At 33.7% G+C, this 144179-nt stretch overlaps 6 protein-coding genes, 2 long non-coding RNA genes and 5 other non-coding genes across 14 annotated transcripts in view; 10 read left to right on the top strand and 3 right to left on the bottom strand.

Moving 5' to 3' along the window:
* Window positions 1-22903: 22903 nt before the first annotated feature.
* LOC144849260 (uncharacterized) lies at window positions 22904-24456 on the top strand. Its single transcript, XM_078706337.1, is given in 2 exon segments — window positions 22904-23340; window positions 24266-24456. Coding segments are annotated over 2 exon segments (549 nt in total). The 5' UTR covers window positions 22904-22982.
* Window positions 24457-29170: 4714 nt separating this feature from the next.
* LOC144848946 (uncharacterized) lies at window positions 29171-29593 on the top strand. The gene has a single exon (XM_078705897.1). It carries the CDS (start codon window positions 29171-29173, stop codon window positions 29591-29593), a length of 423 nt encoding a protein of 140 aa, XP_078562023.1.
* A 12129-nt stretch (window positions 29594-41722) lies between these two features.
* Window positions 41723-103198, bottom strand: LOC144849177 (inositol polyphosphate 5-phosphatase OCRL-like). 2 transcript variants are annotated; one of them, XM_078706207.1, is made up of 25 exons: window positions 103040-103198; window positions 98667-98736; window positions 97868-97959; window positions 82389-82492; window positions 81724-81849; window positions 81082-81486; window positions 80479-80565; window positions 79398-79551; window positions 78932-79063; window positions 62887-63103; window positions 62404-62520; window positions 60273-60380; window positions 59896-59969; window positions 59588-59699; window positions 59186-59295; window positions 58443-58587; window positions 56612-56722; window positions 56037-56202; window positions 55626-55755; window positions 53563-53668; window positions 52198-52296; window positions 49134-49218; window positions 45513-45640; window positions 43471-43582; window positions 41723-43161 (listed from the first exon to the last, which is right to left on the bottom strand). In XM_078706207.1, the coding sequence occupies exons 2-25, from the start codon at window positions 98727-98729 to the stop codon at window positions 43028-43030; spliced, it is 3117 nt and encodes a 1038-aa protein (XP_078562333.1). In that variant the 5' UTR covers window positions 98730-98736; window positions 103040-103198; the 3' UTR covers window positions 41723-43027. The 2 variants fall into 2 exon arrangements, with proteins under 2 accessions (XP_078562333.1, XP_078562334.1); XM_078706208.1 differs by lacking the exons at window positions 82389-82492; window positions 97868-97959; window positions 98667-98736; window positions 103040-103198 and adding an exon at window positions 81935-82116.
* Window positions 101387-101461, top strand: Trnat-agu (transfer RNA threonine (anticodon AGU)). Its single transcript has one exon. It is a non-coding gene; the product is annotated as a tRNA-Thr (tRNA).
* On the top strand, window positions 101641-101715 carry Trnat-agu (transfer RNA threonine (anticodon AGU)). The gene has a single exon. It is a non-coding gene; the product is annotated as a tRNA-Thr (tRNA).
* On the top strand, window positions 101895-101969 carry Trnat-agu (transfer RNA threonine (anticodon AGU)). Its single transcript has one exon. It is a non-coding gene; the product is annotated as a tRNA-Thr (tRNA).
* Window positions 102150-102224, top strand: Trnat-agu (transfer RNA threonine (anticodon AGU)). The gene has a single exon. It is a non-coding gene; the product is annotated as a tRNA-Thr (tRNA).
* On the top strand, window positions 102415-102489 carry Trnat-agu (transfer RNA threonine (anticodon AGU)). The gene has a single exon. It is a non-coding gene; the product is annotated as a tRNA-Thr (tRNA).
* Window positions 103199-113907: 10709 nt separating the features above from the next.
* LOC144848437 (uncharacterized) lies at window positions 113908-122612 on the top strand. The gene is made up of 4 exons (XM_078705170.1): window positions 113908-114252; window positions 120981-121089; window positions 121568-121674; window positions 122258-122612. The coding sequence occupies exons 1-4, from the start codon at window positions 114250-114252 to the stop codon at window positions 122570-122572; spliced, it is 534 nt and encodes a 177-aa protein (XP_078561296.1). The 5' UTR covers window positions 113908-114249; the 3' UTR covers window positions 122573-122612.
* On the top strand, window positions 116707-117925 carry LOC144848251 (uncharacterized). The gene has a single exon (XM_078704965.1). It carries the CDS (start codon window positions 116861-116863, stop codon window positions 117923-117925), a length of 1065 nt encoding a protein of 354 aa, XP_078561091.1. The 5' UTR covers window positions 116707-116860.
* LOC144848323 (uncharacterized) lies at window positions 119238-120226 on the top strand. The gene is made up of 3 exons (XR_013613845.1): window positions 119238-119365; window positions 119752-119845; window positions 120119-120226. It is a non-coding gene; the product is annotated as an uncharacterized LOC144848323 (long non-coding RNA).
* A 13012-nt stretch (window positions 122613-135624) lies between the features above and the next one.
* LOC144848106 (uncharacterized) lies at window positions 135625-136847 on the bottom strand. The gene is made up of 2 exons (XR_013613825.1): window positions 136766-136847; window positions 135625-135882 (listed from the first exon to the last, which is right to left on the bottom strand). It is a non-coding gene; the product is annotated as an uncharacterized LOC144848106 (long non-coding RNA).
* A 5444-nt stretch (window positions 136848-142291) lies between these two features.
* The window catches only part of LOC144848945 (uncharacterized), a 3198-nt gene continuing 1310 nt past the window's right edge, over window positions 142292-144179 (bottom strand). The window contains exons 3-5 of the mRNA XM_078705896.1: window positions 143896-144088; window positions 143174-143729; window positions 142292-142890 (exon numbers count right to left, since the gene is read on the bottom strand). Coding sequence (XP_078562022.1) covers window positions 142684-142890; window positions 143174-143729; window positions 143896-144088 — 956 coding nt within the window. The 3' untranslated portion in view covers window positions 142292-142683. The remainder of the gene's footprint in view (window positions 142891-143173; window positions 143730-143895; window positions 144089-144179) is intronic.

Genomic DNA, 144179 nt, shown 5'->3' with positions numbered 1-144179 from the left:
GCACATCTTCAGTTAAATGTCTAAATGTTTACCAAGTTACAACATGTAATGTTAACACGTTGCAGAGAAAAGTTGAACACAAAAAGTGGCGGAAATCGAGAAGAATAACTAGATCTAAACTCGTCACTTGAGGACGAGTTTGGTTATCCGCCCGCAACAAAACGTATTTTGCGTATTAAAGTACTTCTCAGTTATGACTTTTCCAAAAAAGTAGCCTATTCAAAATTAAAACTTCCCTTTCAGTGTAATAACCTAATAAATACTTTTAATTAATTGCTTTCCCGTGATGGGATTCGATCCCGGTACCTCTAATACCAAAGTCGGTTGCACTACACATCGAGCCATATGAGCACCTGCTGAAGAAAATCCGAAGAAAGAGTCCTCGTTCATTCGGTATGTCGTGAACCCCCTCGATGCAAGTTGATTATTACATATCGAACTTAAATCATAATTTTTACTATGATGAAATCTTCACAAATTTTAAACACTGACATATTATGAAAGTGCATACTTTCAAGTTTTATGTATTAACATGTAAAGAAAAAAGATAAACGTTATGTTTATTGTTTTACTCTTTGAATATGTTTATGTTTGTTTGTTGATAATTATTTCAAAAATTACATTTAATATGCAAACAATGTAGCTATCAAACACTTTTTAACATTCAAGACTATAATAAATTAGACCTATGATTAATACACTGCAAGAAAATAAAATAAAAAATGGGGGTAACCTTGCATTCTGATGAACTGTTTCATTTTTAAAAGTAGACATATTTTGCAACATTTTCACAATTTGTTGACGTTTTCGTGCGCAACCTGTCATGTTTAACGTGCTCGTAGAACGCCATTTCAAGTTGAAAAGTGAATAAAATAACGTAAAATTGTTATTGTTTTACTCTTTGAATATGTTTATGTTTGTTTGTTGATAATTATTTCAAAAATTACATTTAATATGCAAACAATGTAGCTATCAAACACTTTTTAACATTCAAGACTATAATAAATTAGACCTATGATTAATACACTGCAAGAAAATAAAATAAAAAATGGGGGTAACCTTGCATTCTGATGAACTGTTTCATTTTTAAAAGTAGACATATTTTGCAACATTTTCACAATTTGTTGACGTTTTCGTGCGCAACCTGTCATGTTTAACGTGCTCGTAGAACGCCATTTCAAGTTGAAAAGTGAATAAAATAACGTAAAATTGTTAACCGAAGATTTAAAAACACAAATCGTGTAAAAGAAATGTTCATATGTGTTCCCTGCGCCGTGCGCGCGTAAAAATGTGCGCACCAGTGGCAATTTTTTAAACGCTTAAAATGACCTGAATCGTGCTCTAATTTAATCAGAAATTGATTTGAAGCATTTTAAAATTTCAAACGCCATTTACGCGCGCACTTTCTAATGTTACAAATTGCGGTAGCGTTAAAAAAGTTAACTATTGATGTGAAGCAAACGTGACTGAAAATGAAGTTAAAAAATATTCATTTGTTTCGAAGTTATAACCAATTTAAGATTTTCAGAAAATCACGCGTAACTTACGCTACGCGGCTCTGACATCGTCAAAAAGCTTGGCTGGACAACTTCAGTAAAATGTCTAAATGCTGAACAAGTTACACCATATTATGTTTACACGTTGAAGAGAAACAGCGTGCACAAAATAAGAAGAGTAAAATATTTCAAACGCAATTTACGCGAAAACTTTCTAATCTCCAAAAATTTGTTAAACATTCCAAAAGTTAGCCATTGATGTGAAGAAAACGTGGCAGAAAATTTCGTTAAAAAATATTTATCGGTTTCGAAGTTATGACCGATTTAAGATTTTCAGAAAATCGCGCGTGACTTACGCTACGCGGATCTGACAGCGTCCAAAAGCTTGGCAGAACATCTTCAGTTAAATGTCTAAATGTTGACCAAGTTACAACATGTTATGTTAACACGTTGAAGAGAAAACGCGTGCACAAAATCTGAGAAAGAAAGAAGAATAACTAGATCTGAACTCGTCACTTGAGGACGAGTTCGGTTATCCGCCCGCAACAAAACGTATCTTGCGCATTCAAGTACTTTTCAGTTATGGCTTTTTCAAAAAGTAGCCTATTCGAAATTAAAACTGCCTTTTCAGTGTAACAACCAAATAAATCCTTTTATTAAATTGTTTTCCCGTGACGGGACTCGATCCCGGTACCTCTGATACCAAAGTCGGTGGCACTACACATCGAGCCATATGAGCACCTGCTGATAAAATCCGAAGAAAGTTTACTCGTTCATTCGGTATGTCGTGAACCACTCGATGCAAATAGATTATTACTTATCAAACTAAATCATAATTTTTACTATGATGAAATCTTCACAAATTGTAAACAGTGACATATTATGAAAGAGCATACTTTTAAGTTTTATATATTAACATGTGAAGAAAAAAGATAAACATTATGTTTATTGTTTTGCTCTTTGAAAATGTTTATGTTTGTTTGATGATAACAATTTCAAAAATTATATTTAATATGCAAATAATGTAGCCTTCAAACACGTTTTAACATTCAACACTATAATAAATCACACCTACGATTCATACACTGCAAGAAAATAAAATAAAAAATAGGGGTAACCTTACATTCTGATGAACTGTATCATTTTTAAAAGTAGACATATTTTGCAACATTTTCACAATTTTTTAACGTTTTATGTGCGCAACCAGTCATGTTTAACGTGCTCGTAGAACGCCATTTCAAGTTGAATAGTGAATAAAATATCGTAAAATTGTTAACCGAAGATTGAAAAACACAAATCGTGCAAAAGAAATGCTCATACGTGTTTCCTGCGGCGTGCGCGCGTAAAAATGTGCGCACCTGGTGGCAATTTTTCAAACGCTTAAAATGACCTGAATCGTGCTCTAATTTAATCAGAAATTGATTTGGAGCATTTTAAAATTTCAAACGCCGTTTACGCGCGCACTTTCCAATGTTACAAATTTCGGTAGCGATAAAAAAGTTAGCAATTGATGTGAAGTAAACGTGGCTGAACATTACGTTAAAAAATATTCATCTGTTTCGAAGTTATGATCAACTTAGGATTTTCAGAAAATCGCGCGTGACTTACGCTACGCGGCTCTGACATCGTCAAAAAGCTTGGCTGCACATCTTCAGTTAAATGTCTAAATGTTTACCAAGTTACAACATGTAAAGTTAACACGTTGCAGAGAAAAGTTGAACACAAAAAGTGGCGGAAATCGAGAAGAATAATAAAAAAAAAGTAACACTACAATTCCAAGGGCTTATCCGCTTGAGGCGGATAACCAATAAAAAAAAAAAAGTAACACTACAATAACAAAGGTTATCCGCTTGAGGCGGATAACCAATAACTAGATCTGAAACTCGTCACTTGAGGACGAGTTTGGTTATCCGCCCGCAACAAACGTATCTTGCGCATTCAAGTACTTTTCAATCATGACTTTTCCAAAAAAGTAGCCTATTCAAAATTAAAACTGCCCTTTCAGTGTATTAACCTAATAAATCCTGTTAATTGATTGTTTTCCCGTGATGGGATTCGAACCCGGTACCTCTGATACCAAAGCCGGTTGCACTACACATCGAGCCATATGAGCACCTGGTGAAAAAATCCGAAGAAAGAATCCTCGTTCATTCGGTATGTCGTGAACCCCCTCGATGCAAGTTGATTATTACATATCGAACTTAAATCATAATTTCTACTATGATGAAATCTTCACAAATTTTAAACAGTCACATATTATGAAAGTGCATACTTTCAAGTTTTATATATTAACATGTAAAGAAAAAAGATAAACGTTATGTTTATTGTTTTACTCTTTGAATATGTTTATGTTTGTTTGATGATAATTATTTCAAAAATTACATTTAATATGCAAATAATGTAGCCATCAAACACTTTTTAACATTCAAGACTATTATAAATTAGACCTATGATTCATACACTGCAAGAAAATAAAATAAAAAATGGGGGTAACCTTGCATTCTGGTGAACTGTTTCATTTTTAAAAGTAGACATATTTTGGAACATTTTCACAATTTGTTGACGTTTTCGTGCGCAACCTGTCATGTTTAACGTGCTCGTAGAACGCCATTTCAAGTTGAAAAGTGAATAAAATAACGTAAAATTGTTAACTGAAGATTTAAAAACACAAATCGTGTAAAAGAAATGCTCATACGTGTTCCCTGCGCCGTGCGCGCGTAAAAATGTGCGCACCAGTGGCAATTTTTTAAACGCTTAAAATGACCTGAATCGTGCTCTAATTTAATCAGAAATTGATTTGAAGCATTTTAAAATTTCAAACGCCATTTACGCGCGCACTTTCTAATGTTACAAATTGCGGTAGCGTTAAAAAAGTTAACTATTGATGTGAATCAAACGTGGCTGAAAATGACGTTAAAAAATATTCGTTTGTTTCGAAGTTATAACCAATTTAAGATTTTCAGAAAATCACGCGTAACTTACGCTACGCGGCTCTAACTTCGTCAAAAAGCTTGGCTGGACAACTTCAGTAAAATGTCTAAATGCTGAACAAGTTACAACATATTATGTTTACACGTTGAAGAGAAACAGCGTGCACAAAATAAGAAGAGTAAAATATTTCAAACGTAATTTACGCGAAAACTTTCTAGTCTCCAAAAATTTGTTAAACATTCCAAAAGTTAGCCATTGATGTGAAGAAAACGTGGCTGAAAATTTCGTTAAAAAATATTTATTGGTTTCGAAGTTATGACCGATTTAAGATTTTCAGAAAATCGCGCGTGACTTACGCTACGCGGATCTGACAGCGTCCAAAAGCTTGGCTGAACATCTTCAGTTATATGTCTAAATGTTGACCAAGTTACAACATGTTATGTTAACACGTTGAAGAGAAAACGCGTGCACAAAATCTGAGAAAGAAAGAAGAATAACTAGATCTTAACTCGTCACTTGAGGACGAGTTTGGTTATCCGCCCGCAACAAACGTATCTTGCGCATTCAAGTACTTTTCAATCATGACTTTTCCAAAAAGTAGCCTATTCGATAATAAAACTCCCTTTCAGTGTAATAAGCAAACAAATCTTTTTATTTAATTATTTTCCCGTGACGGGATTCGATCCCGGTACCTCTGATACCAAAGTCGGTTGCACTACACATCGAGCCATATGAGCACCTGCTGAAGAAAATCCGAAGAACAATTACTCGTTCATTCGGTATGTCGTGAACCCCTCGATGCAAGTTGATTATTACCTATCAAACTAAATCATAATTTTTACTAGGATGAAATCTTCACACATTTGAAACAGTAACATATTATGAAAGTTCATACTTTCAAGTTTTATATATTAAAATGTGAAGAAAAAAGATAAACGTTATGTTTATTGTTTTGCTCTTTGAAAATGTTAGTGTTTGTTTGATGATCAAAATTTCAAAAATTATATTTAATATGCATATAATGTAGCCATCAAACACGTTTTAGCATTCAAGACTTTAATAAATCAGACCTATGATTCATACACTGCAAGAAAATAAAATAAAAAATGGGGGTAACCTTGCATTCTGATGAACTGTATCGTTTTTAAAAGTAGACATATTTTGCAACATTTTCACAATTATTAGCCATTTTACGTGCGCAACCAGTCATGTTTAACGTGCTCGTGGAACGCCATTTCCAGTTGAATAGTGAATAAAATAACGCAAAATTGTTAACTGAAGTTTGAAAAACACAATCTATGCAAAATAAAGGCTCATACGCGTTCCCTGCGCCGTGCGCGCGTGAAAATGTGCGCATCTGGTGGGAATTTTTTAAACGCTTAAAATGACCTGAAACGTGCGCTAATTTAATCAGAAAATGATTTGAAGCATTTTAAAATTTCAAACTCCGTTTACGCGCGCACTTTCTAATGTTACAAAATTCGGTAGCGATAAAACAGTTTACAATTGATGTGAAGCAACCGTGGCTGAAAATTTCGTTCAAAAATATTTATTTGTTTCAAAGTTATGATCAATTTAAGAATTTCATAAATTCGCGCGTAACTTACGCTACGTGGCTCTGACAGCGTCCAAAAGCTTCGCAGTACAACTTCAGTTAAATTTCTAAATGTTTAGAAAGTCACAACATGTTATGTTAACACGTTGCAGAGAAACAGCGTGCACAAAATCTGAGAAAGAAAGAAGAATAACTAGATCTTAACTCGTCACTTGAGGACGAGTTTGGTTATCCGCCCGCAACAAACGTATCTTGCGCATTCAAGTACTTTTCAATCATGACTTTTCCAAAAAGTAGCCTATTCGATAATAAAACTCCCTTTCAGTGTAATAAGCAAACAAATCCTTTTATTTAATTATTTTCCCGTGACGGGATTCGATCCCGGTACCTCTGATACCAAAGTCGGTTGCACTACACATCGAGCCATATGAGCACCTGCTGAAGAAAATCCGAAGAACAATTACTCGTTCATTCGGTATGTCGTGAACCCCTCGATGCAAGTTGATTATTACCTATCAAACTAAATCATAATTTTTACTAGGATGAAATCTTCACACATTTGAAACAGTAACATATTATGAAAGTTCATACTTTCAAGTTTTATATATTAAAATGTGAAGAAAAAAGATAAACGTTATGTTTATTGTTTTCCTCTTTGAAAATGTTAGTGTTTGTTTGATGATCAAAATTTCAAAAATTATATTTAATATGCATATAATGTAGCCATCAAACACGTTTTAGCATTCAAGACTATAATAAATCAGACCTATGATTCATACACTGCAAAAAAATAAAATAAAAAATGGGGGTAACCTTGCATTCTGATGAACTGTATCGTTTTTAAAAGTAGACATATTTTGCAACATTTTCACAATTATTAGACATTTTACGTGCGCAACCAGTCATGTTTAACGTGCTCGTGGAACGCCATTTCCAGTTGAATAGTGAATAAAATAACGCAAAATTGTTAACTGAAGTTTGAAAAACACAATCTATGCAAAATAAAGGCTCATACGCGTTCCCTGCGCCGTGCGCGCGTGAAAATGTGCGCATCTGGTGGGCATTTTTTAAACGCTTAAAATGACCTGAAACGTGCGCTAATTTAATCAGAAAATGATTTGAAGCATTTTAAAATTTCAAACGCCGTTTACGCGCGCACTTTCTAATGTTACAAAATTCGGTAGCGATAAAACAGTTTACAATTGATGTGAAGCAACCGTGGCTGAAAATTTCGTTAAAAAATATTTATTTGTTTCAAAGTTATGATCAATTTAAGAATTTCATAAATTCGCGCGTAACTTACGCTACGTGGCTCTGACAGCGTCCAAAAGCTTCGCAGTACAACTTCAGTTAAATGTCTAAATGTTTAGAAAGTTACAACATGTTATGTTAACACGTTGCAGAGAAACAGCGTGCACAAAATCTGAGAAAGAAAGAAGAATAACTAGATCTTAAACTCGTCACTTGAGGACGAGTTTGGTTATCCGCCCGCAACAAAACGTATCTTGCGCATTCAAGTACTTTTTAATCATGACTTTTCCAAAAATTAGCTCATTCAAAATTCAAACTGCTCTTTCAGTTTAATTACCAAATAAATCTTTTTATTTAAATGTTTTCCCGTGACGGGATTCGATCCCGGTACCTCTGATACCAAAGTCGGTTGCACTACACATCGAGCCATATGAGCACCTGTCGAATAAAATCCGAAGAACAATTACTCGTTCATTCGGTATGTCGTGAACCCCTCGATGCAAGTTGATTATTACCTATCAAACTAAATCATAATTTTTACTATAATGAAATCTTCACACATTTTAAACAGTAACATATTATGAAACTTCATACTTTCAAGTTTTATATATTAAAATGTGAAGTAAAAAGATAAACGTTATGTTTATTGTTTTGCTCTTTGAAAATGTTAGTGTTTGTTTGATGATCAAAATTTCAAAAATTATATTTAATATGCACATAATGTAGCCATCAAACACGTTTTAGCATTCAAGACTATAATAAATCAGACCTATGATTCATACACTGCAAGAAAATAAAATAAAAAATGGGGGTAACCTTGCATTCTGATGAACTGTATCGTTTTTAAAAGTAGACATATTTTGCAACATTTTCACAATTATTAGACATTTTACGTGCGCAACCAGTCATGTTTAACGTGCTCGTGTAACGCCATTTCCAGTTGAATAGTGAATAAAATAAGCGCAAAATTGTTAACTGAAGTTTGAAAAACACAGTCTATGCAAAATAAAGGCTCATACGCGTTCCCTGCGCCGTGCGCGCGTGAAAATGTGCGCATCTGGTGGGAATTTTTTAAACGCTTAAAATGACCTGAAACGTGTGCTAATTTAATCAGAAAATGATTTGAAGCATTTTAAAATTTCAAACGCCGTTTACGCGCGCACTTTCCAATGTTACAAAATTCGGTAGCGATAAAACAGTTTACAATTGATGTGAAGCAACCGTGGCTGAAAATTTCGTTAAAAAATATTTATTTGTTTCCAAGTTATGATCAATTTAAGAATTTCATAAATTCGCGCGTAACTTACGCTACGTGGCTCTGACAGCGTCCAAAAGCTTCGCAGTACAACTTCAGTTAAATGTCTAAATGTTTAGAACGTTACAACATGTTATGTTAACACGTTGCAGAGAAACAGCGTGCACAAAATCTGAGAAAGAAAGAAGAATAATAAAACTAGATTTAATTCGTCACTATGACGAATTATAGGTTATATGCATTGATTAAAATAAAGATAATTGATTTGTAAAAGATATATTGATTGATTGATTTTCTCAGAATCTTTAATTATTTATAATATATGCTAGGATCTTACTAACGCAAATACAATAGCCGGTATCGCAATCCGATCAAAGATCCCTCTCTGCGTATAATGTCATAAACCACATTTGTTACATAATAATAAAGACATAAGTTTTTTAATCTGTTATAATACTGCACGTTTTAAATTGTTTGCAATATTGTTGTTTTAATCTACCAAGCAAAGTGAATTTCCATTTTTATGGACAAATAAAATTTCTTGAATCTTGAATCTTGACATAAGTTTCTTTTTATCTAGATTTCATTATAAATCATGTGTATAATCTATACACTAAGAAATAAAATTGAACAAACAATACAAATAATAAAAAAAAATCTTATTTCGTTTCGTTACCCAAAGTGAGGCTCGATCTCGGTACCTTGAATGCTATAGAAACGAGCACAGACCACCGAGCCATACGCAACTTACTAAAACATGTAGAATGATTCCTCCGTGTATTTACTATTCAGTAGCCACTTTGGTGCAGATAGATTATTACATACCGCAATGAATTATAATTTATTACTATGATGACATCTTTAAAAATTAAAAAAAATGATGCACTGTCAAACTATATACTTTTAACTTTAATATATGAAATTCTTAAGAAAGAAAGTTAATGTTAAGTTTGTTATTTCGGCCTAAGAAAATGTCAAAATTTGTTTGATTGTCGAAATTAATTTTTTTTAATTCAATATGCGATTAATGATGACTTAATCAACTTTTGTTCTCTTAATTTGATAATAAATCATACATATGATACATACACTTCAAGAAAATGAAATAAAAAATAGGTGTTCCCCAGCATTCTGACGATATATATTAATTTTAAAATTTAGCATATTTTCACTATTTTGTTAACTTATACGTGCGTAGCCTGTCACTTTTGACGTGCTTGTATAACGCAATTTCGAGTTGAAAAGTGAATCAAATATGATAATATTATTAAAGAAAGATTGTAAAACAGAAATCGGGCAAAAAGAGTGCGCATTAACGTTTAACGCGCAGTGCGCGTGCAAAATTCTGCGCACTCGTGGCAATTTTTTAAACGCTTAAAATTGCCTGAAACGTACTCTAATTTCATCGAAAATAAATTTTGACAATTTTAAAACTTTTAAGCGCGCGTACGCATGCGTTATATGCGCTACGCACGTAATTATATTGCCATATTATGAAATATGACCTGAAATTTATGAGTACCAAATTTTGTTTAAAAGTGATTCATGCTTGTGAAGATATGATTACAAACGTGATTTCATTAAATCGCGCGTAGACCGCGTAATTTATGATTGCGCACCGTGAAAACATGACCACATCGATTCCTGGCCATAAGGAATATACTCTGAAAAATTGACTTAGCTAGATGAAACTGATGCCAAGATAATTCACGGACAAAATAGTGCTAAGGAAAGAATAAATAAATAAATAAATAAAGATCCTGACAGAATCAAGAGGTTATATGCATATCATGCATATAACCTAAAAAAAGTAACACTACAATTCCAAGGGCTTATCCGCTTGAGGCGGATAACCAACTAGATCTAAACTCGTCACTTGAGGACGAGTTTGGTTATCCGCCCGCAACAAAACGTATCTTGCGTATTAAAGTACTTCTCAGTTATGACTTTTCCAAAAAAGTAGCCTATTCAAAATTAAAACTTCCCTTTCAGTGTAATAACCTAATAAATACTTTTAATTAATTGCTTTCCCGTGATGGGATTCGATCCCGGTACCTCTAATACCAAAGTCGGTTGCACTACACATCGAGCCATATGAGCACCTGCTGAAGAAAATCCGAAGAAAGAGTCCTCGTTCATTCGGTATGTCGTGAACCCCCTCGATGCAAGTTGATTATTACATATCGAACTTAAATCATAATTTTTACTATGATGAAATCTTCACAAATTTTAAACACTGACATATTATGAAAGTGCATACTTTCAAGTTTTATGTATTAACATGTAAAGAAAAAAGATAAACGTTATGTTTATTGTTTTACTCTTTGAATATGTTTATGTTTGTTTGTTGATAATTATTTCAAAAATTACATTTAATATGCAAACAATGTAGCTATCAAACACTTTTTAACATTCAAGACTATAATAAATTAGACCTATGATTAATACACTGCAAGAAAATAAAATAAAAAATGGGGGTAACCTTGCATTCTGATGAACTGTTTCATTTTTAAAAGTAGACATATTTTGCAACATTTTCACAATTTGTTGACGTTTTCGTGCGCAACCTGTCATGTTTAACGTGCTCGTAGAACGCCATTTCAAGTTGAAAAGTGAATAAAATAACGTAAAATTGTTAACCGAAGATTTAAAAACACAAATCGTGTAAAAGAAATGTTCATATGTGTTCCCTGCGCCGTGCGCGCGTAAAAATGTGCGCACCAGTGGCAATTTTTTAAACGCTTAAAATGACCTGAATCGTGCTCTAATTTAATCAGAAATTGATTTGAAGCATTTTAAAATTTCAAACGCCATTTACGCGCGCACTTTCTAATGTTACAAATTGCGGTAGCGTTAAAAAAGTTAACAATTGATGTGAAGCAAACGTGGCTGAAAATGACGTTAAAAAATATTCATTTGTTTCGAAGTGATAACCAATTTAAGATTTTCAGAAAATCACGCGTAACTTACGCTACGCGGCTCTGGCATCTTCAAAAAGCTTGGCTGGACAACTTCAGTAAAATGTCTAAATGCTGAACGAGTTACAACATATTATGTTTACACGTTGAAGAGAAACAGCGTGCACAAAATAAGAAGAGTAAAATATTTCAAACGCAATTTACGCGAAAACTTTCTAGTCTCCAAAAATTTGTTAAACATTCCAAAAGTTAGCCATTGATGTTAAGAAAACGTGGTTGAAAATTTCGTTAAAAAATATTTATCGGTTTCGAAGTTATGACCAATTTAAGATTTTCAGAAAATCGCGCGTGACTTACGCTACGCGGATCTGACAGCGTCCAAAAGCTTGGCTGAACATCTTCAGTTAAATGTCTAAATGTTGACCAAGTTACAACATGTTACGTTAACACGTTGAAGAGAAAACGCGTGCACAAAATCTGAGAAAGAAAGAAGAATAATAAAAAAAAAAAAAAAAAGTAACACTACAATTCCAAGGGCTTATCCGCTTGAGGCGGATAACCAATAAAAAAAAAGTAACACTACAATTCCAAGGGCTTATCCGCTTGAGGCGGATAACCAATAAAAAAAAAAAAAAAAAAAAGTAACACTACAATTCCAAGGGCTTATCCGCTTGAGGCGGATAACCAAAAAAGAAACACTACAATTCCAAGGGCTTATCCGCTTGAGGCGGATAACCAATAAAAAAAAAGTAACACTACAATTCCAAGGGCTTATCCGCTTGAGGCGGATAACCAACTAGACATGTAACTCGTCACTTTGACGAGTTTGGTTTTCCGCCGCGCAAGTGGTGCAACATGAACGTGTAACGACGTACCTTTTAACATTAAGGGATAGGTTGAGGACAAAAGGAAGTGTTCACGTTGGCATTATGACCTGAACTGAAGAATATGATATGTTTTTATTGCTGAATTCTATTATTTTGATTCATATATAGTATACACAGTATAATCTGTATCCATATCACATACAGTGTAGAATAAATTACGGGACCCGCTATTTATTGCAATTTTTAACATGTTGACGGTTTTAAAATGAAGCGCGAAGGTAGCAATTTCGGAAGGAAATTATCTCAGCAACAACATATTAACGTGTAGAAGAAATTTGAATACGTGAAATATTGATGCGCGCTCTTTTAAATGTAATGAATTATGACGCAAAAGATGAAAATACGACTTTTTTCATTTAACTGGCCATATGATGACGTCACAACATCCGATTGGCAAAATTTTCACATGATTTCGTATCTACAATCCAATAGCTTCCATAAAACGTTTTAATCGTGATTATCACATTTTATTCTTATGAGCTATAACAGATTAAAATTTACTGTAAAGATGAAATTAATGCCACACGTATTTTAAATTTTTAGGCATGATGACGTCAAAAAAATTAAAATATTTCTAACTCATGCGAAAGACAGTTGATTGATCTAGACAATATCAAAATCGGGGTGAAAATGGAAAATGGATAAGTGGAGATGCGCTCTATTAAATGTGATGAGCTATGACGAAAGATACAAAAATCCTAAATTTTATATTAGCGTGGCCATACGATGACGTCACAATGTCCGGTTAGTCATATTATTACATGATTCGATATCTACAACTCATCAACTTCCAGAAAATGTCATCCACAAAAAGTTGACCGTGCAGTTTAGAAATTACGACTGTTTAAAAAAAGGCATAATTTTGACGAATTTTTGAACTTTTTCATCAAAAACGCACGCAAATTGGCCAATTCGACGTGCTCGTATGACGTTACCTTAAGTCGAAATTGTTTAAAAGTTGGTAAAATGACTAGAAAAGGCTAGAAAAACATAAATCATGCGAAAAAAATATGTTTTTATTGCTACATGCGCACCGCACACGTGAAAATTTGCGCACGCGTGGGAATTTTTTAAATGCTTAAAACGACATGAAGAGCTGTAAGATATTCAAATGTATGTTGTAGCTGGAATTACACGAAATTTCATTTTATCGTAATTGTCTAATTGAATTTTTTTTTTTTTTTGGATAATTATTTTTTTATATAATAGTTTTAAATTTAAATGTATATAGTAGATTCGTATTAGTTAAGTATAGTTTTATATATTTTGTCATTTTTAAGAGGGCCCCTGAATATCAGCTGGCCTGCGGGTTCAGCTGGAAGGGTTACCCTCTATAAATAAAGTTGAAATAAAAAACCTAGGTTATTCAAGTTTTTGCGTGATGACATAATCAATTTGAAAATGTTGACAACTCATGAGAAAGATAATTAATTGAGCAAGCACATACTAAAATGTGTGCGAAAATCTGGTTCAAATAACGGAGATGCGCTCTATTGAATGTGATAACCCACACAAAAAGATAAAAATTACTAATTTTTTAATTCAAGTGGCCATTTGATGACGTCATACCATTTTGTACGTCTAATTTGTATATACATTTATATCTACAACTTATTGGCTTCCATATTCAGTTTAAAAAATTGGGGGTCATCTTCCATTCTGAAGAGTTATATTCATTTTAAAAAGGCCCTACTTTTTACCATTTTTAGCACTTTTGTACAATTAATGTGCGCATTTTGTCATTTTTAACGTGCTCGTATAGCGTTATTTTAAGTCGGAATGGACTCAAATTTGGTGAATGTACTAAGGAAGATGAGTAGAATGCAATTTGTTCAAAAAAATGGTATTTTTTTACGCTTTCTATGTACGCACGCGCAAAAACGTGTTTTGCGCAGTAATTTTTTAAAACACGCAAATGGCCTAATTCATGCTCTAAATTGATCAAAACTTAATTTGGAGCATTTTAATTTTTTAACGCGTAATTTCACGCGCATGACCTTGAAACGCGCAAGTTTTTATTTGCTAATGTTTTTACCCTTGACCTGAAGTTTACATGTAGTGAATTTCATTGATATGTAATAAAGAGTTATGGAGATATGATTGATAGAGTGATTTCACAAAATCGCGTATTAATGACGTCACGGTTGAGTGATCACACTGAAAAGCTTATTATGGCTAAGTTAAAGTATTTAAAAGACATTGTCAAAAATTTGTGATCATTGACATTTAACTTTTTGAGATAATTGTTACACAAATTTGTACAGAGAGAAATAAATAATAAGAAAGAGAAGAATAAAGATTTCATACAATAACAATAGGTGATCATTTTATTCTAAATGATCACCTAAAAAGATGATGTTGATTTCGTACAATCACAAGAGGTTATCCTGCAACTTCGTTGCGGATAACCAAAAACAACAATAAAGATTTTGTACAATAACAATAGGTGATCATTTTATTCTAAATGATCACCTAATTAGGGCCTAGTTGGCCTAGCTAGCTTTTTGCTAGGCTGTCTACAGTAGCTGCTAATGCTATTATTAGTATTAATAGTATACAAACACATGCTAGCCTAGGACGGCTATTTGTTTAAACTCACTCGCTTTCTTTATTTCAGATTGTAGGCCTAGCTAAGGCCTATGCCTAGCTAGAGTACAAAATAATGAAGTACATGTATAATCTTTTCTATGTGAATCAAACGAGAAAAATCTAATGGATGATCAATATTTTTATATACAAAAGGTTGGTATTTATAGTTCTTAACTTTAATATTGAATAAATATTAATACAGTGTTCCAATATTATTTACATAAATTGAATTGATTGCATATTTTACGTGTAAGTGTGAAATGATGTTCTGAATTGAATTTTTGTTTATGTACAGTATGATTTTTGAACAATGTGTTAAAGATATAATTGAACTGAACAATTTTTGTTTTAATGTTTTGTTGAATATGCCGTCACTATAATAGAGTTGTTCACTTTGACCAAAAATTAGATTTTAAAAAATGCATTTGTACCTGAAAAATTTAAACAAACAATTGGTTTATGGTTAAATATACTGTTTATTTTGTATTTTTGTTAAGTGAAATCTTTATTGTTTTTGTTTATTTTCTACGGCAAGTGAATATCTTTGTTAAAATTGAAAAATGGCAAGGTATTCAAAGTATGATTGTATTAATCTTCATTGTTCATGTTTTTTGGGGACAATAAATCTTTCAATTAATTTTTTACTGTATTATTTTTGTTTAAAACTACAGTAACTTGATTGAATTTGTTTCAGGTTTGGAAAAATGATATTATACACTTTTGGAAAGCATAGGACAATGTCAACACAGGAATCGAGGCAACTGTTTATTGACTAATCGGAACAATGCAATTACAGTATTGTATTATTGCCATTTCATTTGGACTTCTGCAACATTAGCACAAGGCACCTGTGACGTGTGTTGTATTTATTGTGTTTTACTGTAATCAGCCAATATTTATAGTTATTCAATCATGTTAGTTGGAAAACATATTACAAACTGGTTATTAGTACATGAGAACTGTCAGTGAGGATGTACATTATTTGATTGTTGCTTGGATTTTGCCTGATGATTTGATAACACCTGATTAAATGTTATTTTATGTTTTTATAGAAATTAAAGATTAGTAAGATATACAGTCTTTATAAAATGTCTCTATTGATGGATTTTGGGACGTAACAGTATACTTTACTACCAACTACTTTAAAACCGTTGATTCAAATTGGATATAGTAATTCAACAAATCAATTACCATTGAAAATATGCCAGATTTCAGCTGTTACTATAAGCTGTTCTTCTATTAACTAAACCATTGCTATGTTAAATTATTGTTGATAATTTCTATGTTGAATCAATGGTAAAAATGTGTTTACACTGAATCAACGTTGATCTGTATACGTTGATTAAACGTTATTTTTTCTACCTTGAATTTGGTTGATTACTCTACAATGGATCAACGTTGATATTTTTTTTAATTTAAACTTTAATTCAACAGTTTTTCAGCGTTATTTCAACGTTTGCGGATAATGTTGAATTAACTTTAATATTTCAACATTGAATCAACGTTGATAATTTCAACGTTAAATCTATGTTGAAATTTACGTTGATGCAAATTTTCATTTCAACTTAATTATTACGTTGTTTCAACGTTAATAATTTCAACATTGAATCAACATTGATAATTTCAACGTAGACATTTTGACGTTGTTTCAACGTTGATAATTTCTATGTTGATTCAACGTTGACATTTACGTTGAGGCAAACTTTCATTTTCAACCATTTTTTCAACGTTATTTCAACGTTACATATTTTAACGTTGTTTCAACGTTGATAATTTCTATGTTGATTCAACGTTGACATTTACGTTGAGGCAAACTTTCATTTTCAACCATTTTTTCAACGTTATTTCAACGTTACCTATTTTAACGTTGTTTCAACGTTGATAATTTCTATGTTGATTCAACGTTGACATTTAAGTTGAGGCAAACTTTCATTTTCAACCATTTTTTCAACGTTATTTCAACGTTACTTATTTTAACATTGTTTCAACGTTGATAATTTCTATGTTGATTCAACGTTGACATTTACGTTGAGGCAAATTTTCATTTTCAACCAGTTTTTCAACGTTATTTCAATGTTACCTATTTTAACGTTGTTTCAACGTTGATAATTTCTATGTTGATTCAACGTTGACATTTACGTTGAGGCAAACTTTCATTTTCAACCACTTTTTCAACGTTATTTCAACGTTTGCAGATAACGTTGAATTAACGTTAATTCAACCAATTTTTGCCCACTGGGCTAGGTCCAGGCCTTCTAGACTAAGCTTAAACTAGAAAACCCTCTGATTTGCCGACATTCCGACATTGATACTGCCTAGGTAGGCCTAATCTTAAGTGTAGTAGATACAACGTGTAATCATGATCTATATACTCACCGTTGACTACTTCTTGTGTGAATAATAATATAGTAATAGACAAGGTACTTCGTTTGTTCGTGATTAAGTTTGCCTCGCGTGTACTTTTCAAAACGACCGCTAGGTAACGTATCGCAACTATACATAACCAGCCAATCCCGGATCAGGGATCGCTGTTTTCATTCGCGTAAGCCCTGTGATTGGATGTGATGTGGATGTGGATCACCAGGAACTACAGTTTAAATATAATCACATCGATAATTAAGGAGATTTATGAAAAAAACACTGCTTACTTAGCCATATATTAAAAACACGATTGTTGTATGTGTGGACACAGGACACGCTAACAACATACATGGTCAAATGCATACATTAATATTCTATAGATGAATGCAATTTTTAATGACAGAAGATGGCAGGCTCATATGCTAATATCAAATATAAAAATTGCATATTTTATCAATATTACCAACTACTTAAAATTAACAGTCGTAAGAAAGTGAACTTTTCGTAGTCCGATTGTGATGAAACTAAAACAGAAATGTTCAGCAATATATTGTTGTTGTCAATTAATCATCGACGCAGACATGTCAATAGAACATTCAGACTGCGCATACGATTTCTACACGGCTACGTTTTGTTCTTAAAAAATGTAGCAATTGATTCGCAGCGTTCTACAGAGGGCCGCGGTTAGAGACACGGAGTTCAATGAGCGTGTTTGTTTGATTGGCAGCAGTGCTTTAGTATAGGCAAGCGCGGTTGGAAAATCGTTTGATGTCACCATCGATGCATATCCTTCTATTCTTTAATCCATGGTATGACCAACGTTATAGAATCAGCAGTATCAAGATGCCCTGTTTGTGTAAAGTTCATGCGTAGAAATCAACGGGAGCCGATGATTCCACATAAAGTTCCTATGAGGCCATGGGCTAAGCTGGACGCGGATATATTTACATTCGCTGGCAGAGATAATCTTATTGTAGTTGACTATTTTTCCAAATACCCTGAAGTAGTTACACTCACTAGAAAAACGGCAGGAGCGATCATCAAAATTGAAATCCATATTCTCAAGACATGGCATTCCTGAAACATTAATGACTGAACATGCCGTTCGCTAGCTACGAGTTCAAACAGTTTGCTAACCAGTGGGGGTTCGATTTAGTGACGTCCAGTCCGACATATGCCAGAAGTAATGGGCAAGTTGAACGTTTCGTTCAAACCATTAAGCAACTCATGAGGAAGTCCGTTGAAGAGGGAAGTGATTTTCATCTTGCTCTACTAGACTATCGTGATTCACCAATTGCAGGGTTGAATTGTTCTCCTGCTCAGTTGTTGATGAGCAGAAAGTTAAGGTCAACACTTCCAGTCACACATACATTGCTGCAACCACAAGTTATTGTCGGAGCTAGAGATTGCCTTCAGTCACGTCAACAAGCTATGACAAAATATTATGATCGTGGTACTCGTGTATTGATGAAACTAAGAAAAGGGGACAACGTGAGAATATTGAAAGGACGGCAATGGGAACCTGCTGTTTTGGCTAAGGAACATGAGTTCATATGTAGTGATGACCGAAGATGGAACGTCGTACTGACGGAATCGACAACATTTATTAAACACTCAACAACCGGATACTTTGCAGAAGGGTGTACCAACTTTACAGAAGGTACGAGAAGCACCACCCTTACGTAGAAGTGATCGTGTTAGTCGTCCACCGGATCGATTGGATTATAAATAAATGTATCAATAATAAACTTCATTTTATGTTTATTTTGCAGATATCATGTTGACAAGTTTTATTTTTCAAACCATCCAATAATAATGTATGAACATATTATCTAATAATAATGTATGAACATATGAATGTGATCTAAGAAACAATTTGAAACATATGAATGTGATCTAAGAAACAATTTATATTTAAAGAAAAGTATTATTATTTATTATGAGAAATGTGATATATTGTGTCTAATTTACTCTTGATAGTGATTTAAAAAAAAGAAAACTTTAGAAATTTATTTTGTTAGAAAAGGGAAGATGTCACATATGTTCTGTTAATATGCTAATTATATTTGTTTGTTATTTGCTAATTATGCAAACTACGTTACGCTCGGTGAATTAATAAAACGGTTAAATAATTAAAAGAACCGTGTTGACGAGTCACACTTGTAATAGTTCTCGGCTTTGGTTTTCGTATGGATCAAAACATCACCTTGATTGCATAAGCAGCATTCAATCCCTGTTAACATTTTATACATTTGTTTTTTGAACAGCTTTGTTACCATTTTAATACTATATGGAAGTTTGTTTAACGTATATAGACATTTGTGTGTGTTTATAGTTACAAACTCTTTACCCTCTTCATCAATATTCAACTGTGTGTACGCATGTGATAAGTCAAGGTTTGAAAATACACATTTCCCTGAAAGTTCAGAGTACAAATCATCAGCACTAGGTAAGCTGTATTCTTCATCTGTTAAATGTTGGTTTATGGTAACACTCTTATTGTCCCTAACACAGTTCTGTCGGTTTTAGGAAGATGCCCAATTTGAGTAGAGGGTAGGTAGCTGTATACAGTCAGTACAAAGGGAAAATATCAGTCAGTTGTGCAAATTACTGAAAAAACAAATTACTAGGAAGTATGAAACAATAGGTATTGTGTTTCGGATATATTTGAATAAGTTAGGCCCTACATGAATCCATGTAGCGTCGGTATTTTTAAAAGGGGTAAAATAAGTATGCACCACGTGCAGTATGGGGTTAATTAAAATTAAATATTAAAGTTGTAAAAGGTGTCTTGATATAACTATACCGACATATAATTAAGAGATAGTCCGGACATTATAACAATGACAACAATAAAATAAAAGGATTATGAATGATAGTAAGAATAGATATAGGAAATCTAATTGTATGATCTCGGTGTTTGACATATTAAACTATACTGCTATGTTGTATAACTTTTCTACACAATTTAAAACTTTTAATTTAAAACCTATTAAGTAAAACAAAAGAAGAGAAACAGAAATAAAGAAAATGGACGCTTTCTATGTATGTGAGTGTATTGTGATGTATTATGGTTATAACGGTTTGAATGTAAAGAGAGATGCTATTGACATGCATAAATTATTTTGGGTGTATAAATATGTAAGGTTAATTTATAGTTAAATGCAGAGTGGAAACGTCCGACAAAACAAAATAAACGCAAATCGTACGCTACTGACGTTACGCATACAATATTCTGTGTATAGGTTTTTAGTCAAAACAGACATTTCAGTAGATCTCTACCAGAATGAATGACTATAAACCAACAGTTGATTTTTACGGTGGCTGATTTCCGCCAAAGAAAATACGGCATTATAACGCCCTAATTACGCGTTATAACGCCCTAATTACGGCGTTATAACTCCCTAATTACGGCGTTATAACGCCATAATACGGCGTTATAACACCCTAATTATACAATCCGTTCACACGTACATGCGCATGCATCAACAAACCTCTCGGCGCGCGCCGCCCCCTTTTCACCCGCCGGCTCTCTCCCCGATCATCTCTCTGATCCCAACACCAAAGAACTTATAAGTTCTTTGCCCACACACACAGCGTTACGTGTAGAGAGAAGAAACACAGAAATTAAAAGTAAGTAGGGGTCAAATTGTATTATAAAAGACATGTTTACCTTGGACAATATAATTATTTGATTGAAAATATGCCTTGTAAAATGTTACACTATGTGAAGTAGTGCAAGTGACGACAGATAGTGAATCAAAATGGGCTGGTAGGCTAGGCCTAATAATATTAATAATATTACTAATACTTTACTAGCTAGGCCTGTGGGGCCTATTCTATAATAGTGGGCCGAAGGGGTTGCGTGCGTGCGTGATATGCGCTGCATGTTAATTTTTATGTTATCAACATTTATGCTTCCTGTTAGCGCTGGACTTAGCTGAAAGATGCCTATAAATATAATTATTAATCACAATCAGCGCCATCACACTCGCACGCCCTCGTGTGTTGTTGTTGCAGTGCGCCACCTTGCGCCCTATCGAGTGACATTGTTGTCGCCATGTGTTAGTTGGTTCTAGTAGTAGGCCTAGTGTCGATTGATTACTTTGGTTTATTTATTAAAAAGTGTTCATATCTTCGTGAAGTTGATTAGTCTTTATTGCCGAGGTGGCAGCGCATTACCCACTACCGCGAAATCGCTTCAATAAACAGAAGACAGAGACTTTTCATAGCTTTACAAATCACTGAACATTTTTCTAGGTTACCGGACTCGATCCCGAAGTCTAGCTCGCATAGATAATCCGATAAATCGATCGCCTTCTGTCTCAACCGACACGTGATGAGTAAAGCCTAGCCTTGTTACGTTACCGTCAACTGCTCACGACATGGCTACTGTGAGAGCCCCAGAACAATGGCAACCAAAAATGAAACAGTTAACTCCAGCTTTGAAAACTGGCGACAGAATTTATTATGTATTTTTTCTCTTGACGCCAATCTTTCACCATTCCTTGCTGACGCATTCACTTGGAAAAAGAAAACCGCAGGAAACCCCACAAGGGGAATACTTGACGATGAGGACACTGTCTCAGCCACATCGAGAAAAACCTCGCACCAAAAAAATGCTCAACTTGAATATATGTTAAGCCAAATCGCCAACTTTTGCCCAGTTATATCCAGGAATTTTATTATAAAGCAATCGACATCTCTTTCTGATATTTGGGAAAAAATACGGCAGCATTTTGGTTTCCAGTCTTTGGGAGCGCACAACTTGGATCTCCCAAACATCAAAACGCTACCAGCCAAAAAACATCAGGCTGACTCCAAAGCATGTCGCACAGCTATTCTCAACAAGGAACACTGGCCACAGTATAACAATTTCTCCAAACAAATGGCTCCTAACCAAGCTTTTAGTAAATCTTGCATTTTGTGCCAATCTTCTCAACGACCACACACTTCACCCTCAGTAAGTCAGTGCAGATTTCTTCCAGCAGCTGATAGAAATAGTCTCGGCAATTCACATTTCGTACACGCAGAAAATGACTGTACAACACTCCCGGACGAAGAACTCTGTATCGAAGACCTCACTCAAGGTCCACAACATGATCTGCCCACCGACCTAATCGACAAACCAGCTTCAGCCAGCCGAGTCAATGTTATTCAAGCACCATCTCTGAACACATCCTATCATCATTTCCCAGTGAAGGCAACACTAGACATTGGTGCCACAACCAATCTCATTCAAGCATCACTTAGTTTTATTGATATGCCTATGACACTGGCAACTCACATTGCCCAATACTGTATACCATTGTACTTTTATTTCTGTATTCCTGCCACTTGTGCACATTATTTTATTTTGCTTTTATTGTGTTTTTTATTTTTTCAATTTTTGAAAGAAAGGTGGAAGGAAGAGGCGGTTGCGCCATCACACTCGCACGCCCTTGTCTGTTTTTGTTGCAGTGCGCCACCGTGCGCCCTATCGAGTGACATTGTTGTCGCCATGTGTTAGTTGGTTCTAGTAGTAGGCCTAGTGTCGATTGATTACTTTGGTTTATTTATTAAAAGTGTTCATATCTTCGTGAAGTTGATTAGTCTTTATTGCCGCAGGAATTTACGGTGGCTGATTTCCGCCAAAGAAAACAATTATTTTATTATAATACGGCGTTATAACGCCCTAATTACGGCGTTATAACGCCATATTAGGACGTTATAACGCCGTATTAGGGCGTTATAACGCTGATGTGGATGAAGAGGTTTGATATCCTCGACAATTACAAGGTAAAAAGAAATGCTACGAGTGACAATATTAGAGCAATTCTACAGGATGCTGCCCACCGTACCTTGATACAGGGAACATCATACATATTATGTAGATGCTGGCACAGCGTGTTTGTAGAACACTTGAAACCAGCTCTACATATGATGAACATTAAAGATGTCTGTCAAACAGCTATACCAACAACCTAGCGCGTCATAGCAGCGTTAAATGTGCCACAATATGCATCAGAAGAATAAAGAAATACGACTAAACTTCTTCTCGAATTTATAAAGAGTCTGTCTGTGGACAAGTTAATGACATTTATGAGATACACTACAGGTAGTTCATTTGAAAATAAGGTTTTTAACTTATGTTAAGGCTAGCCTCTACCCTTACACATAAATAATTTTAGTCGCGTGCAACGCGACTCTACAGCTTACTATGCCGGTCGGTTGGTCGGTAAATACTAACTTAAGCACGCAACTGCAGCCATGGCCTTGCTTTCCAAATTTGTAAAAACAGATTTTGGTATATTTTAAAGGGTATTACTAGACTGTGCAACAACAAAAAACAATTAATATTGATAATATGACGACTAGAACTATAAAAGGAGACAATATAGTTCTAGTTGTGATCTAATTAATATTATTATTAATTAGTTTGAAGGGGTTTCTCAAAGGGTTTTTTTTAGATTATCTCCTTTTATAGTTCTATATGATCTAATTAATAATCGGTTTGAAGGAGATTTGTTTTTTAGGAGTTTGCACTCTGAAGTCAGTATTTTTCCCAGAAAAATCGATGTTTTTCAACGCAAAAACTTGCATTAATTTCAATAATTTTGTTTTATAAATTGTCTTCTTTTTAAATATAATTATGTTATTGTTATAATCAATATAAGTGGTTTGCAGGAGGTATGAGTTTTTTTTAGATTTGCGCTGTGAAATTTGTAGGCCTAATTTTCCACAAAAAAATGATTTTTTTACTCAAAAACTGGCAAACATTACACCATTCAATATTTTTCCCCATAAATTATCACCTTTTATAGTTCTAGTTGTGATCGAATCAATATTAATTGCTTTGAATGGGGTTTGACCTCAAATATGGAAAAAAAATGTTTCACTATGATTGATGAAGATGAACCCTATCCCATAATGTTTTCAGTTTTTTTACTCAGTACTAGTAGTAGAGGCTAGCCTTAAATTATTAATAATATGTTATTAAATATCATTATATTTATTTATTTATTTATATTTCTTTATTTAAGGAGCTAATCAAATGTTGGGAAAGAAAACAACAGTGCGTTATGTTCAACAGTCTGACTTTGAGAGACGTCCAGTTGCGCATACATGTGGGTGCATCCTTGAATTGGCTTCTAGCTTCAAGGACTACATTGAATTTCGATCACAGTTCAGTGCTGTGTTAGAAAATAACATTTGGGTAATGGACATTGTGTAGAAATAAGTAGCCAAAAAAATGATGATAATTATGTGATTTTAGCATGATATAGACAATCACGATTATGTTTATTTTTTTATTTGATATTATGTTCACAATATTCAGCAGCAAATGTCAATATTGTGATCACTGCAGTGAGAGTGTTGTGGTAAATGATTTATTTAAAAGGTAATCACGTGTTCCTAGAATATAGTTCCATAGTTTTTGTATTGTACGAAAAATCTTATCAAGTTAGTGAAATAATTAAAAAGTACAGTATTAGCCCTAACGGTGTTATTGATAAGAATTCCTAAATCCGTTGCCAGACACATTTGACGATTGATGTGTACTGCATGACGATTGGTGTGTACTGCATGATGTTTAGTGTGTACTGCATGACGATTGGGGTGTACTGCATGATGTTTGATGTGTACTGCATGACGATTGGTGTGTACTGCATGACCATTGGTGTGTACTGCATGACGATTGGTGTGTACTGCATGACGATTGGTGTGTACTGCATGATAAATGTGTACTGAAGGCAGAGGAGGCGTTCCATAGAAACAACGCTCGCTTACTTTGTTTCTCCGGATTCACGTATGTTTTTTCAAATTTACCAGACCCACCCGATTGTTTCCTTAAAGATATTCAAAGTTTAATATTTAAATTTATATGGAACGGAAAACCCGATAAAGTCAAAAGAAAAGTCATGTTTAACACTTTCGACGAAGGAGGGTTAACAATTCCCCATATTAAGAGTTATTGTACATCTCTCAAATCATGTTGGGTGAAAAGATATCTTGATGGAAATCAATCCAAGTGAAAAGTATTTTTAAAAAGTAAGATGAAAGAGGTTGGAGGAAATATTGTTTTCGAAACCAACTTTTCTATAAGGTTCCATAAAGATATACTCTCTGCGTGGAGTGAATACAATTTTGTAGAACCGTATACGATAGAGGACATCTTAAATCAATCTTTATGGAAGAACTCATGTTTTGATAAAAGAGAATTTAAAGTTGAAAAAAATTGGTTGGTTAAAAATGTAAACTATGTAAAAGATACCGTGAACAAAGAAGGGAAAATATTAGAACTAGATGCATTTAAACAAAAATATAACTTTTAAACCAGACTTCTTATTGTATCACCAGATTGTTAATTCAATTCCAAAGCTCTGGAAACAGAAATTAATTGAACAAGGTGTAAACACAACTAATGAAGTTGAATCTAAATTACATACATTTATTTCTGTGAAAACGAGAAATTGTAATTATCTATAAACACATTATATTAAAAAATGTTGAAGAGCCAATTGGAATTGAATCCAAATGGGAAAGGGAGTTTGACAACGAACTTGATTGGAAAAACTTTTTCTCAAATTTACACGCTTGTACAAATGACACCAAGCTCCAAAATTTTCAATTTAAATTTATTCATCGTATAATTTATACAAATACAATGCTCTTTAAGATGTCAAAGGTCGATTCACCAATGTGTAGTTTTTGCAAGGAAAGGCAGGAAACGCTGCTACATATGTTCTTTAAATGTGATCTAGTAAAGAAAATATGGGAAAATGTAAAACAATATATGTATCGAAATATCAACAATAACTTAATTATCACCAAAGAAAGTATATGTTTTGGTTTTGGAAAAACACACAGTGATGCAAACACTCTAATTACAAAGTGGTATATTTAGTTGCAAAATCAAAGAACAATTACTTAATTATAATCACTTAATTCACATTTACCAAAAATACAAGGCAACCATATTATTATTTACAAAATGATTATTATATGGTGTAATTTTGCGATACATTATTTTTCTTTTATATCAAAAACTCTCTTAGTTTTGAGAGAGTATTATATCGTGTTTCTTTTTATTGTTTAATGGTTACGTTACCTTTATCTATTCATTTTGTATTATGTATGTGTTGAAATGAAATAAATAAAAAAAAAAAGATCTCAGATATATCTGAGTTTTCTAGATCTAGAAAACTCGACAGATATCAAGATCTGAGTTTTCTAGTTCCAGAACTAGAAAACCCAGATCATCAAATGGATCTTTCCATTATTAATCAGAGGGTAGCTTATACTACAGTATTATACGTTTTCTTACTAATAATAATAATTATTGTACTGTGACGACTTGTAGCAGCCTACGACTTTAAATCATAAAGAAATACAGTATACACATTTTAAAATGTAGGCTTAGCTTAGCTAAGCAAACTCAATTCAAGGCTCAACGTGTGGGGCGCTATCGCGATGTATCGCGAAGAGTAGGCCTGGCCCTACTAGGCTAGAAGTGGTCAACTCGTACCCAAAATAACTCGTACCTATTCCCAACTTGGCTAACTCGTACCTCAACCAACTCGTACATACTTAATTTTTAAGCCTACGTTTTAACGGTAACGTGCACTGTATTTTCTTTATGATTTAAGCCGTAGGTCGCTTCTACATGTTAAATACAATATTGATATAAAGTTTGCCGTACACCACGTGTATTAGTTCTGAAAAGAACTGTTGAGTTTCTCGACGTTTCGATCAATATACTTTGATCGTCCCCAGGAGTGAGAATGCAGAAAGTCCAGGAAACTTGGAATATAAGTGGGAAGGGTGGTGTGAAAGCCAGAAACAATGGCAAGTTCACACAGTGGGAGGGATTGAAACTAGCTATAGCAGAGCATTGTTTCTCAAGAACAATAGTGAATGGAAACTTGCTATAGAAGAGCATTGTTTCTGAAAGGTGTGAAAAGCAGGGTGAGACAAGCTAAAAACAATAGCATAGTCTCAAAGTTGGGTGTGGACTGGCCAAACAAGACCATGTGTCCAGACTGGGTTGTGAAATGTAAACTTTATATCAAACCTTCAAACAATAAATACAATATTAGTAAGAAAACGTACATAGTTATCAATTTTAATAATACTTCAGTATTTCAAATGACCTACCTTCTGATTAATAATGGAATGATCCAAATGACCTACCAACCAATCATTTGATCTGAGTTTTCTAGGTCTAAAAAAGTCAGATCTGAGTTTTCTCAGACCTAGAAAACTCAGATATATCTGAGATCTGAGTTTTCTAGACACCCATTTTTTTTCTAATATTAACATATAACTATCAGTTTTTAACAAAAAAATAAAAGATCTTATGCAAACTGATGTTTTCATGAACATATAGACACAATAAACAGGAAAATTGAAGTTAAAGATTAACAAAAAAAATGACTATGCTGTGTATTATGAAGAAATTTGTTGTTTTTAGTAATTTGTAATCGTTTACAATTAGGGGGTAGGGGGTAACATTTATGCGAATAACTTACAATTTAGTTAACAGATTTGCATTTTCTTGCTATCAGTATGTAGTGTATAGATTGCCTAATTGTAATATACTTTTTAAAAATGAATCCGTAGGCGGTGTTATGTAATCTTAAAAATGACTATTAAGCTGTACAATTGGCATTGCTATCATGGATTTCTGAAAAGTAGACATACTAAGCTTTCCAAAAATGTATGCATGTATGTAGCATTTGTATTTGATATCGAAAAAATGTCTGGCCCATGGACTAGTATCAGTGATGGATGGTTTTGATTGATGATGGTGTCATCTCCATCCATCACATATTGTTAAAATGGTACTGCTAATTTGAACAGAAAAAAACTTTCCTGCTTATATCCGTTAACCAGAGCTTTTGCTGTGGCTTGCCACTTTTCTTTGCTCATATTATCCCGTAGACAGGGTACCTTGAGATGTTCTCCCACAGTATACAAATTGAAGTCTTCTCCAAGCAAGTTCAAGTTGGCCCTTAGGCATCACCATTTCAACCTCAATGCAATTGAGGTCAGTATTGATAAAGAAATCTGTAAGTTCTTTCAGAGCATGGCCTCGGTGAAGCCTTACTTTGGTATAGTTGGGAATGACAAGATTTCCATTCTCATCCTCATAATTTGACAAATCATTGATTATAGACAGACCTTCATTCGTAACGTCATAATTCAACAAATCATTGGCTATGGGAAGATTATTGGCTACTACTTGCTTGCACAGTCGGTGTCCCTAGATCCACAAAGGTATTAGCACCACTGTCAGTTGAAGTAATATCAGACATATCTATCGGAAGTAAATCTTTTCCCATTTCACTTTCCATTCATGCACTGCTGGTTGATGGTTTATCTATTCCAATCGAGCCTCTTGAAGTAGCAATTAAGCAGAACCTTAATAGAGGGAGGCCTGTTGATTCATGAAGCTCTCCTATTGTTTCGCTTTCGCTCATTGCTGTTTCTTAGAAGTTTTGAAGATCAAATGTTCCACCGGTCCAAATTTATTTCCAGCTGCAAAAAGAATCCTTAACCTTTGCCACTACATCTTTCTTCAAAGATCTCTTCTGGAATAGATATCAGAGTAGAAGAACACCAGGGAAGGTGGAATGCTTATATTAAAGTCAGAAATGAGACAAATAAGGCAATAAAAAAAGCGAAGAAAAGTTTTGAATGCAAGTTGGCATCCGAGATAAAAGTGAATCCTAAAAGTTTCTGGAAATACTGTAAGGAGAAAACTGGCAAAAAGACGGGCATTTCTGCATTAAAAGACGAGAGACACATATGGAGGATAATAAACTATTTTGTAACGAACAACATAGGTTTCGCAAGGGAAGATCCTGCGACACTCTGTCGATATCTTGTACTGTGATTTTCAAAAAGCTTTTGACTCTGTTCCACATGAAAGACTTCTCCATAAAATGCATACATATGGTATTCGTGGTGAATTGTTGAAATGGACTAAAATATACTTGTCAAATCGTGTCCAGCGAGTGGTGGTAAATGGCGAAGTTTCGGATTGGATATCGGTCCAGAGTGGTATTCCTCAAGGAAGTGTATATAGTGTAATTTGCTTTACAATATTTATCAACGATCTGCCTCAATCAGTTAAGTCACCTCTTTTTTTGTTTGCTGATGATTCAAAGACATACAAAGCTGTTGATTCAGACATAGATGCTCTTGATTTTCAGGCGGACATTGATAAGATGTATAAATGGTCAGTAAAGTGGCAGTTGCATCTCGGTAAAAAATCCTTGAACACAACATACTTTATGGGAACAGGTTCAGATAGAATTCAGTTAGGAGTTGTAACTCAGATGAGAGATCTTGGTGTTTTAGAATAAATTGAATTTTCATGATCATATTGTTGAAGTTGTTAAAAAGGCTAACTCTAGACTTGGTTTAATTAAGAGAACCTTTGAATATTTAGACAGTCATTTAGTGTCTATCCTTTATAAATCAATGGTTAGACCGATTTTAGAATATTCTAGTACGGCTTGTCTTCCTCAGTTTGTTGGTGATTCAATTCTCTTAGAAAAAGTTCAGCAAAGAGCCACAAAACTTGCTGTTGAAATTAAAACTCAACCATATAGTGACCGCATAAAATTTATGAAACTGCCATCATTAGCATTTCGAGGAAAGAGGTCTTGCTGCTTACAGATTTTTAGAATGATACAAAAGTATGATAATGTTAATCCGGGTGTCTTTTTTGAATTAGCACCATCTACTGTAACTAGAGGCCACAATTTTAAAATTCAAAAAGTTCATAGTAAATCGAAACACAGACAGAAATTCTTTTCAATATCTACAGTAAATGATTGGAATAGTTTGCCATATCATATAGTAAATGCATCCTCTATCAATAATTTTAAAACCCATCTTGAAACACACTGGAAAACCCACAACCTAAAGTTTGAGACATATAACCAAGATGTTCAAAGAGGGACTCGCAAACCTTAACAGGTTTATAGTCTAAAGGTCAAGGTAAATCAAGGTAAATAACGTCGACAGGAAAACAGGCTTAAGAGAAAATTAAAATTTGGAAATTAGGTAACCATGGTATTTCAGAAGTAGATCACTATAAATATTTGGGCGTATATATATCTCGTAACCTCAATGATCACTTTCATATTGATAATGTAATTAAGAAAGGGAATCGCCTTGTTGTGTATATAAAATTCATTATTGACAATTGTAATAACTTAAATCGAGTATATTATGGTAATATCTTGTGGAAAGCAATCGCTCTTCCTTCAATTAACTATGCATGTTCTGTGTGGTGCGACGAAAATACAAGGTTAAAGTTACAACTGCAATCATTTGATTATAATGAAATTTGGGAACACTGACGTTAAATTACATCTTACTCTGGGAAGTGATAATTATCTCTTCAGCAAGGAAGTTATGAATATTCTTGATAGGTTTTGTAAAGAAGGTGTTAAAAGATTATGGAAAAAGCGCGCTCAATTAATTAATCCAAAAAATAGATAAATTAAGAGGCGTCTGGTTCTGTATTGCAGTGTAATTTGGTAAAAGTTAAATTAGGTTTAGTTTTTTAGATAACTAATTATTTAAAAGTGTCTGTTAATTGTTTTTCGTCATAATAATTCTTTTACTTTTGCCTATTTATATTTGTATAAACAGTTACTGTAAATACAATAGTGACCCAGGTATGCATATTAACAGTTATGGTCTAAGTGGTTGCATAAACAATTATACTGGTTCTATATCTAATTAGGTATTTCTTGTTTTTTAACACTGTTTATTATATTTTTCCTATTGTAATTTATGGTGAAAATAATGTTGTAATTATATTTCCTTCATGTTGTACGTAAGGTGGGGGGAGGGGGTGGTATTAGTGATTGGTTTTCTAGATTAAGAGTAATCATGTACTGTATTTAAATTACATGTTGTACTTGTTATATTTGGAGATTTGGAGAAGGGAGGGGAATGAATGCGTTTTATTACATGTTACGGTATGTAGATTAAATAAGATTACCTATGTTTTTGTCTATTTTGTGCTTTCATTTATTATATATTTTTGTTGGACGCACCTTCAAAATGTGAAGTGTGCCACTGTTACAAAAGTGAAGTTCCGAAATGAATGATTAAATTATTATCATTAGGCATATTGTACTAGTAGACCGGCAGCCCAGAGACATTTGGTTAGATGAGCTAGGTACCAATATCTGAGACTCCATTCCCCCAACTGGCCTAGCTTAGATATTGTAGATACCACCAGCAACCAATGTTATATGATTTAGCACATTGTAAGAAATACCAAATGACCTTATTACAGACTATCTGTACACTGTCTTGGCCCTGGCAGACCCCTCTAAAGTTAGACTAGAGACCCCCCTTTCCCCAACTATTCCAGCTTAGATATTGTAAATACCACCAGCAACCAATGTTATATGATTTAGCACATTGTAAGCAATACCAAATGACCTATTACAGACTATCTGTACACTGCCTTGGCACTGGCAGACCCCTCTAAAGTTCGACTAGAGACCCCATTTACCCCAAGTATATAGCCTACCTTAGATATTGTAGATACTGCCAGCAGCAGCAAAAAAAACCACCCAAAACATGTTTAATTGAATAAAGTTTAACTTTAATCGAACTAACACAAAACAATTGAAAATATATCACATCAATGACGATAAAATGACCATTACCATTCTAAAGGGAAAAATAGTTTAAGAGTTTCAATTAAAACTTATATATTATAGGCCTAAGCCAAATAATATATATAACAAGTATGGATTCGGGTAAATTTAGCATTCCTTGCCTTTGGATGTCAAAGATACATCCGTCTGTAACTCTTGGACATATTTTAAGAGAAAGCTTAGTAATCACCTTAATCAAATTCAGGATTGTAGTAACTTAATCTAAAGTGATTTGATTAATTCATAGTGGGTAATTTTAAATGCTGTATATTATAATCTTAATCCTGTATTCATATATATATAAACACATCAGGCAAGAACATTAATTCTAAACCGCCCGGTGATATACTGAAATTTAATTAATTAATTTGAAACGATAAAGATGAGGAAATCTGTGAGAATGAGAAAAAGTCGCCCCAACCGAGCCGTCTGCTTGATATGCAGTTGTCCTAACCATTAGACCACTGGGGCTTTCATGGTATTGTTCAAACTCGATTGGATAGAATATATATATATTTATATAGATGCGTTGAGGCTGCAAACGTGCTCAATTGGAATCAAGAGCGAATATATATTTTTATAAAGTAGATGGAACACGGACGTCTATTACATGGTGTTTCACGTTAAACGATCTTCAGATAGACTGAACAATACCGTATCTCGATCGAAAAAAATATTTTAAAAAAAATATATATATATATAATTTTAATTTTTTTTTATGTACTTTATTTATGTAGATATGTAGTACTGTATCTATTAAAAAAGGTATTTTAACAAAATTGGAGATCTCAATGAGATCCAAATTGGCAATTGCCGCAAAATCCTCACTGAGTTTTACGTTGAAATTCACTCTAGAACTAAGAAGTTGAAAAGAGAACTTCCTGCATCCTAGTGTCAAAACAAACTCAGGATTATCGCCAATGACTGCCGTAAACAATCAACGGTAATGGCCCGAAGGGAACATCACAAATTTGGTCTACCTGCAGACTTGGTCATTTCAACACAAATGACTCTACCTTCGGATGACTTCAGGGCTTTTAGGAAACCCTGCAGAAGGTTCGTTGGGACTTATAACAAGAATAACAGAGCAACACCTCTGATTCAGTTGTTGAAATTAATTGTCGACTTTCCGAAGGAGAGAAAAAACATCTTTCCCGAGGACTTAAATTCTGCCCAAAACCAAGGCAGGTCGGCGCACAACTATCTTTGGATATAGAGTCTTTCTCTAGAAGATTACGATTACGTGAATATTTTGCTGATTCAGACAGCAGCACCACGCAAAACGAAGGCAACGTTAACAAATTTAAACCAAAAAGTTTCTGGAATCCACCTAAAAATCGTTGTCCAGCTTTAGAAACATTTATCCACAGGCTATTGAGGAGGATGTACAAAACTACGTCCCGAGTCCAGATAAACGTGACAATCTCTCAAAACAAGAGAGGCAGGCAGGAGAGGAATCCTTAAGACAGCAAAACAATCCTCTTCATTATATCTATATATAAATTATGGTTAATTCTGACATAGGCGAGCACAATGCAAAAACTTCGGTACAAATCTCCGCCTTGGATACCTACCTTATCTATCTCAGATGTACCGCGAAACGTAGATTTGATAACATTAATGTGCAGTTCGACGCTATTTTTCCATATTTCTATCTTAGCAAGATATTATAAAAAGTTTTTTAACAACATTTATGATTTAAACAGTAGATTTTCTACTCAATTTCAATTCTTGGCGGTCAAGTTATTTCCGGGTTTATGATAAGTTCACCTTGCAGCAACTTGGTTTCAACTATTTTCTCTCTTTTATACACAAGGGAGCAGTTAAAATAATAGATTTGACCCTAAAGGTGACTGGAAACAGGCACTTTCCATCAATCAATACAGTGTCCCTTTGGAAGACGGAAGAAAAAAACAGATACTATAGTAGGACTGGAGCTTAAGTTGGCCATTAGTCATAGCCATTTTAGTTTTTTGTTTATTTTAGGAACGTATATATTAATACTTATTAGGATGATATTTATTTGAATAAACGCCTCTCCAATAAAACATCACTTTGAATAATAATCAACTATCTAATAAACGTCCATCCCATCCACATTTATAATAACACAATTATACTATTTGTAGTATAATTCATCGCACTGTTATCTACAATTTACCAAGCATTTGTTATTCTTTTTTACCACTTTTCATATCTATTAGATAGAGGATTTCATTTGATTATAAATGTTACCATATTATTAAAACTACAAAATTTAACATATATCCCTCGAATAAGCCCCTCCCTCGAGTCAAATGAACTCCGCCCTATAAGGGCCCTACCAAATAATAAAGACTATACTTTAAAATGTTATTAATCATCTAAGACACTGTGAAACAGAATAGTTTAGTTTTACGAATGTCAAGCATTTTCAATAATGGTAACCGACAGAAAACGTAAAAGAAGAACATTATCATTCCGAGAACCATCGTCTACACTTCCTAGAGGGGGAGCGAGCGAAGCGAGCTCACCCTCTAGTATCGTAAACTCACAACGGAACCCACCCCGGAAATTGCAGATAAGGTGGCCAAATCTGTTTCTGTGATGGTAAAAAAACACTCCATAGATCCTAAGATTGGAACTCATTTGGCACAGGTCAATCCAGTGTCCAGGCAGATTTTATTTCCTACCTATAAAATCCACAAAGCAGGCAATCCTGGTAGACCCATTATTTCGGGCAATGGCACTGCTACAGAGAAAATTTATGAATATGGGGATGATTTATTTAGACCATATGTGACTGATTTCCCTTCATACATTCAGGACTCCACGGACTTTATCCGCAAAATTAACCAAATTCAAAATTTGACTAATAATTCTGTTCTGGCTACATTAGATGTTTCATCGTTGTATACTAATATCCCTCACGAAGAAGGAGCCGACGCATGTATTTTAAATTACAAACACATTCCAGGCAAAACGCCTACTAAAGCTCATTTATGAGAACTGGTCATATTGATTTTAACCAACAATTTTATTTTTGGAAATGACCATTACCTTTAAATTCATGGCACAGCGATGGGCACAAAAATGGCGCCATCTTTTGCAAATTTATTTATGGGACAATTTGAGGCCAAATTTCTGTTCCTCTAACCTAATAAACCACTTTTTTGGTTTTATTTATTTATTCATAATTCAACAGTGTCTAGAAACAAGGCCAACAGCCATTAAGTCGCGTGCTACAATGCATAGTGATACCGGACCAACAGACCGACAGACAGACCGACCGACCGACCGACATAGTGAACTATACTGACCGAAATTACTGAACATGTTTAAAAATGTTGAAATGTTTAAAAACGTTTATATTTTTTTAATTTACACGTGCGTAGCCTGTCACTTTTGACGTGCTCGTATAACGTAATTTCGAGTTGAAAAGTAAGTCAAGAAAACAGAAATCGGGCAAAAAGAGTGCGCAAAAACCTGCGCACTCATGGCAATTTTGTAAACGCTTAAAATTGCCTGAAACGTACTCTTATTTCATCGAAAATAAATTTTGAAAATTTTAAGCGCACGTACGCATGCGTTACATGCGCTACGCACGTAATTGTATTGCCATATGATGATTCATGCCCTGAAATTTATGAGTACCAAATTTTATTTAATTGTGATTCATGGTTGTGAAGATATGATTACAAACGTGATTTCGTTAAATCGTGCGTAGACCGCGTAATTTTTTATTGCGCACCGTGAAAACATAACCACATCGATTCCTGGCCATAAGGAATATTCTGTGAAAAATTGACTTAGCTAGATTAAACTGATATCAAGCTAAGGTCAGAAAGCGATAAAACGCATAGTGATACCGGACCGACAGACAGACCGACAGACAGACAGACAGACCAACCGACCGACCAACATAGTGAACTATAAAGTCGCGTCCACGCGACTAAAAACACCAAAAAAGGATCGCTATAAAATATATATTTAGATACATTGACGACATCTTCATGATCTGGACCCATGGTGGAGATAATTTGGAATTTTTTCTTCTCAAGATTAATTCAGACCACCCAACTATCAAATTTACAGTTACCAAATCCACTAGTAGCGTTGATTTTGTGGACACTATAGTGACCATAGAAAATGGTACTCTCAAAACTGACCTATTCCGTAAACCCACGGATAAAAATATGTACCTACTCCCTAGCAGTTGTCATCCTCAACACTGTACTAAAAACATACCGAACAGTAAAGCATTACGTATCAGACGTATCTGTTCTTCAGATTTAGATTTTCAGAATCGTACCGAAGAACTAACCGGACATCTCCGGAATAGAAATTACAAGAAGGAATACATCGAAACTACTATAAAGAAAGCAAAAGATATTCCTCGATTTCAAACACTGACGTACAAACCACGTCAGCAAAGTTCGACCAGAGTGCCATTGGTCACAACCTATCACCCTAGGTTGCCTCCATTACGGGCTATTAAATTGAGAAACATATGCCAATTCTACAGTCCACAGAACGTCTCAGGACTGTTTTTCCGGAACCACTCATTATTGCATTTCGTAGACCTCCCAACCTTCGTGATATATTAGTCAGATCCAAATTTAAGAGTGACAGTCAAAATTTGGGCAGTCACCTTTGCGGCAAATCTTGCAAAACTTGTTCATTGGTTGATTCTACTGAAAAATTTAGAGTAACCAAACTGGCCGCATTTTTCGGATAAGACAATCAATTGTCTAACCAAAAACGTCATTTATCTCATATACTGTAATATTTGTGGCAAACAGTACGTCGGAGAAACAAAAAACACACTCCGTATGAGAATGACACAACACAGATCAGCTATCAAAACATTAAAGCTTGATCAACCTGTAGCCGAACATTTTAATTCAGCTGGTCACTCGATTGCAAATTTCAGAGTTATGGCAATATTCCATGATGTCAAATGGAGCGACAAAACTCGCAAAGACAAGGAAAACCACAAAACCTTTTGTACTTAACATTAGAAACATACTCCCAGGTTGGTAAAATTATTCCATTGTCTACCAAAATTTAAGTTTCAATATTAACCACCATTTAAGCTGTTTTTTTAGTTTCATTCCAAAATTGTTTATACTGTATCTCTACCAAGCTACCTTCTTTGTTTTCTACTCTTATTCAGACTCCACCCTGTCTCCTTTTGTTGTATTTCTTTTATTCCTGTCCACCCAGGCAGCACTTGCCAGTTCTTATACTATGAAGTTATCCAAATTCCTTCACTTGCAATGATGAAGGGCTGGTGTTGCCCGAAAGCTCTGCTAACGTTTCTGGCTGTTTTACTTTATCCTTTTGATTTAGCTTTTCACTTTTTTTTGTATCTCCATTGAGATTCAGCCACTGATACCCACAGCATTGTCATTTTTTCAGTTATTTGCCTTTGGATTTATATATATAAATATATATAGAGGATTAAGATTATAATATACAGCATTTAAAATTACCAACTATTAATTAATCAAATCACTTTTGATTAAGTTACTACAATCCTGAATTTGATTAAGGTGATTACTAAGATTTCTCTTAAAATAGGTCGCAAGAGTTACAGACGAATGTATCTTTGACATTCAAAGGCAAGGAATTCCAGATCCTCACAAATCTAGCAGGAATGCTAAATTTACCCAAATCCGTACTTGTTTATATTTGGCTTATATAAGTTTGAAGTGAAACTCTTAAACTATTTTCCCCTTTAAAATGATAATTTTCAATTGTTTTGTGTTAGTTCGATTAAAGTTAAACTTTATTCAATTAAACATGTTGTTTTAGGTGTTTTTCTTTTGCTGCTGGTGGTATCTACAATATCTAAGCTAGGCCATACTTGGGGTAAATGGGGTCTTTAGTCGAACTTTAGAGGGGTCTGCCAGGGCCAAGGCAGTGTACAGATAGTCTGAAATAGGTCATTTGGTATTGCTTACCATGTGCTAAATCATATAACATTGGTTGCTGGTGGTATCTACAATATCTAAGCTGGGATAGTTGGGGAAAGGGGGGTCTCTAGTCTAACTTTAGAGGGGTCTGCCAGGGCCAAGGCAGTGTACAGATAGTCTGTAATAGGTCATTTGGTATTGCTTATAATGTGCGTAATCATATAACATTGGTTGCTGCTGGTATCTACAATATCTAAGCTGGGCTAGTTGGGGGAAGGGGGGTCTCTAGTCTAACTTTAGGGTGTCTGGCACTTGCGGTGCAGCAGATCGACAATTAGTCTGTTGTTATCCATTTAGTATTGTATGAATACAACTTGTTCATTTGGCATTAATTTTGAGTGGTACCTCACTCATCTATGCTAACCCCATTTTAGGCCCTCCCTCGGGTGGTCTGGCGGGCCTTTTGCAGCAGAGAAAAAGTCTGTCGTTTGTGATACTGGTATAAGGACGCCAATGGACATCCCATGGTGGTAAAATTAGGTGGTATCTCTCTCATCTAACCTGGGCCGATTTTTTAGCACGTTTCGGGGTACCCCCGGTCTAGACGCAGCAGGGGGTACCCGGCAGACTCCCATTTTCATTGACTTCAAGCATGGAACTATAATATAAGATTATATAATATTATAGTTCCATGCTTCAAGTGACCCCCAACAAACTTAAATAGTCAGATATTGGTACCTAGCTCATCTAACCAAATGTCTCTGGGCTGCCGGTCTATAGCCTAATATAGATCAAAAAGGCATTTTAAATTAACTTTGCTCGTTTTTTAGGATTTTGATTAATTAATGGGAACAACTCCTCTACCAGACGTGGAATCGTTGGAAAAAACGTAATTAGCGTGGATGATTTCTAGCTGCCTGTCGAAGTTTCGTATTGCTGTCTTCCAGGCCTCCCTATAGGCGCAGCCTGTTGTGTTAGTATTATGCTAGGCCTAGGCGTTTTAGGCTTGCTAGGCCTAGGATTGTTTGATCGTTTGTTGACATAATTAACACTAACAAGTAGGTGTATTTATAAAATCCATATAAATAATAATACTATCTAATATAATTATTAAAAACCAAATGTTACGGTTTTAATCATTGTGAATCAAATGTAAGCCTTGGCTAGGCCTACTTTTTTAACCTTTCATCATTCACCTCATGCCATTATTTGTACCATTACACTCATAAAAATTCATTATTTGTATACCATACCACTCTGGATTATTGCATCTCATAAAGTAATCTAATTTCGTTATCTAAATTTATTAAAAATTAAAATACACTAATTTACTTTATTGTTTGTTTATTAAAGCTTTTGTGCTAATATTTAAAATTACATTTTAATATGTTTGAATGAAAAAAAAAAAATAAAAATTCATTAGTGTATACCATACCACTCCGGATTATTGCATCTTATAAAGTAATCTAATTTCATTATCTAAATTTATTAAAAATTAAAATACACTGATTTACTTTATTGTTTGTTTATTAAAGCTTTTGTGCTAACATTTAAAATTACATTTTAATATGTTTGAATGAAAACAAAAATGTAACAAATTAATGATACTGTGCAAATTGTAACTATTAAAAAAATACATGACCCAAAATAAACTAGAAAGCCACTCAGAGAGTGCATACCTCCGCCTACTGTAAAATTTTCCTACATAAGATTTCTCCGGGAAAAAATATATTTATATTATTTGTGTGTGTCTTAATGCTGTTTGTGATTTAGGCTCATTTCACTATAAGCATGTATATGCGAGTTTGGCGTAATGGTTTATGTAACAAGCCTTTCAATTAACAATAGATTCAGTTGACTAACAATAGAACAGCAACGCGAAAACCAAACGAGTGAATTTGAAAAGAAATAGGTTTTTTAAACTACTCGCATCAAAAAAGTGCACATTAAATCAAATTATGTTTTAAAATTACAAATCACAAATTATAACTCTTGCCTCTTGTACAAAAATGAAGTTTATTGAGAAAATGCAATTTCAGTTTACTTGTTAACTTTAAGACTGCTCGCCGGCTTTTGAAAAATTCTGTCCTATCTTTTAACACTAGCAGGTCTGAAAAGTATACTAAAAAGTGGTCCAGAATTGGGACCATGGTCCCAAAATTTAAGGGAATGGTCCTTGACCATATATCTATCTGTATATTCATTTTTGTAATTTGTAATTACTTTTTGAGTAATCCTGCTAACAAACAAACAAACAAACTAGCCTTCGCGCATAGCGCGATACTTGGCCAAATCAAAATTGGCCTCCTGACATTGACCCAATTTTCACCAAATTGAAAATTGGCCAAGTATGTTGATCTGTTTGGTTTGTGTGTTTGTTTGTTTGTTTGTCATCATCTAGCGCTCACAGTATTGAATCGAATGACTCCAAATTACTACCATACATGTCACCTGTCTTATGCTGTGTGATTTAGGCTAATTTCACTACAATCATGTGTATACGAGTTTGGTGTACAGGTTATGTAACCAGCCTTTCAACGAACAATAGCTTCAGCAGTCGGCTAACAATAGAACAGCGACGCGAAAAACACACGGGTGAATTTGAAAAGAAATAGGTTTTGTAAACTACTCGTATCAAAAAACCTCTATATTAAATCTAATTAAGTTTTAAAATTACAAATCACAAATTATAACTCTCGCCTCTTGTACAAAAATGAAGTTTTTTGGACAAGTAGTTCTCGAGAAAATGCAATTTAAGTTTACTTGTTAATTTAAGACTGCTCACCGGCTTTTGATAATTCTGTCCTATCTTTTAACACTAGCAGGTCTGAAAATAATTTTTAAAAGTGGTCCAGAATTGGAACCGTGGTCCGGATTTTAACCAAAATTGGGCAGTGTCGTCCTTGTACCAGGTGACATGTATGGTAGTAATTTGGAGTCATTTGATTCAATACTGTGAGCGCTAGATGATGACGAACAAACAAACACACAAACCAAACAGATCAACATACTTGGCCAATTTTCAATTTGGCCAAGTAACAAACTAGCCTTCGCGCATAGCCCGATACTTGGCCAAATCAAAATTGGCCTCCTGACATTGACCCAATTTTCACCTAAAGTGTGTTTCTTATGCTGTGTGATTTAGGCTAATTTCACTACAATCATGTGTATACGAGTTTGGTGTAAAGGTTATGTTCAACTAACAATAGCTTCAGTCGACTAACAATAGAACAGCAACGCGAGAAACACACGGGTGAATTTGAAAAGAATTAGGTTTTTTAAACTATTCGCATAAAAAAACCTGTATATTAAATCAACTTATGTTTTAAAATTACAAATCACAAATTATAACTCTTGCCTCTTGTACAAAAATGAAGTTTTTTGGACAAGTAGTTCTCGAGAAAATGCAATTTTTAGTTTACTTGTTAATTTAAGACTGCTCACTGGCTTTTGATAATTCTGTCCTATCTTTTAACACTAGCAGGTCTGAAAATAATTTTTAAAAGTGGTCCAAAATTGGGCAGTGTCATCCTTGCACCAGGTGACATGTATGGTAGTAATTTGGAGTCATTCGAATCAAAACTGTGAGCGCTAGAGTGATGACAAACAAACAAACAAACACACAAACAAAACAGATCAACATACTTGGCCAATTTTCAATTTGGCCAAGTAACAAACAGACAGACAGACAAACAAACCCACGCGACCGATTACATATACCTCCTTGGCGGAGGTAAATAATTTGCTTAATAATCATTATTATCATTATAGTAAAAAATAAAATAAAATACAAACACATTAATATAGTTCTAATAATAATAACAATACAGTCTTCTTCTTTGTATAATACAATTCCGTTGAGTGTGGCGATCTACTGAGCAACAACATTGAGAATTATACTTATAGATTGTGTGTAAGATACTGTAATCCTTTCAAAATGTTGATATCTAATAAACATTGAAAGTTCATGTGAAATTGTTGATGTGGGCTATGCCAGGTATGTTTACAAAACAAGTCTTCCTTTTTTAAGGCAAATCCAATATATAAATTTCTAGATTGCTTGGACGCAGATTAGATCGATCATTCATACATATTCTTATTATTATACTGTGTATATATATATATATATTACTATAGTTTATATTATCTGATATTAAACATAATTTTTAATTACACAATACGCCATATATGGCTTGGAAAACAATTTGAGAATTGTGTCCTGCAGTAAATTTAATTTAAAAAGAAAAATGTCTTTAAATGTATTTGTTCGTAATTTACAAAGCTAATTTAATTAACATTTTTATCCTCACAACCTGCAATTATATGCTTGTGAAATTTGTCTTATAAGTAGGTATAGAAGATATGAAAATATCCTATTTAAAATATACAATAAAATAATGACGACAATTTTTTTAATAAATTAAACTTTTCATTAATTATCATAAAACCGGTTTCCCCTAAAAGTAATTTACAGTGTAATTTGTTTTTTTCTTATTTTACAACTTCAATAAACTAAGGTTTGAACATTTTGTAAAAAATAATTAATTACCAGAGATGGTAGGATAAACATACATTAAATATCACTAGTACTTTATTAAAAGAAAATACAATTCAAAAAGTTGAATGAAAATATTCTGAAAAATTAAATTACATGATTCTCTTTACTTTAAAATTGTAAATGTAATTGTATGTTGTATAATTTGTAAAATATATAAATTAGATTTTGATTGATGAAAGGTCAGTACAAAACAATATCATTAACCCTCATTAACTAATTTGGTTGTGTTTTTGTTACAAGGTAAATACAATAAAACAGAATCATGTAGCAACACCTAATGAAAACCCATTTGTATTTGTGTTTTAATAAAACTAGATTTATATTGGGTACCAAACTATCAACAATTCCAATCTGTTTCATTGCACTGTGACTTGTTCTTTTGGAATATTTGTGAAGATTTATATTGTCTATGATTACATAATTTTAAGGTCTATAACTAAGAGACTCTTTAATAGAAATGTTAAAATACAATTATGTAACAAACACATTTTCTATTATTATGAATGTGTACACGGCAATTAAAATATGTTTAATCTGTAGCGCTAAGTGCTATTTCATAGCCAAATCTATTGCTTACAAATCAGCTCGGTTGAGGTTTTTCAGTCAAACTTGACCAGCACTTATTTGTTTACCTTTATCTCTTCATTTCATAATCTAATCATCATATTCATTGATTAGGAACTGATACACAAAAGAAGCCTTCTTCCTTGCCACACTTAAAGATGTTCTTGCAGATTTATCATTACTTGCATTTGGATTTCTCAAAAAGAGACCACCAAACATAGTTGCTGATATTAAACAGAAAGATAAAAATAAGTCACTGATAACATTTTTTTAAACATTTTCTTCACAATTCAATATTTTTAAACCTTTTTTTTTATTAGGTGGGGTGGTTGTCTATATTCGAACAGGGCTGGTATTGGAATATATATATATATTAAATATTTAAACAGTGTACAGGGCGTGCACAATAAAAAAAGGCTGGTATAAACAGGATGAACATTCAAACAGGGCTGTTATTAAAATAGGGTGTACAGTATATTTAAACAATGGTACAGGGCACACATTGAAGCTTAAATTATATTAATGATACATACATAATGTTTTTGCATCTAGTTTGTTATCATCTGAATTAAAGAGAAGTTCCCTGATGAATGCTGTCAAGTACTTGAATACATTTTTATGACAAGGAGGAATCATTGCCAATACCTACAAATAAACAATTAAAATATAGAGGTTTAATAACTGAAGTTGAGAAAGTAAGTATAATAATAAAAAAGCTGGATTTGAGTAGCACAGTTATTTAAGTGAAGATATTAAAAATGTGAACACTGTCTCTCTTTTTAAGAAACGGTTAACTCATAACTTCATGTAGCTTAATTAAAGTGTATTCAATGTAGTGTATTATTCAATTTTGTAGTTAGTAAGTGTATCATTGTTTTATTTTATTCCATTGTAATTGTTTTTTTTATCTGCTTTAATAGTAATTAAGGTCTTTTTACATTTGTTTTTTTGGTGTTTTATATTGAGCACGGCCTTACTAAAAAACAGCTTTCAGTTGAGTTAACTGTCCGTGAATACGTACCGCAGGATTATAATACATTGTCGTTTACAGAAATGAATAAATAGACACAATGATATATGTAGTCAATTAAAATTAGGTCCCTGGGAATTACAAAATGAGTCTAAATTTTTGATTTTGACTCATTTAAACAAACCCAATTTGTGTTTTGTAGTAACATTAGGGTTGAGGGATGGGGAAGAGGATGGGTACAAAGAGGAACAATTTTTAAATATATTCTTTATCCACTCAGTAACGAAATATTTTTTCATGTTTTATAGGCCTATAAATATACCACTAAATACAGAAAAACATTTGCGATTTAATACTTTGTTAATACTGTCCCCATCATAGATGTGGAAATGTGACCGAAGTGTTTCATCGCTGTAATGTTCCACATTAACAGCCCAAAAAGGCGACCATGGGCACGGTTTTGTACCTAGATTCGGCGGGTATTTTTCAAGATGAACATCCACTAGACAGTGTATACCACATCGTAAAACACCCCTATTTGGGGCAAATCGTTGAACCTAAATTCGTTTTAATTGTCAATAACTAATTATCTAACTCAATTTAATTAGTAAACATGGTTACATCAGGTGGTTAAAATCAGTACAGAAAGTACGAACCAACTTTATATACCACCGAGTAAACATTCTAGAAATTTTGCCCTTACGTAAGTTTATATATAGATTATGCTGTACCCTTTTCACATTATAGAAAAATAACCTCACAGGAATATGTTACTAGCTATCCCTAGCCCAAAACAAATAAAAAAAAGTGGGTTTTGGGGCCGATTTATCCCGGATGGCTTCACTCCAGTCAAACGTTTGTATTCTAATAGTGACACTTCGGTAAGGTAATTTAAAGCTCAGGTACAGGCATGAATTTTAAATATAATATCTGGTTAATTCTACATAAATTAAATATTTGTAACAGAAATCAAGACAAAAAACATGAATTTCCCTTAATATGGTCAAATACAAAATTTGGCAAAATTCTGCCATAAAAACCAGGAAGACTTTTTTTCAGTAGTTAGGTAGTTAGTTTAACCTAATGTAATAACATGTCTGGTGACTCCCTAGAAGGTGAAAAAAGGTGGTGGATATACGGTGGATAATTTTTGCTATAGCATGAAAATATAAATCTGAAGTTGAATATAAATACCAGAAATGTAAAATTCAAGTTATACTGTATTACCTATATTTAGTCATCTGATAACATTTTTTACCACACCGTTTATTTTTCATAGCTTTTTAAAATACCTCTCTATTTACAAAATTTGTGTACAAAAGAATAGAGATTTTACTGTGTAATTTGAACTGATAAGTGCTTATTTTCAACAAGCTAGTGTAACTCAAATAAAATCCCAAAAATTATGAAACATATGGGAAACTATAGATCAATAATTATTGGAATGTATGATCAATAGAAATTTTTTGCCCGCACCTGGCCTTTAAACTAGGACCCAGAACATGTGTGTCAGATACATTCTCAAAGTTCATTCTAAATTCTATAAATCTACAATACAATTTCAATTTATGCTGGATGCCCAATTAAAAAAAGTAATTGATTTACCTGCTTGCACAGAATGAAGTTGTTTGAGCTATCGAGACATTTTTGGTAATACTTATATGGAATTACAGGTTCACGCAATGATTCCAGGAACAACATCAATGTTTCTGCTACAGAATGAATACTTCCAGCTAAAATCATTTTTAAGGAAAACTCACAATTAATTTAAATATCTATGCTATGCAGTTTTTTATGTATGTTATGAGTCAATTATAATTGTTTGTGTGCATAAAAAACATTTGAATTAATAAAATCTTAAATAAGATGAGATGATAATAATAATAATAATCTTTATTGGAATAACGACACCTTTGTAACGGTGGCAAACGGTGCATCCAAGAACATGAAAACAAAATTTTAAAAAGACAATAAATATACAAAAGTAAATCAAAAGTAAATAAAATAAATTTAAAAAAATAAATAATTATGTACTGTAAGATTAATAATTAATAATTTATTTCGGAACTTCACTTTTGTAACAGTGGCACACTTCACATTTTGAAGGTGCGTCCAACAAAAAATATATAAGAAGAAAGCACAAAATAGACAAAAAAACATAGGTAATCTTACTTAAACTACATACGGTAACATGTAATAAAACCCATTCATTCCCCTCCCACCCCTACTCCAAAAATAACAAGTACAACATATAATTTAAATACAGTACAAGATTACTCTTAATCTACAAAACCAATCACTAATCAACCCCACACCAACCCAACCCCCCCCCCCCCCACCCACCTTACGTACAACATGACGGAAATATAAATATACAACAACATTTTTTTCTCCATAATTACAATAGGAAAAATATAATAACCATTGTTAACAAACAGGAAATTAGATTAAATTTATAAAGAACACAACAACGCAAAAATTACTTATGGCATCGAGTCATCAATCAATAAAGATGATCGTTTTTTCCATAGCATTTTACAAATGATTTACAAAATGTGTTTATTTGTGTACTCCTGATTATTGCACATTGGTAACCAAATAAATTATTATTATTATTAGTTAAAAAGAATAATCTTTCTTGATTTTATTTCATTTCTTGTTTAATATATTTTATTTATCTTTATTTATTTTATTTTATTTCTTGTTTTAATCAAATGAATATTGTGATTACCATAAATTTATTTTGCTGCTCACTGGCTATTGCTTGCATTTTAATTAGAACAGGCAAGGTTTACCTATTTAAATATATAACATACCACCACCAGATACCTACCAGAGCAACAAATCCTACCACCAGAGAGCAGCCACCTGTTTGAAATGTATTATTAATGGTATATTACAAATTCCAAAGCTTTCGGAAACTGAAAAAATTGAAGTTAAAAGTGAATTTCTCGCCGTCGCAATTCCAGAATCGAATGCGTTCGATCATCTTAACAGTAACGAAACGAACGCGTTCATCCGTGTCTATTGTGTATTGTATTCAGCGGTCAACTGTGAGGCGCTACCGATGCATTTATTTGGTCAAATAAATCACTATAAAATTTCAAAATAAATAACACTTTTGTTGCTCAGTCAATGCTCTCACAGCATTTATTTGGTCAAATAAAATCAGAAATTCTTTTTGTACACTATAACATTTAAAAATGAATAAAACTTAATGCAACTATATGTTCACACAATTTGTCTTTTTTTTGTAGAAATGTATTCTTTGGTTGATATTTTGTTGGTCCTTTTTTAATGAAACCATAGAATTGGCTACGGTCATTCCAGTAATCCGACACGCCCTTCTGTCAGTGATGGTATTCTGTTTAATAAATATTCTTCTTTATTATTTTAAGCTGCTCGTATAGCGTTATTGTAAGTCGGAATGGACTCAAATTTGGTCAATGTACTAAGGATTGCGAGTAGAATGTGATTTATACATCAAATTTTATTTTTTACCCTTTCTAAGAATTGCGTGCGCAAAAACGTGTTTTTGCACAGTAATTTTTTGAAACACGCAAATGGCCTAATTCATGCTCTAAATTGATAAAAACTTAATTTTTAGCTTTTTAAATTGTTAATGCGCGATTTCACGCGCATAACCCTGCATGTGTTTTTATTTCCTAATATTTTTACCCTTGACCTAAGTTTACGTGTAGTGAATTATGGAGATATGATTGATAATGTGATTTCACAAAATGGCGTATAAATGACGTCACGGATGAGTGATCACGCTGAAAAGCTTATTAGGACTAAGTTAAAGTATTTGAAAGAAAGAAATTCTTGTGATCATTGCCATTCAACTTTTTGAGATAATTGACACACAAAATCTGTACAGAAAGAAATAAATAATATTGATTTCATACAATAACAATAGGTGATCATTTTATTCTAAATGATCACCTAATTAAAAATGATTGTGTTAATTGTAATTTTTAGTCAAGAGTTTCATCTCACATTTTCTGTCTACGCTATCTGAAAAAAAATGTACGACATCTTAAAAAAAATGGTACAAAAAAATACACCAATCGATTGCGCGATTTCTTTCATTACGGTTATTATGTTTTTATCATGTTTCGTATGGCAAAAACGGTACGATAACATAACAAATAACATACAATAAAAGTAAACGTGGAAGTTTATCATACCAAAGGGGTAAAATGGCTTGTTGGTTTCACGATCCTTTATCTTGTCAATCAGGGTGGCTACTTTTAATGTTTTTCAGTCATTTGCTAATTTTAATATAATAATTGTTAATGCACTTGCTAGAATTTTTCTTCTAATCAAACGGCAAACCATGTGTTTGATTTTTGTACCAATTTTTTGAAGATGTCTTTGTACATTTTCTCCAGATTGCGTAATTACATGATAATCGAAAATGATAACATTTAGATTGTGTCTGAATAAATACTTTGGGTAAAATTTTAGATGATCAAAAAGACACACGCATTATTAAACAGAATACCATCACTGACAGGCGTGTCGGATTTACTGAAATGACCGTACTAGTCAATTCTATGGTTTTAAAAAAAAAGAAAAAAAAAAAGTGTGTGAACATTGTATAGTTTTATTTATTATTAAATGTTATAGTGTACAGAAAAGAAATTCTGATTTTATTTGACCTAATAAATGCTGTGAGAGCAGACTGAGTAACAGATAAGTTATTTATTTTTAAATATATAATTCACAATTACAATATAATTCCCTTGAGTAATAACAACAACTCCAATATTGATCGTTTCTTTCCATTCTATTATTTAACCTGAAATATCATTTTTGTTATCTTCAATATCATCTTGTTTTAATGATTTAAATTTTTTATGTAAAGTAGTTTTTAACCAGCCTGTTAGTGGCGAATACAATACACAATAGACATGGATGAACGCGTTCGTTTCGTTACTGTTATGATGATCGAACGCATTCGATTCTGGAATTGCGATTCGGCAAGAAATTCACTTTTAACTTCAATTATATCAGTTTCTGAAAGAATTAAGCTTTGAAATTTGTAATGATTAATAATCAATTCCAAACTGGTAGGTATCTGGTGGTGTTTAGTAGGACCCATATAAATACATTTTAAACAGAATCTATTCTGTAATAAGGGCAACCATCCAGACAGATAAAATAATCCTTAAAAAATTAAATGAAAATAACTGAAAAGGAGAACTACTTAATAAAGGATACGAATTTCCTCAGGTATTCCAAAGTCCAAGCAGTTTTTGATATCAACTATTTCAAGTTTAAGGCCTTCTTGACGAAACAGATCCTCCTATTAAAAAATAAAAAACAGTACTCTAATTTGTTAATAGAATTGATTAATTGTACTATAAAATGTTTACATGTATTGTTCATAAGCATAAACATGAGATTGGTTGACAAAAAATAAAAACATTAAACTGCCATTTTTATTGCTTTTGTCCAGACATAATTAAAACATTGAACTAAATTACAATGTAGGCCAAACAATCCTCTCTCCAAACTCCCGAATTCTTTCTATTTAATTAATTAATTAATACTGTAGTGGTTTTTTAATCATATTGATGCAAATTTTTATTTTGTATTTGTATGAGTGACACTTCGTTCTGGCTGTGATAAAGGTTTTTGATTATTCTATTTGTTTATTTGTATTTTAATTTTTCTTTTATTTATTTATTTTTTGTCTTTTGTGAGATACACTCACCTTTATTTCCATTTCTCTACATTTAAAGAGAAAAACAAAACCAACATTTCTTTGCAACCGAAATTGCTGTTTTTGTTTCTTTTCTTATATGTTTTTTGTTATATAAGTTTCATTCTTACAATAATAAAATAAATATGTACATATAAATATACATTGTATTTTATTGAGATACTCACAGCATTGTGATTTTTCAGTAATTCAGATTTTGGATTTGTATATTTGCTTCAGAGAATTCCAAATAAACAATACATCAACACCACCTCACAGTTGAATTCAAAATAATGTGAAACCAAAACTTTTGAAAAATAGTATGCACAACTAATAGATAATTGAAGGATAATTAAATGCTGATATAGTAAGTAATATCTACTGTATATATGTTAATAATGGTTCTTTAATACTATAGTACTTTAGAAACAAAAAAAGTAAACTCAAGATACATTTTCAATGCTACTCAAAGGAATACATAGCTTTATAAATTAGACAATTTAAAATTTTCATCACAACACTAGTATAAATTTATGTGAGCATTTCAAAATTTCAAAAAATTGCCCATGTACCATGGTCGGTATGTAGCGTAGATAGACCATTTTTGGACTTTATTTGATTTCTTCACACCTTCCATAATAAATTACATTTATTCAATAAAGTCAGATCTTTGATTCAACAAACAAAGATTATGCTATTATGACCTGAAGAAAATAGTGCTGAATTCTGTTTATTTTGTGTAATAGTACAGTATACACAGTATACGTACTACATACAGTATAGCATAGGTGAAATTATGGAACCCACCTTTTATTCTAATTTTTAACATGATACCGTCATCAAGATTACAATTTCGGAAGATAATTGTCTGAGCAACAACATATTAAAGTGTTAAAGAAATTTGGATACAGTATGTAGAATCATGATGCATGTTCTTTTAAATGTGATGAACTGTGACGCAAAAGATGAAAATCCGACTTTTTTACTTCAACTAGCCATATGATGATGTCTCGGCAACCGATAGGCTAAATTTTTACATAAATTTCTATCTACAATTCAACATGAATATCACTTTCAATTTGGAGGAGCTATAAGCCATGGAAAAATACTGTAATGATGAAATTAAGTAATACAAGTTAATATTCAAATTTTTTGACATTATGACGTCATCAAAATATTTGTAACTTATACAAAAGATAATTGATTGAGCAAAAAATAGACATGATTGACACAATTTTGTAACTTTTTAATTGTTTATTTCAAAGTGTTTGTTTGTGTTTGTTAAAGTGGAAATGGTCTCATTTAAAAAAAAATTACTAACAAAGGCTGGAAAAAAATATTCCAAGAGAGAAAAATATTTTTCACACTCTGGGTGCACTGTACGCATAAAAAAGTTTGCGTGTGGGAATTTTTGACATGCGCGATATTGTTGTATGTGGTGGAATGGAGGGATTTTTTAATGAAAAAAAAGAGAGACAATGGAAAAAGATAAAAGAGAGAGAAGGAGTGCTATGTTGAGCAAGGAAAGGGTAGGAGAAAATTTATATGGGAAACTATAAGGAGTACAGGAGCTGCAGCCTGAAGGAATTAGAGTAAAAGAAATAGTAAGTTGGAAATATTAGTTTAAGGATGAACCTGAAAATATGGATTCTTGCAAGGTTGCATAACATTATCGAGAAATATTTTAACTTTTATCTTTCCTAATTTATTTATATATAAGTTTCGGAGATGGGAGAATACAAGAAGTAACAATATTGTGGACTTTGATTACATACTCATTCATTTATTAATTCTAGGGTATGTAAATGTACTTCTTGGGGGTTTTCTGGGCTGTGTTTGATAATACGGACTTTACAAAGCAGGACGGTAGGAGAGGACGACGCACATCGTGTGTTCGCTAGAGCGTTAAAGTCACATACAGTCGACATAGCTGTTTTATTTGTTAGGCACCCTTGCGCGAAGACGACGACCGGCAGTTTCTCTCTCCCTTCTCTCTGTCTCGCAGCGCGGCCCTTCTAATGGCTTGGTTCTGGTTATTAAGCAAATAGGCCTAGCCTTCCAAGCAGGGGCCTCACATTCAAACGCCGGGCAAAGTGTATTGCTTTTAACACAGCCATTTTAACCCAATAAAAATGTTATTTCGTTAAACAATTAAATTAGAAGTTCAAATATTATTTAGAGTTTTGAAAATTCCATGTTTAAGTGTAATTTGAACCGTATTTTAAGATTATATGTAAATTATTTCTAGTCGTTCTCCGTAAACGGGAAAATGGCAACTTTATCGTCCTCAAAAAGTTAAGACGACAGAATTTCATGCTAAGCTCCGCCCACTTTGTTAAAGCTCATGCATAAATTATTCATGAACACCGTCCTGTGGCTTCCAGTCGTGTTTTGTAAAGTCCCAAATAAGAAAATAAGTAAATATTTTGGAAGATTGGGGATTTATAGAAATTGGGCTTGTTAGGGGTTGATTATTGCTTGGAAATTGGGTTGGGTTTTTTTTTGCAGGATTCAGAAAGAAAATTATTATTTTGCCAAACGTTATATTAAATTTACTATTATATATAAAAGTTTATTCACCTGTTTCAGGCCTTTTCTGAACAAGTGATCAACGATCATCCAAATCTCTTTTGGAATATCAAATCTTTGAGTGTTATTGCTTCCACTCGATCCTTGTTCCTAAATAAGAGAAATATAAGTATTGATTAACAAGAGAAAGACTGTTAAAAACATTTTAGAATCAATATAATTTTCGAATGGAATGATATAACTAGATTTTAACTCGTCATTTTAACTCGTCACTTTGAAGAGTTAGTTATCAGCACGACAAACCCCATATGCACATCATATGACCTGAAGAATATATGTTGGTGCTAAATTCTGTCTATTTTGTGTGATATAGTATATGCAGTATACATGCTTTATACTGTATACATACTACATACAGTGTAGCATGTGAAAATATGGGACCCACCTTTGATTCTAATTTTTAACATGATGACGTCATCAAAATGAAACACAAAGATAGCAATTTCGGAAGAAAATAATTTGAGCAACAACATATTAAAACTGTTCAAGAAATTTGGATACGTATATTATAGATGCGTGCTCTTTTAAATGTGATGAACTATGACGCAAAAGATGAAAATCTGACTTTTTAAATTCAACTGGCCATATGACGTCACAACATCCGATTGGCAACATTTTTACATGAATTCGTATCTACAATTCAACAGCTTCCAGAAAACGTTTTAATCATGAGTATCACTTTTTATTCGACGAGTTTTAACATATTGAAATTTACTGTAAATATGAAAATAAGTGACCCACGTTGTTCAAATTTTTTTACCTTATGACATGATCAACATTAAAATATTTGTAACTCATGGGGAAGATAATTGATTGACAATATTAACATCTGGGGGCAAATAAAATATGAAAAAGCAAGATGTGCTCTATTAAATGTGATGACCTATGACAAAAGAGACGAAAATACTATATTTTATATTCGGGTGGCCATATGACGTCGTCAAAACAAGAGGTAAATATTCTGCATGAATTCATATCTACAACATATCTGGTCTAAAAAATATAATTCAAGTGAAAAAACAACAATACGTCGTGCGAAATATGGCATGATTCGTATAAAAAGTTCATTAGAAATTAATTTTGCGCATTTTCAAATTTTAAATGTGCATGGATGCGTAACTTTGTGTACTAAACGCCATTTAACTTTTACTAAGTAAAAAAATAATGTTTTTTTTATCATAAAGTACATGTAATGATTCACCACTACAATGTTATTTTGTAATTATTAAGCAATACAATTAAGCAACTGTCAGTAATAAAGTTTATTTGTATAATTATGTGTTTAAAGAGCACCCACACTCACAGAAAGAAATTTGAGCTTCAAATGGCGACAATTAAAGCTAAAAATATACTTACCAATGCAATAACATCCTTTGGATCCATGTCTCTTATTGGGCAATGCATCTTCGTAAGTGCTTCTATAGAAGCACCAAAGCAGCTTGGGATGTAATTGCCATTTATTGTGATGTGTTAATTGGTTAAGGTTTAACATTTATAATTATTGATTTTAGACTGAATAGTTAAAAAATATTACAGTGCAAACAGCACAGAAAGTTATTCTTTACCCGAGCTGTGTAGTTTTATTTCATTTCAAAAAAATACTAAAAAGTGGTCAAGAATTGGGACCATGGTCCGGATTGCCTCCAGAATTTAATGGAGTGGTCCTTGACCACATATCTATCTGTATTTTCATTTTGCTAATCTATCTAACAAACAGGCACATGTGATCGATTACATACCTCCTTGGCGGAGGTAAATTAGAGAAAAAGTACAAAACTATACAAAATACCAAGGATTGTCAAAGGGACCTTAATCACTTTCACTAACTTTCCTCTAACAGAAATACAAATACAAACTAGATTTCAACTATGGACGAGTTAGGTTATCCGCCGCGCAGAAGCCATGTGGACGTCATACACTAGGATATTGTGCACAAAAAAACGATTATGCCTTTGTAACATGAAGAAAATCAATTGTTAGTGTGCTATAACATATTTAAATTTACTGAAATGATGAAAATAAGTGACCAAGGTTATTCACCCTTTTGAACATGATGACGTCATAAGATAAAAATATTTTTAACTAGTTAAATAGTTGATTGACCTAGATAATATCAAAATCTGGGGGGAAATGGAATACGAATAAGTGGAGATGCGCTCTATTAAATGTGATGAGCTATGACGAAAGAGACAAAAATCTTTTATATTCGGGTGGCCATACGATGACGTCACAATGTCCGGTTAGCCATATTGATGCATGATCCGATATCTGCATCTCATCAACTTCCAGAATATGTAATACAAATAACTTTCACCATTTAGTTTAGAAACTACGACTGTTTAAAAAAAAGCATAATTTTAACGAATTTTTGAACTTTTTCATAAAAAAACGCATGAAAATTGTCCATTTCGACGTGCTTGTATGGCATTTTTAACATGCTCAAAAGGACAAGAAACGTGTAGAAAGTTGATTAGAAATTGTTTTTCGCATTTTCAACATTTAAGCGTGTGTGTGCACGTAACTTTCTGTGGAACATTACATTTTTTTTCAATATAAAGTTAGCGCATGATATAAATTTAACTTTTGCTATAAAGTTTCAGTTAAAAATGTTATTTGGTTTTCGACCTATGTTAAATACGTGTAATTCATAAAATCGCGCCCAAGTCATGTTGCGCAATTGTAAACGTCATGAAAATTTTGCACAACTTCATGTGAATGACGATATGTTGAGAAAGTTACGAAATGTTATGTTTGTAAGTTTTAGAGATACGCGAGACACAAAAATTACAGAAAGAAAGAAGAATAAAAAAAAAAAAGATCTTACACAATCACAAGGGTTATCCTGCAACTTCGTTGCAGATAACCAATAAATAATTTAACATTAATTAAATAAATACAAATATGATAAAATTGAATTAGTTTAATGACCAAGTTCAATATATATTTCCCAAGTAAAATAACTTCATCAAACTTTCAGGGCACACATAATATTATTTAACTTTTTTAAAGAGAATAAAATAAAATATCAATAGAATTATCTATAAAAACAAATGAATTATACAATTTGGGATATCTACAAATAAACCTCTGTTTAGAAGCATTGACTCGGGAAAATTGAACATTAGACATTTTATATTTATTTGGTATCAAGCACAATCTTGCCAGGAGCAAACAATAGAAATAGGCCTGAACAGATTTAACCACTCTTGCTCCAACAATAATAATAATAACAAAACTTACATTTTCTTTTGGACTTAGTAAATATTGATCCTATGATGACATTTTAAATTTAACTTAAGAAATAAAACGCTACAATAAAAGAATAGAGATAATAAGAATAAAGGTCTAACATAAAAAATGGACATTTGCCCCCTGAGCTTTTCTTAATGAGTTTCTAAAGCTAAAACACACACACAAAGGATATATAGTAGTCCTTTCCATTTTCTAGATGTAAAACTAAGATGTCTTCAATTTTGTCATCACCAGAGTTTAGAGCTGCTGCAGTGTTTTTGTCAACAAGTATTCGAACTGTTAATTCAATTAGATCCCCTTCAAAAGTTAAACATGAATAATTTATTTAATTCTGCTTAAAAATCTAAACATTAATTTTGAAAAGTTTATGTTTTAAAAGTCTAGCGATCTTTTTATCTTTATTTTATTCTTCCAAATGTAATTATGTTGCTAAAATATTAATAGATTCATTTATGAAACTATTAGAAGAATAATGTGCTGTAGTGTAATTAAATATTTAAGGAGTTTTAATAATGCATATTAATAATTTATTAAATTTATTCGACAAGATATTTTAAATCCAAAAATTAAATCTTTACCTGGAAGAAAATATGCTTCTGAAGGTTCTACTTTCAACCATGGTTTACAGAAATGTTTATCATCCAGTTTATTAACAAACTTAAAATGAACACCTGTCTGTCCTGTGTTAGCTAGGCTTACTTTCTTCTCCCTTGGATCCATGAACTTTACATCCTTAAATTCCAGCTTATTAAAAAAAATGATCAAACTGATTATTAAATAGGACTTCAAGGGGAAGGGAAAAATAATAAAAAGAAAATGTTAAAAACCAAAAATTCCAAAAATGTCAAACAAATATTTTGTCAAATTATTTTCATTTTTCCTTCCATATACAAGTCTGTTCTTGATACATTCAATGCCTTCAGCCAAACTAGCTCAATCACTCTTCCTGCTTATTAATTAGTATCCTAAAGTAATATATGCATTTTTTTATATAATTTCAAGAGAAATGGGATTAAAAATCAGGTACGAATTACATCTAACTAAAAATCCGAAAACATCCATTCAAAACACATTCACAATGTCAATGGCATGTGTTATTCTAAAAGATCACCTAATTAATGAATGCATGGATTGATTAATGATGCAGTTGTACCTGGTTATTTTCAAGAGTTACTTGTGGTAAGGCCTCATTCTCTACTCTATCCTGGTTACGTATTTCTTCTTCTACAACATCTCTGTATTTTTTCTCATCGATAACTTTTACCTACATAAATATAAGAATATTAAACGTGAATAGAAGATGAAAGAATCTACAATAAATTTATTTAAGGGCAAAATTTGGTAGATTTTTACCACGCAATGAAACCCTGTTTAAGTTTTAAACATTACTTTTTTAGCTAGGATATACGTTTAATCAGCCAGGCCTAACGTTGGTCGGAATCGTTGTGGGACTAGGGCCAAGGCCTATGGAAAACTGATGATTATTGATATATTACAAAACAGGTTTGTTGAGTGAAACTTTGTCACTTAGTGAAATACTGATACGATTTGCATTAGACTTCTTATTCAAAATAACACCATTATTTTTTATTCAGATAATAAATCATCATGCCATGTGCAAATACTTCGGCCTAGCTAGCACGGCTGTTATACACAGTGTGCCATGCCATTGCTATGTGCTATACTGTAATACTGGAGTCAGTTGCATGTTTCGAGAGGTACCGTTTCGACAGCCGTACATAACCAGATTAGTTACTTTCAAATAGGACAACATTTACGGTTCAGACTGAATATGTGGCACGGACAAGCCAAACCAGTCACTTGTCGGTAATTCCCGAAATGAGATAAAGCCTAGAATAGGTAAAATCATGTTGACAAAAAAAACATTTTTTTAAATATTTTAATCGATTAAATCTAACCTTTATGTATTCTAGAATCATACTGTGTTTTTTTTTTTATTTTTCAACTAAAACAAGTAAAAAAATACATTTTGTAAGGCTATGTTTTTGTAAGATGTCGAAAATTTTTCGCCTGTAGAATCGTCTACTCAAAAGATTTGTATGCCGCCATTTTCTAAGCGAAATCTGGCTTGTTTACTATAAATATATAATAATAATAATAAGCTAATTTAAAGAGGTGTATTTCTAATGGACAATGACTTCAGTTGTTCTTTATCCTAACCAATGATAATGACTTTTAGTGATATAAACAATAATTATAATATAACGACCGTTATCCAGTGCTGTAATTGGTAAATTGTGCTCACATGGCGTTAAAGCTCATGACTGCTGCGCATGCACAAAATGTCGTAGCTGTCAAAAATCCATCCACGTGTGCAGTGGTTCGGAGGAGGAAGCAGGACACAACGCGCGAGCAGTGTATACTTACTTTACTGAGATTTTGCATGTTACAAGAGTAATATAAAAACAAAATAATCCCGGAATTTTATTACCATCCGATAACTAGAAAAATAATGTGTTATCCGTGTCCTCTTGTCCGTTGCTGCGTTCATTCAGCCTCGCTGTTCAGCGAAGGCCACCGCGGCCCAGCATCGCGTCAGTAAATTTTGAATGCACATTTCTCCGAAAAAACATAATCCAGAGAGTTCTAACACATACATGTTTTAAATTTCACATAACTTTGTAAGTAAAAGTCGGACTACAATAATTTGTTACCATTATAAAACACATAATTAGCTGCATATGATAAGATGATATTATCTCCAAATTAAATGTTTACGCCATGCGACTGATCTGGCTTGTCCCTGCCACATATAATATCCAAATTTGTAGTACATACCAATTAAATTAACCTTTCTATTGGATTCCATAAAAAAACCTGAAACACATAGATCTCTGTGTTTGGCATTCAAAGAGTTAATGTCTTCACCCTTGATAGACTTGATGGATACATATACAGTAAAGTAGTAATAGCATTATAATATTATAGTCATTTTTAAGCTGTGAATAAAGGAATAAATTTACCACAATTTCAAAGTTACTGCTGACTGGTTTGTGATCACTTAGTTTTAGTTCTTTGTTGTATTTGTAATCTAGTTGACGTATGTCACGACTGTTAACGCCTCGGTATAGAATCCGGTCACACCATGCTGGAGCTCTTTGCTTCTCACTTAAATAAACAAAATCAGGTTACATTATATTATACTTTCCGGATAAAAGCAAGAACGCTACTTATGGTAAGGTAGGCTTTACTTTTTATAAATGGAAACTTTTGGCAAATTAACACAAATACATGTAAAACTTGTAACCCTGGTAAAGTTTTAATCCTAAGCTTAGAAAAATATTTGGGACTAGTTTTCACTATGTACATCCATTTTGAATAAGAATTGCATACTTTTTTCTAGTAAACTTTAAATGGAAATAAAGTGATTGTAAATATATCCATCATATTCATCATTACAGTTTAAACACTGTTTTGTCTGGGATTATCTAAACCAGGTTTCATTTTCATAACTTATAACCTTCATTTTAATGTAAATATCATGTGATTATATCACACAGTATTTAAACTAAAAGTAAATCTTGTCCTACTGTGTATGACATGTTCACCGTGTCAAATAATTTGCCTAGATACAGTAAATTGAGTTCCGTCTCTCTCTTTATCTTTTTTAACAGGTACTTATTACTGACGTATACAAATACACAAATTATGGCCCAAGGTTTTGAAATCCTCACACACAATGCTGGATCTGCCCCTGAATGATTACCTCGAGTCCCATCTGTCTGTTCCAGTGTCATACTTGTACGTTGGTGGAAACGTAATTTTACCTTCATCAAATCCAACAAACACTTTTTTTTGCATTCTTTGATTATGAAGCTGTAATAAAGAATAGCACATTGTATTGATTAAAAAAAATATTATGTGGAAGTATATTAAATGGTTAATAAACGAAAAATATACATTGCAATTCCACCTTTGGATTACAAATCAACTATTGTTATAACCCCCCCCCCCCCCCCACACCCACTCCAGGGTGTTTTTCAAATGGAGCTTCCTCAGTACAATTCAGGTCATTGTGATACACCATGTGCATGGATGCGTGCAGCAGGAAAAGGAAGTATAACAATCATTGTATAATAATCATGTATAATACATTTTTTTGACAAACCTGATCCTTCTGGTACAACCAATCAAACTCTCCTTTTTCAACATACATTTTTACAGCTTCACTGTCATAATGATCAATCCTGTAATTGAGATCTCCAAGCCAAACCAATATACTATCGATAAGGTATAAATAATTGTTTTTAAAAATTGTATGTATTTGTTAAGGATTACTAATAATAAATTTATCACTGTGCTATCAGGTAGTGGTAATCCCCCGAACAGGGGCTATTTTGTGAACCACTTCACCGGGTAACCCCCTACATTTGACTTGCGATAATGTGGGCATGAAAGTATTTTTGAAAAACTTACTCATGATGATAGACACTTAATGATGTTCCATTGTCTCTTTCAAACATCATTCTTTGGCAAATATCATGAAAATCCTGAGTTAAGAACAAGACTAGAACTGTTATATCTACAAAGCTCATTTTTTTTTGTTCAGTAAAATTATTATATATGATATATCACGTATCACATAAATTCATCTATGACGAATTCAATGTCAGTTCATAGTATATTTGTTTCAGTGTGCAGAAGATGTCAGTGACCCAGTGATGTAAATACTACAGGTTGTATTGTCAATTACCATTGGCAGTAAATGCAATCTATTAATTCAGAAGAATTCACATTCTGAATGTGCCAGAATTCAAAATAATAATGTAAAAGCTGAATTTAATACTATTTACCTGATTTCTTCTTTCAAATTCTTCAACATGTGCAGCTAAGTGTGTATTAACAAAACAAAATGATGTATTGTGAAAATTAAACCTAATAGCCACACCTCCTTTATTGCCCTAAACAAAAAGAATATAACAAATGTAATTTATACAGTAATAGTCACAAAATAGGAATTATCAGTCGACTCAGTTCTGATATAAGGAAAGCAAAAATAGCGCTCCTTAATTTGTCAAGACATTGGCAAAAACTAAAAAATGACAAAAAACACTCCACCTAGCTATGCTAAGATGATTTTCTTCTTCACAATAATCAGTGGTGTTTATGTTTAAAACAATGGCCTAGAAAATTTAGATATGCTGTAGTTATATCGTAGAGGAATTAGTTTAGTCTAAACTAATTCCTCCATGGTTATAGGTAGCAGTATCAAATCAAACTTTATTGCAATTGGTATAATATACAGAAAGATAAAATAGAAAATGAAGTCATACAGGGTGAACTTACTCGACACAAAAAACAACAAATACAAAACAACAAGAGTCATCATAAATTCATATACCATATAAATAATCAAGAATTACAATAACAAAATCATTGGAATATAAGTAATGCCAGAGCGACTTTGCTCCCCTTACAATTAACATTTTTTAAGCATGCCAGTAAAATGGATAAAATCCTTTGTTGGTTGGGTGTTTACTTTCGTGTCATGTCTCTGATTGTATGGAGTCTTTTAGGTTGTAGGTAAGACGAGATGATAAAGTCTATGAGGGGGATTTAATTTTAATGAATGGCGTGGAAAGCATTTCAACGATTAATTTGGAACACATTAATTCTGTACAAGTGAATAAGTTGGCAGTTAAATACTACTGTGACTTTGATGAAATGTATGAACTGGCAGTTGGCATACAATCAGACTATAACACAGAATTTAACAAGATAAAGCTATTTGATTGAAATATTGTTGTTCAATCACGAAAATAAAGGGCACGCGAAAATCGTGAAATTCCCAAGGATGTTGTTTACATACAGTCGATAATAAGTTGTAATGTGTCCATAAAGTAATTATTCTACGTGCATAGTTTGTGGTCCATTAGCAAACGGCAAAAAAGATTCATCCGGCTGGCGTCGCGTCCCTTTGTTGTCGTTGTTGTTGTACAATATATATAGAGGTAGAGTATTTTAATTATGGGGGTATCGATCTAAGAGCCTACTAAACATGTGCCTCGCCCACTGTGTAGCCAAAACGTTTATTTACATCCCTAAATTTACAATCGCGTATTCTCTAATTTTACTGACACTATTCAATTGTTGTTTGACGTCGTGGAGGCGAAATACATTTGCCAATTTGGTTCAACAGATTACACAAGAAACTCAAATCGCGAAAATAAAAGGTCGCGAAATAGTTGAAAATGTAAAATTTTTGGCTTTACAGTATATTACTTTAAAAACATAAAACCAGGTCATTCCTTGACCTTGTACGTTTTATGGTTAATTATGGTAAAACGAAAAAAAAAAAAATTAATGCACTAGCTCGCATTGAATGTTCTCTTGTAGACCGTCTTAGGCACAACCTCGCTTAGTTTTGTAGGCCTAGCTGGTAAACAGCGGTACCGTACAAACATTGTACACTAGCTATAGGCCTAACCTGATGTTGCCTTATTGCTGAATTAATTGTGTTTCCTTTTTTGGCAAAATCTATTCATATAAATTGAGGAAGACCCAGTATTTTTGCTGAAAGTTATGGTTTTTTTATTTGTTTTTCCTTCTTGATCAATCGAAAGTGGGTGCATCACAGAAACAAACAAAAAATATCAATTTGCGCGCGATGAATTCTGGTATTTATAGCGGGCAGCTTAAATTATTATTAGAATTGACTTAGTTTTCACATTTTTAACCTTTAAAGATGAACAAAATTATTGCAATAGGTCCATATAGTTTTTATTTTTACATAAAATGTAGTTTGTGACCTTAAATTAGATAAAAAACATAGTGTCTTTAAGCAATATATAAGTTTGTTTTATTTTACAAATGTTTCCGTAGTGGCTTCACATATTGTAAGATTTGAACCATATCCTTTGAAATGGCTATCAAACATCTAAACCATTAATGAATGCTGAAGCAAATACACATTATAAAACATACCATTTTGCCCATGATTCCAGTGCCTACTGTTTCTGCCATTAAATTGTTGACAAATGGATAGTGGCTTTCTTGAACAAAGACTATCAACATCATACCAACTAATCTAATTAACTTCACCTGTTGTGACAAAATAAACAAGTAATGCAAACAAAACAGTTACAAAGTATACTTTTACCCACAAATATGTTATTACCTATGTTGACAAAAAAGTCTTTAAACTTTACTTTTCAATTTTAGTATTATTATTAATCTCAATGCCAAAGATAGCCAAGTTAGTTTATTCACTGGTGGCCACTCAGTTCACAAATACACAATGTTCTACACAAACAGTCTTAATATCTTTAAGTGTGTAGGATTAATATTTGTCATGAGAAGAAATCCTCACATCTGACAGGATTAATTGAACCCGGGACCCTAGGATTGGTAGCCGAGTAACAACCATTCAACACAATTCCGGGAATTAGTAATAATATTATAACATACCTTTCTGTAAGTGGCTTTTTTGTGAAGTGCATGTTCTACTGCTTTATACCATTCTTCTTCTTTTGGTGAATCGTTAAACAGGAATGCTTCTTTGCTAAGATCAAGCTCTTGGAATCCTATCACGTACATGTCTGGTATATGATCAAGTGGAGTAAGCCAAGGATTTAGTTGCTCCACTGGATTCTGTCCATTAACATTCCATGTTCCTACATATATCCTAAAATAATTAAATATTTTAATATTCTCTGTTACAAATTGAATGTTCAAAACAATCTGTAAATGTGTCATTAAATGGGAATAATAGTAAATGTTGAACGATTGTACAAAGGGACACTGCCAGACAAGTGCATACCTAATTTATCATTACAACAGGATATATCGCATGAAAATTAACTTTATAACATGGGTTCAAGGATGTAGCCAATCAGACGCGCCGAAATGAGTCACATGTGCGCTCTTTATTTTTTCATTATCATGCACTGGGGTGCAAAAAGTGTGCAGCGAAAAGTCATAACAGCACTCTGCATGTAAATTGTATTGCAGAATACCGAAGATCATGCTAAGCATGTCGCACTATTGTAAATACCCTCGAGTGCGCCACTAACGCACTGCGACTTGTACATTGTTTGTATAATATATTTGGATCTCTGGATAATCTGATGTACACAGCGGTGGGCTGGGATACTTCTAAATATAGTAGTGTAGTGAATATTGAACGATTTGTACAAAGGGACACTGTACTGACAATTACATACCTATGACCCCAGACCTCTAACCAGGGAACCTAAACTGCCTCCTGTCCCTGATGCATTTATATATATATGGCCCAATCCCGTCATGACAGACGATAACCTCAGGTCCAAAATATAATTTAACTAAGCTAAGTACTTCTCTGCTACGGATGAGTTCTGTTGGGTTCATTTATTTGTTTTACAGTATATTTCTATACAGTAATTTTATAAGCATCTGCAATTCCGGTTTTATTACTCTGCTAGTGACGAATACTACGAAGCCTTTCACATTAGTTACCAATTTAGAACGCCAGGATGTTCGGTTGGAGGCGAGAGTTTCCCAAGAACCAGTGGGAATATTAAAAGAAAACAGATTACACTTAATAACATCTTTAAAACAGAGTTTTGGATGTCCGCGTGGTCGAGGTGAGTCAGCCAGTTCAGCCAATATTTTTTGGTAGACGGTAATCTTCCAGCCGAATAACATGACCAGACCAACGTAAGCGCCGTTTTCTAAGCATCGTAAAAATATCAGTTGTACCAGTAATTGACAACACAGCACTTGGGTACACGATCACACCAAGAAACACCCAAGATAGAGTGCAGACAGCAATAGTGAAAAGAGTTTAGTCTTTTCTTCTGATGACGATACTGTACGTGGTCCAGGACTCTGAGCAATATAACAGGACACTTAGCACACATGCAATGTAGATGTGAGTCGTCAATTTGATGGTAAGATTATGGTTGTTCTATACACGAGCATGAAGTTGTTGCTGCTTTCCCAATACGTGTATCAAGCTCAACATCTAGTGAGTTAGTGTCACTTAGTGTAGAACCGAGATAGGTGAATTTCCTTACAACTTCTAAGGGTTTACCATAAATTAAAATGTTAGGTGGTTCTTAATCTGTGCCCTGAGCCAGGATTACTGTTTTGCCGTCTGAGCAGGCCTGTGAAAAGGAGCTGCAAGATGCCTGTAATTCAGATTGGGAGTGGGCAACAATGGCAGCACCGTCCGCATACAGGAGTTCATACACAAGAACTTGCTTAATCTTTGTCTTCACACGGAGTCTAGCAAGTTAAAAAAAACACCTGTGCTTTGAGAGTGCAGCATGATACCAGAATGCTCTGGAAAAGCATATTTGAGAAAAACAGAAAGGAAAATACCGAAGAGCCTGGGTGCAAGGACACAGCCCTGTTTCACACCACAGCTGATATCAATTGCCTCAGATTTGGTGCTATTGAATTGGACTGTGGCTTTCATATCTTTGTGAAACCCAATAATGAGAGTAAAATATTGGGACAGCCCAAATGTTTTAAGATAGAGAAGAGTCCAGACCTACTAACGTTGTCAAAGGCCTTTGACAGGTCAACAAAGACAACATACAGAGGGCGTTGCTGTTCCACACATTTCTCTTGAAGTTGTCGCAGAGCAAATACCATACCAACTGTGGAACGGGATGGTCGGAAACCACATTGGCTTTCTGGTGGAACTCCAGATGCTATAATTTGAAGTCTAGGCAGAAGTACACGTGCAAGTATCTTGCCAGCTATGTTAAGCAAGGAGATGCCCCTATAATTATTGCAATTGTGACGGCTGCCCTCATTTTTGTAGAGTGTAATGATGTTGGAGTCCTTTAGGTCCTGCAGAATTTGGTGATATTTCTGTCAAGGTCAGTCATGGTTGTTAGCTACTGCATTTCCTGAAGTGCAATGTAGTGTTTACGTTATTTATGTAAATAGCCTACTTGGTCTGCGAGTTGCTTTATTTGCATATTGGTCTGCAGCTGGCCAGTCCTTTATAATAACGGGGTATACAACGACACGGGGACAATAGCGTTGGATGTGATACATGCTAGTTAGCCGCCTACTGCACACAACGTTTGTTATATATGAATGTGAGAATACACTTGACTGGAACGTTTGTATATATGAATGTGAGGATACAAATAAAAGCACTTGACTGGATTGTTTGAATACTGTTTCTTTATTTGGTATATCACATCATTTTTGGCGACGAGGATTTCGAATTTATGTGTGGTTACTAGACCGAAGTTACTGTAGCATGTTGCAGGTCAGTGGAATAATGCCGTTAGAGTCGTTCGATACCGTTGGTGATCAAGCAACGCTAGCCTTGAGATGGAAGCGTTGGAAAGATGACTTATCATTATATCTTATAGCTGTTGGTGTTACAAATCCAAATCAAAAAAGGGCGTTACTGCTACACCTTGGTGGTAGATCGTTGAAGTCAATATTGGAGACATTTTCGGAAGAACAGAGAGGAGATGGAGCAGATTATGATACTCTTTTGAGATCATTCGATAATTATTTTAAGGAGAGGAAGAATATACAGTTATCAAGACAAAGATTTATCGCAGCAGAACCAAAGCCGGGTGAAACGATAAACAATTTTGCAACACGAATTATGGTTTTAGCCAAGGATTGCAAGTTTAAAGAAGAAGAGGATAATCAGGTTCGTGATAAAATCATTTCAAAATTAACTGATAAAATTCTTAAAAACAAGGTTTTGAGGCAGGAAAATTTAACTTTAAATAAACTTTTAGAAATAACTGCTGTTTATAACGATAGGTCTGTGTCAACGTTTGGTGCCGAGTCTAATGTAAACTATGCTGATTATAGACAAGGTGCTCGAAAGGATGGTGCAAGCAAGGATGATCGGAAGGAGATGCTCTGTTATCGCTGTAATTTAAAAGGCCATTTCGCAAGAAACTGTATTAAATCGAAAAACCACATTTGTAAATTATGTAATTATAGTGGGCATTTTGAAGTTTGTTGCCGCACAAAAAAAAATAATAAGAAAAGCGGCAAGAAAATGAAATCTGATGAAGCATGTGTAATTAATAATGAAAATGAGGTTATCAATCACCCAATTAATGTTACTGATGATTACTTTGCGTTTGGTATTAACTTTAAAGAACCCATGGATCGTGATCCTTCATTTAAGATAAATGATAAATTGGTTGAGAATGTTATAATAGATTCTGGGGCGTCATTAAATATAATGTCTTTTGATACATTTAAATCTATAACGACTGATGTGAAATTGAGAAATTGTGAAAATAAGATCTATCCCTATGCCATAAATAAACCTCTTACAAATTTGGGCAAATGTTCTTTAAGGGTAAAAATATTAAATTCTGAAAAACATGTGAAAGTTTAGGTGTATTGAGAATTGGTGTTAATGTTAATAATATAAATGTTTGTAATAACCGTATTCTTTTCAATTTAAAACAGAAATATCCAGCAGTGTTTAATGGTTTGGGCAAGATTAAAGATTACCAACTGATTGATCTGATGTACATCCAGTGATGTACAGCCTATGCGTCGCATTCCGTTCAGCAAGCGTGCGAATGTCGAAAAGAAGCTAAATGAATTGGAAGCGCTAGATGTGATCGAAAAAGTGGAGGGTCCAACATCCTGGTTAAATCCTTTAGTAGTTGTTAGTAAGCCAAATGGTGATATCCGTCTCTGTGTGGACATGCGCCAAGCAAATCGTGCAATTTTACGTGAATGACATCCAATTCCCACAGTAGAAGAAACTTTGCAGGAAATTTCGGGTGCGAAGGTGTTTGCTAAATTAGATATGAATATGGCATTTCATCAAGTAGAATTGCATCCATCCTCTAGGGACATAACTACATTCTCTGGTCCAAATTCACTTTATAGGTATAAGCGATTGATATTCGGGGCTAATATGGCGACTGAAAAATTCCAACAAATTGTTTCCCAAATAATTTTGTCCAGGTGCATGTAACATACATGATAATATTCGCGTTTATGCTCCAGATTTAAATGAATTATCCCAGCGGGTAGAAAATATCATTAAGCGTTTCAACGATCGTGGTGTAACTCTTAATTATGAAAAGTGTGTAGTTGGGGTTGATCATATGGAATTTATGGGCGATATCTTGACTAAAGACGGAATTAAAGTATCGGATGGGAAAGTAAAAGCGGTGGTAGAAGCTCCTAGACCAAGTACCAAATCTGAATTAAGGAGTTTTCTTGGTTTGGCACAATTTTGTTCTAAATTCATAATTGGTTTTTCTAGTACTGCTGCCCCATTATGGGAATTAACTGGTAAAACAGCGGAATGGGTGTGGAATAAAAACCATGATTTGGCATTTTCTGAATTAAAATCTAAAATCGCTTCTGCTCCAGTAGTGTCTTATTTTAAAAGGGATGCTCCTACAAGAATTACGACTGACGCGTCTCCTTTTGGGTTGGGTGCCGTTTTAGAGCAACGCCATGGTAATGATTGGAAACCAGTTTATTTCATAAGTAGAAAATTAAATGACACTGAAAGTAGATATTCCCAGTTTGAAAGAGAAACCTTGGGTATAAAGTGGGCTTGTGAGAAATTACAACTTTATCTAATTGGAATTAAATTTGTAGTACGAACCGACCATAAACCGTTATTATCCGTGTTAAAGCCAAATTCTAGACCACCTTCAGCTCGAATTGAGCGATGGCTGTTGTTTTTACAACAATTTTCTTTTTCAATTGAATATATAAAAGGCTCTGAAAATTATGCGGACGTTCTCAGTAGATTGCTAATGTTCGAAGATCGTGTTGTAGATAAACTTGATAGTTCAAATTCTAATGATTTTGCCTATAGTGCGATAGTAGACGCTCTACCTAATGCTATGACGGCTCGTGAAATTGAAAGGGAAACCGCGAAAGATCCAATTTTGAATAATATTGAGAACCTTATTATTTCTGGAGACTGGTCAAATTGTAATGATCCATGGTTCAAAAGTGCTAAAAACGATTTATGGATTTATGGAAGATTAATTATGAATGGTAGTAGAATTGTAATTCCGAGAACCTTAGTTAGTCGTGTACTTGAACTGACTCATGAAGGACACCAAGGTATGGTCCATACAAAGTCACGTTTAAGAAGCAAAATATGGTGGCCTAACATGACGAAAGAAATTGAAAATTTCATTAAATCTTGTAGACCGTGTCAATTAGTATCTGGTCGTCCAAGACCAGAACCTTTAAAACCTACAGAGTTGCCAGAGGGTCCTTGGAATGATTTAGCAATTGATTTGTTGGAAATTACACCCACTGAAAAATTATTGGTTGTGATTGATTATTATTCGCGTTGGCCGGAGGCTATTTTGTTTAAAACTGATGCTGCGCATGTTATTAAAGCGTTGCAAGGTGTGTTTAACACGCATGGTCTGCCGTATATTATTAGAACTGATAATGGTCCTCCTTTCGCGTCCAAAGAATTCGAAGATTTTCTTGAGTATCTTGCTATAACACACGTAAAAGGTGTACCGTTGTGGCCTCAATCAAATGGTGGGGTAAACCCATTAGAACTGCAAAACTAGAAGGGAAAGATTGGCATAAAGAGTTCTCAAATTTTCTATTTGTTTATCGGACAACGCCTCATACGGTTACGGAGGCCAGGCCGGACATGCTCCTTATGCAGCGTGAGCTAAGAGATAAATTACCTCAAATTAAATTTGATTGTAAACTTGTTGAATCCGATTGGGAAGAGATGGTGCGAGTGCGCGATATGCGTTGCAAAATGCGGCAAAAGCAATATGCAGATACAAAGCGTAGAGCTGTACCATCTGATGTACAACAGGGTGATGAGGTAATGCTTAGGTTTAACCAGAAACCAAATAAATTGTGTTCACATTTTGAAGTTGATCCATATGATGTTATAAGTAAAGAAGGTAGTGCTGTTATTTTGCAAAACACTAAATCTGGGGTAACTAAAATGAGAAATGTATCTCAGGTTAAAAAGTTAAGTAATAATGAGGATAACAATCACCCAATTAATGTCTGTGTCTGTAGCGTAAATAGAGCTGAAGTGCTCCATCCATCATTTAAGTTGATCTGCAGCTTCGGTGAGCATAACATCATCATTTGAAAGAAGTGGTGTGCTTTTCTTCCTTTATGCCATTGTAGAGGCCACGCAGGTCACCTGTATCCAAGCACATCTGGATTCGTCCAGTAGCGATGTAAAGCATTTCTTGTAAGATGCTGAACCATGCCCTTTGCTGACTTGTAATCAGCTTTTGCAGAAAGTGTTTTTCGTCCGCATCTTATCTCTTGCTCTGCGTTTCACATGAAGAGCTGCTAGTAATGTTTCAGCATTTTCAATGAACCAATCTGGCTGCCTACGTGAACATTGTCCAAAAACACTAAGAGCAATATCTTTGAGTGCTAAACGAAGCCGGGACCAAGCAGATATTGGACTACTACTACTATAGGCCTAGTTGTTACAAAGTGACCATTAAGAAGGTTTTGAAACTTGTCGATGTTTAGCTGTTTTTTTGTAGAAGCAACATCAATTGTAGGAACATGCTTTGGTTTGGCAGTGTGATATCTATTTGGTGAAAGTTTGCATCCCACAAGAGCATGATCAGAGTTGCAGTCAGCAGACTTTAAGCTACGGCAAATGATTACCTCACATAGCCGACGTCTAACAATGTTATGGTCAAGTTGATGCCAGCGGCGAGAACTTTTCTCTGCTAGATGTTGTTCACTTCGTTTTCTTCAGGGAAACATTCAACCCGTATCTTCTGCAAGTATCAGAAATAATGGTCAAGATTTGCTGTGATTCTTTAACATTTTTTGAGAATAGATCATCTGCATATAAGATCCACTTGATTATTTCCACTCCATTCTGCTTAGCTTCTTTTCTCTGTTCTCTGTTTGTACATTCATTTGGAATATTATAACAAAATCCAATACCCCATCCATCGGGAAATTCCTTATCGATTTCGAATGCAGGAATTTTTAGGACAAAATCAAAATACGAATTAAAAAGGCAAGGGGAATCCTGACCACCTTGTCTGCATCCGACTCTCATTTCAAAAAAAGATTTCATCTCGTTGATGCATGCTGTTGTTCCATCATACATAGCTTTTAGAAGTGAAACGATATGTGTAGCTTTTGTCCTGAGAAGTAGAACTTTAAAGAGTAGGTGTCTTAGTATGTGATCATATGCAGCAGTGAGATCAATATAGGTAGCAATGATTTTACCTTGATGTTTCTCGATAACAGCTCTAGTTATAAAATTAGCATCAGTAGTTGATCTATTGCTGCGGAATCCAAACTGACTCTTACTTAAATGACTTTCATACACCCCTTTCAATCTCCATGTGATAATCTTGGATAATCTTTGATTATAGATAAGTGATCTTGCTCATCAGCCAAGAGTTAGGGACCTTCAGTGTTGTCCAGATTACAATTATAAGCATATGAAGGAATGCAAACAGACGTTGACTTGTATTGTACTTCAGTACTTCGGACTTGATGTTATCTGTCCCTCCACTTTTACAACTCAACTTTAGTGCACTGGGTTGTTTTTCTTTCGTTATGTTGTGACATTTGTTTACTTTTTGTAAGAGTTGTTCAACCTGTTTGCTAGCCTGCCTATTCAACATTGTTTTGTCTAGACTAGCAAAGGAAGTAGCCTGTGCCCAGTGCCTACTGGCAGATCACCTCCAGAGCCTAGCTCACATGACTATGAGGTATTCAAGACAAAAACTCCTTGATCTTTGCTGGTTAGATTTTAAGCCACCAAAAGATTTTTTTAGTGTGGCTAATAAACAAAAGCAAAAGGGTGTCACGGTGGCCGTAACAAATTAAGAAAAATTAGAACATTGATGATGATACGTCAATCTACGAAGTCACAGCATACCTTGAAATTTCATCGTGTTTGTTATTCTAATCTGATTAAAATATGCACTCGTACTCCATGCCAGCGGCGGGGACCAGACCTAAACATGCATAGCCTTAAAGTTGATTTTCCAAACATTTTTCTTTGTAATGCAAGGTCTATTGTGTACCGTATTGATGAACTCCAGTCACTGCTTAATGTTAACTCGTCTGATATTGCTGTTCTTACTGAAAGCAAATAAGTAACGACTCGATTGCTGTTGAGAATTACCAAATATATACTTACCACCGAGCCCATAAACGTGGAGGAGGTGTTGCGGTATACGTTAAGGATGCATTTTATTCCATAATTATTGACACATGTTCCAAATACCAATAGCGAATACGAGTGAGTTTAGGTTCACATTCGCCCTAGAAGATTACCCCAAGATATATCTAGTATTGTTGTTTGTGGAGTGTATGTTCCACCTGATGGTCCTAAGGATGAGATTATGAACTACCTTACAGAATTTGTGGTAATGCTGGTTATATTATACTAGGAGACTTTAACCGATCTAAAATTAATACCATCTGCAAGACACACGCTCTCAAACAAGTTGTAAATAAACCAACCAGACCCTAATGCTGGTTATATTATACTAGGAGACTTTAACCGATCTAAAATTAATACCATCTGCAAGACACACGCTCTCAAACAAGTTGTAAATAAACCAACCAGGAATGATGCCATTTTGGACTTAATATGTAATAACCAACTAAAGTAAATACTATAACCATCCTGTGATACAATAATGTGCCCAACAAGATTATTAAAATGTTTGCATGTGAATTGAGTTTCCCATTAACAAACATTGTAAATGCTTCCTTTAGGTAATCTTGTGTACCTCGGCAGTGGAAAGATGCCATAGTGTGTCCTATTCCAAAAGAGTACCCGATTAAACATAATTATTAAGACCAGTTTCTTTGACTTCACAATTTGCTAAAGTAGCTGAAGGAATTGTATACAACCTAAAAAAAGATATTGGACCGAATATGGACACTAGCCAGTATGGGTGTATGAAAGGATGCTCTACATCACTACTACAACACTTCCCTTAAAATGTTGAATATTAAATGACTAGATGAATGCCGTGCGCCATCACACTCGCACGCCCTCGTGTGTTGTTGTTGCAGTGCGCCACCTTGCGCCCTATCGACCGACCTCGTGGTTGCTATATTATGTGTTAGTTGGTTCCAGTAGGCTTAGGCCTAGTGTCGATTGATATTATTTTGGTTTATTAAAAGTGTTCATATCTACGTGAAAGTGATTAGTCTTTATTGCCGTGGTGGCAGCGCATTACCCACTACCGCGAAATCGCTTCAACAAAAAGAAGACAGAGACTTTTCATACCTTTACAAATCACTGAACATTTTTCTAGGCTCCCGGACTCGATCCCGAAGTCTAGCTCGCATAGGCTAGATAATCCGATATATCGATCGCACTCTGTCCTCAGCCGACACGTGAGTAAAGCCTTGCCTTGTTACGTTACCGTCTACTGCTCACAACATGGCTACTGCGAAAGCCCCAGAACAATGGCAACTTACCAAAAATGAAACTGTTAACTCCTTTGAAAACTGGCGACAGAATTTATTATATATTTTTTCTCTTGACGCTAATCTTTCACCATTCCTTGCTGACGCATTCACTTGGAAAATGAAAACCGCAGGAAACCCCACAAGGGGAATACTTGACGATGAGGACACTGTCTCAGCCACATCGAGAAAAACCTCGCACCAAAAAAATATTCAATTGGAATGTATGTTGAGCCAAATCGCCTACTTTTGCCCAGTTATATCCAGGAATACTATTATAAAGCGATCGACATCTCTTTCTGACATCTGGCAAAAAATTTGCCAGCATTTTGGTTTCCAGTCTTTGGGAGCGCACAACTTGGATCTCCCAAACATCACTACGCTACCAGCCAAAAAACCTCAGGCCGACTCCAAAGCATGTCCCACAGCTATTGTCAACAAAGCACACTGGCCACAGTATAACAATTTCTCCAAACAAATGGCTCCTAACCAAGCCTTTTGTAAATCGTGCATTATGTGCCAATCTTCTCAACGACCACATACTTCACACTCAACAAGTCAGTGCAGATTTCTTCCAGCAGCTGATAGAAATAGTCTCGGCAATTCACATTTCGTACTCGCAGGGAACGACTATTTCACACTCCCTGACGAAGAACTTTGTATCGAAGACCTCACTCAAGGTCCACAACATGATCTGCCCACTGGCCTAATCGACAAACCAGCTTCAACCAGCCAAGTCAATGTTATTCAAGCACCATCTTTGACATCTTTTCATCATTTCCCAGTGAAGGCGACACTTGACATTGATGCCACTACCAATTTCATTCAAGCATCATTTAGTTTTTTTGATTTGCCTATGCCACTAGCAACTCAGATTGCCCAATTCTGTATACCATTGGACTTTTATGTCTGTGTTCCAGTTACTTGTCCACATTCTTTTATTTTGCTTTTATTGTGTTTTTTATTTTTTCAATTTTTGAAAGAAAGGTGGAAGGAAGTGGCGGTTGCGCCATCACACTCGCACGCCCTCGTGTGTTGTTGTTGCAGTGCGCCACCTTGCGCCCTATCGACCGACCTCGTGGTTGCTATATTATGTGTTAGTTGGTTCCAGTAGGCTTAGGCCTAGTGTCGATTGATATTATTTTGGTTTATTAAAAGTGTTCATATCTACGTGAAAGTGATTAGTCTTTATTGCCGGTGAAACTATATGTCGTAAATTTGCTTCAAATTGTATTACATCTAATAAATTCAAGGATTGGTTTATTAGAAACCCTGAGCTTTCTGTTAGACTTAGGAAAAGAAAAGAATTTGTTGAGCCCCGACAGGTATGTAAAACAAACCGATACTATAATAGCCCTATGCTTTATCTTACATGCCTCCTTAATGAGAGATAGACTTTTATGCCCGTTTTAAATGTTTTTATATTTGTATCATGTAATTCAGCCTTTGGCTGCAATTTTGATATGCAATAAAATGAAAAACATGACATGTATTGTTTTTGATCGCGATCCTACGAGAGGTATTGTTTTGCCACATTGTTATCAATGAATCAAGGGGAACAACGATTGAAAAATACAGAAGTTATGTCCGATATAGTAGGGAGGCCAATGTGAGCTTTTCCATCATGGGGGGCATTTTCTGTTAATAGCAGGCAACCATGTGGAATATATCCCTTATGGGATGTAAAAAAAATAGGGTTGCCGCTCTCAAATTTCAGGTCAAATGTCATTTTCAAGGTTATAAGGTCAAATATGGTAAAATAGGGTTTTAAGCTGTTTTCAATAACTTATAAGCTATTATTAAAACAAATGTAACCATTATTGGATAATTATTGACATATTGCGGAAGATGGTCAAGTTCATAAATTGTTTAACTTTAAAGTTTAAAGGTAATTTTCAAGGTCAAATAGAGAACAAACCTGTTAATTATTGGTATTACTATTAATAATTGAAATAAATATAATTTTCATGAGGATAGGCTAGGGCTGATGGTTATAGTATGGTGTCAAAAAGACCAGAATTATACTGGAAAGATTTTAAACTTGAAAGTATTTGAATCACTCCTGGAAAGTATTCAGTGTTGGGGAGGATGAGTCCTAGAGTATCAAAATAACCAGAAATGGAGGCCTACTTGAATGTTTTAAATTACATTTAAAAACCGTCACAGGGGGATTGTGGGTTGTCTGTTTTAGACTTATCTGCTCAAGAGTACCATATATTTGGCAATTAAACTTTTCTATGTACTGTAGGTGCAAATTCTTAATCTTATTCAATTCCATTTATAAGGAGTGGATGCGTTACCAACGATTTCCAGTATGACCCATAACCAGTAAACAATGACATGCTGCAACCTGTAAAGGAACAGAAGCTGATTAGATTATTCTCAATAGGTTTTCAGCCACTTTGTTGTTCACTATACCCGACATAGTCTATACTTTAGTATGGTTGCTATTGGAGTTAAAAAGTGCATATAATTACACACTACTTTCATGTATAAGCGCATAAGCTTCCTTGTGATTGACATAGAAGAATACCATTTCTACTTGTTGGCCTTGCACCCTGAAAATCCACCCTCTGTTATCAGCTCATATCATTCTTGTACTGTTCTCTCTCTATTCATTATACTGTAATGTCTGAAAACTTTGCAAGATAACTTTTGTTCTCATCCAAACAGATGAATGTGGCTCCAAGCACATGGAAGTACAGATTAGTACATTGGGACTATCCATTTCAATCGTGTCACTGCTTTTATCAACCCCTTTCCAATGTAATGCTCAAATACAACAACATGACAAAATATCTAGGTAACTTGCATAAATACTTGCATAGTCACCAAATGTTTGACAGCCATGTTTACTGAATCCTTTAACTCATGTTTTTAAGTTTTCTTCAGGAACATCTGTGGGTATTTCAACGCCATCCATCAAGATATGTGAAGTCAGATTTGGCTAAGATAATACAATTGGGCTATGATCATACTCTATAACATTCACCAACTCCAATGGTTGGTCAGCAGATTTTTGTCAGCTGTTTTTTGTAAATTTTGTTTTGATATACAGTTGCCTTATAGAAATCCGCAAAGGTTTAGAGCGAAGCTTTCTCAGTGGCTCATGAAGTTCTACTGTTGTTTTCTTTCAATAAGCTCTTCCTCATCATCTTTCAGTTCGAAACGATATTGTGTATTCTGTGTGATAAGTGATCAGTCTGATCATGTCATGCAGAACCTATCACTCAATTACAGTAATCGTTTCTTGTTATACCAATGATTAGGTGATCATTTAAAATAAAATGGTCACCTATTGTTATTGTATAAAATCTTTATTATTGTTATTAGGTGATCATTTAGACTAAAATGATCACCTATTGTTATTGTATAAAATCTTTATTATTGTTATTCTTAATATTTATTTCTTTCTGTACAGATTTTGTGTGTCAATTATCTCAAAAAGTTAAATATCAATAATCACAAAAATTTTAGTCGTAGTTAGTTTTTCAGCGTGATCACTCATCCGTGACGTCATTAATACGCCATTTTGTGAAATCACATTATCAATCATATCTCCATAATTGATTATAACATGTGAATAAAATTCACTACACATAAACTTCAGGTCAAAGGTAAAAATATTAGCAAATAAAAACTTGCGCGTTTCAAGGTCATGCGCGTGAAATTGCGCGTTAAAAATTTAGAAAGCTCAAAATTAAGGTTTGATCAATTTAGAGCATGAATTAGGCCATTTGCGTGTTTTAAAAAATTACTGCGCAAAAACACAAAAGCGTAAAAAATACAATTTTTTTGTACAAATTGCATTCTACTCATCTTCCTTGGTATAATCACCAAATTTGAGTCCATTTCGACTTAAAATAGTGCTATACGAGCACGTTAAAAATGACAAAATGCGCACATTAATTGTACAAAAGTGCTAAAAATGGTAAAAAATAAGGCCTTTTTAAAATTAATATAACTCTTCAGAATGGAAGGTGACCCCCAATTTTTTTAACCTATTATGGAAGCTAATGAGTTGTAGATATAAATGTATATACACATTAGACGTACAAAATGGTATGACGTCATCATTTGGCCACATGAATTTTTAAAATAGGGTTTTTTCCCCTTTTGTAATGGACCACCAAATTCAACAGAGCGCAACTCGCTTATCTGTGATCGATTTTCTTTCCATTTTTAATATATTCTACCTCAACCAATTATGTTACTTATGAGTTGCCAATATTTTCATTTGGATGATGTCATCACGTGGTTACGTAATTTCACCTACAAGGTATACTTGAATACCTTACAGCTCTTCTGAATTAAAGTTGACCTTGATGTTTATAACTTATTATGAGAGCTGGTGAAATGTAGATATGAATTATTATAAAAATTAAGCCTATCGGATGTTGTGACGTTATCATATCGCCAGTTGAAGTTAAAAAGTAGTTTTTTCATCTCTTTCGTCAAAGTTATACAATTTTTAAAGAGCGCGCTTTCTACGTGCCAAATTTTCTTCCAATTGTTATATTTTATTGCTCAATTCATTATCTTTCGATATTGTTATCCACAAGTTTATTTTGATAATGTCATCAGTGCCGAAAAATTAGAACATGATGTGTGTCCCGTAATTTCACCAATGCTACACTGTATATAGATATACAGTATATACTGTACATAATGTATATGGCATATAATAGGCACAGCACTATAGTATAACCGTATAATAGGATGGCATACATCAACATTTTCCGATTGTATGTTAACATACGTGCATGTTTAAAACATATTAATGTCAATAAAATGATAAAAATGATCACCTATAATTCGTCAAAGTGACAAATTAAATTCTAGTTATATTTTGAATCTATCGATCATCCACTCAGTGTTTAAAATATTTGGTTCTGACTACTTAAGGAGTTTCATATCAGACTGTTATCACCATTAGCCAAGATAGCATATGCGAAGGCCTCAAGAAGGAGAACCCATTTATACCACTCTTTCCAACCTTAAATAGTTTCTGAAAACAAAGACTCGATACTCTGGTTTCTCTTTCGAGTATCATTGAAAGATTGAACAACAAAAATGTATCAATAATTACATTATAGAATTCTCAACATTAGGTCATATATGTTTTCGAGATTTTTCTAAAATAGAGACATTAAAAAAAAATTATCAATATTACGTTATTATACGTATTAATATTATAGTAAAAGATCAATATTTTGGCACGTATGGCGTTTCATACTTGACCTATTTTTCTGACAAAAATCATAACGCTGACTGGTGGACAACATAACAAATTAACAACAGACTCATGGTCAAAGTATATTATAAAACTGTGTGAAATTATGTGAAACAATATTTTGAGAAAATGACACTTTTGTATTCATATCCTATGTTTTTATGTGTAAGATAAAATGTTTATCTCATAATTACTATAATATGAAACAGTTGATCTTCAAAAATAGTTTTTTTGGATAGATCTGTTGAGATGATTTTCTGTGAATACAAAAAAAATCCTATATTTTGACCTTGGTTGACCTTTGACCACATAAACTGATCTTAAAACCCAAAACTGAAGATGGCATCCACCCTACTGTTTTTGTCACCCCACAAAGGATACATTAAACGTCACGGTGTTTTCACACAGATCGCGAGGAAGTTTTATGATTATACATACAGAGTAGCCAAACAAGCACGTTGCATTATGAGATATGTTTTGATCGAAAACAGAACATGCAAAGGAGGTGAAAATCAGAAGTAAAAAGTGATGAAAATAGGGTGCATAGGCCAGCATATATTTCATAAAACAAAAAATTTAAAAAAAAAGACTACAATCTTTAGAAATAATTGCTAGGAATACTGTAAACATAAACAATAAAGAACCCCCAAAACAAATAGTATATTGACTTTATTGGCCGGATATACCTCGACCCTTTCTCACTGGGAGTCAAGTCAGTATATACTGGTTATATTCCTGGCACGATAACCCTGTTAATAGATACAGTATATGCCGATAATGATGCAGACACAATGCCGGTATCTATACCTGAATCAGCTGGCACGCCTGTGAGAAAAGGGCTACACTTACTTAAATTTGTGAGGATATGTGTACTCTTCTTCTCGTCGTTTGAGTATTTCTTCACGTACACCTGCTGGCTTCACAATGGGTTTAACCTTAGCATATCCAGTATCACTTTCTAGACCATCTAAACTTCTGCTTCTATGTAATCAAATTTAATGTTATCTATCTTCCTTTTTCTATCTAACTTCAATTGCTAATTTCAAGGCATTTTTCAGTAATTACCGAAACAGTCATAACAAAATATTTAAATGTGCGTTATGTTTGTTTGGGCTTTCTTTCACAATAAACAACATATCGCATGCATCACACGTATTACCTGAATTTGTTTATGACGAATTTAATGACTGGTTAGATTATATTTACATATTAAATAGAATAAGTCACTTTTTTTATAGAATGTTTCTTTTCAAAACTGGACTCTGAAAAGAGAATCCCGTATTATAAACAATCAAATATCAGATAATTAACTTACAAGAATTTTGCTTTCAAAAGATTACTCTCTGTGATACTTGGAAATGAAGTATTAGTTTTATGTACATTTAAATCTGCAAAATTATCTTCAAATCCAAGTGAAGACTGATTTGTAGATTTTGAAGACATACTTTCAGATGTGAGATAAAATGAACCTAAAAATAAATTGATATAACAATGTCTATGAGAATATAGTTTCCAATTGTTCATGGCATTATTTTAGTATAAATTTAACAAGAATAAGTGTCAAATTGAATTATTTCAACACATGCTATTGAAATTAAATTACAAATACAAACATGCAGGTAATGATAAAAACTAAAAAATAAAAAGAATGCAAAAGTAAACTAAATATTATTACATTAATGTAATGTATAATTCAAATATTCTACAATAATTACACAAAATGCAAAACAAGGTGCTGAGACCAAAGTTAAACATGTGTTTAATATTTTTTTTAATTAAAACCCTTAATCAAAATTGGCTGTTAAAAATGCAAGCACGTCCCTGATGTCAAGTTGCTTTCTATACCTGTGTTACATCGAGTTTGGTGATCATCATTGCCAAGGTAGTTATCATTGACATAACTAGTAAAACTAGATTCAATCATATGGAGATCATCTACGTAACTTGTAAAACTAGGTATAGGTGCTGGAGGATGCATTATCCTAGGCCAAGCCAAGTGTCGATTGAAAGCAGTGGTTGAATGTAATGTTCGTTGGCAAGAGTCATTTGTAGGGGGAACTTTGAGCTTACAAGGCCAAGCTAGTATTAATAGTGATAAGCAAAAATATTTTAATTTATAAACAAATATGATTATCTTTTGATCATTTTATTTTTATATAACATTCTTTATCGAGTAACAACCCGATATTTAGTAGCGCAGAATGACCGGATGGTTTCCTGGGGTGTCATAAGTAAGAATACTCATAAGTAAGAGGGCAGTATTTTGACTATTTTATTTGATCAAATTGCCAGTGGTTGTGTTCAACTGAATCTGGTGTAATCAGCAAATGTATTCAGATACAATAACATTTTATTTTTATATTGGCAGTGAAAAAGGGGTAAAGTTTGATACTTACTATTGCCTTGACTTTCTTGAAAATTACTGCCATTCTTGTTAACATAGCTTTTGAATGAACTGCCTTGGTTTCCCATCAAATCTAGTTCTGTAAAGATATGTACAACAAAACAGAATTACATTTTGAATCCTTTTTGCAACAGTGGCACATAATATTTGGAGAAAAAGATGTCATGTTTTGAGTTTTGTATTATTGTATGACTTGTCAATTGTATGGTATGTTTCAATGACGAAAGGCATTGTCAAATTAATGACAAAATAAACACAAGGCAGTCTCCTAGTACCACATGGAATGATTGTTACCTCAAATTAAACATGCTAATTTTATGACGTTTTAAAAACAGCCCTGTGACGTATTGTAGTGCTGAGAAATATTGATTCCTTGCACATGTAGTGGTATTGTATGGATTGTGCGAAAGTGATTAAACAAAACTTTACCTGGAAGTTGAAGTTTGATGGGGATTCTATATAGTTACAAAAGTGATCAGATGAGATGTCAGCAAGCATGCGCAACCTATGCCTTAAACATTTACTGACCATGTTGCATTGGAATAATAATAAAGGTGGCCATAAGATATGTTTTGTTGTAAAATTATAAACTTACCAGCATAAGCACTGGAGTTAATATCAAAATCAATAAGGCTTGCAGTTCGCGGCTCTTTAATTGCATGTTTTCTTCGTAATTGTAAATCTTGACTTGGTGCAGATGGATCAACAGGTACATTAATATAATGGTCCATTATAGCATGGGGATTTACGTAACTTGTTGGTCTTGTATTAGGTTGTGCAGGAGATGAAAATACATTTGTTTGAATGAATGGGTTATTTCTTTGTTGTTGAGTTGACTGGGGTGGGAAATTAATAGCTGGTGGATGACCTTGACTTTCTGGTCTTTGAGATTGGGAATTGGTTGTGGTATACAGCATTGGTGAACGTCCTGCTTGATTTGTATATTTGGAAAGCCATTGGAATTGTGGTGAAATGCCTTTGGTTATCTTGGAAATGGAATCTAAAAACATAAAAGTATATTAAGTAACTGTAGCCATAAATAAATAGAATTTAATTTGTCCCTTTGTCGAATTATAGGTGATAATTGTTATAATTTTATTGACATTTAATTTTAAAAAATATGTAAACAGTTGAAAAAAAAATGTTAAACAATTCTTATTAATTTGAATGCATTTTATTAATATTGAATATTATTTGTATTTTATACCCGATTAAACAATTAAATGTAAATACTCACTAAATGTTGAATCCTTCATTTGTGCAACAAAACTTGATGTATTCTGGTTGTAGACAACTTCAAAATTCAATTGTAGATTATTTGTAATTATTTGCATTGGTATATAAGAGCCAATTTCCTTATTTTCTGAAATGTATTAAATATTTAAAATATTAAAAACATTTGAAGAAAACCAAATACAGTTATAAGTTGTCAAAAATTAACCACTGACTTATTTTCAGTTATGGATAATCATCACTCTAGCTTTACGATCAACCTTCATGAGCTAGGTTCCTGAACTTAACCACCTACTGTAACTACTGACAAACAAGTTTTCTACATCTCATTCTCATGCAAAAGTTAATGTAAGCTTTCTTCACCCAACTGACTTGGGGTTGGGTTTGAAAACGAGCTATTTCATTTCTTAAAAATAAAAAGTAACCAAATAGTAAATTGTAAAAAAAATCGATTACTCCTTATTTAATAATATTTATAACTGGGAGTCTTTGTGAAAGGATTCTGCATTCACAACAGTAAACAAAATTATTAACAAAACCAATATTAATAATTTGACCATAGCTGGTGATAAGCAGGTACAAAATAATTATTTGTATACTATAATCTATAAAAAGCAACATTTTTTTTATACATGTCCTGTAGACGAATATAATTATATTAAGACTTACCAACATGATAGCTGTATTTAAAGTGTCCTTTAATGGGAATGATGTTACAAATAGTCAGATCTAATCCACTATTGATGTTTCCATTGTGAGTAAAGACGAAGAAGCTGTATTCAATTCGATATAATATTGATATTATTATACATTTCCTAGCAATTCAAGCATGCATGCAGGATAACGGCCGTTCCAAGGCAAAACAACGTAACTACAAAATGTTGCTTTTCGAGAAAAATTGAATTGAAGTTTGAGTGTTTGCATTTCAACAACAAATTATCGTAATGATGTGAAATTTTGCATGAGTATATATAAATAATAATTATTATTAAATACGAAATGTTAAATAATTTAAACAATTTTATCAAAAGTTATTTTCACTTTTAACAGATACGTTGTTTTGCCTTGGAAATGACGTGCATGGAATGAAAGTCATTTCTGAGGCAAAACAACGTAACTGCGATATCCTGTGGCAAAACAACGTAACTGTGGTCATTCCATGGCAAAACAACGTAACTGTGATGATTTTAAAAACAATGGATTGAAACTCTTTTTGAACAACAGGGAGGGCTGCGATCACTAATAATGCCTACAAACTAGGTTGGCTTAACAAAGAGTGCATTTGAAGCTAGGCTTAGCCATTTTGATCTACTATGATATAGGCTAGACTTACTTATATTATCATATTATATCCTACCTACTAGCCTGCTACTACAAGGCCCACGTACAACAATGCAAAAACGACCGTCCTACTAGCCTAGGCCTAGCCTAGATCCATTGACAGTACTGGGGTACTAGGCTAGATTAGGTAGGAAGGTCTGTCAAAAATAATAGCCTAGCCTAGTTTCAAGCTTGCCTGAACTTTTTCGTAAATATAGTTAATTCTTAGAATAAATTGTAATACATTAAATTAGTTGTCTAGCCTAATAAGCCTAGTATTGTTTAATATATCTTTTACTTTTAGTTAAGATCGTTGCTATGCATATCGTCATGCATCAGCGGTTTCTGTCTCAAAATTACGTAACTTAGCTTATTGTGAGAATTTGAAGCGAAAATCGTATGCATTTCCGTGGCAGAACAACGTATCTGGTAGATACGTTGTTTTGCCTTGGAAAATACCAGAATTATTTGTTTTTTGCTTAAAGATACGTGGTACTATCTCTAAAAATAATGATCTCTGAAACCTGAAGGTTGTTCATAAATTTGTAATAATTCCCCAAATGTAAAAATCTCAAAATTGACCAAAATGTGAGTTACGTGGTTTTGCCTTGGAACGGCCGATAATCAGCGTACAATTTCTTAAATAACAATTATCAAACTAGAATTTAATTTGTCACTTTGACGAATTATAGGTGATCATTTTTATCATTTTACTGAAATTAATTTTTTTCAAAACATACACGTGCGTTAACATACGGTCGGAAAATGTTAATGTATGCCATCCTATTATACGCAAGTTATAGTGCTGAGTTGTGCCTATATGCCATATACAATATGTACAGTATATACTGTATATCTATATACAGTGTACTTAGCATATGTGAAATTATGGGACATACACATCATGTTCTAATTTTTTGGCATGATGACGTTATCAAACTAAACTTTAAGATGACAATTTCAAAAGATAATTAATTGATTTAGATATTCCTAATCTTCCTGAATATCCCATTGATTGCTTATCTAAACTTGAGTTTAATCAGGAGGTTAAAAGCACATTAATGAAATTGATTCTCATAAGGTCTCAGGTAATGATGGTCTGAGTAATATTGTTTTGTCTTTAGCTGCCAAACCTCTTTCTTTCCCTTGTAAAATTTTATTTGAGTACTAGACTCGGGTACCCCGAGTAAAAATGTTGATTTTGTTATGAATGTATTTTGATGGAATCGTGAAGGATTTGTGTTGAAGATTGAGTTCGATGGGATATCCAGTTCAATTCCCTTATCTTGAGTAATGCCAACAAGACCACCAACCCATTTCAACTGTTTTCCTTCTGTTCTAGAGCCTGATCCGGGAAAAGAGCACTATTTAAATACAGATTTTTTTCTTTACATTCAAATTAATTGCATTCTTTTATTCTCTGTTATTGGGTCATCTACATCAAGCCAACCTGGTTCATTTGTATTAGATGGCAATGTATCAGACGAGCATATAAATGAAAACCAGTCATGGGCAAAAACAAATCTGCAAGATACCTTCATAATAATATGTGTTATAATTACCATCAAATCTCACTCTGGCATTTACTACTTTTAGCCAAATCAGAAATCTTCAATTAATATGTTTATAGAGGTTCAAAGTAACAATTGAAAACAACATTTGAAAATATGTGAGTTTAGAAATGAACTAAATGCATGACATAATTATCCTAGTGAACTCCCGGCTAGTCATGATGTGGAGGTTGTTCGAGTCCCACATTACTTAAGTATTAATTATGTATTCTAAAGTACAAATTACGTCAGAGCAGGGCAAAAACATCTGACCAATATTTATTATTGTAATGTAAATAGCTATTCTCTATGTCAATGGTCAATAACTTTACTTCCGGTCATTTTCTAACAAAATATTGCATTACAATAAATATAATGTATGGTTTGAGCAATTTGAGACCAAGGAGAAAGAAGAATAAAAATAGCATTTCCAGTTACAATTAGTCAAAATGGTCTATTACAACGAATATATATATATATTCCGAGTATTTTGATAACCAAAACATAAAATGACCATGACCTACGCTACAATAAAGTAGTGACGTATATTACTATAAACACAAATAATTGTTCTATTTTATTGAAGGTATTAAATACTACATACAGTATTGTTTTTAAACACATTATATCATTAATATTATATGATAATTCAAAAACAAATCATTGTACCACGCTTGTAAAATATTCATACGCCAAGACCTCGTGTGTCGTCTCTGGCCGGCTCGATTTTCTCCACAGCCTGGAAATCGTGATTTTTCAACGAATTCTAACTTCGCGTAGAATTAATCAATTTTTACGATTTGAAATCGCAGATATATCACTTTTTATTCATGGTTAAACAAATGGTATTATTATTTTATAGAAAAACACATTTTCAAACATTCAGTCACTTCATTTGACCATGATGGAGGAATTTGATCTGAAACATTTCCCCAGTGATTTATTGACAGTATGACACTTCGTAAGGTCGCGCGGCCTATGCTTTTGATGTGTAATGTGATTAGATCGATTAGACTCTGGCAAAACCTGGTTATAGAACCCGTCAAAAGCATCCTTTGACTGGTAGAATGGTAAGAGGGAAAGTTTCGGCATGCAATAGACAAAAAGGTTATGGAGATATGACCAGAGACAACTGAATGAAAATCCTTGTAAGCTATTCTCAATGTCAAAGGTCAATAACTTTGTTTATTTATCGCCAAACGCGATTACACAGTCAATATGATGGTACTCGAGAATTTACTGGATTTTATGTTTAATGACAGGGACACGATAATCATGCGAAAAATACTCAGTCAATATCATTGTACTCGAGGAAATATACGATTTACGATCCTCGCAGCAGTAGTCATGTGATGCAGTTTCAACCAATCACGTTCACGTATTTACATACTTTATATATACCGTATAGTAGATGCTATATATGGTTTGACCTTGAAAAAATTCTAATAAAAGGTCTTTTGGTATTTTCTTGTAGCTTTAGGTGTCAATAATTACCAAAACATTTTTGTAGCCTTCTAGTTGCTGCGTTAGTGAGATATTGAGGGTCAAAGGTCAGTGACCTTTTTGTGGCATTTGATGGCTCATAACTCCTCAACTCCTGGGTTTAAAAAGACAAATGTGGTTTCTACATCTATGTTTTAGTGGTCAAACAACAAAATAAAGTTTTTGCAAATTTCGGGTTACTTGTGCCATTGGTCAGATAGTCGGGTCAAAGGTCATTGACCTTTATTCATTAATAACTACTGCTAGTGTAGGACCTGAGTAAGATTTGAATGCATTCAATTTAGGAGAGAATATCTCAACTGTTATAGGATAATTTGACCCCAAGGAACAACATGGGATATGTGTCAAATTCGTTATCTGAGGCGAACATGCCCAAAATCGGGGTCAAACAAATGTGTGGTTGTTATATCTCGACAACCACTTGTCATACAGATTTGCTTTTGGTGTCAAATTGTTCAGAATATACATATTTATATTCGGTCTAACACAACTTTTACCCAAAAAAATGACCGGAAATGCTTTTACTGACCTTTGACCAAAAAACACATTTTCGGGTTAAATATTTAAAATGTCAATGGACACAATGTATGGTATCAAATGAAAGCATATACAATATGCTACCCATTGCTACCCAACTTGTATTAATAATTATGTGATGTTATTTTTGGAAAATATGCATATTTTATTAAATTTAGACAAAAATGAGTATAAATTAATGTAAGTTTATTTTGGGTGAAATAATTCTAGCGTTGTAATGAAATATTTGGTATAAAAAAGAAAAGAAAGTTCTTTATTTGGTAGACCAAACAAAATGGCATTGCAGTAGTCTAACCGTGATGTTATTAGTGCTTGGACAAGTTTAATAAGCGAGGAGTGTGTTAAGGATTTGCGAATTGATCTTATGTTACGAAGGTGGTAGGTATCAGATTTACTAATGTTGTTGATATGTCTGGACATAATCGTTGCTGAGTCAAATACAACTCCGATATATCTAACCTCCAACGATGATGTAATTGATGTTTCTAGCAATGGCCAATTTCTTGAAGTGTTTTGAATGAAGAAATAAGATTTCTGTTTTACCAGGGTTAAAAAGAGCATGTTTTTAGTTAGCCAATCCTGAACATCAACAACACAAGCTTCGATAACCGACTTCGCCTCATTAAACTCTGCTGGATTAAAGCTGATGTACAGTTGTGTATCATCTGCGTACACATGATATTGGACACAATGTCTCTTAATGATATCACTCATGGGCGGGATGTAAACTAAAAACAATACTGGACCCAGTATTGATCCTTGAGGAACACCGCATTTCAGGTCGATAGAGGTGGATTTGACATTACCAATCCGGACCTGCTGCTTCCTAGAAGACAAATATGACTTGAACCAATTTAGAGCAGATCCACGGATACCAATAGACGAGAGTCTTGCAATAAGAATGGAATAGTCCATGGTATCAGAAGCTGCCGACAGGTCGAGGTACACAGAAAAAAGACAATTACCTTTACTCAGAGCTAAAATAATATCATTATGCACCTTGAGAATGGCTGACTCTGTACTGTGGTGCTTTCTATATGCTGATTGAAGAGGGTCGAACAGATTATTGTCGTCAAGAAAATGTATGAGATCTAAAGCAACGCATTTCTCAAGGATCAATTAGATAAGAAAGCGACATTAGAAATAGATCGAAAATTTGCCATGCAAGTATGATCCAGTGAAGGCTTCTTTAAAATAAATGTAACTAGACTCAACTTCAAATCATCAGGAAAGGTCGTACCAGTTGATAAAGATAAATTAATAATAATTCTAAATACTGAAGTCAATTATGCACATTTTTCATAAAGTTATATTCCTAATTAAAAATTTTCAATACAAATTGGGTAGCAATGGGTAGCATATTGTATATGCTTCCATTTTATACCATACAGTGTGTCCATTGACATTTTAAAGAATAATTTAACCCGAAAATGTGTTTTTTGGTCATTTTTTCGATCAACCAGCATCGGTCAACAGCTTAAGATCTGCATGGCAACTTGTCAAACAACTCTCAGGGAAGAGATCTCAAAGTGCCTGCATCATGGGAGAGGATCGTCTTCTAGCATGGAAAACTCACTTCCACAAACTACTATCGGTGGAGACTTCAGTGGTAGATGACATGGATATCGGCAAAATCTTCAACTTCAACCACCAGATAAGCTCCGAGAGGTTTTCCGAAGCTGAGGTGTCAATTGCCTGCAAACAGATGAAATCTGGCAAAGCACCTGGTCTTGACGGTCTTCCCATCGAAATATGGAAATTACCTGGCACCCAGAAAGCTTCTTTCTGCAATCAAACTCTTGATGGAAACAGGCCATCAGAATGGGGAATTTCGTTCATATCCTGAAAAAAGGTGATCTTTCAAAACCAGATAACTACAGGGGTATTTCATTATCACAATTGGCTGCAAAGATCTACAATCGCCTGATTTTAAATAGGATACGTCCTGTGATTAATGAAGTTCTACGCCCCAACCAGAATGGCTTTCGTCAGGCACGATCAACAACTACGCACATTCTTGCACTGAGGAGAATTGTTGAAGAGGTTAAGAACCATCACAAAGAGGCAGTCATTATCTTTATCGACTTTCGCAAAGCCTTCGATTCCATCAATTGCAACATCATGATGAAGATCCTCTTAGCATACGGCATCCCTCATAAAATTGTAGAAGCCATCAGAGTAATGTATACCAATACATCAGCAGTTGTCCTGACTCCAGATGGTGAGACTGATTGCTTCAACATCGACTCTGGCGTACTTCAAGGAGACCCTCTTGCTCCATTCTTGTTTATTGTCTGCCTTGACTATGCAATGCGATCAGCAACTACATCATCAGACGGTCTCACCCTCCGCCGTAGGCGTAGTAGAAGACATCCAGCTGAAGTACTACCAGACCTGGACTTTGCCGATGACATCGCCATTCTTGAAGATTCCATACATGCTGCCGAAAATCTACTGCACAGAATTCAACAAGCCACACAAGCTAAAGGTTTATACTTAAACATCAAGAAGACCCAATTCATACATTTAAACCCCTCATCACCTTCTATAACTCTCGCACTGGATGGATCAGCAATAGAACAAGTAGAGGATTTCAAGTACCTCGGAAGCTACTGTTCATTCAAATCTGTATGACAAGTGGTTGTCGAGATATAAGAACCACACATTTCTAACCTTTGACCCCGATTTTGGGCATGTTCGCCCCCCAGATAACGAATTTGGCACATATCCCATGTTGTTCCTTGGGGTCTAATTATCCTATAACAGTTGAGATATTCTCTCCTAAATTGAATGCATACAAATTTTACCCAGGTCCTAAACTAGTAGTAGTTATTAATGAATAAAGGTCAATGACCTTTGACCCGACTATCTGACCAATGGCACAAGTAACCCGAAATTTGCAAAAACTTTATTTTGTTGTTTGACCACTAAAACATAGATGTAGATGTTACGGGCTTCGCATGAGTCCGAGTGGTTTACTTATGTAGTCATATAGGAGAAACGTCCGAGCGGTTTAATATTTAAAGTTATCAGACAAAGATGAACATCAAAAATGCATTAAAGTTAAAGTAAAAGTATATTTCTTTAATGAACAGGTCCTCTTGCTGGCCTGTGTCTGTTCACCTTCATACCAAAACTAAAACTAAACTTAAAACATATCATCTTAACTATTTAAAAAACCCACCCTTACTTCTGATTGGCCAACAATATTCCAAGTAGTTTGATAAGTTAGCCTTTTTCAAAAATTGAGACAAAATTACCGTTAACTTTGTCTGGGGCTTTTTTTCTAGGCCACATGGTACCATATGATATGTGTAACTGTAAGAGGAGTAACTAAAGGTTACTGGATAATAACCTCTTTAGCATGAGTTATTATCACACCCCCCTACTGAATAAAAGAGTGTGTCACTCTTCTAAAAATAGTATGTCCTTAACTACAGTACTTAATAACTAAACCAATATAATATGAGAATATAAAACTGAAAATGTTCAAAGTAGTTTCAAATGTTCAGCTTGCAGTATTAAAATTAAAAATGCATTGTTTATAATTTTTACTGCTCCATCATCAAAATGTAAAGTTCATTGTTCAAGTTATTGTTCATCAATGGTATGGTGTCCACTGTGTTAAATTTAACTTCAAAATCATAAAGTGTTCTGCAGTTCTGCAAAAATCACGCTGTTAAAAGTAAAATATCAATCAAATTAATTACATAAAAGTTTTTCTTCAATGCTCCTCATTTCACTGTTGCACTGCTGTCAATCATAAATGTAAGAGTTCATAAACAGGTCACAGTGTTCAAAGTTTGTATAAAAGAAGATGATGCGGTTAATGGTCACATTCATAACATTTTATGGCAACAGTTCGAGATGCACTTTATACTTAATTCTAAATCTTAAATAATATAATATCATAATAAATCAGCTGTACTACAATACAGTAAAGTGTCTAATACCAAGTGTAAGTTGGTAGTACATATAACCTTCAATATTGTGAAGTGCTCTGGCCAATTGTTAGTTGGTGATGCTAAATATAATCTTTACTGACAATATAGATATTATAATTTTTTATTTTTTTTTTTAACCAATTTTACACAATTTTTATAATGGTCACAATATATATAGATTCTTTGTGAGAATCTTTTCGTTTGTATCTTAATACTTAATTTTATTATATAAAGTGGGATTATTTGTGATAATCCTTATAACATACACATTTTGGTCTGATGAAGCTTGTGTACTCACTTAACTATAAATTAAAATAATGCAATGTACCATATGTTCCCTGAATTACTAACATCGACGTGACAAACTGTCAGCATTGGTGTTTGTTATACCTTTGCGGTATTGTATATCAAAAGTAAATTGTTGTAGAGTCATTGACCATCTCATTAGTCTATTATTTGAATGGCGGGTATTGTCAAGCCATTTCAACGCCTTGTGGTCAGTTATAACTGTAAATTTGTGCCCTTGTAAGTAATATCGTAACTTGTTAATTGACCATACTATAGCTAAACATTCTTGTTCAGCAACTGAATAATTTAACTCATTGGGCAACATCCTTCTACTAAGGTAAACAATAGGATGTTCATTACAATCATTATCTAACTGGCTTAAAACAGCTCCAATTCCTGTTTTCGATGCATCAGTTTGTAGTAAAAATGGTTTATCAAAGTTTGGTGCTCTTAAAATGGGGTGAGCAATAAGCTGAGATTTTAAATCTGTGAATGCTTTATCACACTCAGGCATCCAATTTACTCTCTTAGGTTCGGCTTTTTTAGTCAAGTTTATCAAGGGTCTTGCTATGTCATCATAGTGTAGAATAAACTTCCTATAATACCCTGTCAATCCGAAAAATGACCTGACATTCTTTTTAGTTTGAGGGGTAGGGAATTTCTCTACCGACTCTATCTTATCTAACATAGGCTTTATTTGGCCATCCCCTATGGTATGTCCAAGGTAGTTTACAGTGCTGTTAGCAAATTTCGATTTAGATGGCTTAATAGTAAGACCAGCTTCTGAAATTTTACTTAATACAATATCTAAATGATTTAAATGATCTTGCCACGTATTAGAGAAAATCGCAATATCGTCAATATATTGTCTGCAAAATGCGGAACATCCCATCAACACAGTATCAACTAGCTTTTGAAATGTCGCACTAGAATTCGTCATACCGAACGGCATGACCCTATATGCAAACTGCCCAAAAGGTGTCACAAATGCTGATTTTGCTTTAGCTTGCGGATCTAGAGGTACCTGATAAAATCCCTTAGTCAAATCTAGGGTTGAGATATATTTAGCTTTAGCTACTTCATCAAGTATCTGATCTATCCTAGGAATAGGATAAGGATCAAATTCAGTTATCTTGTTCAATGCACGGTAATCAGTGCACACGCGAATATCACCGTTAGGTTTTGGTACAACGACAATAGGAGATGCATATGCACTAGTTGACCTCTCAATGACCCCTAGACTCAACATACTGTACACCTCTTCTTTGACTTTTGTCATCATTGAATGTGGTGTCCTGTAAGCACGTTGTCTGATTGGTGTTTCATGAGTAGTTTTTACTGTATGTGTAAGTACATTAGTTTTTCCAGGCACATCAGAAAATGCCTTAGTATGTTTCTTAAGTGTATTGGTTATTTCCCGTTTTTGTTTTGTAGAAATGGAGTCTGCAATTTTTACATCTTTCCATGTTTGTGTTTGTTTATAGGATGGACCTATACTGTCATCAAGAAATTGTGTTTCGAGATCATAATCAACAGGCTGAACAAGTGATTCATTGCCTATTTCTTGAATTACCCCAGTTACACAGTAACATTGAGATATTTGCCGAGCGTCTTCTTGTGTGTACCATTTTTTGATTAAGTTAGCATGTATAATTCTATGAGATTTACGTTTATCAGGCATATGTATTTAATAATCTACCTCACCAACCTTTTTAGTGATTTTATATGGACCTTGCCATTTCGAATCCAATTTTCCCGCGCCTTCTGGGAGGAAAATTAAGACCTCTTCACCGACTTTATAGTATATATCTTTTGCAGTTCTGTCGTAATAAGATTTCATTTTCTGTTGCTTTTTCTGTTTAGTGTGATTTGCACTAGCTGTCCACTTAGTTAAGTTGTGAGCTATCCCTAACAAGTGTGAAGGTATGTCTGTTTGAGTGTTCTCGCCAAGGAATCCTTGCTTAATTAAGCTTAAGGGACCCCTTATTTGTCTACCATATAGTAAGTGAAATGGTGAATATCCTGTGAATTCACACGGTACTTCTCTATAAGAGAATAACAACAATGGAATATACCTATCCCAGTTTTCTCGTTGGACATGAGACAGCGAATTTATCATAAGTTTCAGTGTACCTATAAAACGCTCCGTACGTCCGTTAGTCTGTTGGTGATAAGGCGTAGTAGGAATTTTCTCAATTCCCAATTTGTTGCATAGTTCTACGATAATTTGAGACATGAAGTTGGTACCTTGGTCATGAATAATTTGACTAGGTAAACCCACTCTCGAAAATACAGTGATTAAACTCTGTGCTACAGTTACCGCGGTTTGATCGGGTATTGGAATGGCTTCTGGATATCTAGTTGCATAGTCGCACAATACTAAAAGATATCTATTTCCATCCTCTGTAACACAAAATGGACCTGCAATATCTATCCCAATTCTTTTAAACGGAATATCAATGATTGGTAATGGTCGCAATAGTTGTTTTTGTTTCTTTGTTTTTGTCAAATACTGACATTGAGGACATGTTTTACAATGTTCTCTAACTTGATGGTTTATTCCAGGCCAATAAAAATGTTGGGTTATCCTATCCTGTGTCTTTTGGACACCTAGATGTCCAGTTTTATCATGAGCTATATTTATAATGTGTTCTCTGTACTCCTGTGGTACAACTATTTGGTCATCGATTTGTTTGCGGAAACGTGTCTGTGGTTGGCATTTTCTCATTATAATCCCATTTTCTTTATAAAAACAGTGGTAATATGTACCTCAGCGGTAGGAATTTCTATGTTAGTGCGGCCTATGCCTCGGACTAAGGTATACGAACCTGTGAGACTCTTTTGGGGAATAAACTGCTTATCAATCAATGTAATTGACGATCCTGTGTCTCTCAAAAATGTTATGGCTTTACCCTCAAGTATACCATTAATTAAGAAAGCTTTGTTCAAAGGCTCAGTATTTGATGAGCCACTATGCACCGTGATGCACTTTAAGGAATCGTGCGGTCGTTGATTTTTTTGTCTTTGATTTTGATTTTGCCGACCTTGTGTGTTGCTAAATCGGGGAGGTTGTTGAGGAATAAATGGCCTGTTTAATGAATTCAGATCTTGCTGATAGCTAGCATTTTGTGGATGTGTAGCCGGCCTGTTAAATGCACTGTGATTTGGTGCAGAAGGAGGCGGGTTAAACCTTGGCCTGTTGTAAGTCGGTCTGTCAAACCTTGGTGGTTTGCTATTGTAAGGCTGCGGTCTGTAATGACTATTTGTGCCTATTTGCTTATTATTTAGCTTATGGCGTTGCCAATAATTAGGTATTATGCTGGCATACTCCTCCGCCTCTCTGGCAAAGTCAGCTGTATTTAATACTTTCTTTTGAAGTAAATGCTGGCGCATATCATTGGGAATGTTCTCTAAAACCTGTTCGCGTATTATTAATTGCGAAATACCTGCCGCATCATCAGCCGCAATGCCAGAGTATCTCACCCAACAATCAAAATTATGCCCAACCTTTGTAATGTAGGAACGTATGCTTTCATTGTCATTTCGCTTTAAGTTCCTAAATTTTTGTCTGTAATGTTCTGGGGTCAGTTGAAACACTTCTAGTATCGTACATTTTAGGGTTTCGTAATCAAAATTTACGTCCATGATGGTATTCATGGCGTCTCGAGCCTTTCCCTCAATGCATTGGGAGATGCGTCGAACCCAAGTGGATTCCTCCCATTGTTCCCTTTTAGCATAACTTTCGAATGCCGTAAAATAAGCGTCAGCATCGATATTATTAGTTAGTTTTTGTTTATATCGGTCTATTTTTGTGGAGGCATATGAACTTGTGGTGCTATGACCATCATTACTCTCTCGTTGTATTTGAGCTCTTATAGTTTCAACATTTTCGTCTCGTGCTAATGTCTTAATTGCAATCTCTCTATCATATTCAATCTTTTTCCGTTCTAATTCTAACTTTTCTTTTTCCATTTCGATTTTTTGATAGGCCAACCAATCATGCATGTGCATCAAAATCATTTGACCCCCAATTTCTACAGAAATTTTATCAAGTACCATATCCGGAATGTCGGTCTCGTTACCAGTATTTTGAGTGGTTTCGGGTATATCTGGTACAACAGTACTATTTTGAGAAGCAGCCTGAGAAGTTTGTGCTTCATCGGTATTCATTATGGAACTTTGTTGAGATCTTAAGATCCTACTTGACTTATGTTTAGGCATTAATGTACTTATACAATATATAATGACTATGACTTAAGACTTAGTAAGATATATATAACAAAACTTAAACTATAGTGCATCACAAACTTTTACCACAAAATGAAAAATGTACCTTTAACTTGGAACTCATTGATGATATAGACAGAAAGTTTTCTTTCCCTTTGCGTTTCTGGCATGAAAACAATGTCATCCACAATGTTGGTAAAGTCTTGTTTCAGATCAAAAATCAAGTCAAGCAATCCATAAAAAAAATTTGTGAAGTGGTCCACCACAGCACAGTTCGTCTAATGTTAATAGTAACGGGTTAAAAACGTTTCCAGCACCGCTGCCACCATGTTACGGGCTTCGCATGAGTCCGAGCGGTTTACTTATGTAGTCATATAGGAGAAACGTCCGAGCGGTTTAATATTTAAAGTTATCAGACAAAGATGAACATCAAAAATGCATTAAAGTTAAAGTAAAAGTATATTTCTTTAATGAACAGGCCCTCTTGCTGGCCTGTGTCTGTTCACCTTCATACCAAAACTAAAACTAAACTTAAAACATATCATCTTAACTATTTAAAAAACCCACCCTTACTTCTGATTGGCCAACAATATTCCAAGTAGTTTGATAAGTTAGCCTTTTTCAAAAATTGAGACAAAATTACCGTTAACTTTGTCTGGGGCTTTTTTTCTAGGCCACATGGTACCATATGATATGTGTAACTGTAAGAGGAGTAACTAAAGGTTACTGGATAATAACCACTTTAGCATGAGTTATTATCACAGTAGACACCACAGTTGTCTTTTTAAACCCAGGAATTGAGGAGTTATGAGCCATCAAATGCCACAAAAAGGTCACTGACCTTTGACCCTCAATATCTCACTAACGCAGCAACTAGAAGGCTGCAAAAATTTTTTGGTATTTATTCACACCTAAAGCTACAAGAAAATACCAAAAGACCTTTTATTAGAAATTTTCAAGGTTACATAGGATAAATGTCACATATAGCCTGTACTAGTATACAAATAATGAATGTTTATGAGTGTAATGGTACAAATAATGGCATGAGGTGAATGATGAAAGGTTATATATCAACGAGGCGACAGCCGAGTTGATATTAACCTTTCATCATTCACCAAATGCCATTATTTGTACCATTACACGAATATAGAACATTCATTATTTGTTTTATATAACATCTAAATAGATTCTTGTCATTTGAATCAAATAAGGTAAGGTAGCCCTAGCCAAAGGCCTACATTTCATTCACATTGATTAAAAACAGTAACATTTGGTTTTTAATATTATATTTAATATTATATTTATATGGATTTTATAAACACACCTACTTTAGTGTTAATTATGTCAACAAACGACCAAACAATCTTAGGCCTAGCAAGGCTAAAACGCCTAGACTAGGCCTAGCCTAATAGAGCATGGCCTAGGCTAGACCTAGTAGCCTACTAGTACTAGCTTGGCTGAAAGGCAAAACTTCGACAGACAATTGGAACTTATCTAGGCTAATTATGGTTTTTCCAACAATTCCACGTCTTGTAGGCATGTCCCCATTAATTAATCAAAATCCTAAAAACGATCTAAAGCTAATTTAAATGCCTTTTTGAATGAAATTAGTACATATATGTCCAAATCGTACACAAATATCTGCTGCTGTTGCATATCTCGCGGTGGTGTTTACAAATGAAACTGAGACCAGACGACAGGTGGCGCTGTTGTATTTCCCAGTACAGAGCCATATCATAGGGTAATTTGTGTACTAAATTTTTTTTCATCCGCGAAACGTTTTTTTTTTCGTACACAAAAATGTTTCAAAAAGTACTATTAAACGATCGTTTAATAGTGCGTACTATTGCACGCCATGTGACCCACAATCGTCCAATCAAATAACAGGAATTTATTTAGGTGTTATATAATATATTTCGGTGTATAAGTTGCACTTTTGACAAGCAAATTTGACCTCAAAACTAAGGGTGCGTCTTATACACCGAACATAAATGCCTCACCACACAGATTGTACATATCGTCACCTCGTTGGCTAGGCCTAGCTACAGTTTACTAACGTAACGGCAACCTGCTTCCGCCTAGTTTTCAAGGCATTTTAGCGTGATGTTATACTAAATGATGAAAAGATTTGTTCATTATGGAGCTGTTTTAGGCGCTCCGATAAAATTTCATTTGTAAACGTTTACGATTGGAATAGGCCTAGGCTAGTATTTATTTATAGTTATACGCACGACCGCCGTACCCCCAACGCAAGCCCTTCTTGGCGGCCACATGGTGTACGGTATTCGACTAGTATATTCTCCAGTTGATTTAGCATGGACCTAGCGTACACACTTCTCGGATACATAGATACTAATCGAATACAATTGTCCGTGAAAACGTGCGCCCTCTCGAAATGATCGAGCTAGGCTAGCCCAGACACGTGCGTGTTACACACACGGTCATGCACTCGATGTTGCGGGTGCGAAACTCATGAATAACAAGTTAGAAAGAACTTGTTGAGGCTGGCCGCGGCCAAGCCTAGGTAAGAAAAAACCTAAATAAAGGACGCCGTTGTAGATATAACAAAATATATTATTACAATAATATTGATTACAATTTAAAAAAACATTGTTTTGATGAAATATAAAGTGCATCTTATACATCGACGATATAAAAAATACCGATATTTTACTCTCAGTTAGGGGGTGCGTCTTATACACAGGTGCGACTTATACACCGAAATATACGGTATGTAATATAATTCTATGGCCAATACATTTTTAGATGTCAAACTTACGCATCCTCATCCTTTGGTACACATTTAACTACAGCTAGTAGTGTATGCTTTCTCTCCCATGTTGACTCTTGAACAAGTATTGCATCTAATGAGTACTCACAAGTTAAGGTATTAATTACTACTGATATCAGGATATAAGATTGCAATATATAATATCTAATATATTTACAACACAATTATAAACCATATTAACATGTTGGCATGCAGAAAGCATAATAAAAAATATAAAAAAATCAATTAGGTTACAAATTGAAGTGACATCGGTATTCAGTTCAGTCTACTCTACAGCAATAGAACCAATTTACAGTAATTATATTAAAATTAATTAATTGAGAATCATGAAAAAAGTATGAAAATGTAATAGGCAAGATGACATTGTAAAAAAGTAATTTAATATTGTTGTTATGGTTCAGATATTACAGTAAAGGGTATGCTAGCTCTGCTTACTTGCACCTTGAGGAAATTTAAACCTAAGCAAGAGGTATCTATCAGTGTGAGAGTATAAAGTAAGTAATTTATGGATTCTCTCACTCACGCTTAAGATTGACTAATATTCATTTCAAAATGCAAGGATAAAAAATGCCACCTCCTTTAGGAACTATTTAGAAGACATCTGATTAAAGGGGCATTTTCCCATGAAACAAATGAGGATATATCTTTACACTATGGTTAACCTCTATTCAGGAGACATCCTAAACTTTTGTTGGGTTCTTTAATAAGACCAAAGCTATATATCCTAGAAAAAACCAACATTTCACCTGGTGCAAATACTAAATGTGTTTGTCACTGAAAAGGATATTGCTTTACAGATGGAACCTTCGTTTGGATCTAACAACTGTTGCACTGCTTCATTGAAATCCATCTTTTTCCTAAAAGTAAAATATGTAAATTCAATAAATCCATCTGTATACAGTAAATACTCAAGGGTGGGGATTTGTTCCAAACTGTAACTAACAAACAATTTAGTTTCAATTATCGAATATAGTAATCTATAACTAATAGGCACTTATTTAAAGATTACCTGTAATAATGTAGATTTATTCTATTGAGTATTTTAACAATTGTAAACATTTTATTTTATAAAAATGAACATACATTGGCATTATTATATTAGCAAGTTTAGCATTCCATAAAAGCAGTGCTTAACATCACAAAGACAACCAGTTGCCAAGAAAACCAATACTAATCAATTGAGTTGCCAATTGTGTAATTAATAAAATCTCCTTATATGTCACATATACTTTAATTTATTAGGTATTTAGCTCCATCATCAATGAGTTGACAGACCTCCCAACTCTTCTGATAATGGCGAGTCTCCCAAAATCTCCTGCTAAAATATAATTTTTCCTGATAATTTGGATAAACATAAAAAAATATCCCGATATCATCATTCCCGCTAAAATACATTATTCTCGACATTTTTTGCCTTTAATACGCCATAAAAAACCCATTTTTACTGATATGCCAATATCTTTCTATTTTTTTTCCAGAGACTTTTCTATTAATACATATTTTTAATTTAATGCTTACACAACATACATTAAATACAAATAGCGCTCTAATTAGTTGAGATAATTTTCAAAATTTTATAGTGCCGGCCAGCAATAGTGCTGTAGAAGGTGCGCGTTCCTCTGGCGTATTCGTCCCCACGTTGCTTTATTGAAAACACAAACAATGTATTACGATGGAATAACACTTAATGTATAACACACCCTATATTACTAATAATAAAGACCAAGATTCGATAGTATGTAAATGAGATATAAATATTCGGCAATACCGTACGTAAATTATTAATGCATACTGATAGATTCGATAGAAGAGTGCTTGAGAAACGTCGGGCGAGTTCAACATTATTTTTTCCCTTCATTACCAATATATTAAAGTGGGAGATATAAAGATTCAATAGTACGTAAATGAGATATAAAGGTTCAATAAAATACTCATTTTTACTGATATGCCAATATCTTTCTATTTTTTTTCCAGAGACTTTTCTATTAATACATATTTTTAATTTAATGCTTACACAACATCCATTAAATACAAATAGCGCTCTAATTAGTTGAGATAATTTTCAAAATTTTATAGTGCCGGCCAGCAATAGTGCTGTAGAAGGTGCGCGTTCCTCTGGCGTATTCGTCCCCACGTTGCTTTATTGAAAACACAAACAATGTATTACGATGGAATAACACTTAATGTATAACACACCCTATATTACTAATAACAAAGACCAAGATTCGATAGTATGTAAAAATGAGATATAAATATTCGGCAATACCGTACGTAAATTATTAATGCATACTCATAGAATCGATAGAAGAGTGCTCGAGAAACGTCGGGTGAGTTCAACATTATTTTTTCCCTTCATTACCAATATATTAAAGTGGGAGATATAAAGATTCAATAGTACGTAAATGAGATATAAAGGTTCAATAGTACGTAGATTATGATGCAAACGTAAATTATTAATGAGTCGATAGTATGTAAATAATTATAGAATAAAACATTCGATAGCACGTAAGTTAATATTAAAATACAAATAAAATATACATTTATTTATCGGCAGACGAACTTAATTATTATAAAAATATAAAGATTCGATAGTATATGATTTGGCTTATATTTATTGGTTTGACGATACTCATTTAGCTGTAACTCAACTCGCCATAGATATAGGCCACATGGCGTTGAAAACGGTTTACAATGAAATCGGTCGCGTCTGAAATCGGTCGCGTTTGAAATCGGTCGCGATAAAATCAACTTCCGGTATTTTGTATGGCGCGCCGCTAGAGCTATACTTTTGATTATATCGGTCGCGTTTGAAATCGGTCGCGCTATTTTGTATGGATCGAGCGGGATGCATGCTAGAGCGGGATATACATTTTTCGTTTATATAGATTTAATTGATATTTTTTAGGAACTAGATTATTTATGTGGATACTTTTTACTTGGTTAATAAATATTTATTATCAATCATTAAATTAATTTTTTTTTTTGTATTTCACAGGTCTCGGAGAAGGACTGTGTCTTTTCAAAATGGCCATTTCTAAACACGTTTAAATATTATATTGGGCATTTATAATAATCATTTAATGTAAATAATTAAGTAAGTGCAACTCAGTGTCTCGCATTCATACGCCGTTCGTAAATCTAAATGTTTAAATATCAGTGCAGATTACCTCTTTGAGAATCGTGTCCACCTTTATTATCCATACATTATTATTCTCACATCTATCATTGTACATCATAGTCCTACTGTATGTCCGGTAGATTGATCTATAACGGCATATTATCTATATATTTTATTAATATCCTAAAACCATACGTAATTGTTTGCATAATAACAAATTTTTTCGCAAGTATTCTCAAATGTACTTAGTATAAAGTACAAATTACGTCAGAGTAGGGCAAAACATCTAATTACTCAACTCCCTGACGCAAAAAACTACAATTACAAGCCTGTTGGTGCAGTACCCGCTGCTTACTTGGGCTCGAATCTAACCGCTAGCCATCAGCGCAAGCTCGGTGGTCTAGAGGTATGAACGCCAGGCTAGTGATCTGGAGGTCGTGGGTTCGAGTCCCACCCGAGAACTACTTGCGAATTTTTTCGCAAGTATTCTCAAATGTACTTAGTATAAAGTACAAATTACGTCAGAGTAGGGCAAAACATCTAATTACTCAACTCCCTGATGCAAAAAACTACAATTACAATCCTGTTGGTGCAGTACCCGCTGCTTACTTGGGCTCGAATCTAACCGCTAGCCATCAGAGCAAGCTCGGTGGTCTAGAGGTATGAACGCCAGGCTAGTGATCTGGAGGTCGTGGGTTCGAGTCCCACCCGAGAACTACTTGCGAATTTTTTCGCAAGTATTCTCAAATGTACTTAGTATAAAGTACAAATTACGTCAGAGTAGGGCAAAACATCTAATTACTCAACTCCCTGACGCAAAAAACTACAATTACAATCCTGTTGGTGCAGTACCCGCTGCTTACTTGGGCTCGAATCTAACCGCTAGCCATCAGCGCAAGCTCGGTGGTCTAGAGGTATGAACGCCAGGCTAGTGATCTGGAGGTCGTGGGTTCGAGTCCCACCCGAGAACTACTTGCGAATTTTTTCGCTTGGTATTCTCAAATGTACTTAGTATAAAGTACAAATTACGTCAGAGTAGGGCAAAACATCTAATTACTCAACTCCCTGACGCAAAAAACTACAATTACAATCCTGTTGGTGCAGTACCCGCTGCTTACTTGGGCTCGAATCTAACCGCTAGCCATCAGCGCAAGCTCGGTGGTCTAGAGGTATGAACGCCAGGCTAGTGATCTGGAGGTCGTGGGTTCGAGTCCCACCCGAGAACTACTTGCGAATTTTTTCGCAAGTTTTTCGCAAGTATTCTCAAATGTACTTAGTATAAAGTACAAATTACGTCAGAGTAGGGCAAAACATCTAATTACTCAACTCCCTGACGCAAAAAACTACAATTACAATCCTGTTGGTGCAGTACCCGCTGCTTACTTGGGCTCGAATCTAACTGCTAGCCATCAGAGCAAGCTCGGTGGTCTAGAGGTATGAACGCCAGGCTAGTGATCTGGAGGTCGTGGGTTCGAGTCCCACCCGAGAACTACTTGCGAATTTTTTCGCAAGTATTCTCAAATGTACTTAGTATAAAGTACAAATTATGTCAGAGTAGGGCAAAACATCTAATTATTAAATATTTATTAATTAAGTAAAAAATATCCACATAAATAATCTAGTTCCTAAAAAATATCAATTAAATCTTTGTAAACGAAAAATGTATATCCCGCTCTAGCATGCATCCCGCTCGATCCATACAAAATAGCGCGACCGATTTCAAACTCGACCGATATAATCAAAAGTATAGCTCTAGCGGCACGCCATACAAAATACCGGAAGTTGATTTTATCGCGACCGATTTCAAACGCGACCGATTTCATCTGACACCTTGAAAACGACAATCAAAGATTAAAGCGCACAGGGCGTTCCATACAAATGACGATATTTTATTAAACTGGCGGCCGCTTCGATAATACTCCTCCCTACTACTACTAGGCTAGGCCTAGGCTAGTCTAAATTATTTATTTATATGTAGACGCAGCCTAGCTAGAGGCTAGGCCTAGGCCTAGGCCTAGGCCTAAAAGGCTTTTCCCACTTACTTTACATATGGAATACATAAATCGAGAAGAAATGAAATTTAGGCCTGGCCTAGGAAGCTGCTTCACATAAGATTGTTGATATAATAATTAATTAATTCTAGAGCCTAGCTAGCCTTAAGTTTGCGGTTTCTCAACTCGCCGACGATCGCGAGAAATACGACGACGGACGAACAACGAAATTTAAGAATCGTAGAGGGCGCTATTTAGAGTTGCCAGACGGCGGCCGGGGAGAGAGCTAGCTAGCAGCTGCGAGGTATATTCAGAGCGTCATTTTGACGACTGGAGCATTCTCTACTTCTCTACGGAGCGCCATTTATGCCTTTATTAACTTCAATAATAGAAATAGTACTACGGTAACTGCTCAAGTGGACCCAATTTAGCACCAGGGTAGCACAGTGATAATATAAAATAGAAATAAAAGTCACTACTTTTAATATTGTTTCGTATATACCCATATCACAAACTGACAAACAGAAACATCTTGGCATTCACATTGATTCAAATTTATCTTTTTCTTTTCATGTAAATAAACTCCGTTCCAAACTGGGCTTTTCCATCTCCATCTTATCGCGTGCTCGGTCATTTAATTAATAAACTCACATCCATACTCCTCTATAACACTATAATCCTCCCACACATTGACTATTGATGTAGTGTTTGAGGAATCAGATCGAATATTGACCGAATACAGACCATTCAAAATAGAGCACTTCGCATTATCCTTAAAGCTCATCCTCTCACCACGAACTAACATTTACAACACCTTAAATCTTCATACAGTCCAAGATCGCATGCATCTACAACTGGGCTGCCTTGCCTACAGGTCTGTAAATGGTCTTGCTCAGGAATACCTTGCCCTGCGTCTTGCCAGAATTCCAAATCATCGATGTACCCGAAGTGTAAGTGAGAGGAAATTTGTCGTCCCTTTCCCTAAAACTGAAACTTTTAAGAACAGCTTCATCATCTATAGAGCAACAAACCTGAATTTGCTACCCACCAAACTAAGAAATGCGGTAACAATAAATAATTTTAAGTCTCCTCTAAAAAAATATTTAATCCCAAAAGAAAAACTCAACGTTTTGTATAGTATTGTAGGCTATATTTTTGTATTTAAGTACATATATATTATATATTTAAATTTTTTGAACATAGTTCATCCTTTTCTTCATATATTTTATTTGACTGCATATGCTGTTTAGGGTCACTCTCACAAAATAAGGTTTAATAAAAAAATAAAATAGAAATATAAAGTCACTAAATTTTAATATCTTTTCGTATGTTAATACAATGTGCTCAAGTGGACACAATTTGGCCCCAGTGGAGCACAGTGATATAAATAGAAATAAAGTCACTAAATTTTAATATCTTTTCGTATAAAACACTGTGCTCAAGTGGACACAAGTTGGTACCAGGGGAGCAGTGATATAAAATAGAAATAAAGTCACTCAAGTTTCAATCTTTTCGTATGTTAATAGACTGTGCTCAAGTGGACCCAATTTGGCGCCAGTGGATTTTTTTTAATTGAAAATAATGAATATTGTTTTTCTTATATTTTGAGGATTGTAAATGTCAAGTGGAACTTTTTTTAAATCAGAAATAAAGTTGCATGGCATTATTTTCCATTAAATAGACTGCCATAAAACCTCGAAAAGAAGCCCATGTGCTCCTTCATTTTTAGTACTCTTGGGTGGGCTTCTTTTCCACATGGAGTTCTTTTCGAGATTACTTTTGCAAACTAAACGAGGGGAACTGCTAACTTCCCGCCCGGAAAATATTTTATTTACATGATTTGAAAAATCTTCTAATGTAAATAATTAACAGCATCAAAATTTAACAGTGTGGCGTGTTGACCGCGAATGACTAACATACCATCTTTACCATAATACACCTGCACAGACTCATTTGCATAACAACGCACGCACATACCAAACTGTTTAAAATAGAGCTACAAGGTACCCGAAAATGACATCTATTATGTTTTCAAACAACATGCATAAGAATCTTCAGTACCCCACCATGCTTGGGGCTGAGCAAAGACAATTTTGAAAAAAAGAGCTGTATACAGTAGGTTCCCGCCCGAAAAAATGGCGTTACATTATTTGAATAAAACAAACTATATAAGACTCACCAGGACAATATATGAGCTTGTCCCCGGAAAGTGCACCTATTCCAGTACTAGCCCATCCATGGTTGAGGCAGAGCAATGAAAATAGAGCCCAGAAATGCACTTACTTATACTTGTTACTATACATAGTCACCTATGATAATTATGATAATGTTAAAATTTCAACTATCCAGAGATGCGACTTCAACATTTTAGGTGGGGTTTTCTACTTTAAAAACTCGACTTCGTATATGCCTATGGCCTAGCCCGGCGGCGGAATTAGTCTAAGCTTCGAAATTGGTCTGGAAATCGGCATCTTTGCAAATGTTCTATATTTGATCTTATTTCACTCTCCATTAACCCTATTCAAAAACCATCGGAGACTATCTGTTTAAAACATGTTTATTCTGGGACGGTGCGGCCATACACACCAACTGCTATGAAGAATCGGACATTTCGCTACCAATGTTGCAACATTGATTAACAAAATCAAAATTTAACAGTGGGGCGTGTTAACCGCGAATGACTAACAATACCATTTTTCCCACTACACCTGCACAAACTCATTTGTATAACAACGAACGGCATACCAAACTATGATGAGAGATACATTCTCTTCTCAACACGTAAACGCGTAACGAAGATAATTAATTCCTTTTTTTACATTAAAATTGAGGCCGCTAAACATAAAATTTACGAGATCAAATACACGTAGCGAAAGCCAAAAAAAGAGAAAAAATTGTGCTCTCCTGCAGCAGCCTTGGGTTCGTTTCCACCACATCATTACCAGATGCATTGCTAGTGCCTTCTCAAGATGTGTGGTGGAAAGGGGGACGTACAGTTCGAACCTCTACGGATATTTTTTTTTTATTGTTTTTTTTTTGAAAGAGAAATATTTGGAGGGTTGAAAATGTCAGGCCTAGGCAAGTGGACCTTAAATAATAAACAAAAGTGTATGGCATTCATTTTTCCATTAAATAGACACCATAACACCCCGAATGTTCCTAATTCTTAGTACTCTTGGGTACGGTGGCTTCTTTTCAACGGATAGGCTTCTTTTCCACATAGGGTTCTTTTCAAGATTACTTTTGTAAACTAAAGGAGGGGAGTTTCTAGATTCCCGCCCGGAAAATTGTATCTTTACATGATTAGAATTTCTAATAAAGATTAACAAAATCAAAATTTATCTTTTAAATTTAATTTTGTGGCGTGTTCACCGCGTTAGGACAAACAATAACATCTTCCCCATTACACCTGCATAAACTCATTTGCATAACAACGCAGGGCTTACCAAACTGTTTAAAATAGCTACAAGGTCCCCAGAAATGAAACCTATAGTATTTTGAAACAAGATATATAAGAGTCTTCACTACCCCACCATGATTGGGGCTGAGCAAAGACAATTTTGAAAAAAATATTTATTGAAATATGAAATTCAATATTAAGTCTCCAGTTAAGCTCACCATGGTTGGGACAGAGCTAAGAATGAAAGCTTAGTCCCCGGAAATTATGAAACGAAATATAAAAGTCTTCATGACCAGCCATACAATGGTGATTGTTTTCCAAGTGTGAGACATGCAATGCACACGGACGGTAATTCAACAAAACAAATTATGAAATACAAACAGAGCTAGTACACAAAAGCCTACTTACTAATTTAAATATTTCTATAATTTAGAAAACAATTAGAATTATCATATCACCTTTGATAATTATAATGTTAAATTTCAACTATCCAGATGTGAATTTTAGGTTGGGTTTTAAAAAAACTCGACTTCATATATGCTTCAATTTCGAAGATCTGCTTAAAACATATTTATTTATTTATTCTGCCATAAACTTTTATTCACAACATATTAGTAGGCCTACAATACAATATCTTGCATGAAACGGATATTTAAAAATACACTATAATGTGTAACGGTAGAATTACAATTTTAATGTAAAAGATTAACCAAATAAAAATTGAACAGTGTTGTGTGTTGATCGCGAATGACTGACAATACCGTCTTTCCTACAGCACATGTGCACACTCATTTGCATAACAAACACACGGCATACCAAACTCGATGAGATAAATTAATTCTCTTCTAAACACGTAACGAAGAGAATTAATTCCCTTTTTTTTACATTAAAATAAATTGAGGGCGCTAAACATAACATTTAAACCATCAAAACAGTTTGCAAGAGCCAAAAAAAAAAGATGGTAAATGTGCTCTCCCTGCCTCAGCACTAAGGCTCTGCCACAGCCTTTTGGGGTCGTTTCCACCACATCACCAGATGCATTGATGTTGTCGCCTCATGATGTGTGGTGGAAAGGCGGACGTATGATCTGTGAACCCCAAACACAGTGGCTCGCATAGCCTTAACTCTATTCCACCGACCAGCGTGGGAATCGAACCCACGACATACGTGTTGTTAACACGACGCTCAGACGACTGAGCTAACTGATCATTTTGGTTTTAGCAAGGTTAATAGGATATTTATGACGTAATGATCAATTACGTAATACACGTATAAATAGACTATTATCAGCTTTTCAGTCATGTACTTGGTGGCGTAACGGTAATGCTCAGTTTTGAGTGCTATCGGCTGGGGTTCAAACCTCGACGGATTTTTTTTTTTTTATTATTGTTTTTTTTTAAATAGAGATATGTGACACTGTATTGTCGAACATGTATGGTACCATACCGGTAGGTATTCAAATATGCTTAATACGAAAAGATATTAAAATTCAGTGACTTATTTCTATTTTATATCATTGTGCTCCACTGGCTCCAAGTTGAGCTCCACTTGAGCACAGTGTATTAACATACGAAAAGATATTAAAATTCAGTGACTTATTTCTATTTTATATCACTGTGCTCCACTGACGCCAAATTGGGTCCACTTGAGCACAGTGTATTAAAATACGAAAAGATATTAAAATTCAGTGACTTATTTCTACTTTATATCACTATGCTTCCCTGGTTCCAAATTGGGTCCACATGAGCACAATGTAATAACATACGAAACGATATTAAAATTAGTGACTTATTTCTATTTTATATCACTGTGCTCCACTGGCTCTAAATTGTGTCCACTTGAGCACAGTGTTTTAGCATACGAAAAGATATTAAAATTAGTGACTTATTTCTATTTTATATCATCACTGTATGTGCTCCGCTGGTGCTAAATTTGGTCCACTGAACCAGAGTTACCGTAGTACTATTTCTATTTCGGAAGTAAATAAAGGCATATATGGCGCTCCGTAGAAGTAGAGAATGCTCGATCGCCGAAATGACGCTCTGAATATACCTCCAGCTGCGCTACAGTAGCCATTATAATAATTTAAAGAGAGTTACGACCAGCGAGATGTAATAAGAACACTAGAGGGCGTACTCCAGACTCAAAAATGATTCCAACAGGAATGGCTTCTAATCTTCAAAGTCGTAACTCCTTATATGGCTCTGGTCCAGTCAATCTAATGATATACCCACCACAAATTGCAATAATCCTAGTAACAAAACAAGTATTTATAAATTCCATATAAAGTGTAGAACGACATACTAAAAATCACCGAAAAACTTTTCGAAAGTCATAACCTACTGTTTGCTCATGCGATATGGTGACACAATATCCAGGGTTTTCGGAATTGGAAAACAAGTGGCTCTAATAAAAAGCTTGTCATTGCACTTATTTCTGACATTATGCTGTAGTCTTCAGATGCAAACAAGCTACAAAGGATTACACCGTGTAGCTAGAGAAATTGCTTTATGTGTCGTACAATGGACGACCTGGACAACGTGAAATGCCTTTGACTCCATTCCTTCTACAAGTACAACCTCGCATATCGCCAACTTCATAATCGTACCACAACCATGGTACTTAACATCATATTCAAGTTCAAGTTTTAGACAATGGAGTGGAGTTGATATGTGTACCGAAGATTGGGGATGGAAGATCAAGTGATGGAAACATGGTTTCTCTACACACAGACTTAAAGCCAGCATCGGAACATGTCACGTGGTGAACGCAACGTCATTACACTGTACTAATACCCGAACAAGAAAGTGATACTGATGACATATAAGTTCTGAGTCCTTTTCTATTTGAAAGATTAAACAATATAATATAGGCAAATACATGTTAATACTAAAATCATCACAAATCTATATAGTAAATCATGAGTAGCAAGACTCATTAATTAATCAACAATAGTACATACCGCTAATGAAATTCAATATTCTTCTAGTTAGCATCATTTTTTCTATTTCTTGACGATACAGTATGTACAGGAAATACATTATTTGTACCAAATACTTCCAAAATAATATAATATAAATATAAACACAATTTAGTTTTACGTTATTTAAAGAACAAGCACGAATGTGCAATACTCGGGGTACAGCGAAAGAAGCTGTAATGACATCATAAGACCGGATGTAACGTCACATACACATCAATAACCGCGCTACCAAATACGGCTATACGGTACCATTTTCGAGACGTGATATGGCTGCATCCGGTATGAAATTTAAAAATCCGGCTCTATAACCTTGAGGACATGTCCCTGTAGTATATTCATGCTAAATCCGAGCTCAATACTACAACGAATAAGGGAGGAGTAGTACTTTATAAATCGCACTTTTTGCTCAATAGTGTCCGGATGGAAGAAGAAGAGGAAAAGATGAGAGAGTCCTAGACTCAGGTACCCCGAGTAATAAAACGAGATATACTCTATATCATATTACGTATATAGTATATTTCACCATAAAGTTAAAGAAAAATAGGTTTCGTCAGGGCTCGAACCGGGACCTTCTGCGTGTTAAGCAGACTTGACAACTACTACACTACGAAACCTCTTACACTAAAAATGTGGGTTACAGAAAGTTTTTTAATCCATTTAAATTACAAATAAATATGGTAATAAGCACAAAGCAAAATAAACATGTGTAAAAGTGATAATTACCGATTACACACAATAAGTATTTAAAAAAATAATAAAAATAAGATATACTGTGTAAAATTATCATATTGCGTATACAGTACTTTTCACCATAAAGTTAAAAACAAAAGGTTTGGCCCGGGCTCGAACCAGGTACCTTCTGCGTGTTAAGCAAACGTGATAACCACTACGCCAAGAAGCCGCATATAACTACATTACGCTGTGGTGTGTGTCACACATTGTGGCTTCTTAATTAAACAAATTAATTAACAAATAAGCACGAATGTGCGATACTCGGTGTACAGCAAATGAAGCTGTAATGACGTCATAAGACGGGATGTGACGTCACATACACATCAATAACCTACCAAATACGGCTATATGGTACCATCTTCGAGACGTCATATGGCTGCATCCGGTTTGAAAATAAAAAATCCGGCTCTATAGCTTTGAGGACATGTGCCTTTAGTATATTCATGCGAAATCCCAGCTCAATACTACAACGAATAAGGGAGGAGTAGTACTTTAAAAATCGCACTTTTTACTCAAGTGTCCAGATGGAGAAAATGAGTAAGTCCTAGACTCGGGTACCCCGAGTAAAAATTGAGTTTTCGTAAAAGGTAAACGACCTCTATAGTTACATAACAACTGTTATATCAATTAGTTTTTAGAGTAAGAACTATATATTATACAAATTTGTAGTTATTTAGATGTTATTGGCAGGCATAATGTTACCTACTACTACACATCCTGTTGTTGATAACAATTTATCATTATTATACAGTAGGATTATTTTCAATAAGTACATAATTAATTCAAAATACTTCATTTTTCCTATTTCATATGACGATAGGTACAAAAAAAAGTTTCATCAAATGCATCCACAATTATGGAATAAGACATTGCATTGATGCAAAAATGACCGGGGTAATAATGTTCAGCGCTTGGTTTCACCACATTAGGCGCTATATAAATCCATGATATTAATATTATTATTATTTTATTATGAAAAATTTGAGGTCAGTGACCTGTACATATAACTGTTGTATTAATTGTTTTTTAATATATATTAGTAGGATATATAATACTCTACACATTGGTACTAAAGTTATTTATATACGATTATAAAACAATGGATTATAGGCATAAACGTTACCCCCTACCCCAAAATTGTTTACATTACATTTGATCAAGAATCAATTTCAATAAGAATAGTACATCATTCCTTTTAAAATTCTTCTAGTTAACATCATGTTTTCTATTTTATATATCGATAGGTACAGAAAAAACACAATTTTGATTAAATGCATCCACGATTATGGCATACGACATTGCAGTTAATCATTTTTTAAAGGAAAAAATGAGTTTTTGTAAAAGGTCAATAGCCTTTTGACCTCTAGTCATATAAATAAGTGTTGTATTATTTTTTTGCATAATGAAAGAAATATAAATTCTACACATTGATATCAAGATTATTGAGATTGGATTATAAAACCACAAGTTATGGGCATAAATGTTACTCCCTACCCCAAAAATAACGGAATAAAAACACTATATAGTTGTTGAGATTATGTAAAAAATAATGTGTTCCAATGCTTCAATTTTCGGTAACTTTTAATATGTCATTTTAAACAACATTTGGAATGAAACAAATCAATGCTTCGTTACTATTGCAATTTGTGGTGGGTTTACCTCTAAATATCACTAGATTGACTGGACTAAAAGAGGACATATATGCAATTATTTCAATTTAATAGACGTTCCAAAGTTAACACACCTTAAAAAGGGGTTATGTGAAGGAGAATTAACCTCCGTAGAATGCGAAGAAGCGATACGGAGTATGAAACTAAATAAAGCGCCCGGTACCGATGGTCTCACGGTAGAATTATAACAGACATTATGGCCAAGATTGGCGTATTAGTATGCAACGCTCTCATTCTATGTTTTAAAAATGGATTACTATCGAATACGCAAAGAAGGGGAGTAATTAACCTAATATTTTAAAAATGTGATCATGAAGACCTAAACAATTGGCGACGCATAGACATAAACCTGACTATAAAATTGCCGCCTTCGTTTTAACAAAAAGGCTACAAAATGTTATTAAAACAATAGTCACACCATAATCGACACTCTTCTCATCTTCCCTTTAAAGGACATACTACTCGTTTTCTTCACTCTTACTCTACCTCACTCACTCTCTCTCGCTCAATCTTTTCATCTTAACGTGTCTTCCTTTTCTGTACTTGACATAAAAACTAATTTATTACACAAAATTAATTATAATAATAATAATAATAATAATAATAATAATAATAATAATAATAATAATAATAATAATAATAATAATAACTATAACAATTATAATAAATAATAATTATTATAATAATAACAACAACAGTAGTAATGACAATAATAACTATAGTAATGATAACAACAATTTTAAATGTAAATATGTATATGTTTGTATGATGTAGTATGTTTAAGCGGATATTAGCCCTTGATGGCATTTGCAGCAATAAAGAAATTGAATTGAATTGTGAGCAATGATCTAAAAGGGTATATTAGAGGCCGATTTGGTGGTGAAAACATCAGATTAATCGAAGATGTAATTGAACATATAGATACTAGCAAATTACCAGGGGCATTATTAAGTTTAGACTTTAGAAAAGCTTTGACACACAGTAGACAGAAATTTTCTTGTTTCTTGTACCATTTTAATTTTGGACCGTCTTTTATTGCATGGGTCAGAGTTCTATATGCTGAAACGGAATGTATTATTTTGAACAATGGATGGTGCTCAAAAAGCTTTAAAATGTTTAGAGGTATAAGACAATTAAGTTTGTCCTTTATCTTATAAGATAAACCATAATAAAATGATTAGGTATACTTTTACCAAACACAGTTGTCGAGGTCAAAATTGCACAACTTGCAGACGACACGTTCTTATTTATAAAAGATGAGAACAGCATAAAAAAGTGTATTGATGTTGTTATAGAATTTGTTACTGGGTTAAAACTTAACAAAGAAAAAAGAAATGCCATGTGGCTTGGACAATGGAAGAAAAAGGACAACCTATTTGACATTAATTCGATTTCTGACGGTTTTAAAGTTCTAGGTATTTATATTGACCATGACAAAAAAATTTGTTTTTTTTTTAAACTGGTCCGATAAAATTTATTTGTTACAAAACACGCTTAAATCGTGGCGAAAAAGAAATCTGACCATTTTTGGAAAAGTAATTATCTTAAAGACGCTTGGCCTGGCGAAACTTCTTTATGTTCCAAGTATTATAGACACGCCTGAAAGTGGAAAATAGAGAAAAGGTTAAAAGAGTAGTTCTTATGAACGAATATCAATGTAGTGGTGCTAAAGCGCCTGATTTCAGGTCACAGGTTAAATCTTCAAAAATGTCATGGCTTAAAAGATTGTATAACAATGAGGATTCAAAGTGGAAAAGTCTGCCAAACACGTATTTTAATAGAATAATACTGTATTATCAACAAATTGTCATAGACTCTCTTCTCCCAGACGTGCTTTGGGGTTTGTAATATGACCTAGTTTTAAAAATTCCAAAAACTGTCAGCCTCTAGAATTATTGCTTCTGAATGAAAGTAGTCCTATGGGAATATAGCTGACTAAAGCTGCGGTGTGAAAACTGTCAATCCTGGCTGGTTGTGCGAAGTGTTTAAACTGAAATTAGGGAAAAGTGTAGAAATATCTTTACCCTCTTCTTCAAAACTAATTTGTAACTGTGAAAATGGAGGTCATATGTTTCAAACAGTAACCGACCACTCATTCTCTTAATGTAAACGAGTGATATTTCCACTCCAAATTTAGAGTGAACTGATGTTCACTCTTGAATGAGCGGTAATCCACTCCAATTTGAGCGACTGCCATAATTATTAAGCATAAAACGTACCACTCCTTCAACGAGTGTGCATGTATTCCCGCTCGAACTGTAAACACCCACCACTCGACTCCGGGAGTGAAAACTTTTGATCGAGGCAGCCAATCAAATGCAAGCATTTCATAACTTTTCATCGTCTTCGCGCGCGCCCGGGCCGGCCGATTGACTGTTTCTCTCTCTCTTTCTCCCGCCGCCGCATTCCAACGAGATGGAGGAATTTTTACACCAGATATTTGGTGAACAAGATCAACATTTAATCAGGATATTTAATGGTAAATTTACATTTAAAATGTAGTTTTTGTCACCGTGTATTGTAGAAATGATTATGATTGTTTTGTAATGTGTTGTATTAATTATAGACCCGGCTAGGCTACCCACATGATATTTACAAATTTCACTTAAATAAAATAAAATATTTTTTTTTTGTGGCGTATTAACGAACATACGCATGGGCCGGAGGGCCCTCTACTGCGGCCTTTATTATTTACTAGGCCTAATCTAGGCCTATACCTAGCTAGGATACTAGCCTAGGTCTAGGCCTAGCTATTCTACCGGCCCCGCTATTATGCCTCTAGCCTACTATTATAAATAGTAGCCTAGACAGAGGCCTACTAGGCCTACTACAAGTATAAATAAGGCTAGGCTATAGCCTAGTCTAGGGCCAGGCCCTAGAGAGAGGCCTAGCTAGTTAAGGCTAGGCCTAGGCTGGCTAGGCCTACTACTACTAGCCTAGCTAGGCCTATTATAGGTAGGTGAGACATTATAATTAGGCCTAGCTAGTCTAGGCCTAGATTTCCCCTAATAATATAATATTAATAATTAAATAATAATGATAATTAGGCCTAATATTAAATAATAATATAATATTGCTGCCATTCATACTCACAGGACCGAGCACAGCCAGCCAGGCCTCCCAACTTACTTAGGCCTAGGACTCGAATCGGAGGCCTACTTATATTACCCCAACAAAATTTGAAAAGGGGAGATTTGTTGGTGCTGATTTTTTATCATCTATAGGCCTAGGCCTAATATATCAGTCTTCATGCTCTATTTAGCTAGTACTAACTATACTGTAAGCTGGGTATTCCTGTAGACTAGGCCTCCTAGTAGTAGGCCTGCTAGGCTATTTTTTGCATTTCATATAATGATTTTTCATGATATCCTTCCTATTTTTATTGACCTTATTAAATAATAAAAAATGATTAATCGTATACAGTTTCAGAGATCTGTAAATTACAATAGGTTAGTACTCGCCTACTGTAGGCTTGGCGATATACTTGTAACTGTACATGGTTAGTTTTTTAAATGGCTGAGATTTTTTCCGTAAATCTGGAACAGACTATAGGCCCCTAATAATAAACCTTATTAAATAATAAAAAATGATTAATCGTATACAGTTTCAGAGGTCTGTAAATTACAATAGGTTAGTACTCGCCTACTGTAGGCTTGGCGATATACTTGTAACTGTACATGGTTAGTTTTTAAAATGGCTGAGATTTTTTCCGTAAATCTGGAACAGACTATAGGCCCCTAGTTATAAACCTTATTAAATAATAATAAAAATAAAAAATAAAATCAATTTTCAATCAAAATTTTTGGGAATCTATAAATAAAAAAGCGAACATGATAACAAAAACTTTATTCAAAAGCTCTCTGTTAAAAACTGTCCTGATTGGTACACATGTTTAACATTGTAACAAATTAGTGGACACCTGGAAATGGACTGTATTATTTTCAGAACGTTGTTTTCTTAAACACAAATGAGGAATATAATGTTAGAATGTTTGTAAACTATACTCTAGTCTAATCGGTTTCAATATCTCCAGTTCAGTAGTCCAGACCTTTTGATTTCCAAGCTAAAGAATTTGATAGTTTAGGACAAAAACAATTGTTTTATTAAAATGGATAGAAATTTGATGTGGGATGTTAAATTTGCTATTTTAAATTGTTTTGTTGTTTTATCTGACAGTTTTGAAGAATCAAGCAGATGACATAGACCTGATAAAACAGATTAAGTTGTACATATCCTAGACATTTTTCTATGGTTATGGTTACAAAATGCCAGCAATATGCTTTAAATGTGAGAGGCCATTTCCAACCACAAGGAAGTTAGCATTGCATCTTAGGTGTTTCCATTTATTAACAGGCATTGAAAATTTAATTTGCTATCAGGATGGGTGCCGTCAATCATTCACGTTAATGAATTCATTTTTGAAGCACATCAATCGTTGCCACAAACATGTTTTTGATGATGTATGACAATATAGGTCCAGATAATAATGCAAATGATGATAATGTTGATAACGATGCAGAGTATGTTCAGAGAGAGGATATAGCCAACATACAGGAAGATCATGTAGAACTAAACCGAGAATATACCAAGAATGTTGCTGGATCTTTCATACTGCACATGAGGGGTACAGCGACCACCACATTGACATCAGTTAATAATTACATAGGAGCTACAAATGCATTGTTTTCTGATAATGTAGGCACTCTGAAACTGCAAGTTATTGACCTGCTTCAAAGAAACAATGTTAACACAGATTCAGATGATGTTCAGATATATCTAGTCCATTTCAAGGATTAGAAACAGTTGACCAGCAGAATAAGTACTTTCGTGAGCATTGTCAGTTAGTTGGTTCAGAAACAATGACACTACCAGGAAACAGATATGATCAATATCTAGACAAGAGTACTGGCACATTAAAGCAAATCCTTGTTACAGAAACATATCAGTATGTGCCAATTACGAAAACTTTGCAAGCTATTTTGTCTTCACCAACACTTCGTACTACCATAAAAAGTGAACAAAGATCTGTAGGCCTAAATGGTTACTTGACTGGTTACAAGGACGGCCAGCAATTTATAGAACATGGCATGTTCAATGGTCAACCAGATACCATAAGGATCATATTATATTATGATGATGTAGAAGTAGCCAACCCCATTGGTTCTAAGAGAGTCATCCATAAATTAGGAATATTTTATTTCAGCATTGATAACCTTCCGAAGGTGTATAATAGGGATATGAAATCTATCCATTTGCTCGCTGTCTGTCACAGTCTGGTTCTAGCCAAGCATGGGTTTGAGTCGGTACTTAGACCATTTAAAAAAGAAATGGAAAAATTGGAATCGGATGAAGGGGTTAGGCTTGACATTAAAGGTTATGGATTTATTTGTGTCTGTGCTGCACTCACATGTGTTGTTGGAGATACCCTTGCTATGCACTGTATGTTCAACCTTTTAAGCCCATCTGCAAATCATTTCTGTAGACTATGTTTGTGTGATAGAGAAACTTTGCAAATGCACTTTTATGAGCATGATTTTGAGATGCGCAACATAGAAACACATGATGAACATTCAGAAGATGCTGCCGGAATGCCCCGTGGAAACTCAGAGACTGGTGTTAAAGGGCACTGTTGCTTAAATGAACTCCGTTACTTTCATAATGTGACAAATTATAACTTTGATGTGATGCATGATATTTTTGAAGGGGTTGGTGCGTTTGAGCTAAAGCTTGTATTGCGGCAGCTAATATTATTTGATCGATTTCTTACTGTTACTGAAGTAAATGAAAGAATAAAAAGCTTTGCTTATCCATTTATTGAAAGGAAGAACAAGCCAACTGCTAATTTATCCAGAGCAGGGTTACAAAATGAAAGTGACCATAAACTTGGTCAAAAAGCAGCACAGATGGCATGTCTTCTTAGGATGACACCATTTCTTATTGGTGACAAGGTACCGGTGGGAAATGTATATTACGAACTTATACTACTATTGCTAAGATGTCTTGATATAATTTTAGCAGTACCTGTTCATAAATCACATGTGTTTTATCTAAAGCACTTAATCTATGAACACCATGCACACTTCAAAGAGATATTCCCAGATACCAACTTTATTAACACCATCACATGGTTCACTATACGACATGTTTCCTAAAAGCAGGGCCATTGGCAAATGCATCTTGCTTTAAATTTGAAGCAAAAAATGGTTACATCAAAAGAATTGGTCATGTTAATCAAAATTTTAAAAACATTGCCAAGTCAGTTGCATCAAAATTCCAAATACAACACTGTGCAACATGGCAAAGGGGAATGGAAACTAGATTTGAATGTTCAAGTGGGGATATTATGGAAATAGAAAGCATAGAAGGTGGTCATGTAATACAGGAACTACAACCAAATACAGCAGAAGTATTTGTGGCTCATAAAATTGTTAGATTTGGAACAGTTTATCGTCCTAACTTGTTTGTTATAGTTGGTGTATCAGACAATGATGAACATATACCTATCTTTGGATATATTATGTACATTTTAATAGTTGGACTTCATGGCGAACAAGAAGCTAACTTTTTGACAAAAACATGTACTACTGGAGACTTCGTTCCACACTATCATGCGTACACAATTACTATTGACGATCCTCCTGAGTACACCATAGTAAGAACCAGTGACCTTCGTGATCATCTCCCATACTCTTCTTTACAAACCCTTAATGAGCAGGATAGGAGAAGCTATATCTCATTAAGATATACTGTATACTAATTATTCTGAATTGTGAGTACGTACTAGTACAGTACATAATTTCATACTAGAGAGCAATGTTTTTTGAGAATCCTTAAAAGCTTGAATATGGTAATTAATTTGTTTTAATAAATTTTGTCTATATTCATTTCTAATTACTATCATACAAGTATCTAATTTATGTATACAGTACATTTTTTTCCTCTCTGTGTATTTTCACTAGAATACTGTAGTTATATTCTTTCTTATTATTACAATGTGATATAACTCATTTTTATATATATATATATATTTTTTAGAAAATGGTGTAGATAATAATGAAGTATTGGAATCGATTACAGAAGAAGACCTAAAAGAATTTGGCCTTAACTTTGGTGATCAAAGAAAAATAACCCTCGCCCTAAAACATAGAAAAGAAAAGTCTAGTCATGACAATTTTGAGACTGAAATGTTGGTACCTGCACCACCCGAGAGACAAGTGATTGCAGCTCCTGCCCACAAGAATGTGCCCATTAATTATGAGGTATGTACAATGGAACATGATAATAATAATTTCAGTCGCAATCACCTTAATTACCACAGGTGGTTAAACGTGTTAATGTTTCAGTTTGTTTGGTGATGGATTTTCAATTTGGACACCACTCTTTTTCAACTGTTCAGATTGCAAATGATTGTTTAAAAAAACATTATTTCCAAATAACTAATTTCAGAACTCAACAATTGCTGATATTTTAAGGCAAACCGCAAAGGGGGAAAAGGTCTTGAAACAATTAGAAAAGGGAGAACTTGACATATCTGCAAGAAGGATACTAGTTCAATTAGTAACAAGCCATATGACAGACAAGGTTGGACATCTGTAAGTATGCCACATCTAATGTATTTTTTGTTTTATTATAAATTTAATAGGCATAGAGAGACCCCATAAAAACAGCCAATGATGCAAAACAATTTATAATAACGGGAGTAGAAAAAATCTGAACAGAATGAAAAAACTAGATACGTATCCACTTGGAAAAGTCCCAGTATCTGCATATGGATCTGTTAAAAATTATCAAACCACTAATTAACATAGGCTAAGTTAAAAATAAAACCTGCAGGACAGTAATTTACTCCCATTGTTATAGGTGAAACATACTGATATTTTACTACTTTTTAGACCACTCAGCAAAAAAGATTGAAACTTAAATTGTTGGCAAGGTCTTTGTTAAGCTTGAATAAATTATTCCCCTGTTTTTTATATAGGTATCCCCGAAGTAAAGAGAAGGAAAGCCTGGCAAAAGCACTTGTGGCAGAGTTTCCACATCTAAAGGACCGAACGCCTGGATGCCAAGGCCATGTAAGTATCATGGAAATACTACTGTATTCTTATAAAAATCTCGAGAATGAAATTGAATTTGGCCTTGTCAATTGCATGGTTCTATTGATGATGTTGTATGTCTGGACATATTATTAAATTATTAATGTAATTTTACTGTAATGTGTTATGTCTTCTTGGCATCATTTCAGAACACCTACAGTATGTGTTGTTATAGTTTGTAAACCAGTGCGCATCACAATTATATTTAAATTGACTTCTTTTTTTTAATTTTCTTAAGGAATTATATTACAGTAACGGCAATGGATTTATTGAATATAGGCTCAAAACTGTACGTGCTACTGCTAAGCGAATGGGTCCAACTTCTCCCTTGAACACAGCTAAAAAACCTGTTGCCAAAAAAGCAAAAATAAATAAAGTAGAGGAGGTCACACCAGAAGTACTAGAACAGGTAAGTCGTCAGTAAAATCTTTATTAAGCAAATTTTGAGGAGGTATAATAAATTGAACCAGTGATTTCCCTCAATGTAGTACTTGTTCATATCCGTTAATAGTTGATGAAACAAACCATGACAAAACAAACTCAGATTAGTTGACAACTTGCTCCCAGACTACCATGTGAATTTTTGTTATTGATTGGTTAATTTAATAGTTTGATAATTTTCAAAATTAGATATTTATAAAGAAATTGTTTTCATGAAAGTTGAAATTTGAAATTGTTGTATTGCAGATGGAGTGGCTCAAGTATTTGCCCCCTACAAGAGAAAATACTACTCAAATAAAAAATTGTCTAAGGAATACCTTCACCTACAGAAAAAACCAGATGAAAATGAATTGTCCTTCAATCACTGGCATTCTTGAAATGGTGCCAAGGTTCCGTGATATGTATGAGCTGGTAAGTCATTGTTTATAAATATAATAGAAAAAAAAACTCTCATTAATAGAATCCATTCTAATGTTTGTACAAATCTTCCAAATTATGTTCTGAGAAAATTTATGTCATGTTTCTGAATGTTTATTTTAAGAGTAAAATTTACACATTCAAGTTTACTTTGAGAATCATTTCTCATTCTGAGGATATAAATTATAAAATAAATATTTAACAAACAAAATTTCAGAAAATTTTAGGTTGATTAGTAATAATTTCAATGTTTCAGATTAACTTGGAATTTGAACTGATGTATCCAGGATGTGGATCCAAAATGTTAATCAAATGGAAGCCATATTACCATCCCAAGTTTGTGCAGATGCATAAATCAAAACTCAGTAAGTTTATAAAGAGTGTTAATTCTTACCTGTTTTATTTAATAACTTATTTACACTAATAGGAAGATGTTTTGCCCAACTCTGACTTAATGTGTACCGAATACTCAATACATTTTAAAACAATTGCGAAAAAATATTCAAGTTCTTGGATGGAAACCCACGGCCACCAAATCATCAGGCCTCTAGACCACCGAGCTTGCGCTGATGTCTAGGGTTGAATTCGAGCCCAAGTAAGCAGCAGGAACTGCACCAACGATGATAATTGTTGTTAATTATGTAAAACAAAGTTTTTGCATCAGGGAATATACTCTTCCCTGTTTATACATGGATATGAAACATTACATTGTAAAGTATATTCATTGATTAAAAAAATATACAATAATCTTAGTACATTTTATATACAAAAGATGGTTTACAAAATGCTAAAAACAGAAATAAGCAACTACTGTAACTTTAAGTGCATTTACTCTTTTTGCAGATGATCTGGATGTGTTCAGATATCTGTTAGAAAAATTACCATCAATATCAAGAGGTGGGAAAAGCAAAGTCTACGATGCTTTTCATTACATTGTACAACACAAGCCAGTGAGTACTTGTTAAACGTTTTTATAATTCCATCATTAAATTGCAATAGATCTATACAAAATGTGTGTTTCATTCTTTGTAAAATACTCTTAGCATATGAAAATATTCTCAAAACTGAAACACAGTATGTGACTATACTAAAATGAGCAATAAAATGCAATGTCATCTTCTTCCTTTGCTTCTCACAAGATCACTGTAGTGTATAAAATACCCTTTTCACAGCAGCATAATTTTGTATCTGGAGATCAAACCTGGTTAAAAATTATTTATTTTCTGCATATGTGGAAATGGGTATAATTAGAAGTTAAACAAGAAAAGAAGGAAGGCAACTGGAAAATGCCTATAGCTCATACATTTTGTAAACTTGTAGGCCTAATGTGCAGTATACCAAATTGAAATTTAAACCACCTGATCAAAAACAAGCGTGCATTGTTGATCTGTATATTAACAAGGTGATTAAAGATACAAAATGGTGGTGTTTATTATGTGATAAATAATAGACTATAGTACCTTTTGAGTATCGGAGGATTTGTGATAAATTCATATTTTTCAGCTTTTTATACTGTATTTTTATATTTTTCAGGCTGGGACAGATGTTGACAGCTTTGCATCAGGAAAAGACCAGATATATGCACAGCCATTTATCCTTGCATTGGGTGATGTTAAAGAACCTACAGAGTTTTTTATTATTGTTGATGCAACATCTATTCCTGGTGGTAACACAATTGTTCAGGCAATTGATCGACTTTTTAAAATTCACTATATATTTAATGTCCAATTTGCCAGTCCGCTTGTGACCTTTTTCAATTTCTTTGAAGGTCTCTTGTACGAAATTACAACAAACATCAAACCAACTGTTAGGGGGTTATATTCCCATCTTATTCGCGATGAGGAGTAACTAAAATGAAATGTTTTTGATGAATTTAAATTACCTCTTAATTATACAGTATGTAGAGAAGAGATTTGCTTTTCAAAATAAACAAATTAATATAGCTCAATGTCGTTTTCATTTATTTGGTTGTGCACAATTGTGTTTGCAATGCATGTTTTTAAGGCTACTCTACCAAGTTTGGGATCACAGGAGCAGCCTTTTGCAGACAGAAGATACAAGTATAAAAAGAATAAGCTAAAAATACCACTCCTAAAAGAGTGGTTTCCTTTCACTCTTTTATAAGTTGATTATTTTCACTCTTTTTGAAAGAGTGGGTCACTTTCACTCTTTTATGAGTGGATTATTTCCACTCTTGTTAAAAGAGTGATGAAAATGTTCACTCTTTTTAGCGTTGGTTTCACTCATTTTAGAGTGATTTGGTGACCACTCTTTTTTTCACTCCAAAACGAGTTGTCCCTCAGTTAACTCTTTGAAAGAGTGGAAGTTCACTCTAGTTTGAGTGGTTTCTCACTCTTTTACATTAAGAGAGAGTTGATGTATCCATACTTAATTTCAACTATGACGCTGGTGTTCTTTCCTTGGTAAAACGTATACTCTCCCAAACAGACCACCCCCTCCATAAGGAATACACTTTACTTCCATCTAATATTCGTATCCGTCTGCCTCGAAGCCATACTAAACGCTGCAATAAATCATTTGTCCCACAATCTATTGTCACCTATAACAAATTTGTCCAACGCAAACTCATGGAGAGAATACCTGGATCGTAGACTTTTTGATATTTTATATGTGATTTTATATTGATTTGTATTTTGTATGTATATTTGTTACTATCTCTGCAGTGTATATAAGAGGAATTTCTGATGTATGTTTTTATATAATGGACCAAATAAAGAATAACAAAAACACGATCCTAACATTGGTTAATGTTGAGTTGTACTAACCAAGGTGGGTGCAGTAATGAAAGATGACATATTCTGTATACAGAATACAGAGACCATGTAAACTAAAGATCTTTAGAACAAATGTCTATAGTTTACCTCAGCATATGAACGAGTCCTCTGCTCTCAAAATGATACAAATACAGAAAATATAGAGATATAGTACCTAAAAATAGAAACTTCCGTAACGCCCTAAATTTTTCAGTTTGAGATGGATGAAATGAAAAAAAATGCAATGCAAATTGATTTAAAGTATGTATGTATGTATGTATGTATGTATGTATGTATGTATGTATGAGAATAGTTATGTACTACAGGTATAAATATACACATTTGTTACATAATATTGTTGTTTAATACCCATAGGCAGTTACATTTTATTTTATATAAAATAATTAAAAAAACTTATATTATACAGATATTGACTTCTTAGAGGTTAAATATCATAAGATTTGACACCCCCGAGGGAATGATATTTTGTTCGAGGGAAATATATTCCCTCGAACAATATATCATTCCCAAGGGGTTAATGATTCCTTGGCAATAAAATATTCACTTAGGCCTAGGTCGTTTAAATTAACAGAAGAATTTCCATTAATAAGCCTACATTAACAATAATAATATTATTATCAGGTAGGCCGAATAATTCGTCTTCTTCGAGGAGCCGAATCACCGGATGTTCACTGCGTCGCGCGTAACAGGTTACTACCGTGAGTATTAACCAATCACAAACGGTTTTTCATCACATCTAGGGAGGACTAATAACAAATGAGGGCGCAAGCAAGTTGTGTAGCGCAACGAATGAAACGTTGTCTTGTAATGGTGTGACAAATCATCGCGAGTTCAAGTCCCAGTAGATGAGTTTTGTTTATGTATCACCAAAAAATAGTGTAGTCTGTGTATAGGGTAAAAAATGATATCTAAAAAATACTTACTGAAAATAATTATTAATTAGTAAATGTATCTTCTGAAGTTTACAATTTTAGAAAAAAATATTAGAAAATTATGAAAAAAGATGAATATAACAGAAAATATAAATATATATAAACAAGAAATATTTCTTACAAAAAACGCTGCTCGACATTTTAAAATTAATCATTGTTCTTTCTTCAGATATATTTATGATTAATTATTAAAAAGATGTCCTTTAATCCCAAAAATACATACAAATCAAAGATAGTTCTTTAATTATGAATCACATGCACATTTAAAAATGGTCAATTTTGAACTTTAATGTGCTGTGTGTGTGACCTCAAGGCATGCAACTGAATACCCTCTAGAGACGTGACTTCAAGCAAAGATTAGAGTGATATATATTCTTTGCTTCAAGTGAGAAAATATTTTCCAGTCTATTGATTCGTGTCAACCAATCAAAGGGCGAGAATCCAAAATCGTTCAACCGTGAGCCCTCATAGACTTTCTTTTCCCAGACGTTTTTGGGTCCAGCAGCTGGGATCTATAAGTTATAGTCGAGTTTACAAATTAGCAAAACTGTCGGCCTTAGATACTATAACTGCTGCTTGCTTTATATCTGAATGATTTATCTCTTATGACGTAGCGGGCTAGAGCAGCATCGTGAAAAAAAAGGAGAAAAAAAAGTGAGAATAATGAAATAGTTATTATTAGGCCTATTATTATTATTATCACAGAAGCATTCAATAATTGTATTAAGCCGTTGAAGATGAAATGAATATTACAGCTTGAGTATATAAAAATAGCGTTTCATACTATGACACTAATGGCCTTTCATAACTATATAAGAATATCTTCTTGCTCCTCAAATTACGAGATTACTGTGTTGTTTGCATCGAAATAATCAGTCAGTTAACTTACAATGTAAAGAGTTAATTTGTCCAAAAGGGCATAGTTGCAGATAGACGTATGTTTATTTACCTCCGCCAAGGAGGTATATGTACTCGATCGCGTGTGTTTGTCTGTCTGTTTGTTACTTGGCCACTTTGATCTGTTCGGTTTGAACAGATCAACATACCATGGACCTATTATAAGTTTATGAACAAAAAGTATGTTGATCTGTTCGGTTAGTGTGTTTGTTTGTTTGTCATCACTCTAGCGCTCACAATTTTTATTCGAATGACTCCAAATTACTACCATACATGTCCCCTTCTGCAAGGAAGACACTGCCAAATTTTGGTGAAAATTCGGACTTTTTAGAATTATTTTCAGACCTGCTAGTGTTAAAAGATAGGACAGAATTTTCAAAAAGCCGGTGAGCAGTCTTAAAGTAGCAAGTAAACTAAAATTGTATTTTCTCGAGAACTACTTGTCCAAAATTCATTTTTGTACAAGAGGCAAGAGTTATAATTTGTGATTTGTAATTTTGAAACATAATTAGATTTAATGTACAGGTTTTGTTATGGGAATAGGCTTTAAAAACCTATTTCTTTTCAATTTCACACGTGTGTTTTTCGCGTTGCTGTTCTATTGTTAGTCGACTGAAGCTATTGTTAGTTAAAAGGCTGGTTACATAACCTTTACACCAAACTCGTATACACATGATTGTAGTGAAATTAGCCTAAATCACACAGCATTAAGACACAAACTTCCGGGTGAAAATCGGGTCAAGGTATGGAGGCCAATTTTGATTTGGCCAAGTATCGCGCTATGCGCGATGGCTTGTTTGTTTGTCTGTTTGTTTGTTTGTCATAGCGCTCACAATTTTGATTCCAATAACTCTAAATTACTGCCAAAAAATTAACATTACACAAATGATATACATTCTTTATTCTCGTGGGTCTAATCTTTCCATCTCATGTGTTCATATAGTATGCGCAATGAATTATTCATGTTTATTTTGTGACGTTTCAAAAGGGGTACCCAACTTATGTACGAAAAAAAAAATCGCTAACAGGACACATATATAGCCAACAGTTATTCCTGCCAGCTTACTCAATAAAACTCGGTATCGGGATTTCACTCGATTTTAAACAAAATGTCTTATCATCAGATCTCCCTATGTAATTGTATAATACTATTCCCCACAATATATTCCGATGCTTTATGGCGTATATTTAATTTGATCTTTATTAATTTGCAGTATAATCTTTATTTTTTAACTACTGTAACTTCAAACGCGTGGTCCGTTCCTAAAATAAACAAAAAACTAAAATGGCTATAGCCAATAACGGCCAACTTAGTTGAAACCAGGTTGTTGCAAGGTGAACTCATCGTGAACCCGGAAATTACTTCGACCGCGTAGAGTTGAAATTGAGTTGAAAATCTACCGTTGAAATCATAAATTTTGTTAAAAAACTCTTTATAATATCTTCCTAAGATAGAAATATCGAACAATATCGTAATAGTGAAAACTAATGTTATCAAATTTACATTTCACGGTAAATCTGATAGATCAGGTAGGTATCCAAGGCAGAGATTTGTACCGAAGTTTTTCCATTATGCTCGCCTATGTCAGAATTAACCATAATTTATATATAGATACAATAATGTTAGTCAGTTGTGTATGGCTCGGTGGTCTGTGCTGGTGTGTACAGTATTCAAGTTACCGAGATCGAGTCTCATCTTGGGAAACGAAACGAAGAAAATTTTTTTTTATTATCCGTATAGTCTGTTCAAGTTTATTTCTTAGTATATAGTTTCGATATACTAATTTCTGAACCAATCTCGCATCTCACAGGTCACCACAACAAAATCATTAAACAATAAGAATACAAAAAATAGTCAACCTGTATTAATTAAAGGAAATTATTTATTTATAAAGTATTAATTGAATATATCATACAAAAACAATTAAAATATAGGCTTAAATGATTAATAAAAAATCAATTTCTGAATGATCCATCCGTCTTCTGTCTACCCTCTTGCGTGGTCGAATCATAGAGACTGAATTCTGTGGAGATATAATTTTGAATATCTATTGGATTCAATATATTGCACCAACAGCTCAGTTATATTCCATCCTAATTTATTTGTTTGTATCGAGATGCACATCCTAGTAAACGTACCTTCCATTTTGATCCACTTGTTTCTTTAATTGTTTGATGTTTGGTGCATCCGAAGCCACGGTGCATGTAAAAAAGTAGATGACACATTAATGCTAGAGAATGCACCAATTCAAAAGTGCTGTAATAAACTCAAATGATTCATTATTCTGACAGATGTTTTTATGTAGGCTATTTTAATTCATTCCCCAGGAATAGAAAAATGAATCCATGCATCCTAAAAATATAAACACACCCTGAAACATAGATGAATGACATGTTTAATTTTTATATTAACAAATAAAAAATTTTAGAATACATTTTACTTTCTTATGCCTATACATCAGAAAAATAAATACAGATAAATTAAGCAGCAAAGGCTTAGTCAATCTCCGGGGTCTAATCTGTTACTTATTGAACCACAGATATCCTATAGGCATACTGTACACAAAACCGCAGTTTTTAATTTTGCAGCTAATACTAAAAATAAAATATAATATATATATAGTACCGTAGTAGTAGTAGTAGTAGTAGTAGTAGTAGTAGTAGTAGTAGTAGTAGTAGTAGTAGTAGTAGTAGTAGTAGTAGTAGTAGTCATTATAATATTATGTCTAGACAATTGTGAACTCTTTTTGAAGATTTAAAAAAAGAAGGATTTCCTAACCCACAAAAACATATGCTCATCATAATACGTTTTTGTATAACAACCCTGTACATACTAACATAATGTGTGGTCTAGTATATATACCGTCGTCATTTACGTCTTTAATTTACTATTAAACAATTAATGACGTATTCATAGATATAAAATAACCTATCTTTACGTGAAACGTATGAAACGTGTTTGTGTAAGCAATTTGACTGATAACAGAAATACCGTAGAATCCTTTTTCTTTGGCTGTGTTAGAGAATAAAATTGTCGACAACTTCCCTCCAAAACTTAAAACCACAACTGTAAATGATGGCATTTGTATTGAGTCATCAAATTCCTGGTTACCAGTTTACCAGATAACTGCTCTAAAAAAAAACACAATCTCAAGTTTTGACTTACCAATTTGAATCTTAAAAAATAACGGTTTATATTACATAAAAAACTGTTGTTTAAAAAATACACTGAATTACCAATTACTCTCACTTTACTTATAGAAATATGCGCACGATCTGCTAATGTTAACCATGCATGTTTTAATGGTATATTTTAACAATACTGTTAATGATCTTAACATATGTGTATAAAGACATGCTACGTGATTGCAAAGTTTGATTTAACTTTAGTAAAACGTTTACAAAATGATTTTGAAAAATGTCTTTGAATTTATTGCAAATGTTCTTCTGTTATGTCATATTCGAACCTTAACTTTCCTCGAACGTAAGAAAAATATTTTGTTAAGTTTAAATAAAATTTAGTTGGTAAAATATTAATTATTAACGTGTAACGCTTTCTAAGAAATGTTCAACAAAATGTTTTGTAAAATCATGCATTGAACGTTATCGTGAACGTTTGTAAAACGTTAGAAAACCATAGTAAACTGTGTAAATATTGTATTGGAATGTATAATTTTGAACATTCTATCCACGTTAAAACGTTTTCAAGAAATATTATGTAAATTTCAGAAATTGAAGGTTCTTCTAACACTAGCAAAATGTTATGTAAATATCATTTTTGATCGTTATTCTGAACATTCTAATAACGTTAGGAAAATGTTATTAATTTTTCCGAACGTTATTATAGAGTTAGGTACTAGATGTTATCAATAACGTTATGTAAATATCATTTTTAACGTTATTTTGAACGTCCTTATAACGTTAGAAAAATGTTATCAATAATGTTATGTAAATAACATATTTTGAATGTTATTCCGAACGTTCTTATAACGTTAGGTAGATGTTATCAATAACGTTATGTAAATATCATTTTTTAACGTTATTTTGAACCTTATTTTTATAACGTTAGGAAAATGTTATCAATAATGTTATGTTAATAAACTATTTTGAATGTTTTTCCGAACGTTCTTTTGACGTTAGGTAGATGTTATTGATAACGTATTTTGAATGTTCTTAGGAAAACGTTATCAAAAATGTTATGTAAAATAACATTTTTGAATGTTTTTCAGAACGTTCTTATAAAGTTAAGTATATGTTATCAACAACTTTATGGAAAGTATGATTTTTAACATTATTTTGAACGTTCTTATAACGTTAGGAAAATGTTATTAATAATGTTATGTAAATAACATATTTTGAATGTTATTCCGAACGTTCTTATAACATTAGGTAGATGTTATTAATAGCATTATGTAATTATAATTTTAACGTTATTTTGAACATTCTTATAACGTTAGGAAAATGTTCTCAATAATGTTATGTAAATAATATTTTGTGAATGTTATTCCGAACGTTCTTATAACATTAGGTTGATGTTATCAATAATGTTATGTAAATAACATTTTAACCTTATTTTGAACGTTTTTATAACGTTAGGTAAATGTTATCAATAACGTTATGTAAATATAATTTTTACGTTATTGTGAATGTTCTTATTACGTTACGAAAATGTTATCAATGAAATGTTATGTAAATAACCTATTTTAATGTTTTTCCGAACGTTCTTATTACGTTAGGTAGATGTTATCAATAAAGTTATGTAAATATCATTTTAAACATTATTTTGAACGTTCTTATAACGATAGGAAAATGTTATTAATAAGGTTAGGTAAATAACATATTTTGAATGTTTTTCAGAACGTTCTTATAAAGTTAAGTATATGTTATCAATACCTTTATGGAAAGTATAATTTTTAACATTATTTTGAACGTTCTTATAACGTTAGGAAAATGTTATTAATAATGTTATGTAAATAACATATTTTGAATGTTATTCCGAACGTTCTTATAACATTAGGTAGATGTTATTAATAGCATTATGTAATTATAATTTTAACGTTATTTTTAACGTTCTTCTAACGTTAGGAAAATGTTATCATTAATGTTATGTAAATAACATATTTTGAATGTTATTCTGAACGTTCTTATAACGTTAGGTAGATGTTACCTATAAAGTTTTGTTAACGTTATTTTGAACGTTCTACTAACGTTAGGAAAATGTTATCATTAATGTTATGTAAATAACATATTTTGAATGTTATTCTGAACGCTCTTGTAACGTTAGGTAGATGTTACCTATAAAGTTATGTAAATATCATTTTTTAACGTTATTTTGAACGTTCTTCTAACGTTAGGAAAATGTTATCATTAATGTTATGTAAATAACATATTTTGAATGTTATTCTGAACGCTCTTGTAACGTTAGGTAGATGTTACCTATAAAGTTATGTAAATATCATTTTTTAACGTTATTTTGAACGTTCTTCTAACGTTAGGAAAATGTTATCATTAATGCTATGCAAATAACATATTTTGAATGTTATACTGAACGCTCTTGTAACGTTAGGTATATGTTACCTATAAAGTTATGTAAATATCATTTGTTATAACGTTATTTTGAACTTTCTTCTAACGTTAGAAAAATGTTATCATTAATGATATGGAAATAACATATTTTGAATGTTATTCTGAACGCTCTTGTAACGTTAGGTAGATGTTACCTATAAAGTTATGTAAATATCATTTGTTAACATTATTTTGAACGTTCTTATAACGTTAGGAAAATGTTATTAATAATGTTATGTAAATAACATATTTTGAATGTTATTCCGAACGTTCTTATAACATTAGGTAGATGTTATTAATAGCATTATGTAATTATAATTTTAACGTTATTTTTAACGTTCTTCTAACGTTAGGAAAATGTTATCATTAATGTTATGTAAATAACATATTTTGAATGTTATTCTGAACGTTCTTATAACGTTAGGTAGATGTTACCTATAAAGTTTTGTTAACGTTATTTTGAACGTTCTACTAACGTTAGGAAAATGTTATCATTAATGTTATGTAAATAACATATTTTGAATGTTATTCTGAACGCTCTTGTAACGTTAGGTAGATGTTACCTATAAAGTTATGTAAATATCATTTTTTAACGTTATTTTGAACGTTCTTCTAACGTTAGGAAAATGTTATCATTAATGTTATGTAAATAACATATTTTGAATGTTATTCTGAACGCTCTTGTAACGTTAGGTAGATGTTACCTATAAAGTTATGTAAATATCATTTTTTAACGTTATTTTGAACGTTCTTCTAACGTTAGGAAAATGTTATCATTAATGCTATGCAAATAACATATTTTGAATGTTATACTGAACGCTCTTGTAACGTTAGGTATATGTTACCTATAAAGTTATGTAAATATCATTTGTTATAACGTTATTTTGAACTTTCTTCTAACGTTAGAAAAATGTTATCATTAATGATATGGAAATAACATATTTTGAATGTTATTCTGAACGCTCTTGTAACGTTAGGTAGATGTTACCTATAAAGTTATGTAAATATCATTTGTTAACGTTATTTTGAACGTTCTTCTAACGTTAGGAAAATGTTATCAGTAATGATATGTAAATAACATATTTTGAATGTTATTCTGAACGTTCTTGTAACGTTAGGTAGATGTTACCTATAAAGTTATGTAAATATCATTTTTAACGTTATTTTGAACGTTCTTCTAATGTTAGGAAAATGTTATCATTAATGTTATGTAAATAACATATTTTGAATGTTATTCTGAACGTTCTTATAACGTTAGGTAGATGTTACCAATAACGTTATGTAAATATTATTTTTTAACGTCATTTTGAACGTTCTTCTAACGTTAGAAAAATGTTATCATTAATGTTATGTAAATAACATATTTTGAATGTTATTCTGAACGTTCTTATAACGTTAGGTAGATATTACCAATAACGTTATGTAAATATTATTTTTTAACGTTATTTTGAACGTTCTTCTAACGTTAGAAAAATGTTATCATTAATGATATGTTTTAATGATGAATGTTATGTAAATAACATATTTTGAATGTTATTCTGAACGTTCTTAGGCCTATAACGTTTAAACGATGTTATGAAAAAAATATTCTGTGAATGAACGTTATTTGAATGTTATACGAACGTTCGTAGTAAACCTAACCAAAAGCTAACCAAAATATAACGTTAGCTGAACGTTATGTGTTTGCTAGGGGAGTGGCTTTCTAGTTTTCAATTGTTTTGTTTAGTAACCATTTAGGAATCATCGTATATGAATCTTAACATGAATAATTATTTAGTTTAGTTACATTAGTGATTTAAAGTTTGACCATGCTTTGCCAGGGTTGATCCCTATGGAACGCCTCCTCTGCCTTCAGTTCACATTCATCATGCAGTACACACCAAACATCATGCAGTACACACCAATCGTCATGCAGTGCACACCAAACATCATGCAGTACACACCAATCGTCATGCAGTACACACCAAACATCATGCAGTACACACCAATCGTCATGCGGTACACACCAATCGTCATGCAGTACACACCAATGGTCATGCAGTACACACCAATCGTCATGCAGTACACACCAATCGTCATGCAGTCAAATATTGCGTAATTTATACCGCCACCTATCGACAAAATCAAATATCACGTGACGTTTATTAGACGGCTGTAAAACTAAGACTATTTATACTTCTTATTATGGAATTCAATAATTACAATGGCCTCCTAGCCGCGCCTGTGTCTCGCATTAATAAATTATTGTATATATAAAAAAACAGAGCTTATGTGCAGCGGTTAAAATAAGTACAGTATGTCAAGCATAAAGGAAATCTTAGAGTCGATGGCATTAGTTTTACAGCCGTCTAATAAAAGTCACGTGATATTTGATTTTGTCGATAGGTGGCGGTATAAATTACGCAATATTTGACTGCATGACGATTGGTGTGTACTGCATGACGATTGGTGTGTACTGCATGATATGGAAAGCCAAACCCGCCAAAAATACATAATACATACCATCCACCAATAATTAATTCGTACAAAATTCAAACCATCCAATATTATCTCATGCAGTTCAATGAAAACTTAAACCATTCACCTTGTATCTACACCATCCAATACAATGTGTGACCATCTACCACTAGCCCAAACGACAATACGCCGAACAAACTACCCATAACACAAACCATCTAAAGAATGTTGAGCCCAGGCAGCAATAATTGAATTAATCTAACGTTAATACAAGTATATATTAGCCAACTCATTTATCAACATATCATGTAGTTCATGAACATTTCAAACAAAGCATCTTAATTTTAGTTCATCGAATTATAATTCTAATTCATTGCCTGTTTTATACACCGTTCGTCTGTTCAACAGTTGAAACAACTGTTTTGCACACGATACGCCCGTTCGTGAGTTCAAACCATGATATTTGAAGCATCGACTTTCCAAACAGCGATTTTTCGCACCGAACGTATTTTCTTGAGTTAAAGTGGTTGCATTTCAATCACTTACTTTTGATTGGCCAGTATTACACACCGTTCGCTTGTTCGTGATTTCAAACCATGATATTTGAAGCATCGACTTTCCAAACAGCGATTTTTCGCACCGAACGTATTTTCTTGAGTTAAAGTGGTTGCATTTCAATCACTTACTTTTGATTGGCCAGTATTACACACCGTTCGCTTGTTCGTGATTTCAAACCATGATATTTGAAGCATCGACTTTCCAAATGGCGATTTTTCGCACCGAACGTATTTACTTGAGTTAAAGTGGTTGCATTTCAATCACCTACTTTCGATTGGCCAGTATTACACACCGTTCGCTTGTTCGTGATTTCATGTGATAACATTTCATTCGACAACTTTTCAAACGTTAGTTTTTGACTCTGCTTACGTAGGCCTATATGTCAGTTGATATACTATTTTTTAATTTTCATACTTTCCATCCTAGTCAGTTTTGTACATCATTCGCATTTACGCATGTAAAGTGTAGATATTCCACTCGACAAGTTTTAAACGGTAGTTGTTCGCACATTTATTGTTTTATTGTTAAATTGTAACTGTTGGCGCCGATTTAATATTGAGGGGCGGGGGGTGAATGTCAACTTTACGACTGTATGACACTTACTTAGGCCTAGGCCTACGTTACACACACAGGGAGATGTAAACTAATTTATAAATTTATTTTACATCTCCCTGGTTACACACATTATCACAAACTTACATAATGAAAAAAAAAACAGAATGAAATAATATAATTTAGCTTGTGGGCCTGTTACAATTTTACGCCCCACAACTAGGCCCGGGGTAACACCCACCTCACCCGCCTGTGGGGGAGAGACAGGGGTGGGGGGGGGGGGAGAGCTGGTATCGTGCTTCTCTCTCCTCCTGTGCGGCGGCTGCTAGATGAGGCCGGCCTAGAGCCATTTCTGCTCTGTGTTCTCTATGATGCATAAATTAACTGTTGTTGAGACGCTTCCATTTGTTTACGGGGTAGGCCTATTTATTTGAAATAATGACATTCATTATGTTTTATAGACTTTAGTGGAGACGTAATTAATAAATATCCGAATAAACATATTTTACGAATATTTATCATGGATTAAATAAAAACATGTGTATTGTTATTAAATCATAATTATTTTGTTATTCATCATGCATTAAATAACCCAACGCTGTTATGGGGGCTATTCAACTGCGTAGTTCGTCATTTTTCACACATTGATGCTGATTGAATTGATTCAGCTCAGGAAGACCAAAAAAGGTACGTACCGTACGTATACTGATGATAGGTAGATAAATAAATATAATAATGTTTAATAGTGTTTTCCTGTTTTATTATTATTATTATTATTTTAAATTCTGTGTTTTATCGATTTTGTAGGTGAAATTGATGATGGTTTAAGTTATTGTTATACTTTTCTGTATAGTATAGGCCTAGCCCTAGGCTAGGCCTAGGCTAGGCTAGGCCTAGGCCCTAATAATTATTAATATTGGAATTATTATCATTATTTTATAAAAAGCTACAATTAGTGCCATGAGTGGTGACCAGGATTGGAACCTGGATTTTGTAGCTGAAATTACTAATTATAGGAATTATCCAGCTATAATATAATATTATTACACATAGGCCTAGCCTAGGCCTACATTTGTAACCCGAGTTTCTAGCAAGAAACTAAAATTTCCAAGAAGTATTAAATAATCAAATCAAGGAAAACGCCTTATAAATTAAAAATGTAGATTTATTCCTTTGACATCAACTTGTCGGAATTTACATAAAACCAATATTATTTGTTCTCAAGATAAAACATTAAAGTGTCCACAAAACTAAAAGTTTATATTAAAATTGAGTCTTCAGTTGAAACAATTCCGACTTGAAAGGTTCCACAGTAGAGTAAATGTTATCAACGAAATGTTCCGACCAATGGTGTAATAATTGCAATAATGATTCGTAAATTTCAAAAGTAGTGTTTTCTCATCTAAGAAAAGAGAAAATATATACATATACTATATAACTATAAAACAATTTAAATCAAATATCATTTGGTACATAATTACAATACCACAATGTTTGCAAAATAACCTAGGCTATGATAGACAATTAAACAAAATAAAATATAATCCGTCAATACCATCAGGTTCGATTAACACTGATTGGTATATGATTATTCACACTACTCATTAAAACAATAGTTACATTATATAGTTAGAGGTACTTCGTTTGGTAAGTATGCTAATACTTGATACCAATATAACTACATTGCAACGCAATGGATAATAGCAATAGCTATTCAAACGTGTGTCTATCAACATATTAACCTGACTATTATAAACTCAGGATGGTTAATGCATCCATTCAATAAACTAAATTATAAACTAAAAGGTAATTAAATGTATAAAAATAAATGTCGCATATAAAGCGGAAATCAAAAAATAAGTGTATAATACAATAGTATCAATTCTACAATCACACTCCAATTGTCTCTAGGTCAATCAATACCAAGAGTGTACTGCCATCTAGTAAATGACCCACATTTACCAGAATCGTCCTGATACACTCATAAAATTAAAAGTATTAGCAAAAGCAAGTTAATCACTTCAAGACCCTTTAACTTAAAACGGGAGAGAACAATGTGTGATTGCAGAACCTTACTTTACAGTAACATAAATTACCAAGCGCAATTGCAAATGGTATCACAAAAGTTATAAAATATAATCAAAGTTAAGTATCACATAACTAATCTAAAGCATTGAGCCAATGCAAACATAATGCATAAACCTAATCTTCATAAGCTTAAATCTCAAATTAAGTTATATTAACACATTTGTTAAACATAAAATAATATAATTGATAGTTCTTACCTAAGAAAAGAGCCAAAATATGAAAAAGTGACTTCCTTTAAAGTTGTTAAAAATGTATAGATGTTTCTTGTGAGCAGGCACAAGTGGAAGTGATGTATACTCATCAGAAATGAGGTATAATCACCTTAGTTGCCTAGCAACTTGGCAAAACACATTCCTTACTTCCCAAACAGTGGTCACTTTGACCCACTTGGGGTAACCTTTGTTGCAATTAAGCTGCATTCTTTTCTACTGACCTATAAACTATATTTATATACATTGTAAAAACAGATACATTCAAATGAATAAAATCAAACAGAAAGATATAAATGGTAAAATATATTCATAAAAATCATAGGGTTACACTTATATTAAATTATATATAAACCTCCGATTGTGCGTAGACCGATATTTTAATCAATGGTTGTATTTATTAATAATAAATAGTACAGAAGCCTACCACTGAACAATTATTTTTTATTTTGCCAAATAGCTCTAAACCATATAGGCCTAGGCTCTAGGAATAATATTGATTTTCTAGTATATAAACTTAAAATGTGATAAATTAACGTGAAATTGTGAAAAAGTGTAAATACAAGTTGTATGGACTCATTCGTTTCAGGTATCATCCAGTATGTCAGATGATTTACGTAGTGTTTTGCAGGTGCTGCAGTGGTTAGCAAATTCTATCACAAACACTCCTTCGCCTGCTACCATTTCCAATAGTAGTAGTGAGCTTAGTACTACTAGTAGCACTACTACAACCACTAGTCATGCTGCTAGTACTAGTAGGCCTAGTAGTAGCAGAAGTAGTAGTAGATCTACGTTGAGTTCCAGTGCTAGCACCAGCAGTACGCCTAGCATAGACCAAAGTATTGCGAGTGAACACAGACGACTGTTCAATCGAAATTATGTAAGTTGCATCATGTTACTAAACCCCCTTCTTCTTGGCACCCGAATCGTTTACTATTGTACCGATAGATAGCTTATTAAGTGGCTCCAAGCCTGTACCAATCCAGTTTAAATAATTTTCAATACAATGGTGCCACATTTTAACATGTTGTCCATCACATTTTTATTAATTTTGTTGGAGACTTACCTGGCCGTTCAGTAAAACATCATATATTTTTTGTATTACAAGTAAAATTAACATTTTGAACGAGTTTTTATCACTGTGTACATATAATATTATTTCAGAGACAAACCCCATATAACAGGGGTCATAGCAACAACAGTACCAGTAGTAAAGCATCTGGAAAAGGTACGATGGTAATTGTTTTATCGCATCAATTTTAATTGTATTTTCACAATGAGAGTTTAGAAGCTGTCGTGTGTAATGTATTTAGGTCGGTACAGTTATTACGTCATGTTATAGTTGAGTTCGGATAATACTGCCAATCAGGTTTATTGGTGTATATTTTTTATATAAAGTTGAAATGTTAACAGTTTTATTAAACATATAATAAAAAGAATAACGATGTTATGTAATTCCTAACATATCTGTATATTTGATAACCTCCAACAATTAGCCCATGTAACAAAATTTGCTATTTAACCAAAAATAATCAAAAACATGCCTAATAATAATACAAGGAGGTCTTATCTTCTTAATTGACCGAAATGATTATTAATATTAATAAAAGATGGTTTTTATAAGATGTTTTATCCTTTGTTAGGAAGAACATTGACATTGAAGATTTTTAGTATGCCTCATGGAACACAAAATGGAAACTGTTCCTACTGTAGCCCAACGTCGAAAACTGAAAGATAACGGCTATGGCGAGAAGAAAATTGTGTTTCCAGCGGAAGGCAATCAAGACGATTTTTGCAACCTGGTATTTAAGTAAGATAATTTTTCTAATGTTTTCACATCGAAATGTTTTCTGTGGTGATTTTGCCAAAATACTGTTTGTTAAAGAGAAAATAATCAACTATGATGATGATGCTTATGACATTTTGCAAATGAGAACAAAATTCTACATATTTATTTTTAATTTGTTTTTGTAGAACATTTCCGTTGCTTGCAAATTGCGGAGGGTTTGAGATAACAATGGCAAAGGAAGGTGATCGCAAAAAACTGATTGTTGTCCATTACGGGCCATGTAAAGTTCAAGACCTTAGAACATTTGGTTCTGGAAAATTATACATTCGCCCATTGCAGCGGGATATACCGGAGGCAGAAATACCATTAGTGGAAGCCCGAGAAAAATGTTTAAATTGTAGGGCCGACATTTCCATGAAGAACATGAAAGTGCACATCAAATATTGCATGGTAATTACCTGTGAAAGAGAAGAAAGTAGTATTGGTAATCAGTTTCAGTTTTCAGAAACGAGAATTGAAAATCAATTTTCCCGATACGGACTTGCCGGTAATTACCGGTTTTCAGATATTATCAATATTCTCCTTTTTTTATTTGATTTGTATAATACATTTTTAACATAACAAAATGCTTAATTTGAATATTTCTATCATAATTTAGGCTAACAACTTTTTTTTCACTCGACCACGCAATATTACTGTACATTATCTTCTCTTATTGAACCCCAGAACGAAGATTCAAGTTCATCAGACAGTGACCTGGAACCGGGACTACCGGCCACCGAACCAATACCGGCCACCGAACCAATACCGGCCTCCGATAACTTAGAACAGAACAGAACAGAACAGAACTTAGACTTAGAAATTGTTGAAAACATTGTACGTAGGCACTACTCATTCAATGTCTGTGAAGCTAGTTCCTAGTTCATTATTTAAATATAATTATATAAACAACTTTTAGAACTAAAAAACTAAACATAGTGCGATTTCAGTGAAAAAGATAAGCTACCTAGCTATGTTATAATAGAAGTTATGTATTATTGCAAGAGTATGTACTATAGCTTTCGGTTTTGATGAGTATCATCATTTACAAAAATAATTGTTATTTTTAGTTTGTTAACGAACCAGAACGTAACGAACGAGAACCTGCTCTTACTACTATTGAAACAATTGTCAAAGATACCGTGAATTACTGCAATACCCACAACATTAATGGGAATCCTGTAGAAGTGCTACGTTATTACCAAAAAGCTATTGTTTCAGGAAGACCACTAGAGATAGAAGATGAAGCAGAGGTAATCGAAGGGGAAACAAATTTTATTATGATTAATAGAGAAGATGTGCTTGCAACTGCTTTTTCGGAAATTAGGGATATGGCCGACTACCGCAAAACACTGGAAGTGCAATTCTATGATGAGGTATATTAAATAAATTTTTATTGTAATAAATAAAATCAACCTTTTGAAATACAATGATAATAAAAAAAAACAATTGAATTTGTAAAAACTAATCGAATATATTCAAAGCATTTTAGTTAAAATGAGATGTTAACCGTGTTGCTATACAGTAATTTCATATCTTACACACAGAGAGCAGCCGATTATGGCGGCCCGAGGAAAGAATTTTTTGTGTTGGCTTTAAGAGCAATAAAAGATGGTTATTTTGATAACGGTATGAAAGAACACGTTCCCGAGGAATATTACTACATCGGCATAATAATGGGTAGGTTTTCAATGTCTACTTACAATAAAATCACGCGATTCACGGTGCTATTTGAGGTTCCTTGACGTGTGACGTGTAAATGCAACAATTGTTTTCACCAAATTGGTTCCTAATAGCCTTATACCGTATGTTTTATTTTGTTTCTTTTTACTAGTACGGTACTGTTATAATGATTTAATGTATTTAAAAATGGTTATCTTTTAACAGCTATGAGTATTGTCCAGAATGGCAAATTGCCACAATTCATGCACAGTGACCTTATCGACGAACTCGTCAACAGCAGTGCTCCTTCTGAGTGCATAACCAATTTAAGAAAGGGACTCGCAAAGTTGGGGATATATCAGGTATGTCGTACAGTACTGCTACAATATACATATACAGAGCGCAAAACCAGTTACTGCCAGTTTAAGCTTCTGATCCATATCTTTAAATAAGTAACTAAAACACAATGATATGCATACGTCAGATCCAATCACTATAATGCTTCATCTCTGCTCGAAACAATAATGTAATGCGTTCAATGATCAACTGAAAATTGTAAATTCAATTCACTTGTCTACCATTTTATCTAATTATTTTCTATAGCTTTGTTGTCACATACCAACATTTGTTCATCTTTTTCGACCCAGCCCTGCAGCACTATTATCTGTAAAAAAGATGAAAGAATTGTTGAAGCCATCTTTTAAAGGCAGCGATGGCTCAAACACTAAGATATTTGAAAGTTCTGTATATGCCCGATTTCTGGACTGCGTCAGAGAGGTTGCTAGTAAGTTATAAGTTATAGAAAAACACAGACTGTCTGTTCGTATATTTTCCTTTTTCTGCCCTACTGTAGCATAATGCAATCCATTATTTGTTTAAACCCTTATTTTAACCGGTGGCCATGCCCTAAAGTTCTCAAGCTTATTTTGGCTTCCACACACTTACCCTTATTTATTTATGTGTATTTCTGAAGTCACTTTTCGTTTAGTACAATTTAACTTTAAGTTTATTATGTGTGGAAAACAATAAACAAACAATAAAGGAATATTGCATTGAGCACACTTGTAGTGGATGTGTCCGCTATACAAGTGAAGTATTTGTTGTTGCCGTCGCAAACCATATAATAACAGTGTCTAAAATGGCAAAAAAGAGCAATAACCGTAACATACCAAAATAAATTCGCTTTACTCCGACATTTTTCAAATTTTCTTAAACCTCATTACTTTTAATTCATATCAGAACATGCAGTGTTAAAACTATTCAAAGCATTTAAGCCAAGTCACTTACTGATGCGATGGCTAAAAGGGTTTTGTTATGACTTGATTTGTTTTGACTTTTACCTCTCTTTTTCATAGGTGGTAGAAGAGGTCACCTGACGCTTGGTCATCTGTTGCAGTTTGTGACCGGAACGGATGAAGAACCAGTGTTGGGTTTTGTTCTCCATCCACAAATAGTATTTACAGAAACAGCAGGTTCTTTTCTCCCGTCTGCCAACACGTGTATTAACAGTATGCAACTTCCACGGCCAGGTTTAACATGCAGTCTGCCGCCAAAAGACACACTGTTCAATATGTATGATTTGGCATTTTCTCAACAGTTTTTTGGTAATGTGTAGACCTAAGTGGGTCAGAACAAAGCAAGTGACATACTTTAAATAAAGTTTTCTACTGTAGATATGGGTTGGTTCAATCACAGAGCAAAATCCATAATGCTTCAATTTAGGACATGGAGAGTGGATAGAGGAGGTGACCGTTGAGAAAGAGTGGTGGTAATTTGTATTTACATAACGGAAAGATATATGACAGAAGAAGATGAGCGATGGTTGAAAGGGTTGTTATGAGCTAATACGTTTTCATATTATTTCCGTTTTAAACATTAGGCATACCAGTTCTTAAACCCCCTGTACAGGGTAGATCTAAATAAATGAAATATAATATTTGATTCTAAACATTTTAGTGTCGGCAGTTCTTGAAACATTAAGTACAACATTATTTTCAACAAACATATTTAGTTTACACATCAGTAGAAAAAATGTTAAAGCAAATCATATGTTGACTACGGTATTGATTTTAGGACATATAATAACCTTTTCAATTTAATGGCAATAAACGTTTTTCTTTAACAATTAAAGAAACTTGTTGTTAATTAACAATTAAGGCAGTCATTAAATACACCAATCAGTAAAATTGTGCAACATGCTCTCTCTCTCTATCCCCAATCTACACAGCTATTTTTAGGCCTATATAATTAACTAATAAAAACATTAACATTCATTTGAGAATAAGTTGTTTTTCAAAACAATCGATATTCACACAGCCTGATTTCCAATACTAAAGTGTAAATGCCAACCAAATTATTAATATATGCATTATGATAATTTTCTATTTTAAACATTCACAATAGTCATTATTACTCATCAAAATTCAGAAACAATATCTAAGCCTCGTAAATAAGGAGTTGCATCCCAAATATCAACTGCATTATTTAGCGCATTGTCTATTTCATCCTTAAATAAAGAGAGTTGTTCATCATTCATTGGACAGGCAGTGTCAGGGACAACTATACCATCATTTTCTTCTGGAAGGGGTGAGTTTGGATCTATACCATACTGCTGAACACTTTCCTACAATAAGCCAAAATAATGAAAGAAGATTAGGTAGATCACACAAGACACGGTAAAATTAAAATGTGTACGGTAACAGCTAACTATACAAGTAGTTTCTCACGTATAATGTGTGTGTCGGGGAGACTATTTTTAAAATAGTTTTTGTTACAGGTTTATAATAACGTAGTTGTTACGACAAACAAATTATACGAACATCCGTTCGCCTTACATTCTAAATCCAAGAATACCGTATAAAATGAAGGTTTTATTTATTACTTTAATTTATACAACTCCACGTTACCTCTGGTATGGCTTCAAAGTACTCAGACGCTATGATGCTTGCATCGGATGCAATATTTTGTATACCCATTATGAACAATTGATTTGGGGTTTTGTTGTGCTCGGTCCGCAGTTTGTGGTTGTTCCACATCAGTTGGAAATCCATCAACATACTATTAATAATGGGTACATAAATGAAATGTAAAATAAAAATATGCGCCTCGTTATCTGGGTCCAAACAACCCATGGTTTCCAAACTGCTAAAGAATGTGCGCCAGGAACATATAACAGCCTCAAATACATCTCTCCACAATCTTTCAATCCTGCTGTTATGAACACTTTTTCCAGTAATAAAACTACCTCTGCCTGGTCCTCTAGAAGGGTGGTTCAACATTAAGCGAGCCACATCAACATTTTCGATCCCCTTGTCCGCTCTCACCCTCGACGGCAATCCCCATTTTCTGACAGCTTCCTGGAAACAAGTTAGAACCGTGCATGCCCTGTTATTTGTACTGAGTTTTAGGTACACTATCGCTCTACTATAACCATCAATACCTCCATGAATCACACACCTCCATCTGTAGAATCAAACATACGACAATTATAAAGGAAACTGAAAATACTTTTATGTTATTGTATCATAAAATGTAAATTTCTTACATTTACATTATCATTTTTCATATCTGCGTCGGGTTGCCTACGAATCTGTTTTGATCATAACATATCATAAACGTGTAGACCTACTTTATTAGTTTATGATTCCCGTCTATGTGCCACAGAGCCAACGGAGATGGCACTGAATAAACTCGTCTGCGTATGCAACGCAGAGACCGCAAATGACGCCCAACGGGATCAACCCTTTTGACAGAATCTCGCAATGCTTCTCTTCGTACTCGTATGCCGTCTTTCATCAAATGAGCCTCAATTGACTTAAGTCCTAGTGTTAAGATGAAATGATGAATAAAGAAAAACAAATAAGCAAACTATGCAAATAGCTACCGCTACAAACAGTGGTACTACTCTCTATC

This window comes from Antedon bifida, chromosome 7, assembly GCF_963402885.1.
Source record: "Antedon bifida chromosome 7, ecAntBifi1.1, whole genome shotgun sequence".
Classification (NCBI taxonomy): Eukaryota; Metazoa; Echinodermata; class Crinoidea; order Comatulida; family Antedonidae; genus Antedon; species Antedon bifida.
This window is presented reverse-complemented; position numbering and strand designations above follow the sequence as displayed.

Coding starts and splice junctions, on each gene's coding strand:
- LOC144848946 (XM_078705897.1), top strand. CDS start 29,171: ATGCATACATATGGTATTCGTGGTGAATTGTTGAAATGGACTAAAATA.
- LOC144849177 (XM_078706207.1), bottom strand. CDS start 98,729: ATGGATTTCAATGAAGCAGTGCAACAGTTGTTAGATCCAAACGAAGGT. Junction 59,700..59,895: donor TTAAGTGTCTATCATCATGA/GTAAGTTTTTCA, acceptor CCTTATCGATAG/TATATTGGTTTGGCTTGGAG. Junction 58,588..59,185: donor ACAGACAGATGGGACTCGAG/GTAATCATTCAG, acceptor TGTTTATTTAAG/TGAGAAGCAAAGAGCTCCAG.
- LOC144848437 (XM_078705170.1), top strand. Junction 121,090..121,567: donor GATGCATAAATCAAAACTCA/GTAAGTTTATAA, acceptor CTCTTTTTGCAG/ATGATCTGGATGTGTTCAGA. Junction 121,675..122,257: donor ACATTGTACAACACAAGCCA/GTGAGTACTTGT, acceptor TATATTTTTCAG/GCTGGGACAGATGTTGACAG.
- LOC144848251 (XM_078704965.1), top strand. CDS start 116,861: ATGTTCAATGGTCAACCAGATACCATAAGGATCATATTATATTATGAT.